The sequence below is a fragment of the Salminus brasiliensis genome, chromosome 6 (genome assembly GCF_030463535.1).
Source record: "Salminus brasiliensis chromosome 6, fSalBra1.hap2, whole genome shotgun sequence".
In the NCBI taxonomy this organism is placed as follows: domain Eukaryota; kingdom Metazoa; phylum Chordata; class Actinopteri; order Characiformes; family Bryconidae; genus Salminus; species Salminus brasiliensis.
Window position 1 is genome coordinate 32,316,854 of NC_132883.1, and position 117,371 is coordinate 32,434,224.

The 117,371-nt window shown below is 38.4% G+C and overlaps 3 protein-coding genes across 5 annotated transcripts; 1 reads left to right on the forward strand and 2 right to left on the reverse strand.

The window, feature by feature from the left end:
* The first annotated feature begins 31,979 nt into the window (after positions 1-31,979).
* Positions 31,980-65,813, forward strand: snrnp200 (small nuclear ribonucleoprotein 200 (U5)). Its single transcript, XM_072682043.1, has 45 exons — positions 31,980-32,303; positions 32,535-32,698; positions 32,775-32,946; positions 33,492-33,684; positions 34,637-34,692; positions 35,808-35,903; positions 36,543-36,695; positions 36,847-36,946; positions 37,589-37,725; positions 37,835-37,915; positions 39,077-39,250; positions 41,421-41,558; positions 41,645-41,800; positions 41,914-42,084; positions 42,182-42,375; positions 42,637-42,760; positions 42,857-43,006; positions 43,182-43,292; positions 43,396-43,527; positions 45,040-45,228; positions 45,820-46,017; positions 46,299-46,451; positions 47,621-47,701; positions 47,783-47,866; positions 49,058-49,164; positions 55,205-55,323; positions 55,481-55,635; positions 55,805-55,994; positions 56,099-56,272; positions 57,487-57,647; positions 58,681-58,908; positions 59,207-59,398; positions 60,001-60,179; positions 60,853-61,004; positions 61,120-61,228; positions 61,333-61,441; positions 61,525-61,714; positions 61,991-62,155; positions 62,884-63,005; positions 64,213-64,356; positions 64,432-64,608; positions 64,682-64,842; positions 65,164-65,245; positions 65,334-65,426; positions 65,643-65,813. The coding sequence occupies exons 1-45, from the start codon at positions 32,259-32,261 to the stop codon at positions 65,790-65,792; spliced, it is 6,411 nt and encodes a 2,136-aa protein (XP_072538144.1). The 5' UTR covers positions 31,980-32,258; the 3' UTR covers positions 65,793-65,813.
* Positions 65,814-71,540: 5,727 nt separating this feature from the next.
* Positions 71,541-75,851, reverse strand: ptgesl (prostaglandin E synthase 2-like). 2 transcript variants are annotated; one of them, XM_072682044.1, is made up of 7 exons: positions 75,547-75,851; positions 74,227-74,421; positions 74,078-74,133; positions 73,799-73,951; positions 73,492-73,692; positions 73,176-73,293; positions 71,541-72,506 (listed from the first exon to the last, which is right to left on the reverse strand). In XM_072682044.1, exons 1-7 carry the CDS (start codon positions 75,820-75,822, stop codon positions 72,375-72,377), a joined length of 1,131 nt encoding a protein of 376 aa, XP_072538145.1. In that variant the 5' UTR covers positions 75,823-75,851; the 3' UTR covers positions 71,541-72,374. The 2 variants fall into 2 exon arrangements, with proteins under 2 accessions (XP_072538145.1, XP_072538146.1); XM_072682045.1 differs by lacking the exon at positions 75,547-75,851 and adding an exon at positions 75,033-75,540.
* A 795-nt stretch (positions 75,852-76,646) lies between these two features.
* slc20a1a (solute carrier family 20 member 1a) lies at positions 76,647-85,192 on the reverse strand. 2 transcript variants are annotated; one of them, XM_072682046.1, is made up of 11 exons: positions 85,038-85,192; positions 84,008-84,668; positions 82,560-82,700; positions 82,328-82,413; positions 82,043-82,139; positions 81,160-81,279; positions 80,868-81,077; positions 79,562-80,039; positions 79,265-79,450; positions 78,854-78,938; positions 76,647-78,742 (listed from the first exon to the last, which is right to left on the reverse strand). In XM_072682046.1, the coding sequence occupies exons 2-11, from the start codon at positions 84,354-84,356 to the stop codon at positions 78,578-78,580; spliced, it is 1,917 nt and encodes a 638-aa protein (XP_072538147.1). In that variant the 5' UTR covers positions 84,357-84,668; positions 85,038-85,192; the 3' UTR covers positions 76,647-78,577. The 2 variants fall into 2 exon arrangements, with proteins under 2 accessions (XP_072538147.1, XP_072538148.1); XM_072682047.1 differs by lacking the exon at positions 82,560-82,700.
* Between the last annotated feature and the right edge of the window lie 32,179 nt (positions 85,193-117,371).

Consider the following 117,371-nt stretch of genomic DNA (forward strand, 5'->3'; position numbering starts at 1 on the left):
AAGATTACACTAGTGCACTATGTATTTGAATACTCATCTCAAGCAGTTGATGAGGAGACCATGCAGTGTGAAGAAACCATTTTGTTTTGTGTAATAGGCATTAAAAACAACATTTCCACTAATGCTTTAAGCAAAGTGCACTTTTGAGCTGAATTTCACTATAATACGCTATATGAGACAATTCTGCATGTCCTAAAACACGTTCAAAGTGCAGAAAACTCATTTCTACCAGAATGTTAGACTGAAAAAATGGAGAAATTCATTTGTAAAAGAACTTGGAGCTCTATGGTGCCTTTTAGATTCTTAACGCTGATGTGAGCGTTTCATTGTCCTTGACTTTTGCGCAAACGCCTTTTTAGAGCGTTAAAAGAACCAGGAATACAAATACATTTTAACATGGATAATCTATGAAATTTGGTCAGGTTTTGATTTTTCTATAGCATTAGTGCCTTTGTCTTGTTAAAAACATGGTTTAAAATAGGAAAAAAACACGTCTACACTTGGATATTCTTTTAAGATTACACTAGTGCACTATGTATTTGAATACTTATCTCAAGCAGTTGATGAGGAGACCATGCAGTGTGAAGAAACCATTTTGTTTTGTGTAATAGGCATTAAAAACAACATTTCCACTAATGCTTTAAGCAAAGTGCACTTTTGAGCTGAATTTCATTATAATACGCTATATGAGACAATTCTGCATGTCCTAAAACACGTTCAAAGTGCAGAAAACTCATTTCTACCAGAATGTTAGATTGGAAAAATGGAGAAATTCATTTTTAAAAGAACTTGGAGCTCGATGGTCCCTTTTAGCTTCTTTAAGGCTTATGTGAGCGTTTCATTGTCCTTGTCGTGTGCGGAAACGCCTTTTTAGAGCGTTAAAAGAACCAGGAATACAAATACATTTTAACATGGATAATCTATGAAATTTGGTCAGGTTTTGATTTTTCTATAGCATTAGTGCCATTGTCTTGTTGAAAACATGGTTTAAAATGGGAAAAGTCACGTCTACACTTGGATATTCTTTTAAGATTACACTAGTGCACTATGTATTTGAATACTCATCTCAAGCAGTTGATGAGGAGACCATGCAGTGTGAAGAAACCATTTTGTTTTGTGTAATAGGCATTAAAAACAACATTTCCACTAATGCTTTAAGCAAAGTGCACTTTTGAGCTGAATTTCATTATAATACGCTATATGAGACAATTCTGCATGTCCTAAAACACGTTCAAAGTGCAGAAAACTCATTTCTACCAGAATGTTAGACTGGAAAAATGGAGAAATTCATTTTTAAAAGAACTTGGAGCTCGATGGTCCCTTTTAGCTTCTTTAAGGCTTATGTGAGCGTTTCATTGTCCTTGTCGTGTGCGGAAACGCCTTTTTAGAGCGTTAAAAGAACCAGGAATACAAATACATTTTAACATGGATAATCTATGAAATTTGGTCAGGTTTTGATTTTTCTATAGCATTAGTGCCATTGTCTTGTTGAAAACATGATTTAAAATGGGAAAAGTCACGTCTACACTTGGATATTCTTTTAAGATTACACTAGTGCACTATGTATTTGAATACTCATCTCAAGCAGTTGATGAGGAGACCATGCAGTGTGAAGAAACCATTTTGTTTTGTGTAATAGGCATTAAAAAAACAACATTTCCACTAATGCTTTAAGCAAAGTGCACTTTTGAGCTGAATTTCACTATAATACGCTATATGAGACAATTCTGCATGTCCTAAAACACGTTCAAAGTGCAGAAAACTCATTTCTACCAGAATGTTAGACTGAAAAAATGGAGAAATTCATTTTTAAAAGAACTTGGAGCTCTATGGTGCCTTTTAGATTCTTAACGCTGATGTGAGCGTTTCATTGTCCTTGACTTTTGCGCAAACGCCTTTTTAGAGCGTTAAAAGAACCAGGAATACAAATACATTTTAACATGGATAATCTATGAAATTTCGTCAGGTTTTGATTTTTATATAGAATTAGTGCCGTTGTCTTGTTGAAAACATGGTTTAAAAGTGGAAAACTAACGTCTACACTTGGAAATTGTTTTAAGATTACAATACTGTGCACTATGCATTTGAATTCTCATCTCAAGCAGATAATGAAAAAACCATGCAGTGTGAAGAAACCGTTTTGTTTTGTGTAAGAGGCATAAAAACAACATTTCCACTAATGCTTTAAGCAAAGTGCACATTTGAGCTGAATTTCATTATAATACGCAATATGAGACCATTCTTCATGTCCTAAAACACGTTCAAAGTGTAGAAAACTCATTTCTACCAGAATGTTAGACTGGAAAAATGGAGAAATTCATTTGTAAAAGAACTTGGAGCTCGATGGTCTCTTTTAGCTTCTTTAAGGCTTAGTGAGCGTTTCATTGTCATTGTCGTGTGCGGAAACGTCTTTTTAGAGCGTTAAAAGAACCAGGAATAAAAATACATTTTAACATGGATAATCTATGAAATTTGGTCAGGTTTTGATTTTTATATAGCATTAGTGCCATTGTCTTGTTGAAAACATGATTTAAAATGGGAAAAGTCACGTCTACACTTGGATATTCTTTTAAGATTACACTAGTGCACTATGTATTTGAATACTCATCTCAAGCAGTTGATGAGGAGACCATGCAGTGTGATGAAACCATTTTGTTTTGTGTAAGAGGCATAAAAACAACATTTCCACTAATGCTTTAAGCAAAGTGCACTTTTGAGCTGAATTTCATTATAATACGCTATATGAGACAATTCTGCATGTCCTAAAACACGTTCAAAGTGCAGAAAACTCATTTCTACCAGAATGTTAGACTGGAAAAATGGAGAAATTCATTTTTAAAAGAACTTGGAGATCTATGGTGCCTTTTAGATTCTTAAGGCTAATGTGAGCGATTCATTGTCCTTGTCGTTTGCGCAAACGCCTTTTTAGAGCGTTAAAAGAACCAGGAATACAAATACATTTTAACATGGATAATCTATGAAATTTGGTCAGGTTTTGATTTTTATATAGAATTAGTGCCGTTGTCTTGTTCAAAACATGGTTTAAAAGTGGAAAACTAACGTCTACACTTGGAAATTGTTTTAAGATTACAATACTGTGCACTATGCATTTGAATTCTCATCTCAAGCAGATAATGAAAAAACCATGCAGTGTGAAGAAACCGTTTTGTTTTGTGTAAGAGGCATAAAAACAACATTTCCACTAATGCTTTAAGCAAAGTGCACATTTGAGCTGAATTTCATTATAATACGCAATATGAGACCATTCTTCATGTCCTAAAACACGTTCAAAGTGTAGAAAACTCATTTCTACCAGAATGTTAGACTGGAAAAATGGAGAAATTCATTTGTAAAAGAACTTGGAGCTCGATGGTCTCTTTTAGCTTCTTTAAGGCTTAGTGAGCGTTTCATTGTCATTGTCGTGTGCGGAAACGTCTTTTTAGAGCGTTAAAAGAACCAGGAATAAAAATACATTTTAACATGGATAATCTATGAAATTTGGTCAGGTTTTGATTTTTATATAGCATTAGTGCCGTTGTCTTGTTGAAAACATGGTTTAAAATGGGAAAAGTCACGTCTACACTTGGATATTGTTTTAAGATTACAATACTGCACTATGCATTTGAATACTCATCTCAAGCAGTTGATGAAAAAACCATGCAGTGTGATGAAACCATTTTGTTTTGTGTAAGAGGCATAAAAACAACATTTCCACTAATGCTTTAAGCAAAGTGCACTTTTGAGCTGAATTTCATTATAATACGCTATATGAGACAATTCTGCATGTCCTAAAACACGTTCAAAGTGCAGAAAACTCATTTCTACCAGAATGTTAGACTGGAAAAATGGAGAAATTCATTTTTAAAAGAACTTGGAGATCTATGGTGCCTTTTAGATTCTTAAGGCTAATGTGAGCGATTCATTGTCCTTGTCGTTTGCGCAAACGCCTTTATAGAGCGTTAAAAGAACCAGGAATACAAATACATTTTAACATGGATAATCTATGAAATTTGGTCAGGTTTTGATTTTTATATAGCATTAGTGCCGTTGTCTTGTTGAAAATATGGTTTAAAATGGGAAAAGTCACGTCTACACTTGGATATTGTTTTAAGATTACACTAGTGCACTATGCATTTGAATACTCATCTCAAGCAGTTTATGAGCAAACCATATGCAGTGTGAAGAAACCATTTTGTTTTGTGTAAGAGGCATAAAAACAACATTTCCACTAATGCTTTAAGCAAAGTGCACTATTGAGCAAAATTTCATTATAATACGCTATATGAGACAATTCTGCATGTCCTAAAACACGTTCAAAGTGCAGAAAACTCATTTCTACCAGAATGTTAGACTGACAAAATGGAGAAATTCATTTTTAAAAGAACTTGGAGCTCTATGGTGCCTTTTAGATTTTTAACGCTGATGTGAGCGTTTCATTGTCCTTGACTTTTGCGCAAACGCCTTTTTAGAGCGTTAAAAGAACCAGGAATACAAATACATTTTAACATGGATAATCTATGAAATTTCGTCAGGTTTTGATTTTTATATAGCATTAGTGCCGTTGTCTTGTTGAAAACATGGTTTAAAATGGGAAAAGTCACGTCTACACTTGGATATTGTTTTAAGATTACAATACTGCACTATGTATTTGAATACTCATCTCAAGCAGTTGATGAAGAAACCATGCAATGTGAAGAAACCATTTTGTTTTGTGTAAGAGGCATAAAAACAACATTTCCTCTAATGCTTTAAGCAAAGTGCACTTTTGAGCTGAATTTCATCATAATACGCTATGAGACCATTCTGCATGTCCTAAAACACGTTCAAAGTGCAGAAAACTCATTTCTACCATAATGTTAGACTGGAAAAATGGAGAAATTCATTTTTTAAAGAACTTGGAGCTCTATGGTGCCTTTTAGATTCTTAAGGCTGATGTGAGCGTTTCATTGTCCTTGTCGTGTGCGGAAACGCCTTTTTAGAGCGTTAAAAGAACCAGGAATACAAATACATTTTAACATGGATAATCTATGAAATTTGGTCAGGTTTTGATTTTTTTATAGCATTAGTGCCGTTGTCTTGTTGAAAACATGGTTTAAAATGGGAAAAGTCACGTCTACACTTGGATATTGTTTTAAGATTACAATACTGCACTATGCATTTAAATACTCATCTCAAGCAGTTGATGAAGAAACCATGCAGTGTGAAGAAACCATTTTGTTTTGTTTAAGAGGCATAAAAACAACATTTCCACTAATGCTTTAAGCAAAGTGCACTTTTGAGCTGAATTTCATTATAATACGCTTAATTTAATTCTGCATGTAATATAATTCTTCATGTCATAAAACACGTTCAAAGGGCAGAAAACTCATTTCGATCAGAAAGTTAAACTGGAAAAATGGAGAAAATTCATTTTTAAAGAACTTGGAGCTCGATTGTCCCTTTTAGATTCTTTAAGGCTTATGTGAGTGTTTCATTGTCCTTGTTGTGTGCGGAAACGCCTTTTTAGAGCGTTAAAAGAATCAGAAATACAAATACATTTTATCATGGATAATCTATGAAATTTGGTCAGGTTTTGATTTTTATATAGCATTAGTGCCGTTGTCTTGTTGAAAACATGGTTTAAAAGTGGAAAACTCACGTCTACACTTGGACATTGTTTTAAGATTACAATACTGCACTATGCATTTAAATACTCATCTCAAGCAGTTGATGAAGAAACCATGCAGTGTGAAGAAACCATTTTGTTTTGTGTAAGCGGCTTAAAAAACATTTTCACTAATGCTTTAAGCAAAGTGCACTTTTGAGCTGAATTTCATTATAATACACAATATGAGACCATTCTGCATGTCCTAAAACACGTTCAAAGTGCAGAAAACCCATTTCGAGCAGAATTTTAGACTGGAAAAATGGAGAAAATTCATTTTTAAAGAACTTGAAGCTCTTATGTGAGCGTTTTATTATACTTGTCGTGTGCGGAAACGCCTTTTTAGAGCATTAAAAGAAGCAGGAATACAAATACATTTTAACATGGATAATCTATGAAATTTGGTCAGGTTTTGATTTTTATATAGCATTAGTGCCGTTGTCTTGTTGAAAACATGGTTTAAAATGGGAAAAGTCACGTCTACACTTGGATATTGTTTTAAGATTACACTAGTGCACTATGTATTTGAATACTCATCTCAAGCAGTTGATGAAGAAACCATGCAGTGTGAAGAAACCATTTTGTTTTGTGTAAGAGGCATAAAAACAACATTTCCACTAATGCTTTAAGCAAAGTGCACTTTTGAGCTGAATTTCATTATAATACGCTATGAGACCATTCTGCATGTCCTAAAACACGTTCAAAGTGCAGAAAACTCATTTTGACCAGAATGTTAGACTGGAAAAATGGAGAAATTCATTTTTAAAAGAACTTGGAGCTCTATGGTGCCTTTTAGATTCTTAAGGCTGATGTGAGCGTTTCATTGTCCTTGTCGTGTGGGCAAATTCCTTTTTAGAGATTTAAAGGACCAGGAATACAAATACATTTTAACATGGATAATCTATGAAATTTGTTTAGGTTTTCATTTTTATATAGCATTAGTGCCGTTGCCTTGTTGAAAACATGGTTTAAAAGTGGAAAACTCACGTCTGCACTTGAATATTGTTTTAAGATTACTATACTGCACTATGCATTTAAATACTCTTGTCAAGCAGTGGATCCTAACTGCAGTGTGAAGAAATCAATGTTTTTGTGTAAGAGGCATAAACACAACATTTCCACTGATTCTTTAAGCAAAATGCACTTTTGAGCTGAATTTCATCATTTCATAATACGCTATGACGTAAAACACATTCAAAAGTGCAGAAAACTAATTACTACCAGAACGTGAGACTGGAAAAATGGAGAAAATTCATTTTTAACAGAACTTGGAGCTCTACTTGGAGCTCTATATACTGCACTATGCATTTAAATACTCATGTCAAGCAGTTGATCCTCACTGCAGTGTGAAGAAAAGCCTTTTTTGTGTTAGAAGCATCAAAAGAACATTTTCACTAATGCTTTAACTTATGTACACCTCTGATCTGACTTTCATTATAATACTCTATGAGACCTTTCTGCATGTCCTAAAACATGTTCTAAATGCAGAAAACAAAAGTTTCTAATGAAACTGTGAGACATGAGAAAAGGAGAAAAATCATTTCTATAACCTGGAGCTCTAAGGTGCCTCTTAGCATTTCATTGATTTTGTCGTGTGCGGAAACGCCCTTTTAAAGCATCAGAAGAACAAGGAAAAGTAATGTATTTGTTATACGCACAAACCACTAAGTGGTCATGTATTCATTGAAGACACGTTTTTAGTGCAGTTTTCTTCATACAGCAAGAAATATTCATGTTAACATTATATTATTGCAGTTGCCTTGTCGAAAACACGTATAAAATAGAAAAGTCACGTATGCGACTAGATATTGGTTTAAGATCATAGTAATGCACTATACGTTTAAATACTCAGGACAAGGAGCTGATTGTGACTGCAGTGTGAAAAAAAACATTTTTTGTGTAAGAAGCATCCAAAAAACATTGACAGTAATACCTTAATATACAGTACAGGCCAAAAGTTTGGACACACCTTCTCATTCAATGCGTTTTCTGTTCTACTATTTTAGATTCTCACTGAAGGCATCAAAACTATGAATGAACACATGTACTTAACAAAAAAAGGTGAAATAACTGAAAACATGTTTTATATTCAAGTGTCTTCAAAATAGCCACCCTTTGCTCTGATTACTGCTTTGCACACTCTTGGCATTCTCTCAATGAGCTTCAAGAGGTAGTCTCCTAAAAAGATTTTTCAGATGTGCCATATCAGGGTTAATTAGTGGAATTTCTTGCTTTATCAATGGGGTTGGGACCATCAGTTGTGTTGTGCAGAAGTCAGGTTACTACACAGCCGACAGCCCTATTGGACAACTGTTAAAATTCATATTATGGCAAGAACCAATCAGCTAACTAAAGAAAAACGAGTGGCCATCATTACTTTAAGAAATGAAGGTCAGTCAGTCCGGAAAATTGCAAAAACTTTAAATGTGTCCCCAAGTGGAGTCACAAAAACCATCAAGCGCTACAGCGAAACTGGCACACACGAGGACCAACCCAGGAAAGGAAGACCAAGAGTCATCTCTGCTTCTCAGGACAAGTTTATCCGAGTCACCAGCCTCAGAAATCGCAAGTTAACAGCAGCTCAGATCACAAACCAGTTGAATGCCACACAGAGTTCTAGCAGCAGACCCATCTCTAGAACAACTCTTAAGAGGAGACTGCGCAAATCAGGCCTTCATGGTCAAATAGCTGATAGGAAACCACTGCTAAGGAGAGGCAACAAGCAAAAGAGATTTGTTTGGGCCAAAAAACACAAGGAATGGACATTAGACCAGTGGAAATCTGTGCTTTGGTCTGATGAGTCCAAATTTGAGATCTTTGGTTCCAATCGCCGTGTCTTTGTGAGATGCAGAAAAGGTGAACAGATGGATTCCACATGCCTGGTTCCCACTGTGAAGCATGGAGGAGGAGCTGTGATGGTGTTGGGGTGTATTGCTGGTGACACTGTTGGGGATTTATTCAAAATTGAAGGCACACTGAACCAGCATGGCTACCACAGCATCCTACAGCAACATGCCATCCCATCTGGTTTGCGTTTAGTTGGACCATCATTTATTTTTTAACAGGACAATGACCCCAAACACACCTCCAGGCTGTGTAAGGACTTTTTGACCAAGAAGGAGAGTGATGGAGTGCTGTGGCAGATGACTTCACAGTCACCGGACCTGAACCCAGTCAAGATGGTTTGGGGTGAGCTGGACCGCAGAGTGAAGGCAAAGGGGCCAACAAGTGCTAAACACCTCTGGGAACTCCTTCAAGACTGTTGGAAAACCATCTCAGGTGACTACCTCTTGAAATTCATTGAGAGAATGCCAAGAGTGTGCAAAGCAGTAATCAAAAGGTGGCTATTTTGAAGAAACCATAATATAAAACATGTTTTCAGTTATTTCACCTTTTTTTGTTAAGTACATCACTCCACATATGTTCATTTATAGTTTTGATGCCTTCAGTGAGAATCTACAATGTAAATAGTCATGAAAATACAGAAAACGCATTGAATGAAAAGGTGTGTCCAAACTTTTGGCCTGTACTGTATGTACTTATTTGATTTACTAATATGCAATATGAAAACCCTTTCTTCCTCCGAAAAATGTTTTAAATTGAGTAAACTCATTTCTAGCAGAAATTATGGCTCTTTGGTGGCAACCTGCTCCACAAATTTGATGTGAGCGTTACAATACAAGATTACAATACTGCACTGTGCATTTAAATACTAATGTCCAGTGCTTGATTCTCACTGCAGTTTACAGAAACAACTTTTGTTTAAGAAGCATTAAAACAACATTTCCACTAATGCTAATGACTAATGACTTTCATTAAAAATACCATATGAGAGCATTCTCAATGTTCAAAACACGTTCTAAATGCTGAAAACTAATTTCTACCAGCAAATGAGAAAATGGAGAAATGAAGAAAACTTAGTAGAACTTGAGGCTCTACGGTTCCATTTAGCTTCTTAAGGCTGATTTGAGCGTTTCCTGGACATTGCTGTGTGCGGAATCTGCATTTGACAGTGTCAGGCGCACTAGGAAAAAATATATTTGCTATATGAAAAAACGAACCAAATAGACCAGATTTTCAATGAAAACACATTTTTATTGCGGTTTTCTCAATACTAAATTTTATTATTCTGTTATTGTAGTAGCCTTATTGAAAAATAGAAACGTCACACCTCTGACTGGATATTGTTTTAATATTTTAATATTACAGTAATGCCCTTTGTACTGATGACAAAAAAGCTGATTGTAATTGCAATGTGAAGAAATAAAGTTTTTGGGCAGAAAGCATCCAAACAACATGGACACCAATACCTTAATATATGTACACATTTGATATAGTGTAATGTAATATGAAAGCACTATCTTCCTTCAAAAAAACATTTGAGTAAAAAATTTAGTAAATGCATTTCTTACAGAAATTGAGGCTCTTTTGTGGAAACTTGCTTCACAAATCTTCTTTAAGCATGTCATAGATTTTCCCTGTGTGCGAAAACACCATTTGACAGCGTCATAAGAACCAGGAAAGGAAATCCATTGTCATACGGATAATCTGAACCATAATATGACATTAGAACATTCCTCTCGCTGAAAACATGTTTTAAAATGAGAAAACTCATTTCTGCGTGTAATTGAGGTGTAATCATCAAACTTCTACCGTATTCACCATAACTGTGAAATTAACGATTTGTTTAACTTGTAATGTGCTGAAACGAATTTTCACATTGTCAGGAGCAGAAATACATTTTAATAATAAATACTTAAGCAGTTGATCCTCACTGCAGTGTGAAGAAACACATTTCCACTAATGTTTTAACAAATGAACACTTTTGAACTGACTTTCATTTTAATATGATATGAGACCACTCTTGATGTTCCAAAAACATTTTAAATGCAGAAAACTCATTTCTACCACCAATTGAGACTAGCCTAATTAAACAAATTTTAATGCTGAATTTAAGCGTTTTTGTTGACTTTGCCGTAAGCGGACACTCCATTTCATAGTGTCAGAAGTCCCAGGACAAAAATCCATTCATGTGAACAAATCTACTTGGTCAGGTTTTCATTTACATATAACATTAGTGCAGTTGTCCTCTTGAAAACATTTTTAATACTGTAGGTCACTTTCAGTTTAATATTATATTAGTGCAATTTCCTGTGTTGAAAACATATTTTAAAAGTGGAAAACACATCTACAACTGGATATTATGATACAGCACTTTGCATTTAAGTACTCTTGTAAACTCTCTGTCTCTCTACACAGAAAGATAAACAGAATTGTAGATAGCTATACATACTGACAAATAGACAGAGAGTTGTAGAGAAATAGAATGTCAGGTAGCCTGAGAGTTAGATATGATACATATATTTTGTGAGGGTACAGAAAGAGAGAAAATGTGACAGACACAGAGATGTAGAGGAATGGAATGACACAGAGAATGGTCGAGCACCACATTGCAATAGATCAACAAACAGAGATGCTTACTAAGAATTGTGAGTGGATATACAGCTATCTAAAAATTTGTTTTCTCCATCCATCTATCTATCCTGCTACACATCTGTCTGTCTCTCTGACTATAGATCTCGCAACACTCTGACTGCTTGTCTGTTTTTCTATCCATCTCTCTTTTTCTGTCTCACTATCTTTGTCTGTATGTTTATGTATCCCTCCACAACTCTCTGTCTGTCTGACTGTACAACTTTCTTTCTTCCTGACTATCTCTGTCTTTCTCCCTGTTAATCTATCTATTTCTATATAGCTCTCTGTCTGCCTGTCTGTTGAGTCTACCTCTCTATCTAACTTTTTATCTATCTTTCTCTCTACAAGTCTCTGTCTGTCTGTCTGTTTGTCTACTCATCCCCAACTGTCTATCTGTCTGTCTCTCTATTTAATAACCCATCCTTTTACAACCCTCTGTTCTACGTTTTTCTCTCCACAACTCTCTTCCTGTCTGTCTCTCTCTTTATCTAACAAGCTACAAAAGTTTGTCTATCCATATATAATTTCCTTCACAACTTTGTTAACAGTCTGTCTAACTGACAATAAATCTCAATCTGTCTCTCTGTCAATCCATCTTATCCAACTATCTCTCTTTATCCCTCCACAACTGTCTGTCTTTCTCTCTATCTATTACTCTCAAAATCTATTTATGTGTCTATTTATCCCTCCACAATTTCTGTCTTTCTGTCTGTCTATCCCTTCACAACTGTGAACAGGCGTTTATCACTGTACAAAAGTTGATCATTTGCTCAGCATTAATATGCATATAGCACTAATGATATGTTAAAACCTCAGTTACTCATTACTGGAATGTAAAACATGAATTACTTCCAGAAATGAGTTTTCCAAATTTAAAATGTTGCTTGAATAAGAGCACTGCACTAAAATCATACTATAATGAAAGCTTGTCAAAACGTATTAGGGCAGTGTCCTTGTTTACAAAATCCAATTTGTAAATCTTTTGATTTGTAAATTCTGCATAGAACAAAAAGGGAAAAAAGGTATTCAACGCTGCCTCTATGCAGAATCGCCTTTTCATTGCCACAAGAGCTCAGATGATTGCATACATGTGGTTGAACTATACTTTAAATATGATAAGTAGAAAACTTATTTTCGAGAGTGGGAAAGGATGCAGTTTAATGCTCCAGACAAAGAGTTTGCTCCTCTTTGTCCTGTGCACAAAATAATTTTTATTGTGACAAGAAACTGGATTCATGATTTTAAGACTTCTGCTTTGTCCCTTAACTTCTGAATGATCTTTTAATTGCTTTACTAAGTATTTTTGTTTAGTTTTTAATTAGTCTCCAGAGACATCAAAGATCAACATTTGAGCAAAGGGTGAAGACACGCTGTTCTTCAGATTTGGTAGTGGATTCAAAGTGGCTTGCATGGGTACTGAGTCTCAGTAGGTGTAATGAAGTTTGTAGGTGCACTAAAAGGTTGAAATATAAGGGACACTAAGCTTCTGTAGAGCCCATGGTTTATTTGCTCTGAAAGCCTATATCATATCTTGGGTATAGGCTTATTTGCAAACAAAGTGCTAAGCATTGTCACCAGTATCTCAAGACCATTGTAATAAGACTTGAGCTGGGCCATTGGTCTGGTCTAGGCTTGTTGTTACTAGTATGCATCCTCTTTTATCTCAAGATTGTAAAACTGGGACCTTGGTCTAGGAAAAGAATATGGTTTAGTCCACTCTGTACTACTGTACACTATTGAACCAGCAAAGCCGACTTACCTACTTGATTTGTTAAGTAACAGCAATATGAGAGAAATGATTAATTATAACATCAGTGCAGTTTTTAGTGTTCTGTTTTTAAGCTTGCCGGGGGCGATCACTGTCCATTTGCCAATGGCAACAAAATAAACTCAATTTTTATAAATTGATTCAACTCAAGATCATGTTCACCTAACTCAAAACAGTTGAATAATATATGGAATATATCCAGTGTTATGTACAACAGATGTTATTTATTTGGGTAAAAATAACTTTTGGGATTACAGTAGACTTGTGATCATGTCCATGTCCATACAGCGTGTGTGTGTGTCTGTATGCGTGTGTTCCTGCTCATTCCTGAGCATGTGTGTATGAATTTGTGTGCATAAATATGATTGTGCTTCCATGCATGTGTCAGAGGTCAACATGGTGTGGTTGACCACCTTGACCTTAGTGTGTGTGCATGTGTGTGTACACTCTTAAATGTAGACTTTTAAATTGAATGACTTTGAATGGCAACCATCTTATGTATAAGATGTGTTTGTGGGAGTGTGCATCCTTTTTTTCAGATCACTTGTACCTTGTATGTGTATTCTGTTCTTGTATGTGCATGTGCATGTGTTTGTGAGTTTTCCTAAGCAGGGGATTTGGCTGCAGAAATGTTGGAGGATGGATTATGTAGCATACTTTGCTGGGACAGTTAGCACTGCTGATATTCACTGTATAAATGAATACTTAATTCTTCTTATAATCTTCTGGAGCAGTAGTCGCAGTGATGGATTTACACCAAACTTTTACTCATTTGGTGTTTTAAATTGTGAACAGCGCCCCCCAGTGGTCAAAACCTTTCGTGCTTCTATTGGTAGTAGAGCGCTTGAGTAGTAAAGAGATTTGCCATGTTTTAAATGACATCAGACCTAGCCACCTAGCAATGCAGTTCTACCAAACTTTGACAACTGTCTACGAACACACTAGGGTACATGCTTGTAAAGTGTTGGAGGAGTTGGTCAAAGCCCATAGTTAGAGCTGTATATGCATACATGGGGTTCCATTCATACCACATTTGTTTATGTGGGGTGAAAATTCAGAGAGTAGTTCCAGCTCAAAATTAGCATATTATGCTAATTAAGTGGGCGGAGCTATATGATTAATGAGGGGGTTTTACAGCTAGTTAACACCAAGTGTGAAACACAGGTGAAAATATAGCAATATAGGAATACAGGAAATTTATTGAAAGAAAAATAAAAAAAATTAAAAAGTAATGAAAGACAAATCACTTCTGAGTTCCTCATAAGCAGGGTTAAAAAGAGAATAAACAGAATGAATAATAGGAGTAAGGGAGTAATAACAGAGTAAGGGAGAGCAACGCAAAATAACATCCTAAACTTTGGGGGCCTAATTAACTCTACTAGCATGTATTCAGTGTGGTCATGGGCATTTCACAGAGCACTGCTTTGGTCAATTTGTCTTTTTTATTGTTTGTTTCTTTTAACCATACTGAACAATTATGGATGATACAGAACATGGAAAGACAAATCAATCCTCAATTATTTACATAGATGCTGTGTTACTGCTGAGGTAAAGGCAGTGCCTTTGTCACCAATTATACATTTAGGAATGCCATATACAATCTACACTACCATTTTAGCATTTTCATACATGCGTGGGAAGGATCAAAAATTTTGAAAATTGATCCACCATTATGAGGAGCCTTGTGCTTGCATGTGTGAAATTAATTTGTAACTTTTGGAACAGCGCATCTGGTGGCGGTAATGCGTCATGCTTAGCCTTTTTCTTGGATGTTGATTGTTGCATATAAGGCATGCATCTAATACAGTTTTCTTGTTTTCACCACAATACAAAAGCATTAGTTGATGTTATCAATCACCCCCTTTTTTCTAACATAAGACACACCATGTAAATGATGCACAAGAACCCACAGACATGACTTTGGCAGGACAATACCACCTTTAGGACATGTGATAACTCCATGAGACCAAGGAGAACATTCATGAGCCACCCAATATGACAAGTCAGAGTCAGTACATTTGAAGGATGTAACATCTATGGCAAAAAGGTCACCCCAAAATGCGTAACAAGGGTTCAGACAGGAAATGGAACAGGGAAATGGGCAGGACATTGAACCCGGGGCCAGACAAGAGATGAAACAGGAGACGGGTCAGAAAGTGGAACATGAGATTGGTGGAGAGACAGACTGGACACATGACTGGACTAGAGGCTCATAAGGAGGCTGAAATGGGGACTGGACAAGAGGCTAGACAGAAGACTGTACACACGACATTGGAAAGAAACGGACAATGGACAGGAGACTGGAATGGAAATGGGGGCTGGACAGGAGGAACAGGAATAAAGACAGTAACAGGGACAGAAACAAACACTGTGATGGGTACAGGGACTGAAACAAAACAAGAAAGCGTCGGCACAGATTCAGGGGCAGATGGGACCGCCGGCACACAGTCAGGGGTGGACAGCCTGGTAGACAGCACTGGTGCAGGCACGGACGGCCTGGGAGCCGGCACTAGAGCCGGAGCGGCGGGTGCCGCTGGCACTGGAGCAGAAGACTTGGGAGTCACAGGCACAGGAGCAGACAACTTTTGAGCCACAGGCACTGGAGCAGACGACTTGGGAGTTTCATAAACTAGTAGTACTGTAATGCACTTTTGTCAGGTTGTTCCAGCAGGGACCTCAATAAACTTCAGCTGGTTCAAAATGCTGCAGTCAGGGTCCTTACTAAAACTAGAAAATTTGACCATATCAGTCCAGTTCTATCAACACTTCATTGGCTCCCAGTTAAATTCCGTATTGAACACAAAATTCTTCTATTAACATATAAAGCCCTACATGGCCTTGCTCCTGAGTACCTGCGGGATCTTATTACACACTACGAACCATCAAGACTACTTAGATCTCAGGGTGCTGGCTTCTTACTCGTTCCCAAAATTCAAAAAACCTCAGCAGGGGGAAGAGCCTTTTCTTATAAAGACCCCCAACTCTGTAATAACCTTCCAGATAATGTTCAGGACTCAGACACAGTCTCAATCTTTAAATCTAAGCTGAAAACTCATCTGTTTAGTTTAGCTTTTGGAAAATTAATGTTTCCCCTTAGATAAAGGTTGCAGGTCTAGGGGTTCACGGACACAGGGAACTGAAGCACACTGAGATGCTGGAGCTGTCGTCTCGCTGCTTACATGCAATCACTCAGGTTTGTGGATGGTGGAGCAGATGGACGCTAGCGTTTCAGAGTGCTCCCTTGTCTGTGTTACCTTCTGGCTCTCTCCTTTTAATTAGGCTGTTATAGTCAGACCTGCTGGAGTCATCCGAAACACTATGATACCTCTCAACATTCTCTGCTCTCCATAAAATCCTCCCAGAACTAACTCTCTCTTTTTACCTTCTCCGAGTAAATGGCCACCCAGCTCAACCTGCTGGAAGATTGCCCGCTGATGTCCCCTCTACCTGCGTCAGACCAGCTGCCACCTACCAGTCCGACCATCAGACCCCCCACCCACCACCACCCTTACCAGACCAGCGGCACACCCTCCTACCACTGCTACATGTTTAATGACCATGTTAAAACCTAAATGGACTCGAAACTATCTGCCACTACTAATATCACCATTATTAACTATCTGTTAACTATCTGTAATTTTTATCAATAATGTTTAAATAGCTCTGCCAGAGGAGGATGGGTCCCCGTGTGAGTCTTGGTTTCTCCCAAGGTTTCTTCCTCCAGCTCTGAGGGAGTTTTTCCTTGCCACTGTCACCGTTGGCTTGCTCACTTGGGGTCTTTGATCCTACATGTCTTACGTCACTTCTTTTTTTGTCTCTGTCTCTTACTAATTACTAATTATGTAAAGCTGCTTTGTGATGACAACAGTTGTAAAAAGCGTTATACAAATAAATTTGACTTGACTTGACTTGACTTATAGGCACCCATGGTGCTCTCCAGAGCTTCAATACCTCCTTCTATATGTGGTAGATCTTCTTTATAGAGATAAAGAATGTTCGAATGTTCTATTTGTGAAAATGTAAGCCACCAATAACAGCCCATCACCCATACAATTTATTTTTGTTTCTAATTAATCTTGGACAAGAACACATACACATCTGATGCAGGTTTCTAGTCCCTAGAAAAAAACTGGAATTACTCTGGCCCAAGATGATTTTATACTTTATATTATACTTTATACTTTATAATTTAATGAAAACACAACATGACACACTGTGCACACAAGACAATAAATATGAAACCAATCTAGTAGGATTTGTTTGTAGGATTTTGAAATGGTATTCTTCGTGGGCCAGAACAAATACATATCCTTAGTAAAGTGCTGGTCTTCTACAATAAGAAAAACTCATTGAACAAATTGAACAAAGCATCTAATACTAGGGATTTTTAAAATATGGGTCACAGGCCCAAATAAGGACTTCTGCCTTGTTTCGTTCATGTGTTTGGTTCATCATATCGATTCATGTTCATATGTGTTCATGAGTTACACCTGGGATTGGGGGGTATTTAAGAAGCCTCGACACCGCCATTCGGTGCCAAGAATTGTATCGTTTGGGACCAGCCTCATGTGGCTTTCAGGTTTAGCCCATGTTAGTTTGTCACGTTTGTCTTGTTTATTCATTATCCCTTGTTCTTGCTGCGTTCTTGTGTTTTCCCCTGTTTGTTTTAATAAATCTTGCATCGCACCGTCCCTGCGTGTGTTCACCTGTCATTGTCTAGCCTAGCCAGCATGACAGCAACAAACACTTCAGGACCTTCATCCAATGTCTTTACCATCACCGATTACTGTCCAGGAAGGGAGGTAAAATTGTTTTAGTTGTAAAATTGAGTGCATAAAGTAGTTTTTGCTCAAATTCTTTTTTCAATGTTTAAAGGTACAAGCCTGTCACTGTGACATACTACCTTTTAGTTGTACAAAACACATACCCTAATGACCGCCAGTTAGGCCAGCTTTTGTGCATTCAAGTAGGTTACTTATTGTATCTGCAACTTCACCTTTTAATCCTGAGGCCTTTAATAATACATCATCAATAAATTGGACTTTTAAAGCCTAATCCACATTAAAAACCAGTAATGTACTAACATCAAACATGAAATAATTGCTGCATGTCTTAAAATAAAATCCAAATACAATAAAACTAGATAATGCAATAATCTATATTATAGTAAAATGTTTTGAGAATCTTACATAGTGAGTGCTGCTGCTAACAGAATTACTACATTAAGTTCTAATATTAACACAACATTGAGAATATGTTGTTATTATTACGTATTTTCAATGAAAATAAACAAGCTTTGATAATTTTATTTATTGATTTTTAATTTGCTTAAAAGATTTCATCTTAATAATGTAATTATCAGTTGGTTTTGTATTTTTTTTTAAGTTTTAATGTAGTTAAATGTACTTTGTAAACATTATATATATTTTTAAACCTTTCATGTTAAGGACATTGTAGGGCTGTGTATTGACAAGAACCTGGTAATACAATATGCATGACAATACAGGGTTTATGATTCAGCATCTTGCAAGATGATATATTGCAATAGGAGAAAAAACACACCACCACATGAATATTACTGCTCTGTTTGCTTCTGAGTTGCCTCGAGGGTAAGGCGACTGATCCCTAAGCTCCTGTCCACGTCGTGTAAATTTAGTTGTGCCTGATGAGCGCGGTTTTCATTTGCTTTTTCATTTGTGTTTTCTAAGTCTAGTGCTGCTAAGCTTCCCCCCATCGCCCTCATGATTGTGCTATCGACCTGGTGGAGGGCACGGCTTTGGCTAAAGCTAGGGTTTACCCCCTTACTAGGGAAGAGAAACGGGCGATGGAGGAGTACATAAATGAGGCATTAGAACAAGGTTACATCACGCCGTGTGGCGTCAAGGTTCTTCTTTATCCAGAAGAAAGGGGGGGGGGGGGGGTTGAGGCCGTGTATTGACTACAGGGGGCTTAATGCCATAACCAAGCATTATCCATATCCCATGCCGTTGGTCCCGTCGGCCCTCGAACAACTATGGGGAGCCCGGGTCTTTAGTAAGCTAGATTTGCGTAGCGCTCATAACCTCATGCGTATTAGGGAGGGGGGCGAGTGGAAGACGGCATTTATGACCACCAGGGGGCATTATCAGTACCGTGTAATGCCGTACGGGTTAGCAAACACCCCCTCTGTCTTCCAGTCGTTCATCAATGACGTCCTGAAAGACTACCTCGGACGATTCGTGGTGGTCTTTCTGGACGACACATTGGTGTACTCTTCAGTAGTTTGGCAGCGCCCATCACATCTTTGCTCAAGGGAGCCCTGCGGCGCATCACATGGACGTCGGCCGCAGAGGACTCAGCCGTTCGTGGTGGAGGTGGATGCCTTAAATACTGGGGTGGGAGCAATTCTGTCTCAAAGACACGAGGGAAGCGACCGGCTGCTTCCAGTCGCTTTCTACTCCAAGAAGCTCACTGGAGCCGAGCGTAACTACGGGGTAGGGGAAAGGAAGCTCCTAGCTGTCAAGATGGCGCTATTCGAGTGGTGGCATTGGTTAGAGGGCACTGCCCACCCGTTTTTAGTCCTTACATCCTTACGGTTCATGAGTTTACTACTGCTCTGTTTGCTTCTGAGTCGCCTCAAGGGTAAGGTGACTGATCCCTAAGTTCCTGTCCATGTCATGTAAGTTTAGTTGCACCTGACGAGCGCGGTTTTCATTTGCTTTATTATTGGCACTGCCAGCGTTCTTAGTTCTAGCGTTATCTCCCTGTTTTGTTTTCCCTCTCATGCCTAGCTCTCTGTCTATCTACCAGCCTCAGGTGGTTTTCTTGTTTTTGCCCCGTTTGATTTATCACGTGTTTGTTTTTGGTTAACTGTTTAACCCTGTACTTTGCTGACGCTTCTGGTTTATGTTCATTCCCCATTGGTTTATTAAAGATCTTGCATTGCACCGTCCCTGCGAGTGTTCACCAGTCATTGTCAGACCTAGCCAGTCATGACAGTGTAATACACTTATCATAATGTGCTAGTGTTTCTCAGCTCCCAGTCCCAGGTTCACAAAGTACACAGTGAAACAAAACTGTCACACCCGCGCCGCCGCGCCCGCCCCAGGGGCGGTCTCGGGCCGCGGCTCACAGGCGATCAAGAACTCCCCCTTCAAAGTAATGTCATGTTTAGTTATGCTCTGGACTTTTATGTTGAAAAGGACTCTTGTGTCGACACCCATCGTCGCCATCTTGGTTTCTGGTTATGTTTGTCATGTGACTATTCTTTGTTTGGTTAATGTGTTACACCTGTGGGCTGGTGTGTTTAAGTAGGGTTAGTGCCAGCTGCCGGTTGCCGAGAATTACTCTCAGTGCAACCAATGCACTCAGGATACTCAGCTAACCTTGGGTACTCAGTGTTCACCGGTCTAGTCTGTGAGTCCGTCTGTATCTAGAGGACTCTTCTGGCCGTAGTTAGTTGAGCATAGCAAGCTAACTAGCTAGGCAGTATTATTCTCAGGGTCTGTTTGGGGGCTACTGCAGGTCTGCGGCGATCTCGCCAGGCTTCACAGTTTTAGCGTGCTCAGGTTCAGGAGCTCCGGTGGTGAGCAACTCGTACGCTCATTTTGGCAGGTAGCTTCCCCTCCGTCGGACCGGTTTGGTCGTCTAGGTTTGGCGGCTGACTCCCTACTCCCAAGAGTCGTGTAAGTTCAGCGCGCCTGACTAGCGCACCTCTTTTGTCTCCGTTGAGGGTTTTTCCCAGGCTCTGCCTGGTGGTTTATGTTTCCGTATAGCAGTTCAGGCTCAGCCCCGGCAGCTAGCACAGCCCTAGTGCCTCGCCAGCCCCAGGTGTGTTATTTTGTTTTGCCCCTCTTGGTTGTCACGGTTGTTGTTTCTGTTCCTCTTTGCCCCACGTAATTTTTGCTGCTTTTTCTGTTTGTTTTATGGTTTATTGTTGTCAATAAACTCCTCGCTTTGGTCCATCCCCTGCAAGTGTTCTCCCGTCATTGTCAGACCGAGTGGATCATGACAAAAACAACGGCCCTCCAGGTGCAACATAGACACAGTGCATACAGAACACAAGTGCAACACAATAAAAGTGCAGACAGACAACACAGTACAGACAGAGAATAAAAAATAAATAATTGGGGTAGTGTGCAAATTATGCAGTGTGCAATAAATATTGAGTTCAGTAAGGTAGTTATTTGTGCAAAATGCTTTGTGCAAAAATGCTTCCCATATTATCTGGGCTAAATGGTTGGAGAGAGAGAGAGAGAGTGTGTGTGTGTGTTTGTGTGCATGGAACCCATGACGGAGGGGAGAGAGACTCTGATGATCCTCTCAGCTGTCCTCACAATGCATTGGAGGGTCTTGCGGTCAGAGGCTGTGCAGGTCCCAAACCAGGCAGTGATGCAGCTGCTCAGTATGCTCGCTATGGTCCCTCTATAGAAGAGGGTGAGGATGGGTGGAGGGAGACAGGCCTTTCTCAGCTTCCGGAGGAAGTAGAGATGCTGCTGGGCTTTCTTGGCTGTAGAGCTGGTGTTCAGGGACCAGGTGAGGTTTTCCGCTAAGTGGACACCAAGGAACTTAACCATGCTCTTAACCATCTCCACAGAGGAGCCGTTGATGCTGAGCGGAGAGTGGTCGTGTCTTGTTTTCCTGAAGTCAACAACCATTTTCTTGGTCTTGTCTACATTCCAGTGAAGGTTGTTGACTGTACACCAGTCTGTCGGCTGCTGCACCTCCTCTCTGTATGCTGACTTGTCGCCTTTGCTGATGAGACCCAGCACAGTTGTATCGTCAGCGAATTTTATGATGCTGTTAGAACTGTGTTTCGCAACACAGTCATGAGTCAGCAGGGTGAACAGCAGAGGACTCAGTACACTGCCCTGGGGTGCCCCAGTGTTCATTGTGATGGTGCTGGAGATGCTGTCCCCGAACCGGACTAACTAGGGCCTCTCCGTCAGGAAGTCCAGGATCCAGTTGCAGGGGGGGGGGGGGTTGGGGGGGTTGAGGGGGTTGAGGCCCAGCAAGGTATAAAAGAGACTAGAGACTCATCAGAGTCTTCAGATGTGTATGTGTTCTTGTCCAAGATTAATTAGAAACAAAAAGAAGTTAAGCGATGGACCATCATATTTTTAAAAAATGTATATGAAAACAGTTTTAACTGTCCATGTCTTTATTTCATTTTCAGTATTAACTGAAGCTGTGTTTGTGCATTTGCACATCTATTTGGGTATAGTGCAAAACGACACTGGGCCATATCTGCTGCAGAGATCTGTACCAGTGATTGCAAAATTACCATAGATAGTTCTCCACTCCTCAGGAGTTTCGAGTCGCAAGTCAATACTTTGTATTGAGAATCCCCCAAAGGCAACGAGAACTTCCTGTACATTTTGCCTACTATCTGATTCACTGTTTGTAAAATTGTTTGATGCTGTTAAAAACGTTTTCTAAGATCATCAGTTGATGATCATTGGTTGCCCATGTACTGTTCCATTCAAAAGTTTACATATAGCCAAAAACAGCGTGAATGCCAGAATGTTTACTGCTCCACCCATATTATCAAGGATGCACCAGGACGTGATTTGTGTGGACTTGGCACAGCCAAATTTCCCAGAATGCATTACACTCTTTGAAGAGTTGAGGAATGCTAAACAGCTTAAGAAGACACCTCAGCAGTTTGTCTACTGAATAACAGGTCTCTAACAATGTGTGACAGATGGTTAGTACAAAGCATGTTTCTCCATACACTGTTTCAGGGTCTAAATGAGAAAGACATGACATGACATGACATAAAGCCCAAACTTACAGATCCGAATGTCAGATGACTTTATTCTAGATCAAATAACTAATCTGCAACAGAAATAGAAAGCAGAAAGACTACAGGGAAACAGAGACCAGTGACTGTTAGTTTAGCTCAGAAGGTGAACACTGACCAGATTAGTCAGACTAAACTAACTAAGGTTGATGGTGAATTACAAGCCAACCGCACTGATATTATGCAGCTGACTTGCTCAAGTGTCTGCAGAGTCTAGAGAAAGTGGTGACTTTAAACAGTAGTGAGATGCCTGCCCACAAACACACCCACAATCCTGTCCTAGATTCTAGCCACCAACGGCTGTCACAAAGGGAAGGTGTCATGTATGTATTGAACAAAGAAGAAAAAATAAACCTATGTGATGAGGCAAGGTAGCCCATCACCTGTATGAACAAGTATATATGAGGGAATATATGTTAAAGGTATTATTATTATAAATGGGTTGTATGTACTCACCTTTTAATCCTGCTACCATAAGTGTCGGGGAAGTAAAAGGGAGGCAAAGGGAGCCGGAGAACCTTATCCTTTTTGGCCAGATCCACCTTCAGGAAGGGATGGGACCCTGGGTCCTGAGAACCTTTAAGAAAGAAAATACATGTATTGAAATGAGTGATTAATTATCTGGAATTTGACAAACACCTACTAGCTATCTAGTGAGAGAGAGAGTGAGTACGTTTGGTGAGGAGGAAGAGCCTTGCGGCTATACCTAGTGTAAATACCTGTAAATAGTGTACAGCCTTTACCTTGTGTTTTCCTTTTGTTTGAATCAGTTTCAGTCTCCCGAGGAGGAGGCACCTTTGAAACTATTTTATATATTTTTAAGCTTGTTGAACCTTGAAAGAAATTGTGGCACAGCTCATTGGGCTGCTGCATAATCAGTGTGGTTAAAACGCATATGTTATTAGACAGGTGCGCTCAAGTCAGCATAGTTGGCAGAGAATGGCTAGAGAGGGAACTCTCTGGTGTTGAGATCCAACCCCTTGACAGTCTGCTTCATGATGACTCATTTCATATTGCAGCAGGTAATGGCACAGAAGTCCCATTTGACTAAGTGAAAGACATTGCTGGTTAGCAATTCAAGTGCCTTTGCTGTGTCAGCTGACAACTCAGATTTAATGCCATTAGGTGATTATTTAGGAAAAGACATCCAGACAGACTAAATCCATCAAAGTGAACTCCTCAGCGAAGAGATACATCTAAAAAAAGTGAGATGTTGTCATAAAGGAGGGACCATGCCATATGAACCAGCAATAGATAACCACTGTCCAGATAGTTTAGATGTACTTAGATAGCTATTGTGGATGTTCCTGCTAGTTCCACCAGCATGACATTTCTTTTCTCATAATTATACCCATATAATATATGTTCCAGCAGATGAGCGGTTCAGGTTCAGTGGGCATGTAAAATGGCAGTGGACCAAATATTCCACGACTTGATCTCTGACTGGGAAACTTGGGAAGATTGTAGTAGTTGGCTAAACTATATCATTATCGTGCTATGCCCCATCATGCACAGTGGAGAAGCTGGTGGAGAAGACAAACATTGTTGCAGATGCTTCAGGTATTAGATGAAGAGAAAGAAAGCAGAGTAGAAAAATTATCCACAGCTACAGTTGAAACCAGAACATGCCTTTTCAGCTTTACCTATGATTTCTTAAATAGGATTGAGATCAGGGCTTTGTGATTACCACTCCAAAACATGTGGCCTAAATTTGGTATTACCCGTTGGGATTAATTCAAATGTGCATTTCATACACTTTGGGTAGTCAAGGTGTAATGCATAAGTGAGTCCAAACAACATATTGAAATGTTTAAAAACAATGTTCCTCAATGATAGATTGTCACCTTCTATGATGCATAACATAATTAAAAGATCCAATTATAATTACAGTCACCTGTCCACATAACCTCTCTTTTCGTTCTTGCTCGTAACTCTATTAATTGTGGAATTATACACTGATTATACACTGATCTTTGATTGTTATTAGCATATGAAGATGATTTAAGGACACAAACTATTGATAGAATAGTGCAGATTAGCAGAAGGGTGCCTGATAGAATAGGCTAGACCTACTTTACCAAGCATAATGTTAGTAAACAAACAACAACAAAACAACCTTGTATGCACCTCTTATGCATTACTGCTTGAGGGAAAATAAAATAATGATAGACATTAGTATATATCCTGGTACACATTTTGCAGCTCATCAATGGTCAGTTTCAACCATTATTGGTTTGCTATTTTTGAATAGAGCATATCGATGAAAGAAAATCATGTATCTCCATTTACCTTTTGTGGTTTTGCACAATTGGAACAAAGCAGATTTTAACTGCACTGTTTAAATAGTTTAGAATAAACAAATTAATAGAAATGCTCCAAAAGAACTTTTTTACATTAGTTTTCAATCAAATATAAGACCTTTTTACTTTTACTTTCTTCTGTGGAGTTGTCATTTTGGAAATACATGTTTCTTTGGACATCAGCATTATGCATGTTGTGGTAAAAAACCTGACCACTGGTCAACAGTGAGAATGGTTGACAAATTGTACATGGAAGCCAATTGATTAGATTGTAATTATACACTTATAAAATGCATTTCTTAGGTACTGTGAGAACCTAATAATAGTACAGTAACTGTAAGCTATGTGTTCTGCTGATACATGTATAAAACTAGAAAATAATTATGCAAAAAAACAGAAAGAGAAAAAATAGAAAACAAATGATCTAAGTGCAAACAATATATACAAACTGTGGCTTGCTGTACAAACCTTGACAGAATCTGTTCAGTATCTGTCCACTCTTGATTCTAAAAACCTCAATGAGTAGCAGGTTGGTTTGATCAAGACCTCCATAAAAGCACTGCTTAAAAGGTAAAGGTAAAGGTGCACGTATTTGTCACTGTACAGTGTACACTGTACAGCGAAATGTGTCCTCCGCATTTAACTCATCTGTGGTAGTGAACACACACACACACACTAGTGCACTAGGGGCAGTAAGTACACACACCTAGAGCGGTGGGCAGCCAACTCCAGCGCCCGGGGAGCAGAGAGGGTAAAGGGCCTTGCTCAAGGGCCCAACAGTGGCAGCTTGCCAAGCCCGGGAATCAAACCCACAACCCTGTTATTGATAGCCCAGAATTCTAGTGAATTCCATGTAAACCTTATAGAGTGAAGAGGAAAAAACAGAAATGTGTCCAAAAGAAATCATTAATATTCAGTTATCATTTAGTTGTCAAAGCATACCTGATTTTCTAAGAAATGAGCAGGCCATTGTTCCACTAGTTGGCAAATTGCAGGTTTTTCCCCACCACCACCACCAAACGAAAAGATCCATGTTTTGCTTTACAGTCATCTCATTTGGAGTTTTTCAATTCATTTCTTTAACCAAAACAATGCGACCAGCTTTAGGGCTGGTTTGGTCATGACCTTCAGGGAAGTTTGGCAGGAAGTTAATCTCGCATGTTTTGCCGTTTTTATATTCTTTATTGGCGGTTTTCCATCAGGTAAATTAATTCCACCTTTTCCATCATTGAATGCAACATTATGGCTTCCCGATTTCCGGCATTTTGTTCTGTAGTTTCCCCATCTTAAATCCACTCTATTTTTTTAACCTCTCTCTGTGAGACATGGGTGCTTCTTTACAAGTGCAGCAGCAACCTCATCATATTCTGCATCATCTGGATATGCACTGAAAGTGTACATTCTTGCTGCTAGTCCCTCCAGGACTTCATGTTTGATCTCTTTAGTGACTTTTAAAAGAGTACCATCTTTGAGATGTGCCAAGTTTTCTTGTTGAAGCCTATATTCTACAGCAACACTGAAAAACAGGATGTCAACATTTTCTTACCATTGTCCAATTCTTTCAAGTATCTCAGTGTCAGCCTTGTTGGATGTATCACTCACTGAGTGCATCTACAGGTATCATCTGTAATGTAGATATAATTTTCAGTGTAGGTTTGTCAGGAAGTTCTGATATCTCAGTTAAGTTACATAAAGAATTGTTGAAATCTGGATCCTCATAGTGTACTGTGAAATAAAAACTGAATCCCAGAATTTCTTCAAGTCTTCATATTAAGTCTTCAACTAAAGCTGGTTTTGCTGGCAAAACAACTTTCCTTAGGTCAGTTTCTGATGACTCATGAGTCTTCCTTGTGTTCGTAGCCATCTATAAACAAAAACAGAAAAATAATAGTAAATTACACTTTCACCAAAAAAACACTTTGGGGTCACCATCAATTTTCCTTTTATTCTGTAAGCTGACAGGGGATAGACATAATTTAACTCTGATTTACGAATCCCAGACAGAGGTGGGAAACTATCGTGGCACAGTTCTTATGATCGGAATTTTTCACTGTACCATGCCGTCATTGATTTGCATACAAAAAGGATTTCTGTGTTGATGGCAACAACCTGTGTTACCTATTTGAATTCAGGTAGCCCTGAACATGAACCCCCAGAAAGAATCATACATATACTGTATTTAATTCCATTAATAAAGACAGAATTTGCAACAGGGACTGAAGATGTCTGTGGTGCTATTGCATTAAATGCGTTCTATATGCTCAGGGTATGAGACCAGTGCAGATCTAACCAATGAGTAAGTAGTAGTAGTAGTGTCCAATTTCCATGGGCATTACCACCAATTGTCCCTTTGCTAGAAAAGGCTTTTGCAATTTGCTGAGGTTGGTCAGTTTTGTCTGTGAACCAATATGCAAATGACTTTATTTCCTGGTTAAGTAAAGTGAAATACTTCTTGGCAATTAAATCTGAAATGCACAGACAAAGCTCTGTGGGAACAATTCCTTCCAAAATATCATGTAAGATGTCATGAGGGTAGCCAGTGAAACAGTGAAAATGTTCCAAAAGTTCTGTCAATGGGCATTCTCCTTTCACACCATAGTGCATACTTAAGGAAGGGTCTAGCTTCATGTCCTGTTTGTGATTTTCTGCAATGCAAGGTTCAAAGTCTCTGGTACTTACCTCTCTGTTTTGGGCTTCACTTCTTGTTGCCATACAGAACCTGCAGAATCTCTGTACTGTAAAGCTCTCTTGAAATTCTACAAGAGAGTGAGCTCCTGGGAAAAGTAAAAATCAGCTAAAACATACAAAACAGTGCCCCTAACACTTTTTCCCAAAGGCTCAATATATACACCATGTTGCTCTAATGAAAAGACCTTTGATAAGGGGTTGCAAACTTTTGCATAGCCATGTTCTTTCATGCTAAGTGTATTGCACAAGAGAGCGGGCTGGATTGTATGAAGTGTGGACCTGTACTTTGATGAAGGTTTGCACTGGGTGATGAAGCTTTGTACAATCACCCAGTACAATCACCCAGTACACTGCACACGTTTTCTTTTTCTTTGAAGTTCCTAGTGGGTTTGAAACGTCAAAATCAAAAACTTCAAAAAAAGGAAAACGTAATTTCCCTTGAAATTAGAATAAGATTGGTATTCATACTGCAAAGTAACTACCAAGGAAGAACTGCACCCTATCTGGAGTACCAAGAAGTACAAGATGTTCAGTGCTCAGAGACATGGTCAAGGTAAGGAAGGCTGAAATCAAACCACCACTGAACAAGACACATAACCTTTAGCGTCTAGACTGGTCCAGGAAATATCTGAAGATGGATTTTTCAAAGGTTTTATGGACTGATAAAATGAGAGTGAGCCCTAACCACCAGATGTACGGGCTTGTGTTTGGATCAGTAACGGGCACAGATCTCCACTTTGAGTCAGACGCTAGCAAGGTGGAGGTGGGTTACTGATATGGAAGAAGTCTGCATCTTTCAAAAAGACAATGATTTTTATGCAGGACAATGCTTCATTCCAAGTACACCTCTGCATGGCTAGCCAGTAAAGGCGTTAAAGATGAAAAACTTTCTCACCTGACCTTAACCCAATTGAGAACTTGTGGGCAATTCTTAGATGAGTGATTTACAGTGAAGGAAAAGAGTCATAAGTTGATCGTCAACAGATCAAGAAACTGACAGACTCTATGAATGGAAGGTTTATCACTGTTATTGAAAAGAAGGATGGCTATATCGGTCAATTATTTTTTAATATTTAATTTATATTTAATAAAATTAATATATATTTAATTTATATTTTTTATAAATTTACATATAATTTGTGTAATAATTAATAAAAAAAATAATAGTTGCCAAATAATTGTGCACATATAGATATTCTCCTAAGAAGGCACTTTTAATAACATTTTGGATTAACCGAGAGCACTGTATCTGGTGATTAATAAAAAATAATCCTCAAAAATAAGACTTGCCTAATAACTGTGCACACAGTGTATATCTAGGTGCAACAGCAGTTAAGATGGAATGGGTTGTCCTGTTTCTAACTTGCTAGATAGAATGCATTTTCTGCATGAGAAACATTTTGTTTGTCTTTAAAATTTGATTAAAATGACTGGACCAATGCACTTCTACGGCCAATGTTTAACACCCATGCTAAATGTACACACACTAGCTACAACGGTTTAGCTTACTTTTCATTGTTGTGAAACTCCAACTTGGCAGAGCGCCTAAACTTGGGAGTGAACGACGTATGAATCAGTTGAAATCTAACCGAGCTGGCTACAAACTTAACAGCAATAAAATAAATCTGGTTGAGAAATCGTAACTATTTCAGTTAAACCTCAGCAAAAGACACTGTAATTCAGCTCCTATGGCTAACGTTTCGAGTGCCGGCTAATTAGCGCTAGCTATCTGTTTTAACTGTATGTTAATACTAAGCCGGTCCGTTTTTAAATATGATATCAGAAAATAAAATACAACTTTAAATGGGAATATTTACTGAAAAGGTGAAAGTGAGGAGTACGGAAGTGAGGAAAATTCACATATCCATCTGCCAACACGTCTCCACAGCTCTAACATAAACAGCTAGCAAGGAATTGTGGAATTGTGACAGTCCTTAAGTCTAAACATTCGAAATAATATAAACAAGCAGAGGTTGGAGATAGAACCTTCCATGAATTATCATTACTTGTGTCTAAAGAAGACACCTGCTGTAGACCCGCTGTAAGGACTGTACTTACAAAGACACAAACATGCAATGTTAGGGATCAGCATCACCAGCATTTGTTATATTTTGGATGCTGTTGAGATGCACAACCAGCAATGGCATCCTGGGATGACCAGCCAAACCAGCAAAAACCTATACAGGTCTATGCTTTTGTTTCGCAGCAGAGTAAAATAAAAGTAAAATAGTGTTGGGCCACCCTTTGCAGCTTCAACTCTTCTGGGAAGGCTTTCCACAAGGTTTAGGAGTTTTAAGGGAATTTTTGACCATTCCTTCAGAAGCGCATTTGTGAGGTCAGACACAAACACAAATGTTGGATGAGAAGGCCTGGCTCGCAGCCTCCGCTCTAATTCATCCCAAAGGTGTTCTATCGGGTTGAGGCCAGTCAAGTTCTTCTACACCAAACTCGCACATCCATGTCTTTATGGACCTTGCTTTGTGCACTGGTGCGCAGTCATATTGGAACAAGAAGGGGCCATCCTCAAACTGTTTCCGCAAAGTTGAGAGCAGGAAATTGACCAAAATCTCTTGATATGCTGAAGCATTAATTTCCTTTCACTGGAACTAAAGGCCAGAACCCAACTTCTGACCCAATCCCCCTCCCCCAAACTTTACAAAATAAGTGTACTAAATGAATGGTACAGACAAGTACTATTCTCCTGACAACCGCCAAACCCAGACTTGTCCATTGGATTTCCAGACAGAGTTCTAGAGTCCAGTGGTGGCGTGCTTTACACCACTTATGTACCACCATTATCTCTGAATGTATTTTATACTTTACTTAATTTACATTATATACAAAATAATTTGTTTAATGGTTCTTAATGACAGTGGTGGGGCACCGGTAAGTCAAGGTTAAGATAGGGACTGCATCATTAATGTTGGAACAAAACGTTTTTTTTTTTCTAAGCAAATATTTGTGTTCATGTTCACATACATTTGTGTTCATGTTCTTTAGCTCCATTACAGACACAGTGTTTTCTGCTCTAGCACTGCTTTGGGTACAAGTGATGCAATTCTTGCCATCTGCCACTGGAGTGAAACCATATGCATGTCTTGTGTGCATAAAGTAGTAACATAAGTATTGGCGCAAACAGCCACAGAGTGCTGGCATGGAGCTGGGCCTAATCGGGTTTCTGACTTTTCTTGAAGTTGGCCCAAAGTTGGTTGGAGGAATAGGCCAAAATACCAGCTACAGTGTGTGCAAACCTTGTGAAGACTTACAGGAAACGTTTAACCTCTGTCATTGCCAACAAAGATTATGTTACAAAGTAAAACAAAGTTAAACTTTTGTTATTGACCAAATACTTATTTTCCACCATAATTTACAAATAAATTCTTAAATAAAATCCAAAAATCTCATTTTGTCACTCATAGTTGAAGTGTACCTATGATGAAAATTTCAGACCTCTCTCATCTTTCTAAGTAGGAGAACTTGCACAATCTACAGCTCGAAAAAAATCCTGCAGTACTTTATTCGCAAAATGCTGGCCTTCTGTCAGTTCCTCGCTTTAGAAGAATCAATGCTGGAGGAAGAGCTTTCTCTTATCAGGCTCCCCAACTCTTGAAGAAACTTCCTATTGGTGTTTGGGACTCAGACACACTTTCTCTCCCCTATATGCTGAGCTGGCCCCTGCTGTCTGCTTGCTGCTGATAGCTGCTGAAGTAATTTCATTGTTCTTACTATTCTCTATGATGAATATATCTATTACATTATGACTATATCAGCACACCTGAGCAGAAGAATCATAGTATGTGGTTAAGTTTCGCTGGTTTGCTGTTTGAGATGCTCAGCGTCGCAGCGTGAATATTTTGCAGGCCTGCTATCAGAGTTGCTCTGTGTACTGTACTACTAGTGTACTGTACTACTAAAAACAAAAACAGAACTATTAACATTTTACATATCAGTTTGGAACAGTAATATTTGTTGCATTCAGTTCTACCTTAAATGAAACAGCAGTTACACTCTGTCACCTGCACACACATTAAAATAACTGTTGCATCAGTTAACATTGAAAAAGAGGAACAAGATAACATCTCTTCAGAAAGAAAACTTTAAACCTGGTTAATAGTGGGGCACTGATTCATTCACATATTTCATGTAGCTACATAGAAACTCACTTTGATACTACATTGCTAGTAAAGGCTGAAAATATCATTTTCAGAAGAGTACATGTATGCGCCTTTGCCGAGATATCTCCAATCCACACGGGGGCGATAAATCGCCATAGAGCCGTCATTGCCTGGAAGCGGAAACCTTTGCATTAATCCGACGTCATTTCGCGAGCGTTGGGCATGCGTTGAGTACTTTGTGCATGTTTGAAACATATAGACGTTGCTTGCATACGCGCTCTAAATCAGTCGGTAATATAGTCCAATGTATTTGTGTAGAATCTTATTTTAGTATATTATTGTCTGGTTTTTATCTTACCTTGCGAACGGATCGTCCAGCAGGTCAGCTAGGCATACAACGCTAATTTTAAAGCAACGTAGCTAGCTATCTAAATGTTTTGAGAGTTATCCAGGTTTGATATTTTTGTTTGAATTCAATTGTTTGAGGATGGCGGATGTTACCGCTCGAAGCTTGCAGTATGAATATAAAGCGGTATGTATGATAACTGGATTCTTTTTCTCCACCAATTTTCTGTTAAAACCGATTTTAGAAGAGTAACGTAGGCTAGCGTTAATTAGGTTATCTAAATAAAGCTTATGCGTGCGCGCGTAAGTTCTATACAGTTTTGTGTGTGTATAGAAAGAATGTGAGGTAATATGTTAGCTATGTGTGTAATGGTGACGTTGGTTATAAATCGTTTTTTTTATTTTTTTTGTCGTCTAGAATTCAAACTTGGTTTTGCAAGCAGACCGCTCGCTCATTGATCGCACTCGACGAGATGAGCCTACAGGCGAGGTATTGTCTTTGGTTGGAAAACTGGATGGGACGAAAATGGGAGACAAGAGTCAAAGAACAAAGCCACAAATGTTGGAAGAAAGGAGGGCAAAGTATGTTTTGTAATTTTGCATTGCTGTATTTTTAGTTATTTTTGCTTTTTTAAAAATGTTTCTGTTTGTGATGTAGGAGAAGAAAGCGGGATGAAGACAGACATGATATTAACAAAATGAAAGGATTTACACTGTTGTCTGAAGGTATTGATGAGATGGTGGGTATTGTATACAAACCTAAAACCAAGGAGACCAGAGAAACGTATGAAATCCTCCTCAGCTTCATCCAGGCTGCTCTTGGGGACCAGGCAAGTTCAGTATATTTATTGTTAAGTTAAACGTAAGTGTTGCGAATGAAACTCCTTGTTTAAAGTCATTGATATGAAGTGACTGTAGCTCTGGGTTCTGGAGTTTACTCAAATTAAAATGGAATTATCTGACAGTTTAGGCTGTGCTTGTGTTGGACGGCCTATCCCTTCAGACATCAGTCAATAAAATAAATATTTTGATTTGAGTTATGAGTGACTCCTATTTACAATGCCTTTATGTGCACACAATTATCAACTTGCTTGCAGTATAATCCCCTAGTGATTGTCAGTTTTTTTTTTTTTTTCTTGCTTTCTTTGCTGGGCATTTTTAATCTGCATCACTCAATACTTTGAAGGCCATTAACTTTACAGATTAATTGTAAAGTGCTAATTGTATTAGGTCTAGGTTTTGAAGAATTGTTGCACCCTATGCCTCAAATTTATTGGTGAGAAAAGTAAAAATAAAATTGCACCTTACAGCCATTAATGCTTGTTTCTCTCCCTATGCCTCTCTCCCTCATTCTTTTTTGCAATTTCATCTTCAGCCAAGAGATATTCTGTGCGGTGCTGCAGATGAGGTGTTGGCTGTTCTTAAGAATGAGAAGATGAGGGATAAGGAACGGAGACGAGAAGTTGAGCAATTGCTTGGACCAACAGATGACACGCGCTACCATGTCTTGGTCAATTTGGGCAAGAAGATCACTGACTATGGGGGAGACAAAGAACTCCAAAATATGGGTAAAATTTTGAAAGTTGAAATGTTATGACAGTAAATTACTGACTTACTGTACTGACTCATAATGCCAGCACTATGACTGCTTGAGAAGAATACAGGAGTACTAAATAGGGGGTAACAGTTCCCAAATGCTTCAATGTGCTGGCGCTACGGTTTGGTGTAGGCAGGTATACAGGGAATATGCGGTAGCCTATGTGCAAAGATTGATGTAATGCAGAACTAAATTTTACAAGCATATAAATATCCAAAATCACCCTTGGTGTAAGCGGAGTAGTGTTAAGCCAGGTGAAAAATTATTTGCCTTTGTTGGTGTGATACTGAATACTGAAATTTCCATAGATTGGCTAGTAGGAGTGTTTCAGTTACATATTTAGCAGTTGCACACATTCTGCATACACTTCAGTTCATCAGTGCGCCTCAATGCACCATGCAGCATTTTGATGGCATGATATTAAGTTAAAGCCATATTGAAACCACTGAAAGCCACAGTAGATCACATGTGAGTTGGCGTGTACACAAAGGCAGCCAGTCTTTTGCTTACCAAAAGACTCAGGCCGGGTTTCCTTAGCTAACATCCTGATTCTGTACAGCTTGTATCTCTGAACTGAAACGGCCAGTTCACAGTGGATAAAATATGACGTGTAAATGGATCTGAATAAATATTTACAAAGTTTGTATTTAGTTTCACTAAACGCATTGTGGTATTTCATGTATAGTACTTTTTCCATCATCTCCAAGTGCGGAGGGTCAGATGGGTCTGTTGCATTTAAAAAATTTAAAACTAATCATACTAAGGCTAAGGTGCACAGATGTTAAAATGATCATGTGAGCAATTTATGCATATGTATTAAGGAAACCTACAATACTTTTAAAAGCAACTTCTAAATGTAAGCTTTCTTTTTGTTCATGACTGGCTGTCTAAAGAGCATTTTAATTTTTCTCTCCTCAACACAGATGAAAACATAGATGAAACCTATGGAGTAAATGTGCAGTTTGAGTCTGATGAGGAGGTATGTATGCGTGAATGTATAAGTTTAAAAAAAGAAAAAAGAGGAAACTATACAGGAGAAAAGGAAATGTTTCTTCCTTTAGGAAAGTAAAATATTGCTTTCACAGTTTGAGCATGGTGATCAGATTGTTCGGTAAAGCAGAGTGCATCTAGGCAAACATTGTTAACTTGGTTGTCCCTGTAAAGAAGTATTTCCAATAGAATAGAACTCGGATGAACTTGAACGTATTGGCACAATCCCTAATGCTGTGGGACAATCAAACAAAATGTTTGCCTAATTCCAAATAAACCCAATCGTTACCAATAGTTAACTAGCTTGATTAGGTTCTGTAGAGGTGAGTTGTCAATCAATGGCTCTAAAGCCTCGCATAATAATATATTACCAAGTCTGTCTGGAAAGGTTAATGGAGCCCTGACCTCCCTTTGATTGATCAACCAATCATGCTAATAGGCGATCTGCCCCAAAAACATTGGTTCATAGTCTGAACTGATAATCTTGGAATCTGTAATAGTTTAAAATGAGTCCAAGAGACATTCCTACAGTAGTGATATATAGGACATTTAAGTAGACACATGCAATGGCGATTTCCTCATCTCAAACAACTTGGAGAAAATATAGGCCGCTCTGTTTGAGGTACCCCAGCAGCTGTTCCCTTATAATGCGACCTCAATGAGCTGGAGCATTGTTGTCCATGAAGATGAAATTAGGCCTGTGTTGTTTACAGTGACTGGATTAATGATGTTTTTCATGTAGTAGGGGCTTGTCACTGTGTAGTGTGACAAAGTGTAGAGCAGTTCTTTATTAACTAGACACACCTGCCCACATAGTAACGCCACCACCAAAAGCTTGTCTGGTGACAACAGTGGCTGATGCATAGCGCTTTTCTTGATGTCTTCAACGTTGCTGTCGGCCACCGTTTCTGTGGATCAACTTCCATCAGTTAGCTGAGGCCCACTTGTCCCTCGTTCAGTGTAAATGCTCCCTGGCCCATGCCCTGTAAAAATATATATTTTAACCCCATTTTGCCACATCTGTAATAAGTGTTTTGAACCTGTATGTCAGCATGCTCTCCACTTTACATTGTTCTAACCAAAGTCTGAAAAATGTTTCCTTAGGAAGGTGATGAGGATCAGTATGGAGAAGTGCGGGAAGAAGGTTCTGATGACAGCGAGGGTGAGGAAGCAGATGTGGGATGCACACTGTCTGCTAATGTAAGTAATCAAGCCATACTTGATGAAATTAGGTTTTGCAGTCATGTAGAGGAATTGAAGATTATTGTTTCTGTTGCTGCTAAGCAGTCTTGGTATCAAGTCTGAAGAAAGAAAAAAACAAGCCAGTGACTAGTCAGTGTGATTGTTTTTTTGTTTTTTTTGTGTCTGTGGCAATCCCTCGGTATAGAGTATAGCTGTCACTTTGCCAAATGCAAAGTCCGTAAGACTACTTGGTCAATTCATGCTCATTGGTGGTGCTGTACCCCGACGTTTCTCTTGGTGAATTTTTGTTCCAGCATGCACGTTAGATGTTGACAGCTGGGATGAAAGCTGTGAAGAAAGTCAATGAAACTGTTAGCTGTTTTTCGCATTTGACTATGACTGTGCGTCTCCGTCACCTGGCAATTTAGTATTACGCTGTAAGGTTGTATAATATGTTTGTTTTGGTACTGGAGTTTATAAAAAAGGGTCATAAAAGTATATAGTGTGTCAAGATTTTTTATCGGATTATGATTTCATATTGCCCACCCATGCTTTAATTTTTTATTTTATTTTTTGCATCTCCAAAATTGTATATTGTGTATTTAACAAATGTATAGGCATAATTGTGTAATGATGCGTTTCATGTTTTCTCCTTAGTTGGGAAGTGCAGGAGATGTGATGACCACCAAAAAGAAAGACCTTCACCCTAGAGACATTGATGCTTTTTGGCTTCAGCGACAGCTTAGCCGTTTTTATGATGATGCTATTGTGTCTCAGAAGAAAGCTGATGAGGTTCTGGATATTCTTAAGGTGAAGAGTTTGTATTCACACTGTTCATGCTAATACCTTTTCTTCCAAAATTCTAATAGCCATGCTATTAAATGAGAAAGCAAGAAAATGTCAGACAAATTTGTAAATTTTGTGTGGATGGGTTGGCTGACTTGTCCTATCCTGTTTGCAGACTGCTGGTGATGACAGAGAATGTGAGAATCAGTTGGTACTTTTGCTGGGTTTCAATACCTTTGACTTCATCAAGGTCCTGCGCCAGCACAGGCGCATGAGTAAGTGCATCCATCCCCCCCCCCCCCCCACACACACACACACACACACACCCATCCTCCAAAGTATTGAACTATTGAATTTGTTATCTGGAATAATGGTGCTCTATCTCTAGCTGGAGTGATGATCATTCAACAGTCTGGCCTTAATAATGCTCTTGTCACTGAATGCTATTGTCATCGATGCTTCAAAATCTAGTAGAAAGCCTTCTTTACACAGTTGCAGCAGTTTCTACAAAACAAATGCAGAATACAAATCTTTAATACCCTTGAACTTGAGAAGCTGTGAATGAGCAGGTATCCCAATACTTTTGTCTATATAAATAGGTAAGTGTGCACATTTGTATGTAAAATGTGACATTGGTTTATGTAGAAGATATTAGGTTTATAAGAATAAATCAATCCAGTGGCTGCAGTGTATCGAGGAGTAGCTTTTAAGTGTAAACTTTGGCAGAGTGAACGCTGGTCTTACCAACTTCTGCTGGCATGGATCGGCCCTGTATCCCCTTCCAGGTGGTTGGAGGTTATGTAGCATGTGTTTGGGGTGGGAGGAGTCCCTAATGCTGTGCGTTCTGTGCGCACAGCGCTGGTGGTGAAAGTCTTGTGGTGTTTTGTGTTTACGTCATTGTCGTCTTCCCCCCCCAGTCTTGTTCTGCACCATGTTGGCCAGTGCACAGAGTGAAGCAGAAAAGGAGAGGATAATTGCCAAAATGGAAGCGGATCAGGACTTGTCCAAAGTTCTTTACCAGCTGCAGGAAACTGAAAAGGAAGACATTATTAGAGTAAGTACTTAATTATCTAAACTTCTTGGCCTTTCTATAAATGTTTATACACTACATCCAAATTGCGTTTTTTTTCTATAACTATAAGCTCTAAATATTTGTTTTATAGGAAGAGCGATCTCGCAGGGAAAGAGTAAGAAAATCTAGAGTAGACAACGATCTGGAGTCAATGGACATTGATCATGCAGAGGTATATGCCCCCCCCCCCCCCCCCCCCCCCCCACTGCAGACATGTAGGCATGACGATACAAATATTGTACCATGGGAATAGAATAAATGGGTAAATATGGGAAATAATGGGCATAAAATGGGAATATTCGAGGCTAAAGGTGAGAAACGTACATATAGCAAAGCTGCTCCTCAATCCCAGGCACATGGCACATTACACACTCAAGGGCTATTGGGACCACACCCCCCGCATGCACTGTTCATTCCCCCATCATTTTTATTGACTAACACCTTTGAATAATTTTAGCAACTGTTAAGTCAAGGTGTAATCTCGCATTTGCTTGCTATCTATATTTTTTGACAAGAATTACCAAGAATATCATTTAACATTCAGTCAAATCAAGTGTTTTTTTCCCCACACGCTAGTGGTGATGGTCAGGTATCTAGAAATCATCTGGACAATTTCTGTACATGGAATGAGCAGTGAATGCAGGGGTTGTGGTCTTAATAGCCCTTCGGAGTGTAATGTGCAATATGCCTGGGATTGAGGAGCTCTATATATATATATATATATATATATATATATATATATATATATATATATATATATATATATATATATATATATATATATATATATATATTTTTTTTTTTTTTTTCTCCTTACTACATGCAAGTTTCTCACCATTATCTTAAAATATTTTAATTTTATTCCCGTAAATTCCCAAAGTTTTGTAGCCCTAGCCTGGATGTCAAATTACAAAAGCCCTGCTGACTGTTGAACAAAAATATATATTGAAATGCAGATAACTAGCCTATTTTACAACACAGCTTGTTATTTAAAACGTTTACTAAAAATTAATGTTGCTCACAACTAGTTAGAGCTAATGGCTAAGCAAATGCTAAACAAAAAAAAACTGCAGTACTGGAAAAGAGGTTGGTAAAGGTTGTGTGCCGCTGGTCAGAGGTTCATAGTCATCATGGGGATTGCTGGGCTTTAAGTGATTTCTTTGGCTTGTCCTTGGAAAGGGGTGATGAGAGAATATGTACATCATATCTTTACCAACCCAAGAAGCACCAAGGCTGTGCAATAACAATACTTATATAGCCACCTAGCTAACATTTATCAATCTGACTGTTTATGAAGAGCAATTTAAGTAATCCTTAACACTACCTTCTGCAGTCAGTGGCAGCACGGCAGCTGCTAGATCTGGAGGATCTTGCTTTCACCCAAGGCAGTCATTTTATGGCCAACAAGCGCTGCCAGCTGCCTGATGGTTCCTTCCGTAAACAGAGAAAAGGCTATGAGGAGGTGCATGTACCTGCACTTAAACCCAAGCCCTTTGCTGAGGATGAGGTATGTGCTTTTCATTGTTCTCAACTTATTTACCTCTCTTAGACCTTTTATACTTCTATACTTAAGTATTTAATTGAATATTTATTTAACTCTATTTTATAACATGGCTATGGATGACAAAATTCAATTCAACAAAATATATATATATATATATATATAATGAGAGAATTTTGTTGTCCATAGCCATATATATATAAATTTAAATTACATACATTTTATATATTATTTAGGTTTTCTAGGTCACCAAAGCTTCATTGAGGGTAGCCACTTATACACCCTCTTTTAAATCTATGGTTTCATGTATCTGGATTGATGGTCATTCAGAAAACGGTTAATCAAGTTATTGCTGCTAAAGGTGGTTCTGCAAACTATTGGCTCCAACCACTGCTACCTGCCTTATGACCCTGTTAAAACCTAAATGGGCTCTATCTGCCACTACTATTACCACTATTAACCATCACTGCTATGACTGTTATGCTACCCAATGATTATTATATTATGATTAAGAATGTTCCATACCTGAGCAGTGCAATAGGCTTGATGGTTCGGTTTATCAGTAATTTGTAAATAGTTCTGATCAGAAGAGGATGGGTCCCCCTTGTGAGTCTTCTTCTTTCAGCTTCAGCAAAAGGTCCAATCAGCTCATATTTAATACCAGTATACCCTTCCACCTTGCTGCCAAAGTGGAGCCCTGTGCCTGTTACTGATCTAACCACAGGCCCATCCATCTGGTCCGTCAAGAGTCACTCATTTCATCAGTCCATAAAACCTTTGAAAAATCTGTCTTCAGATATTTCCTGGACCAGTCTAGACATGTCTTGTTCAGTGGTGGTTGGATTTCAGCCTTTCTTACTTTGGCCATGTCTCTGAGCACTAAACATCTTGTACTTCGTGGTCCTCCAGGTAGGTTGCAGTTCTGGAATATGACAGAACTGAAAGATAATTGGTTCCTGGTAAGAATCACGCTTGATTCTTCTCAAATCCTTGGCAGTTAGTTTGCGTGTTTTTTTGTTGTTTGATGGTTCTGCGATCACGCCCCAATATCTTAGCAATTTCAAGAGTGCTGCATCCCTCTGTGAGACACTTGATAAATTTTGACTCTTCTTTTGCCTAAAGAAAAATTGTGCACGTCTTGATATAGGGTGTTGACCATCTTTAGAGGGCATACTTTATATTTTATTACATTACTACTTCTAAATGCAGATATTGTTAAAGCATGTACCATCACCATGTGAAGATTTCGTCATCCTTGAAAATGCATGCAAGATGCAGAAACATCCTAATTGTTTCATCACTTTAGCTTTTTTTTTTTGCGTAGTTTAAATAAATGCTTTTCCTCGTTACCACTTCTTAATTGCTCCGTGAGGTCAGTGGTTTGATCAAATAACAGTTATATTTTGCTCACAGGGTGGAAAAAAATGGATTGACAAGCCCAATTTTATATTTGTCATTTAATACATGTTAGCTGAATCATCTGTCTGAAAATTGCAACTGTTAACCTGGAGAGAAGATCGTTACCATTAGCACTGTTAGCAGGGTAACAGTTTGCTTGTTGTTTTGACAACCTTGTGTCTGAGAGAAAAGTTATGCAATTTATACAATCTGCGTCTGTAAACAGACTCTGTGCAACAGCTTTATTACGTTGCCGAACTCGTGCTCCTTATCTAGATTACAATTTATGAGCAGGCAGCTTTCTCTCGTAGTGTTTACTAGTTTCATCTGTTTTTACTGTCCTGTGCATGTGCATAGACAGATAAAATGAGCAAAGCAGGCGGTATTCAGACATCACTATATCAAATGCTAATGATAGAAATACCCAAACGCAGACCAATCTCAAAAGGAAGGTAGCATTCTGAACAATTGGTACAGCATTGGCACCTCAATACTTCATAGCAGTGTGAAGTATTTTGGTCAACAGAGTAGATGGAGGGCCAACATGCTAACACTGAGCTGATAACTTAATTGCACTTGTTGTGTACTAGGGGTATTCATGGTCCAGGGGTCTACCACAGGTGTCCACATAGACTTTAACTGCTTTCCTCTGAATGCATTTAAGGTAGCTCACTGGCCAATACCTTTTTTTTTTTTTTTTTTTTTATGTTTACATTTCTTTGTTATAATGCTGTTGTTGCTTTGGTCTTTGGAGTTTCACAATTTTATTACTTTTCAGACTCTTGTGGCTGTTGAGAAGATTCCAAAGTATGCCCAGGCTGCCTTTGAAGGATTTAAAACCTTGAACCGCATCCAGAGCAAACTGTTTAAAACTACTATGGAGACAGATGGGAACTTGTTGGTTTGCGCTCCCACTGTAAGCGCACTAACAGAATAAATGTCTGACATATAGTATTTTGATTATGTATGTACTTAAAATGTCTAACTATATTATTGCTTTAGGGTGCTGGTAAAACCAATGTTGCCCTGATGGCTATGCTCAGAGAGATTGGCAAGCATATCAACATGGATGGCACCATCAATGTAGATGACTTCAAAATAATTTATATTGCTCCTATGCGTTCATTGGTACAGGAAATGGTGGGCAGTTTTGGAAAGGTAGGAACAAGTTTGGCTCTGGCAAATTTGGGTCTGGCACTTTTGATTCTTCTAATGTCCTTCTGATCCTTCTGATTTTTTAATTTTATTTATTTATTTATTTTTAAATAAAGCGTTTGGCCAGTTATGGCATCACAGTGTCTGAACTGACTGGTGATCACCAGCTCTGTAAAGAGGAGATCAACGCCACTCAAATCATTGTGTGCACACCAGAGAAATGGGATATCATCACCCGCAAGGGAGGGGAGCGCACATACACCCAGCTAGTGCGCCTTATTATTATTGTAAGTAGCCTGAGCTAAGCTGTGAGCAAAAGGATGTCAAGGGAAGACATGATAAATTTGTAACTCTATTTTTCACTTTGCTTTAATGTCTATTTAGGATGAGATTCACTTGCTGCATGATGACCGTGGACCGGTATTGGAATCTCTCATTGCTCGGACCATCCGAAATGTGGAGCTGACCCAGGAGGAGGTGCGCCTCATTGGTCTCAGTGCCACACTGCCAAACTATGATGATGTGGCCACATGCCTGCGTGTGGATCCTGCCAAGGGCCTATTCTACTTTGACAACAGGTGAGGTGTGTGTGTGTGTGTGTGTGTGTGTATATATATATATATATATATATATATATATATATATATATATATATATATATATATATATATAAAATTGTTTTTTTTTTTTATTTTTTTTTTTTTCTTCTTTTAAAATAAATTCTTAAATGAAACACATTTACCTAGGGAATAGTATCCTAAGTATGCCTTGGTGGATGATTAAGACACATTTAAGTTAAATAACCCCTACTGCTCACCGCTTTGAACCCTTGTATTCAGTTTCCGTCCTGTGCCACTGGAACAGACCTATGTAGGAATCACAGAAAAGAAGGCCATCAAGCGTTTTCAGATCATGAATGAAATTGTCTATGAGAAGATTATGGAGCATGCAGGAAAGAACCAGGTGAAATGAAAAAATTCTTGAACAGTGAAAATTCTCTAAAGGCTCTTTTAAACATGTCATTATCAAGCAGAAATAATTTATTTTCCTGACTCTTAGGTTTTGGTGTTTGTACACTCACGAAAGGAGACAGGAAAGACTGCAAGGGCCATCAGGGATATGTGTCTTGAGAAAGATACTCTAGGACTGTTTCTTCGTGAGGGCTCGGCTTCCACTGAGGTCCTGAGGACGGAGGCAGAGCAGTGCAAGGTCAGTGCAAGGTTGCATGACATGCTGGTCACCTTAGGTTCTGAGCAGCACCAGACTGCAAAATGCTCATGTGATGCCTTATTTACTAGGTAAATTAGGTTTGTTAGCTAATTAATTTTTGGTGTTTTATGCTATGAAAATTTGTACTTTTTCTGTTTTCTGATTAATTGTACAGAATCTGGAGCTAAAAGATCTTTTGCCATATGGTTTTGCCATCCACCATGCTGGCATGACCAGAGTAGACAGGACTCTGGTGGAGGATCTATTTGCTGATCGTCATATTCAGGTGTAGTAGTCTTAGAAAGTATTTACAAATACTTGTGCTGTGACCGTGCAATATGACATGATGGTTCATGTTAGAATGTTTGTGCGCACATTCATTGTTTCAGGTACTGGTATCTACTGCCACATTGGCCTGGGGAGTAAACCTGCCTGCCCACACAGTCATCATCAAAGGCACACAGGTGTACAGCCCAGAGAAAGGCAGGTGGACGGAGCTGGGAGCTTTGGACATTCTGCAGGTTAGATAGTGGGCTATTTGAGCTGTTTGAGGACAAATGCAGAAATGCTTTAAATGTTGTGAAGTTTTTACAGGTTCGTACCTTGGGCTAGTCCTAGGCTATTTAAGTTTGTACAACTGCAATACTATAACATTTTTGAAATAATGATGCCATGGACCAATCAGCTTTTAGCAGTTATGAACCTGTACAATGTGTGCCCTAGGGTAGGTGTAGATAATGTACAGTCAAATTAAAACATATCAGGACATGGGGAGCCAGATTTACAAAAGCTTTTTCTGAGGGGGGGGGACTTGTTTACCTTAAGATCCTGAAGTTCTCTACTAATATCTTGTTTTTTATTCTCAGATCTTCATAAAACACTTTTCTTATTTATCACATGCTGTTTTCACAGCTTATCAAGCAAGGCAGAATACAATTTTTTTCAGTTAAACATGTCGGAGCAAAGTGTAACATTGTTCTTTATCTTAAGTTAAAAGGTAGGAAATGTATGTTCTTTACAAAATTAAGCTAAGAGAAGAAAGCTTAAGAAACTAACAAGCACATTTATTTCACTTGTGGATCCAGACCCTGGTCCTTAACAGGTCTTCATCTGAGGTTATATTTATCTGATTTTAACACAACAGATTCCACCATGTCCACCACTAGACCAGAAAGTAAGAGCAATGTGGAAAAGCTAGGTACACCCTTACTGCTTTCATAAAAAATTTAGCAATTAAATAGCAGCCAGGTAGATCAGCCTCAAGGGTGACCAGCCCTATAAAAGCAGATGTTTTAGCAGTTTGCTGGTTTTTAGCATTCAGGTATGTAACAAAATACCAAGGTGGAATAACCTCAGTAATGATGTAATTGAACATAATGACAGTGAAGTTAGAAAGACAATTGCAAACCACAAGACTTCTGGAACAGCGTCCTTTGGACAGACAAGACCAAATTAAAAATATTTGGTTGCACTGCACACCTCCACATTTGGTAAAAATCTGACATCATATCAGCACAAATGTATGAGCCATGTATGTATGGACCTGGGCATTGAGTCGACCATAAACTCCTCTGTATTCCAAAGTGTTTGAGTTAGATGTGAGGCCATCTTTCCAACAGTCAAAGTTTATGCGGACTGTGCATAAACAAATGCCCACACATCAATGAACTAAAGCGACATTGTAAAGAAGAGTGAACGTTGAGACTGATGGTCATACAAATTTATTTATTTTTTTCCCAAATAAATAAATTCATGACTTCCCTTGGTTCTGTTAATAACGCGGTGTAATCTTTTGTGGTTTTAATCAAGGGTGTGTGTGTATATACCTAATTTAAAGACCTGCTAGGGACCAGAGGTGCATGTCCTGATGCATTAAAAATAGAATACCTGACTGTGTTGTACATGATTATTATTACATTGCATTGCAAGTTTGTGAACACATTTTTGTTCACTTGTTGTTTTGCAAGCACTGGTATTTCATTTGTTTTAGTACATGTCAAGTACATGATTTAGTGCTGTGATCTGCATTTTAGATGCTGGGACGCGCAGGCCGACCACAATATGATACAAAAGGAGAGGGCATTTTGATCACATCCCATGGAGAGCTGCAATATTACCTGTCTTTGCTCAACCAGCAGCTACCTATAGAAAGCCAGATGGTGGGAAAACTTCCTGACATGCTTAATGCTGAGATTGTGCTGGGTAATGTCCAGAATGTTAAGGTAAGTTCAAATAATTGAACTATTACAATGTCTTTCTTCCTTAGACAGTGTTTGACAGAATTTATTTAACGTTTTTGTTGACTTTATTGGCCACAACGCGTAAAGTGTCAACCTTCAGATTAGAATTTTATTTTTTCAACCTGAGATGTTTCATTTCATACTAAATATTTGTCAGGTTTAATCTGGTTTTGAGAAGACATTTAATTTCTGATGCAATATTTTGTTCAGTGACTGCTTTTATATTGAGTTCTTAGTTCTTATTTATGTTTAAGTAGACCAAACTTTGGGTCTATGATGCTGCCATTAAAGTTTGGATATGATGGTTTAATACTAAGTTATAAACATGATTATTGAGGAATTGTAGTCAAATTGATAGATGCACTATGCAATAAAGTTCTCACTGCAAGCAATCTGTCGTCTTTGTAAGGCTATTGGTGTTACTGGTCAATAGAGAAATTAAAGTAGAAGGTTAGAACAACCCACAGTGCAAGTTAACTTTAAATATAATGCTGTTTATGTATGTAAGGAAGGGGTGTGTCCATCCACTTTATCTACCAAGTCACTTTCACTCTTGTGGTCTTTCTGTCTCAGGATGCAGTGAACTGGATTGGATATACTTACCTGTATGTGCGGATGCTGCGGAACTCCACACTCTATGGGGTTTCCCATGATGAACGCAGCTCTGATCCTTTCCTGGAGCAGCGCAGGATGGACCTGGTACATACGGCTGCCACTGTGCTTGAGAAGAACAACTTGATCAAATATGACAAAAGGACTGGCACCTTTCAGGTGAACTGCCTAAAAAGCTACTAAAACACTTGAATTATATTATAGCCCAAATAATGTGGTGAAAATTTACAGTATTTGCTGTGTTGTACATACAGTAAACGTTTTAGCAAAGACATTACTCTCTAGAACAGTGTGTATATAACAAGCTAATAGCAAAACTGTGACGTTCCTAACCGTGAGTTCTAGAGTAATTAAGTTGACGGGAAATGAGTTCTTGTCTTTTTTCAACGTGAATTTGTTACAGGATTGTCTTTTTATTTATTTTTTTAACACTTCCGTAGGTGACCGACTTGGGACGCATTGCCAGTCACTTCTACATCACTCATGAGTCCATAATGACCTACAACCAACTACTAAAGCCTACGCTTAGTGAAATTGAGCTATTCAGGGTATTCTCCCTCTCCTCTGAGTTCAGGAACATCACAGTCAGAGAGGTATTGTTTATAACTGTTTTGTTCCTTTTAGTAAAGATGAACAAGGACCTAAATTAAGCTCTCGTCATAGCAGTAATTGATCTATTTTAAGCAAAATGCAATACTTCTCGGCCCTGCTCCAATCCTTATTTTACGTTTAGGCTTTAAAAATAGTCGTGTCATTTTTACAACTTTGGGCCTGTGCATTAGCAACTCATTGTCCTTAGTGCTTTCATTTTGTTTCTTTGAGTTAAAATGTAGGTGCATACTCCACAAAGCAGATCTATATTCAGACAATAAGAGCACAAGAACAAAAAACTGACTTCTTAATGGGTATTCTTTTTTAAACCCTTGTCTGTTCCACTAACCACTAAAATCTTGATGCAAGCCATTAAAACTGAAATGTTTGTTCACAGTGGGGTCTTATTCTAAATTGGTGTCAAACTATAACACTATTTAAAAAAAGTTATAAAGAGTTGTATGGTTACTGTTGCATGTTTATATTTAGTGAAAAGATAAACAAATTCACAATTCAATCATACGTGTTTATACCTCAGTCTTACCGCACTGCCCCACTTTTTTCCATCTTAAGGCATTGACAATTCTTACATGTACAATAGGCTTTTTTTTTAAGATTAAAGTAGCGTCAGTGAATGTTTAATGTCGGTTTATGAAATATTTATATATGTTTATAGGAATAAACAATATTGATGTCTAAATTGTACTGACACTCTGGTTTTTGAGTTATATTCCTTAAGCTCACTTTACAATGTCAAAATTCAAAATTTTTTATATAGTTATCTTATTGGTTAAAAATCCCAGTATGTCGTGACAAACACATTGTTTAAGACTTAATTAAGATGCACAAAATCCCTGAAGTGATTTGAGCTCTGAGGTGGTATTGTGCTTAATAGGCCCTTTACCTAACTGTCAATTGACATTGACAGTATAATAATCGACAAACTAATTGTAGCCATATTGTATATTAGTAACAGTGTTGTAAAGTGAAACATGTAGTTTACATGAGGGATCATTGCGACAATTTAATCCTCCCTTCCCCCTCTCAGAACCCGAAGTGCAGTTCTGTGTTGTAGATCTACTTAATTGTTTTACCAGTTCTGTTAAACAAGAGTTTAAATTGTTATCCATACTTTTTATATAGAATAAACCTCACTGTCATTTTTGGATAGGAGGAGAAACTGGAGCTTCAGAAGCTGCTGGAGAGAGTGCCCATTCCAGTGAAGGAAAGTATAGAGGAGCCCAGTGCTAAGGTAGGTCTACATGTTGAGAAAGCATCTGGAAATAACCTCTCTACACTGAGCTGACTAATGTACTGCTCTTCTGTCCCTTAGATAAATGTGCTGCTGCAGGCCTACATCTCCCAGCTCAAACTGGAAGGCTTTGCTCTAATGGCTGACATGGTCTATGTCACCCAGGCAAGTTTATTAACCCTTTATAGTCCCAATTTAGTGTTGTATCTCTGCTAAAGACAGATGACTTGATTAAGGTATTAGAAATCAAATTGTTTGCCACAACACATTAAAACTGGTGTAAAGATGAGTGGAAAAGCTCAGGTGTGTAGTCTATCGCAGTAGAAAAACACAATGTACTAAATATACAGAATATATGCCCAGTTACTTGCACTATATAAATAACCTTGTACATTTTGACCGTGCAATAATATTCATAAATGAACATGACTGTTTGCATGGAGGCATTGGTTAAGATATGAGTTACAAATGTTGCTTGAGCTGAGTGGGAGAAAGAGTTTAGTGGGTGTAGTGTGACTGAGCTGTTTTTTAGTAAGCAAAGTGCGGAGTGAATTTGGAGGTTAGCTAGCTGCTTAGTATTGCTTTGAGGCAAGGACTTTGCAGTTCTACTGAAAGGCCTTCTGAAAGTTCCCACTGGCCAATTGAAACTTGGTAAATTACCAAAACAGCCATAGCATGTATGTGAAAGATAGACTTGATAACGTCTCTTTATTGTAAATAACCATTTTAATAATGCTGCTAAAAAAGGCATGATCTTGCACACCTAGGTTAAGCAATGGAGGTGTTGATTCTAAATTTGTGTAATTAAATAACCTAATGCCTCATTAACCTCCCCTTAATGCATTTGTACATTAATCAGATTCTTAAAGCAGACAAAGATTGGATTTATTTATTATGTTTTGTATTCAACAAAGGTGGGTGATAAATAGAACATATGGCTTTTATGCCAAGTCTGAGAAAAGGGGGAAAGGAAAGTTCTTTACCGCCAGTTTTAGTCAACGAAACCAATTAACTTTTGCCTACTCACAGATAAAACTTGAGGGGAAGGCCATGAGGCATGCATTAATTGGTTTTCATGGTTACCATGTGGTCTCTGTAGTAACTAATTTAATATCGGGTAGCTTTTTTTTGTTAGATATAGCCATTACTTTGGGCTCAAGCTGGCGCAATGGGCTTAGAATATGTTGACAGAGTAGGTTCAAAATTTCACTTATCCAGACAGAGCCATTGCAATCTTTGTAAAATACAGTCCCCACAGCACACCTTGTGCACTGAACACTGCATTCACTCTACAAGGTAATGTAAGTTTCTCATGTAAAGTGTTTTTTAAAATATATAAATCTTGTTTGTGTTCAGAGTGCCGGACGACTGATGAGGGCCATTTTTGAGATTGTCCTTGGTCGAGGCTGGGCCCAGCTTACAGACAAAACAATGAACCTCTGCAAGATGATTGACAAAAGAATGTAAGTTGCCAAGAGTGTTTGTTTTAGTGGCTGCCATTTTTTTGTAAAACACCAATGCCTTTAAATGAACTAATACTGATTAGTGATGCACAAGTCATACATTTGTATGACTTATTTCAGTTTTCATTACATCCACTGTTTTTTAATAACAACCAACAAATATAAAAAAAAATGTGGTTAAGCTTGTTTAATCCTCACCCATTTTTGTTATGTGAACATGCAGAGCATGCTGATTAAGTAGTGAAAAGCATCTTGCTATGTTGGTCAAAGTGTAATAAAGATAATGAGAAATGCAGAAATCCTGCTCCAGTACAGAAGAGGAAAACTTATTCAGGAAAGTTACATTTCTACACTATAAGCACTTGTTTGAATATTGGCTGCCAAATCGATTTAATTTAATTTGCCGACCATACCACCAACTATGTGTGCAAATACATTATCATAACACTTTCTTTTCGTTATAGTTGCAAATGTGGTTTTTGTACAAAAGTATTTTGTAAGTATAAGTATTAAAGAAATCTCTTCTTGGTATTTCATATGTAGAATGCGAAATCTGCACGCATTTGTGTAATTACAAGGCTGCACAACGTACATGTTTCTTCTTGTTAGACTACCTAAGATTCTCCTATAGGCATTTTCTAAGGTGTGTGTGTAAACTCATATGGCAGAGCAGCGTTGTCTGTGGTCACAATTTGATGGTTCTACTTTTACATCGTAGCTTGAAATACGTTTCTCAATTACATTTAAGCGATCTCTCCTATTTGAATCAACTCCTGTGTGAAATACCACTTCATAATCATATGGAGGGAAAAATGCAATAATACAATTAAGAAATACGTAAATCAAACTAGTCCTTGTGCTTTTTGCCAGTTCTTCGTAAAAAGCAGATTAATGTATATGAATACACTTTAAATAAGTTGCAAAACCCTTATGATTGAACTAGTGATGGAAAGAATGCACAATGACTTTCATTTAAAGTTAACATTTTGGCCTGTAAAGACATAATTTTCAAGATACAAGGCTTTATTTGCCAGTCCATACAGTGGTTGGCTGATATTTCTTAACCATCGGAAACTGCTGAGATGAATTAAGGATTTCCGCAGCTCTGCCATTCCTTGTCACAAAAAGAAAATTACGCCACAAAAATCAGTGAACTGTGACCAGCACCAGTCATGTTTCAAATATGGTCAACACACAGAACATTACAGGCCTAGGCCTAAAACGGGCTGTATTACCACGTTTGCCATTTGAGTTTAATCTGGCATCCAGTCATGCTCTTGATCAGTATCTGTTTATAATTGGTATTGACTCCCCGCAAACATTGATTGATCTAGTTCGCAGTAATCTTTTTCCACATATGGAAATTCAGTACTTCTGGAACACAAAGTTCATGTTTAAAAGGAGGGTGGACCTGTTTGATTTTATTTATTTATTTTTAAAATCTCAGTCGCCCAGTAAGTATAATTAAAGTACCACAATGTTTTACAATACTGTCAATTCTTACAATATGGATTTTTAATTGATAGGTTATATGCAAATATGATTGCGGTTTTGTAGTTTGAACCCTGGTTGCTAGTGTTGTGCGCCATACAGATCACACTTATGATATGCATAAAATATGGAGTAAAAGAAAACACTTACTTTTTATGCAATGGTGTAATTCTTGTATCACTATAATACCAGATGGTATCACTGAATTGGTAAGCCATGTGATCTTATCACCAGGTTCTTGTCAATACACCACCCTACAAACCTGTTTTGTGTCTTGTAAACTCTTTCTTTATGCAAGTTCAGGATGTCTTTGTAGACTTTGACATCGATACGTTTACCTCCTTAAGTGTTCTTGACTTGGCTAGATGTTATAAAGGAGTTTTTCTTTACGGAGGGAAATTCTGATTCTAATTCATCTTATTTAAGTAGCTTCTGTGATCTTCCTGGTGTTGCTGAGCTCGCCAGTGTGTTCCTTCTTTTTAATTCAATTCATCCTTTATTTAAATTCTGTATACATTCAGGGTGACAAAGGTGCCTAGGTGATGTATAGATTGATTATGAACAAGAAATTAGTATATTTAATTATATATGTATATATAATATGTATAAAACAAAAGATGTTTAGGAGGAGTTTAAGCAAACCATATAGTAAAAAATGGCTGTCAAAGAGCAAAAACATAGGTAATACATAAATAAATGAGTGAAAACCTAAAACAAGAAACTAGTTAACCATTGACTAAAATAATAAAGAAAGATTAAAGAAAGCTAAATGAACTCTAACCACCTCCACTCAGCCTGCAACTGTTTAAAGAGTTTAAAACGATTGAGTTTTCTCAGCTTATAAGACTAGTTTATGATCGTAAAAGACAGATTGTAAGGCATTAAAATGGTACTGGTTCTGTTTTTAATTACACACACACACACATATATATATATATATATATATATATATATATATATATATATATATATATATATATATATATATACACACACACACACACACAGTCATGCCCGAAAGTATTCATACCCCTGGCAAAGTTTGACTTAAATTTACTTTTATTTAACCAGAAATTATATTTTTGCCTGGAAATGACACAGGCATCTCCCAGGAGATAACACGATGATGTACAAGAGGCATCATTGTGGGGAAAAAATATTTCTCAGCTTTTATACACATTTGAACAAAAAGTGGCATGTCCAAAATTATTCATACCCTTCTCAATAATTAATAAAAAAAGCCTTTATTGGCTATTACAGCAATCAAACGCTTCCTGTAATTGCTGACCAGCTTTTTGCATGTCTCCACTGGTATTTTTGCCCATTCGTCTTTAGTGATGAGCTCCAACTCTTTGAGGTTCGAGGGTCTCCTTGCCATCACCCTGATCTTTAGCTCCCTCCACAGATTCTCAATTGGATTCAAGTCAGGACTCTGGCTGGGCCACTGCAAAACATTAATGTTTTTGTCTGCTAACCATTTCTTTACCACTTTGGCTGTGTGTTTTGGGTCGTTGTCGTGCTGAAATGTCCACCGGTTCCCAAGGCCAAGTTTCTCTGCAGACTGCCTGATGTTGTTGTTGAGAATCTTGATGTATTGCTCTTTTTTCATGGTGCCATTTACTGCGATCAAGTTCCCTGGTCCATTGGCTGAAAAACACCCCCAAAACATTAGGTTCCCACCACCATGTTTGACAGTGGGGATGGTGTTCTTAGGGTTGAAGGCTTCTCCTTTTTTACGCCAAATGGTGCACACATCATTGTGGCCAAACAATTCAATTTTTGTTTCATCTGACCATAAGACAGAACACCAGAAGTCTTCTTCTTTGTCCAGATGAGCATTTGCAAAGGTCAAGCGGGCTTTTGTGTGCCTTTTCTGGAGAAGTGGTGTCCTCCTTGGCCTGCGTCCGTGGAACCCAGCAGTGTGCAGTGTCCGTTGAACTGTCTGCCTTGAGATGTCGCCACCAGCAGAGTCCAGATTCACCAGGATGGCCTTGGTGGTGATCCTTGGATTTTTCTTCACCTCTCTCACTATTCTCCTGGCCAGCACAGGTGTCACTTTTGGCTTCCGACCACATCTTCTGAGATTTTCCACAGTGCGGAACTTCTTGTATTTTTTAATAATACTTTGCACTGTAGCCACTGGAACTTGAAAACATTTTGATATGGCTTTATAGCCCTTTCCTGACTTGTGAGCGGCCACAATGCACAGCCGCAGGTCCTTAGTGAGCTCCTTTGTCTTAGCCATGACTGCCCACAAACCAACTGCAGAGAGCTGCTGTTTTTCTCCTGTTGAGTTGATTAAAACAGCTGTTCCCAATGAATCAGGGTAATTAGGATGCTTTAAAACAGCTTGGACTATTTGGAATGGTATAGAACTTTGGATTTTCCCATATACTGTGACAGTTTTCAAAGGGTATGAATAATTTTGGACATGCCACTTTTTGTTCAAATGTGTATAAAAGCTGAGAAATACTTTTTCCCACAATGATGCCTCTTGTACATCATCGTGTTATCTCCTGGGAGATGCCTGTGTCGTTTCAAGGCAAAAATATAACTTCTGGTTAAATAAAAGTAAATTTAAGTCAAACTTTGCCAGGGGTATGAATACTTTCGGGCATGACTGTATGTGTATATGTATGTATGTATGTGTGTGTATATATATATATATATATATATATATATATATATATATATATATATATATATATATATATATATATACACACACATATATACACATATATATGTGTATATATGTGTGTGTGTGTGTATATATATGTGTGTATATGTATGTGTATATATATATGTGTGTATATGTATGTGTATATATATATGTATGTATATATGTGTATATATATGTGTGTATATATGTGTATATATATATATATATATATATATATATATATATATATATATATATATATATACCACCGCACTTAAGTAGAGCAGTACAGTTTTGATTGCATATACATGTACCTGTGTCTATGTAAATGTGTCTGTTCAGAAGATAATTGTTGATCCAGTCTATAGCATTCTAGTAACTGTGCTATGTTTGAAAACTTTGTCTGATGGGACTGAATTTATATTGAGAAGTATGAGTTGATAATTTACTAAGGGTGCTAATATTTTGCAAGCAAGATAGTTGATATTGGGCTAACATTAGGATCTGTTGGATAAAATCAGATCTATTAAGATTGACTTGGTGGTGTCATGTTAATTTGGTCACGTTGGTTCTGTAACAAATTGATCTAAAAGATTACCCCACATTTCTTTACCATAACATTACTAACCCTAAACTCTAACTGGTGGAATTGATTTGTTTAGTAGGCAGATGATTGACTGCACTAAGTGTAACTGCGGGGTATACAGAAGATTTTACTTCATAGCTTTGTCCGACTGGCAGATCGACAGACATTCTCCTGCAGTCCTCTAATACGCAACCCTGACATTTTTGACAGGACTGATGTCAGTATTCTGGGCTAAAGGAAGGTAGAAGGCTAAAGAACATGTTTGGCTTTTGTTAAGCATAATGATGCATCAGAAACTGTTAGTATATATGTAACTCAAACGCACTGCACCAAAAACTGAATTAACTTAAGGCGGGATTTAAAGTGGTAATCAAATTTTTTTCATTTTTTATTTAGTTATTTATTTATTTTTTAACGAAGATTGCACTAGCTACAATTTATATTTCCCATCAGGTTACAAACTATAGCTTAGCTCTTTAATTCTTTACAGATTCAATTTCTTTTAGCAGGATGATTAGCTGCCTTGAAACTGCTTGATTTTAATAATAAAAAAGTTTTTAATGTAACAAGCCTGTTTTGAAAATGAATACAATTTTATTTTGTAATGTTTAGTAGAAGTGAAACATTTTGGTGATAGAAAAACTCAAGTACAGATATTTCAAAAGTACTTAAGGACCGTAACGAAGCACTTACTTGCCACCTCTGAAACTAGTTTCACCAAAGAAAGGCTTTTGTTAATATTGCCGCTTGTTCAGAAAGCTGTTACCACCCCAAGTAATTGTTTATGTACTTGCATGTGTATGCTTTTCATTAAATGTGTACCCATTGAACTTTTTAGGCCTGTTACCTTTATCAGTACATTTTAGACACTTGCATTTGAATGTCACTGTTGCGTTTAATGATTGGTTTCATAAGCTTAAACTGCTGTTTGGTTGGTGTGGTTGAACGCAGCAAAAAAAAAAAAGTGTGTGTGTGTGTGTGTGTGTGTATATATATATATATATATATATATATATATATATATATTTTTTTTTTTTTTTTTTTTTTTTTTTTTTTATGATCAGTAATGCAAAAGTATTTTACCATTAAAGGCATAACCTGTTATATTCTCTTCAAAGAATAAAGTTGTTTAACTTGTTTTTGGTCTAGGTTGTAATACACTAATAAAAAATTGCCTTATTTGGATTATTGTTCACATGCAAATCTATGCTTTATTATTTGCAGATACTGTTTGACTAGAAATTCTCACTTAACTTTTTTCCTGTTTGTTGCATATTGATCTGAACGGGTTTCTCTCCTAGGTGGCAGTCTATGTCTCCTCTGCGTCAGTTTCGCAAGCTTCCAGAAGAGGTTATCAAGAAGATTGAGAAGAAAAGCTTTCCCTTTGAGCGTCTTTATGATCTCAACCACAATGAGATTGGTTGGTGGTCACCTCCAGATTTATTGCAAAATTATTTAATTTAGGAGATAAATGTAATTGTCATTTGGGTCATTGATATTTCTCAGTGATTGGGCTTGATCTTTTAACCTTGCAACACTGATTAATTGCATTTAAAGTGAATTTTCTGTCCTTTCAGGTGAGCTAATCCGCATGCCAAAAATGGGGAAAACCATCCATAAGTATGTGCATCAATTTCCAAAACTGGACCTGGCAGTTCACCTTCAGCCAATCACCCGCTCCACCCTTAAGGTGGAACTTACCATTACACCAGACTTTCAGTGGGATGACAAGGTCAGTCTCCCAGCCAGACTTATGCTGTTTTATCAACATATTAATATTTAGAACTTAGAAGTTCATTTTGATAATGTTGCTTTTCCATGAAAAGCATAAGTGGTTTTCATTGCTAAATTAAGTTGTACGGATTAATGAAATTCCAAAACAAAGTGTGCTCTTGTCTCAGGTACATGGCTCATCTGAGGCATTTTGGATTTTGGTGGAGGATGTTGACAGTGAGGTGATCCTACACCATGAATACTTCCTGCTTAAGGCCAAGTATGCTCAGGATGAACATTTGGTCACCTTTTTTGTGCCTGTGTTTGAGCCGTTGCCTCCACAGTACTTCATCAGAGTGGTCTCAGACCGCTGGCTTTGTAAGTTACAAGAGCTTTTGATACTCTTGACATTTTATTGACTATTCATATTCTGTAGTGCGGTCATACAGTTTTTCTGCCTTGCTGTCTTTCTTTACCGGCAGCATGTGAAACACAGCTGCCGGTGTCATTCCGTCACCTCATCCTCCCAGAGAAATATCCTCCTCCTACTGAGCTGCTGGATCTGCAGCCTCTGCCTGTATCTGCCCTGAGAAATGCTGCCTTTGAGAGCCTTTATCAGAACAAGTTCCCCTTTTTCAACCCCATTCAGACGCAAGGTATCGCACACTCAAACACAATGATGACTTATTTTGCTGCAGATTTATGGTTGTGATATGACATTGACATATTCATCATGGACAAGAATGTCATGGCAATGTTTGGCTGTCAATGATTTATTTTGAATTGGATTGAATTTATTTTTCTTGAGGCAGAATGAGTGTGCAGCATAAATATTGGATGATAAAATGTGTAATTAACTTTAATTTTAAATCGGCACCAGATAAAAAAAATTATGTAAAGGGTAAAACATTCGTACTTGTGTACGTACCTTATATGAAGTTGCATATTGACCAGATGTCTGGCAGAGTTCACGTATTTTCTATAGGTTCTGAACTTTGGGGAGGCCGCAAACTAGTCAAAGGTGGAGGTTTGATTTTTCTTTTAGTCCATGACGATGTAAAACTTGCTTGTGTATATTGTGACACTAGTGTTCCAGCAGCTTCCAATTCATAACAAGTTTTATTTCTTTGGTGGGTGACGTTAGGAGGTTTAGCCTTTTTGCCACAGTCTAGAAGCAAACCTAAACTAACTTGCCTTTGCGTTAAATTTTTAAAACTTTACAAGCTATTGCAACCTTTATTGTCTGTTGAATTTGCGACTGTATTTAGCTGTTGAGGGCTTTAATGCCATGTTGCACACTTTGGAGCTCAGATGCAGCATCCTATTGTGAAACTATTTTATTGAAGCAGCGAACTCTGCAATGAGCCCCAAACTGACATTTTTGAGTCAGTGAAGGAAAAAGGTAGGATGGCTGTAACATCTGGTGCGTGTCCTTGTAACTGCTAGCTGCTGATCTGTGATGAAGGTTGTATGTATTATGTAGTTTATACAATAGATGGTATATTATAAATAGTCAACTTGGTGCTTTGTGTGTGTTGTCTTTGCCGGCTCTCTATTCTTGAGCTTCTAATGTGCGGCAGTCAGCGAGGGGTGCTCAAGGCACAATTGTGACGGTATAAAAGTTAATTAAATGCTGCAGCTGTAGGTGGAGGCCAGTAACGGAAAATACCATGTCTTGCAGTTTAATTAAAATTTCAATGTTGTAAGTTGTAATCAGTTTTGCAATTTTAGTTCGCACGAATCCATCAATTATTAAATCAGTATTTTAAGTTTAATGCAGATTTGCATTGTGTAAAATTAAATTATTTAAATGAGTGATTTTCTAAACATTTGCATGTTGTCTGTCCCTGATAAACTGCTGTCCTTTCAGTGTTCAATGCAGTGTACAACAGTGATGATAATGTATTTGTGGGAGCCCCCACTGGCAGTGGGAAGACCATCTGTGCAGAGTTTGCCATTCTGAGGATGCTACTACATAACACAGAGGGACGCTGTGTCTACATCACGCCTATGGAGGCTCTGGCTGAACAGGTCTGCTTATTGCCATTATGCTCCTATTCCTTCCAGTATGTTTGTATACATGTTAGTTTCAGATCAGTGCTTAACACAAAATTTAGTGTCATTCTGGACATAGTTTGAATTTTAATAACATACATTCACAATTCTGAGTGATTAAATTAAAATAAAATTAGATGATTTGCTGCATATCTTATAACTGAACAGCAAAATAAAACAACTTTTTCACTGTTTTGTAAAATAGAAATTAAATACTTATAGTAAGAATGAAGTTCACTCCACTAAATCCACTTACACTGGACTCCTATCATTTGAGGATGGGGAAACCATTTGCAAATGTGGGTGGAAAGTGGCAGCTAAAGGAGGGAAATACCTCAAACTTGTTTTCCCATCTACGAGAGCACCATTCTCCCTAACAGTGTGTGAAATTTCAACTATAAAACCAGTTTCCTCATGCTCAATCCATGTGGTAAGCACCAGCAAAAGTGCTGAGTCATCTGGACATAGGCGAGTTGATGATGAGAATCTTGTGTGCAAGGCCGGGGAGCGTGTGCGGTGCTGGATTCACGTGTCCGTGTTGAGGCCCTTTTACACCAGTTTGAATTTTTCCGGACACCGTGTGAAAGACTCCATCAGTTTACGTGTGTTTATTTGCATCCACTGGCACTTTTTGTCTCCCTCAACATTCACCGCTGACATGCCCTTGAGCAAGTTACCTAGGCCTTCCAGGAATTTAGAAGGTTTTTTGCAAGTAAAGACTACAGTTGACTATTTTTCTAAAACTCCCTTTTACTTCATACTCTTACTTTTGGACGTGCATTTTACTGCATACTCTTACTTTTGGACGTGCATTTGTTGACAAGCTGAAGGATAGAGGTATACCCCTAATTAAACCCCAGACACTGAGATTCACTAGGATGGGTTAAATATGAAGGTTTCATTTTACTTGTCTGTGTTGTGTTCAGTTTTACATTTTTTGTGCAGTGTAATGTCAGCAGAAATTTGATGATGCCTTTGACTGCTGGTGGTGTGTGTGTTTGGTAAATAGGTGTTTGTGGATTGGCACCAGAAGTTCCAGGATGCTCTGAATAAAAAAGTGGTCATTCTCACTGGGGAAACCAGCACTGACCTGAAGCTGTTGGGAAAAGGAGACATAATCATCAGCACCCCAGACAAGTGGGACATCCTGTCCCGTCGGTGGAAGCAGAGGAAAAATGTCCAAAATGTCAGCCTCTTTATTGTGGATGAGACTCATCTCATTGGAGGAGAAAATGGGGTAAGGACGTTGACCGTAGCAGGAAGTAGTATTTTGGTTTGGGGTGTGGGTGTGGCAGGGGGTGATCGGCCTCAAGGGGATTCTGTAAAGATTGCTAAAACCATGCAGCTCAATCAGTTTAGGTTTCTTGTAAATTTGCATAATGTGAAATCTACTTTCACTAAAGACATGGGTCTTTTGCTCAAAAAAAAAAAAAGCCTTGAAATATTAAAGGACCCTGAAAGTCAAGACTGTATTCTGGTCATACAGGGGTGCATCCCCAAACACAATTTCTTATCTGCCTTTCATGTCCTACTAGCCTGTGCTTGAAGTCATCTGCTCCAGAATGAGGTACATCTCCTCTCAGATCGAAAGGCCCATCCGCATTGTGGCACTCAGTTCCTCCCTGTCCAATGCTAAAGACGTTGCCCACTGGCTGGGTTGCAGCACCACAGCTACCTTCAACTTCCACCCGAATGTTCGGCCTGTTCCACTGGAGCTCCACATCCAGGTAAATTTACTTGGGCTTAGACTGGGGTAGGGGGATGCTTGATGTCATAAGCATACTTAATTCCAGGGGGTCCTAAGCTTCTCAGGATTTTTGCAGTTGACTGCTATTTTCCGTTCATAGCTAAACTGTATAGTACATGGATTTTAAATAGCACAGACCTAAGTCATTCCCTGTTAAAGAGGGAAATGCTGAAAACGGTTTAGATAAATATATTTCAGGAGTAAACTTTGCAGTCCTTTTTGGGGGACTTTTGGACATGCATTTGTTGACAAGCTGAATGATAGACATGAAAGAACCATTTTGAATCCCAGTATAATCATATTGCAAGATTTAATACATATCTGTGTGTACATATTATTTCTAAACACCCCACAACACACAATGAAAAACTAGTGAATGAGAAGGAGCTTTGATTTTGAAAAATGAATGCAATGTCCTGAGAAAATATGTATTATTTTTATTTATATATATATATATATATATATATATATATATATATATATATATATATATATATATATATATATATATATATATATATATATATATTCTTTTAGTCTACCCATTTCTTCTTTAAGTTGTGCTGTCTGCTCCTTTCTTAGGGTTTCAACGTGAGTCATACACAGACCCGTCTTTTGTCTATGGCTAAACCTGTGTATCACGCCATTATGAAGCACTCTCCGTCCAAACCAACGTTGGTGTTTGTGCCATCTCGACGTCAAACTCGCCTTACCGCCATTGACATCCTCACATTCTGTGCTGCTGATGTAGTGCCACAGAGGTAAAGTAAGCTAGCAAAGCTTGGTTCTTAATGTCTCCTAGTAAACACAAATTTGCAGGGCAATCTGGGATCCAAGCTATCTCTCACAAGTAAGACCAGCTTTGTATTCATGTAGCATCATGACCAATTTTCATTTTTGAACATTTCCATGCTGGTCAGATGACTACTTAAAGCCGCTTGGGTAGTAGTAGCCTTATTGTTTGAATGGTCATTTTGACTATTTTATTGATGTCTGCAAAAATTCACTTAAGTATGGGCAACAGTGTAGTACCAGTTATTGATCATGGTCATGCTCATGAGTGTTTTTGCCTAATATGCAAATTATGGGACAGGCAGAGCTTATATGCTTATGGCTCATTTTGTAGAGAAATGTAATCAAAGTCTACAGAATGTATGGTGCCGGAGATCTGAACCAAAGTTTTAAATGCTTCGCTATAGAACCATCAGACAGATCAAGCAGGGCTCATAGTATCGACAGAGTACAATTGGATTTAATACAAAATACGTCTAGCATGTTTACTTTTAATGTTTCCAAGCATGTAAAATCCTAACAATTTCTAATGACCTGAGATGGTTATATAGGCAATTCAGATAGTACAACCTAAAACATTTCTAATGGACAAACAGTACAGATGTCAACATCACACTAACTGTTTTTTGTTTTGCCCTGTAGATTCCTGCATTGCACTGAGAAGGACCTGGCCCCATTCTTGGAGAAGCTGTCTGATGCAACATTAAGGGAAACCCTGTCAAATGGTGTGGGCTATCTGCATGAAGGGCTCTCCTCCACGGAACGCAAGATTGTTGAGCAGCTCTTTAATTCTGGCAAGAATTTATAGTTTTACTTTAAATTCTTTAAGTCTATGAGCTCTAACTTTAAAAATATAGAATTATCAGAATTATCAGCTCGATAAACTGAAACTTTTTTTTTGTATTTAAGGTGCCATTCAGGTTGTAGTGGCATCCCGTTCCCTTTGCTGGGGAACTAACATCTCTGCCCACTTGGTGATTGTCATGGACACGCAGTATTACAATGGCAAAATTCATGCGTGCGTATTTCTGCATAAGATGTTAATCTTATAAGTAACTTTTTTAGTTTCAAAAACAGCCCAGTTTTTGATTGAGTAAATTGAAATATTTTCTCCTCTTTAAGTTATGTGGACTATCCAATCTATGACGTTCTCCAGATGGTGGGGAAAGCCAATCGTCCCCTACAGGATGACGAGGGGCGCTGCGTCATCATGTGTCAAGGATCCAAAAAGGTAAACTCAGTATTTTGTTAAGCTCTAAACCTTTATTCTAGTTCCCACAGAGTTCTTACATTTTTTTTGTTCCACTTTGATAGGACTTCTTTAAGAAATTTCTTTATGAGCCTCTACCAGTTGAATCCCACCTGGACCACTGTCTCCATGACCACTTTAATGCTGAGATTGTCACAAAGACGGTGGAGAACAAGCAGGATGCTGTGGACTATCTGACCTGGACATTCCTTTACCGCCGCATGACCCAGAACCCCAACTACTACAACCTGCAGGGTGAGACTGCATTGTACAATTAAGAATGAAGTTTAGTACAGACAGAATTGTATAGTCAAGCTATTATATATAGCTATATATATATTGTTCTTGGCATGTTTTTGTATTGTGTATTTGTATTTTGTATCCATGTAAACCTTTAAGAATTAGACATTTTATGATTCCTTCATTTTTACAGTCTCAAAAGTAATTGAATTGTAGAGGTGAGGGTGTACAAATATTACAAATGTTAGTCCAAATACTTATAGACCTGACTGTATGCCACTTCTATGGCAGGCATGTCTCACCGGCACCTGTCGGACCACTTGTCGGAACTGGTGGAAAACACACTGCAGGATCTGGAGCAGTCAAAGTGCATCAGTGTAGAGGACGAGATGGATGTAGCTCCTCTCAACCTGGGCATGATTGCAGCGTACTACTACATCAACTATACCACTATTGGTAGGAGATCAACCAATCTAATGCATGGCTGTTGATGTTTGAAAAATGTTTTGGGCAGCCCTTCTCTACTTTTAATTTGCACCCATTGCTGACACATGCAAATGCACACAGCCTGTCTAGTCCCTGTAGAGAAATATTGCCAGTAGAATAGACAAAGTAGTGAATGAGGTGGAGTGATTATCCTACAAGCTGACCTCATTAATGCTCTTTGCGTGGAATGCAATCAAATTTACAGCAGTATGCTGAAATCTAGTAGAAAAGTAGAGGGTTATTTCAACAAAACAATTTCATACTCTTGATTTCAGAAGAAACAATAAATGAGCTGGTGTCCCAATGCTTTTGTCTGTGGTGTACAGTCTCACCAGCCTGCCCAACAGCTCTCCTTTGTAATGTTTTAAAGTGGGTAAACTGTAAGCTTCAGGGTTAAGTAACACTTATGTTTTTCATGGACGTTCCACTTGTCAAATATGATTTTGTAAAGTGGATTTGTAAAGCAAATGTTTAATATTTAATATCATTTAGCAAGATCTCATGTTTGTTCTGAGTAGTCTCTTTCAGATTTGTGTGCGAGTAAGATGTAAATTTAAAAAAAAAAATGTAAATTAAGTTTTAATTGACTGATATGCAGTCCATAGGAGTTTCCCGCTGGCTAAGTGATGCGTGTCTACAATTGTTTGTAATTTATTCATATGATGAAGATTAAAAATTTCCCCCCCTCCCCCCCCCAGAGTTGTTCAGCATGTCTCTGAATGCCAAGACCAAGATCCGTGGCCTGATTGAGATTATTTCCAATGCAGCAGAGTATAAGAACATTCCCATCAGACATCATGAAGATACCTTGCTCCGGCAGGTCAGTTACATGGTTTAACGACTCATTACTATGAGCTTTTCTTACATTTGTTTTATTACACTACATTACATGCAGTTATCACATTATAAGTTCCTCATGTAATTTTCATAATTTTTACACACAAATGTAGTAACACATTACATTGTGCTGCTTATTGCATTATAAATTGAGTTACAGTAAAATAGAATAATCTGGAATGTACAATGTAAAAATAACTGACTGTTTAGTCCATTTAAATAAGTGGTATATGTAAAAAGGCTTAATGACATGGCAAACAATAGGCTTGGATCAATTCTTTTAGTAACCAGAATGTATACTATAAATGTCTGAGTGTCTGTTTTCACTTTTCTTGTATTTCTAAATTTGTTTCTCTAAGCTATCAGATGGACAGAACCTCTTAGGCCGTGTGTGCTAATATACATTTCATGCCCAAAATATTGGCATCCTTGCATTTTTAATCGCTATCTGAATGAAATGGGACAATATTGTGGGTGACAGACTAAAGGTTGCTGGAACCATAATCTTTGTGGGATAAACTCCTGTAGACAGATGAAACCAAATTGCAGCCTTTAGTAAAGCACATAATTATACCAGTTACAGCCTTCAAACAATCCATCATGTTTGACCACATAAACCCTGTTTTTTAAACGGTCGACATCACACACTGATTTTACTGAGCGTTCTAATAGAAAATATTAGTCTGTCAGTTTACCATATGACTCAAACTTAGTCAAAGCGAGTACCAAACACTGCATGCTTGTCCTACATGATGTTCCAATCTGGGATAGATGTGTTCTGGGAGTCCACAAACATTGGCATACATACAGGCATGTGCATTTTCTACCATGTCCAAATGTTCATCTGGCATAATGGTGCTTCATCCAATAATTCTGGGAGTTGAGGGTGATCGTCAAACATCCTGGCCTCACCCACTGAATGCAAAAAAATCCTCCAAAATCTGGTATAAACCCTTCCTTGGACCGTTATTCCAACGAAAGCAGGACAAACAGCACAATGTAATGCCTTACTACATTTTGTTAAACATTTATTTATTTATTTATATATATATATATATATATATACACTTAGCAGTTAATTGCTTTAATTGCACATTACATGTTATGTGCAGTTATTACTTTGAGTTGCTACACTCACATTTATGTATTTAAGATCAGTCTTTGATGAACATGTTGATTCTGTTTTGTAGCTGGCCCAGAAAGTGCCACACAAGCTGAATAGCCCGAGGTTTAATGACCCCCATGTGAAGACCAACCTGCTATTGCAAGCCCATTTGTCCCGTATGCAGCTGAGTGCTGAGCTTCAGTCTGACGCTGAAGAAATTCTCAGCAAGGTGAGCAAAACCACTTTTTAAATTTATTTATTTTGTGCAGTATGGGGTTCTATAATGTGGCCTTTGTCGTTTCAGGCTGTGCGTCTCATTCAAGCATGTGTGGATGTGCTTTCCAGTAATGGCTGGCTGAGTCCTGCTCTGGCTGCTATGGAACTGGCTCAGATGGTGACCCAGGCCATGTGGTCTAAAGACTCGTATCTCAAACAGCTACCGCACTTTACCTCAGAGCACATCAAGCGCTGCACTGAGAAGGTGAGAAAAAGCGGTGTGTTTTGGGGTTCTAAAGCTTGCAGATTTGCTAATATATTTGCTTTTTTGTGTGTAGGGTGTGGAGAGTATTTTTGACATTATGGAAATGGAGGATGAGGACCGCACTACTCTTCTACAGCTGTCGGATGTACAGATGGCTGATGTGGCACGTTTTTGTAACCGCTACCCTAATATTGAGCTGTCCTATGAAGTTGCTGACAAAGATGACATCAAGAGGTAAGGATCAGTCACATGCACATCCAATCACAATTCCATTAAATATTCTATGCTATCTCCATTTTAGTGTCTCTGTGAAATATGCTTGTTTGTAGAATGCTTCATGAAAAATTACCATGTTTTTTACACTTACTGTAAAGGTGACTATTTGTCCATCTGTGCAGTTTATTTTCCTTCTCCTTTTTTGCCAGTTGATAGTTGTTTAGACATTCTCTGCAACATTCTTGTTGTTAGTCCACTTATAGTTTACTTTTCTAGAAAAAAAAAACAAGAAACAACATTTTTTCACATAACAGCTAATAGTTGATGTGGTGTTTGCAGTGGCAGTCCAGTTCTGGTACAGGTGCAGTTAGAGCGAGAGGAAGAGGTTACAGGACCAGTCATTGCTCCACTCTTTCCGCAGGTCAGTTGGGGAGGGACAAAATAAATAAATGTATGTTTACAATGTTTTTCTATCCGCAATCATTTTAATGTTTTTGGATTGTCTGTAGAAACGTGAAGAGGGCTGGTGGGTTGTAATCGGAGACCCCAAATCTAACAGTCTCATATCCATTAAGAGGTTGACCCTGCAGCAAAAAGCGAAGGTTAGTTCACACTTTCTCGCTGGTACCTCACCTTGCGGTACTCTTGCGGTACTCTTGCGGTACTCTTTCTAAATATTTGTTGTAGTTCTTGGAAAATAGTTTATTTTACAAAAGAAAAATGTCTTGGGCATGCTCTTGTTCTCCTTTACTGTTAAGTCAATCTCTGAATCTCTGTCCACAATGATGTATTGTTGGAATTTCATTTGTCTTGTGTAGGTGAAACTGGACTTTGTGGCCCCTGTTATTGGAGTCCATAACTATACACTGTATTTTATGAGTGATGCTTACATGGGCTGTGACCAAGAATACAAGTTCAGTGTGGATGTCAAGGAGGCTGACAGTGATGGGGACAGTGACTCTGACTGATCTTGTCTTATGGTGATTGGGGGGGGAGGGGAGGGGGGGGGGATAAGTCTGGAACTGTGGTGAGACCTGCTTCTGCATATTGAATGTTACCATTGTATGTTTTTTTTTTTTTTTTTTTTTTAACAATTTTGTAAGTCCTGAATTGCTTGGTTATAATCAACCTTGAGAAATTGTGTAAATAACATACAAGTTGTTTTGCTTTTCCTTTGCATTGGTAGCCTTGGTTGGTGTATGTTTGTTCCTTTATGTATGATTACTTTTTTGCCTTTCCTGCAACAGGGAGGCAAATCAGGGTGTTGGCTCTTCACTAGAGCTGTGCTGTTTTCACCACCCTGTTGAGTGTGGATGTAAAAAGAAAATATAAATAAACACAAATCTCAAGGCTTTGTGAAGTTCTCTTTATTTATGCTCTATGAAAATTGAGTGCTGGTTTGGTGTCTGAAAATACTGATACTGAAATATGATGTTCTCAGACAAAGTACACTGCTTCTACTTTAAGATGTCTATTTTTAAGATCCCAGATGCTATAAACTTTGCTAGAAAGAATTTGGGACAAGAAAAATGGGGACTTTGCAAGAGAGGCTTTGCGTAGACAGCAAGTAAAGCCACTAGCTTGACTGAAAGATTATCTTCAGTGAGAGAGAAAAGGGGGTGATGTAGCTGGGGATACATGTTCTACTATAGTGACTAGCCTGTAATAAGTAAAAGTAACCAAAAATAGTACAGCATGTTTTATGTCTTAAAGCAGTACAATGTTTAATATGTTTTAAGCGAAATGTTAACTTTACTTGTTTTGTGTATCCAAAATCTACCCTTGTTCTTCAGATAAGGGAGATGTGGCTGTCCATAGGGGTTTAGATATATTTTAATTGTGTGGCATGTGGGGTGGAGGAGTAGAGATGTGGACCGAATGTCAATGTAAATTTCATTGTTTTTCATAAGGGAATATAGCTGTAAAATATAGAAAAGGCACATTTTTGGTATAAATAAATGCTGTAAAAGGTCAGTGTCCAATGTTAAATTTGAAGAATCCTGCTTTATAACAATTGTCCTAAGGGGTTCAAGTGTCACTTTAGCAGTAAGTGTAAAAACGCTGATAAAAGTAGTTAATTTTTTTTTATCTGTGCACAATTAGAATATTAAACTTTTCAACATGTTAATTGTAAATTACAAGTACTAGACATTATGAAACTTGATATCAGAACTATCCTACCAAAATACTTATTGTACCTGAACAGTAACTTGCCATTTTAAACAGTTTCATTTATGGTAAATTAAAGATCTGTGTCATCATAGAAATTACGTTTAACCAGAAACGGTAGCTTTTAGTCGGCATTTGATCAAACCTTATAGTGAAATATACATACTTTAGTTAAGACTAGAAACATTTTACTTTAGTCTCAAACCCACCATCTATTTTAAACATGATACTTGCACACACCCAGTAAAGGATCCATTGATCCAAGGATACATTGTAATATCATAGCTACATACCAAGTGATGTTAGGAAGCTGCAAAAAGTTTTAGAACTTCCAAACTCTGAAATGTGTGTTAACTACACATTGCACTACAACCCTACCAAAAATTCCCCTCAGTTGTAGACAGTTGTTTGTTGCGCTTACTTTGCCATCAACATTTCATATAAAACTCAGAATACATGTGTAGGTTCAGTGGTGAGTTTGGAAAGTAAATAAAATGCCTATATTTGAGTTGTTGATGGACACTGTACAGAACGGAGTCTGTGACTTTCTCTACAATAACTTTATATCAAACCACTCAAAATGACTTTGCATCCCTACCATAATTTAGTGCAAATGTTTTAGTGGAATTCCTTTCTCATGTTGATGGTGTTAGTTAGCTCTTGATATAAATCTAAGGCACTACATGTGATCCCCTGATTAAAAAAAAAAACTTTATGGCCAGCTCAAGCTGGTTAGCCAACATAACTTTTGACCAAATAGCAATTGGTGGTTTAGCTGATCTACAAGCATGATCAACCTGACCTAGCTAAACAACCAGTATGACCAAGCATGTCCAAAATCAAATGCAACATTACCAGCATAGGGTATGTTTTTTGTCTGGATGACCGCCTTTTCAACCATCCTGACCATCAAAGACCAGCTTAGACCACCTAAAACCAGCTACCAGCAAAAGCTGGTTTTGAGCTGGATCAAGCTCAGTATGTTAATAATAACAACCTTGTACTACCGCCTAACTAAACCAGGGGTGGGATATTTCGTTAGGCTAAAAGCATCATATCAGAGAATTCTCCCAGGAAAAGTATAGGAAAGATATTTGGATTGCATTAATGACTATTTCAGGGTCATTATAAGGTACTGACTGGTTTGTCCGAAAACCTGTTTCACTTTTCCAATGATGTCATACAGAGTTTTATGGGTGACTGCCATTGTAGCAGTATTAATGGTTTAAAATATCTGAAAAAAACCTTTCTGTCTACTTTCCTTGATTTGTACTCTGCAGCTAATGGTCTCACTAAATACTTTTGTAGAGCTGGTTAGCAGGTGGATCTATGTGACTACCAGATAAAACATAAATAAACAGAAGGTGAATAGCTCATTAAACCTTCCTTTTCTACCTTTTTTATTTTCACTTCAGATGTCTCCAGTGCAACTTAAACTTCATTGAATGTATTTGGCTATTTTACATTTCAAACCAACTTCTGTAGGGTTCTCTCAATTTTTTCTCTTTCCTTTTGTTGTTGTGCTATATACACTGCTCATAAAAATAAAGGGAACATTTAAACAACACAATGTAACTCCAAGTCAATCATGCAGCAACACTGGAAGCAACACTGATTGTGAATCATTTTCACCTGCTGTTGTGCGAATGGAACAGACAACAGATAGAAATAAGAGGCAATTAGCAAGACAACCACAATAGAGAAGTTGTTCTGCAGGTGGTGACCATAGACCATTTCGCTGTTCTTGTCCTTTTTGGCATCACTTTTGCATTGTGTCAGTGCTCTCACCCAAAGAGGTAGCATGAGGCAGTGTCTACAACCCACAGACATTGCTCAGGTAATGCAGCTCATCCAGGATGGCACATCAATGTGTGTAAATAACCTTCCATATAATGTTCAGGACCCAGTCAGTGTGAAAACCTAGGCTAAAACTGGCTCTGCTACCCTCTGGCTTTCTCCCTTTAATTAGGTTTTAGTTAGACCTGCCTGAGTTGTCAGCCACACTCCGATGCTGCCCAACATTCTCTGCTCTCCAGAAATACACTGCTCAAAAAAATAAAGGGAACACTCAAATAACACATCCTAGATCTGAATGAATTAAATATTCTCATTGAATACTTTGTTTAGTACGAAGTTAAATGTGCTGACATCAAAATCACACAAAAATCATCAATGTAAATCAAATTTATTAACGAATAGAGGCCTAGATTTGGAGTCACACACAATTAAAGTGGAAAAACACACTACAGGCTAATCCAACTTTGATGTAATGTCCTTAAAACGAGTCAAAATGAGGCTCAGTATTGTGTGGCCTCCATGTGCCTACAACGCCTGGGCATGCTCCTGATGAGGTGGCGGATGGTCTCCTGAGGGATCTCCTCCCAGACCTGGACAAAAGCATCCGCCAACTCCTGGACAGTCTGTGGTGCAACGTGGCGTTGGTGGATGGAGCGAGACATGATGCCCCAGATGTGCTCATTTGGATTCAGGTCTGGGAATGGGCAGGCCAGTCCATAGCTTCAATGCCTTCATCTTTTAGAAACTGCTGACACACTCCAGCCACGAGGTTTAGCATTGTCCTGCATTAGGAGGAACCCAGAGCCAACTGCACCAGCATATGGTCTCACAAGGGGTCTGAGGATCTCATCTCGGTACCTAATGGCAGTCAGGCTAATTGTGGCGAGCACATGGAGGGCTGTGCGGCCCTCCAAAGAAATGCCACCCCACACCATTGCTGACCCACTGCCAAAACGGTCATGCTAAAGGACGTTGCAGGCAGCACATCGCTCTCCACGGCATCTCCAGACTCTGTCACGTCTGTCACATGTGCTCAGAGTGAACCTGCTTTCATCTGTGAAGACCACAGGGCGGCAGTGGCGAATTTGCCAATCCTGATGTTCTCTGACAAATGCCAAGCGTCCTGCACGGTGTTGGGCTGTGAGCACAACCCCCATCTGTGGATGTCGGGCCCTCATACCATCCTCATGGAGTCGGTTTCTAACCGTGCAGACACATGCACATTTGTGAACTGTTGGAGGTAATTTTGCAGGGCTCTGGCAGTGCTCTTCCTGTTCCTCGTTGCACAAAGGCGGAGGTAGCGGTCCTGCTGCTGGGTTGTTGCCCTCCTACGGCCTCCACCGGCCTCCACCATGTCTTCTGGTATACTGGCCTGTCTCCCGGTAGCGCCTCCAGTCTCCGCAAAACATCAGCCAGAAAGCATAGGTACTGAGAAGTGGTCTGTGGTCCCCACCTGCAGAACCACTCATTTATTGAGTGTGTCTTGCTAATTGCCAATAATTTCCACCTGTTGTCTATTCCATTTGCACAACAGCATGTGAAATTTATTGTCAATCAGTGTTGCTTCCTAAGTGGACAGTTTGATTTCACAGAAGTTTGATTTACTTGGAGTTATATTGTGTTGTTTAAGTGTTAAGTGTTCCCTACATTTCCCTATTTTTTTGAGCAGTGTATATCCACTCCCGACCTGTTAGAAGACTGCTGGGGTCCCCTTCATCTGCTCACCATCCTGTATGTATGTTAAAATTTACATGGACTATCGGCCATTATTATTAACACCACCATTAATTATAATTACTCTCATTACTCTTAACTCTTAAGTTGCACACCTGAGCAGTAGATGGGCCCCCCTTGTGAGCCTTGGTTCCTCCTAAGGTTTCTTCCCCTAGCTCTGAAGGAGTATTTCCCTGCCACTGTCGTCTTTGACTTGCTCACTGGGAGTCTAAGATTTTCTTGTCTTTTCATGCAATTTACTGATTACCGATTCTGTAAAGCTGCTTTGTGACAACACCAGTTGTAAAAAGTGCACTACAAATAAATTTTATTTGATTTGCTAGAGTAGCTACATTTACAGCATTTAGCAGATACTCTTCTCCAGAGTTATTCACTTAGAATAACCAAAGTTAATGTGGATAGGGAGGAATTTAAGATCATTTTAATCTATTACATTGGCAGAAATGAGTGCTGTGAATAAGATGTGAATATAATGTTTCCTCTGCATTATGTCTAAAACTGCTGTTCTTATAATTAACTTATATTAACATGTATTAATATTTCATTTGTGTTTTTATTTTACTGTCAGCTGACATCCTCTGTTAAGCCTATGTGAACAATTCATTGATTCAACAGCAATTCGGTAGCGCTATGTAAGTGAAGGGAAAACGGACGGCATAGAATCGCCAAAGGCATTTCAACAAAGGGAAGTTTAGGACCAAAATATATGCAATTTTTTTTTTTTTAATAATTGAGTCATTTACTGGCAAGAGCACCCTGAGCAGCTGCATCACAACGTCTGTGAACACAAGACACTGTATTGGCTAGTACCCATTGCTCCCAGCTCATTAGACTTCCACATGCTCAGACTAACCCCTCTCCCCTGCACTTTCAGTGAAAACGTTGGCCATTAAATAGTGTGTTTCTTTAAATGAAGGCTGTATTTTTTTCACCAACTCTGGTTATACAGCCAAGTTAGATATTTGGACAGTGACAGTGTTTGCCATTGCAAAAGTACAGCGCAATCAATTAAGCAATCAATGTGAGTAAAGAGCCTTTATTATAAACAAATAAAACAGAAAGCTTATCTATATGCTATAAAAAGGTTAACTATTGATCATGTATATACAATTTACCCTGTTATGGCAAACTAAATTAAGACCTTAGGGGCCCAAACTGCACTAAAATTAATTGTATTAATTACTTTATGAAGTATTACTGTAGAAATAAACTGCTATTAATATAATGTTATGTTGAGCTTAAACAGTTTTGAAGACATTTGTGCTGTAAATACTGAAATCTGAAAACAGAGACAATATACTGAAGTGTCCGTGTGTGTGCGCGCGTGCATGTGCTGGTTACTGTTTGGCTCGCAGTGTGAAAAGTGATCTTGGTACTGAGGGGGGAAAAAAAAAAAAAAAAAAAAAAAAAAAGCATGCATGTAATGGTACAAAAACTATATACAGTAAGTTTGATTATATGTGCATACATTTTACTCAACATAACTCAGTAGGTTCCATACTGATCATGAAATAACTGAAGTTATTATAGTATTAAAAAGACTTGCTAATGAACGCATGTGCAAGGTTTTATTCCATCATTTAAGCTAGATAACACTAAATACTTTACACTGAAAGTTGCAACTATTATTTTTTGTATTTGTCCACAATACACGCGATTCATCAAATGATCCTCTCTCTTCCAGTCATTACAACATCAAGACAGTAGGTGGCGATGTGTTATATATATATATATATATAAAATAAAAAGCTCAAAACTGCTCAATTCAGAACACTGCACATTAAATTGTAATGCACATCAGACACTATTAACGTCTTTGACACAGAACGATTTCAGAAAGAACTGAATCTTTACTCAGCAGGGCTACAATTATGAAGTAAAGTCTTCTCCATACGTCCATACCAGTGCTTAACTTTGGTGTTCTCCATCATGTCGTTGAAAGCCTGAAGGCCTTCCATAACCCTAAGAACACCAAACACTGCCTGTACAGAAGAACATAACACACTTTAGTTAATGAACTTTAGAACAGCTTTACCTTAATCTTAGATGATATACATTTATATACATATGATATACATATACATCTGCATTTTACCATTACTCATCTTATAATAAGAAGGAAATAACAGATAAAACCTCAACATAGGACTGAATACATTTTTCAAACGTAAATAATTGGTTGCAACGTTCAGGCACCATTTTAAATTACAAATCCAAACATTTGTTTTAAAACATAGATGGGGATAAAATACAAGTATACAGGTGTATATATGAATGTGTAGATCATATGTCAGGAGATAAAATAAAAAAAATAAAAAATTATCCTAGATCAAGGTCATGGGTCTTACATTCAAAATTGGCTGGTTAGTAAATATTCAGCAATGTAATTTCTGAAAAGCTGAAACATGTGGAAGAAAAATCAACTGGGTATTAGCTTATTATGCCACAAAGGCCACATATCTTGGCAGTTTATAACAGACAATTCTGTTACTTCAAATAAGAAAATGTGTTTAGTTTATGAATTTACATAAAATGTTCTTACTTGCATTAGACAGAATTGCCTGAATGTTTTATTGATAATGGAAATAAGGTTAACAAAACTATTTTTGTTGAATTCATTGTTAAATAATTTCTTATGAGCTCAATCATACCAGATCTGCAAGGTTAGGACTCTCTCCTCCCATGAATTTCTTCTTCTTCCCAACAGCTGCAACCCAATCATTGACAGCCTTGTAGAGGTCCTGTCTAACATCCTCCTGAAGGTTGTGTCTATATTAGGGAAGAAAGAAAAAAAACTTTTAAAAAGGCAATAATAAACAATAAGAGCTATAATACTTTACAGATGTAAAATAAATTCCATGCTGTTACAGTTTTATAGTATTTTATAATATTTTATTTTTAGGAATATAAAAACACCAAATTCATCAGCATACATCATAAGGTACTAGATTTAAAAGTTGCACTCACTTGTTTCTGAGCTTTTTTGAGATGATCCACATGGCAGCTGCCCCAACATACTTCGCAAAGAAACCCTCAAACCTGCCAAATTTTCCTTCATGGACTATGTAGTCAAATGAAGCCAGTGCCTCCCCCAGTGTGCGGTAGACATTAGGAGAAATAAGGTGCACAAGCCAATCATCTGCCCACTTACGCCATTTGATTTCCTCGCTGAAAGCCAATGTAGACAAGACAGCATTAAGAATACTGTACGCAAGACATCGTCATATAAAATAACCTACACTTCTTGCACCACTATCATCAATTACAGACTTACTTTCTGGAATCTTTTTCTGGATACAGTTGCTCACAGTGTGCATCATTTACCATCACCCAGTACTTGTTGCCAAACTCTGTGACATCTTTTCCACTCTCATTTTTTGCCTTTATTTCAGGATAACAGGCAAGAATCTGAGGAATAGTCATGTCCCTAGGAACATTGGGGGGGGGGGGGGGGGGGGTGTTAAAGGAGTACATTCACTTTGCATTCTGTGCATTCAATTTCATTTTGTTGCATACATATCATGCAATTGTCAATACTCCACAGCATACTCACTTGCTAATCAGGTATGTCATCAAAGCACTAATAATAACAGAGGAGTCATTAAGTTGCTGTCAAAAAGGGAACAAAAGACGTTTAAACCCATATGAGTTTTTTTTTGCTCGTTTGATTAATCACAAGCCAAACTATTATTGACTACTTACGACAGTTCCATTAACCATCAGGATGGGAACTTTTTTGTAAGCAGACCACTTGATTTCTTGTCGCATAACTGGATTAACTTCCACAATTTCATATGGGATGCGATGGTAGTCTAAGAACACTCTCACTTTACTGCAGAATGGGCAGGTCTTGTACTGGTACAACATCAGCTTAAAATCTGTTTCAAGACCTGGAGCCTACAGAAAAGGCACAGTTGTAATAGACACAAGAGAGTGAGTGATACATAATTGAGAACAGTGCCCCCCCCTTTTCTTTTTATCAATCATTCAACAGCTATTAAAATTATTACACAAAACTACCCACTATCATTTAGTAAATGTTGCTCCTATAAGTATTGTACATTTAGTAAAAGATGATCATATAACAGTTGTTTTAAGTAGGAGGCAGTTGATTAAACTCATTTTGGAGCCATATAAGGAACTGTTCAAATGCTATACATAAATCCACAAAAACTGTCAGTACAATTTAGCAGAAGTTAATAAACTCCATCTGAATATTGTAGTTTGCTGTGTAGGAAGTACGTAAATACGTGTTTTAATTAAATACATGTTTTTGTGCCATATATTCAAAAGCTTAATAAGCTGTTGTATCAGCAACTGTAAAATAAAACAGTTGCATTTTCCTGTTTTTCCAAACCATGCCATAACGATTGAAGGCCATGGCAATTACCGTAAACAGACATTTCTAAAACCTTTCCCTGCCAATCATTTGTTTCCAATCAGCTGCCAGCTAGCTATCTAGCTAGATACATACACTGCTCTTTAGGCGTAAATGTGGATTATAGTACTTGTATTCCAGTATAGTCCGTCGAGTTTGTAGACGGCCCCTTAGTTCTCGGCGAGGTCACGGGGATCCACAGAAATCAACGTATACTGTCTTTTTTAGAAACCACAAATTCCCGACGTCTTGGTTACCAATAACAAACATTTACTAATATTGCAACTTCTGCACAGACCGATGGAAGGTTACTTAAATAAATTCTAACATATGAATGAATACCTTTACGGCAACAGTAAAACACTGTTTATTTTTACTGTTTATATTAAGTGCTAGCGCCAGCCACGTTACAGATGAATTAAACAAACGTATAGCACTACGTTACCTATAATTCTCATCCTTAAATAAACTGACAAACAATCTGACAATCATTATTTGTATACTAGGCTACAGGATTTTAGATGAAAAGAAAGTGTTTTATGCCCATATATTCACTGAATTAAGACCAACATTATTTGCGCTCAGACAAAATGATAAATATTTTCGTAATATCAGAAACATAACACATTGCTAAAACACATCACCGTTGCTGCATCTGCCAGGTGCCACTTAATAGCGAAGTTCGATATCTGGTACAGACCGAATCCGCCGCCAAGTACGAATGCACAACCCAACCCTCTGCCGCCAAGCAAAAACGAAAGTCCCTCTCGGAAACCTTCACGACCTGTTCCATAGGTTCTTCCTGGGCGTCGCAAAGAGGCACTTATAGCAAATGCTGCCGCTTTATTTGTAATGCAACTTGGCTTTTCATGTACCAGTCTGCTGACCTTGCTAATCAGACGAACACATGCCGCGGCCATCTTAATTTAAACGCCTACGGCAAGCGAGAAGCATGTGAAGCGCCCTTACCACAATAACATGTGACTGCAGAGCAGCAATTTTAAGCTTGTGCATGCGCAGGGTAATCAATATTTCAGTCGTTTTAGGTGGGTTTACAATATATTTGTGATAAATGTGCATTTGGCTAACGTTATTTGTAAGCTTTAGATAAAACAAACTGTCGTTGGAATGCATCTAGACATTCTGCTGTACAAACTAGCTAGCTACGGATATTATATAAGGAGTAAACAGTGAAGCACGTTTTCTGGATAAGAGCGTCTGCTAAATGCCTTAAATGTAAATGTAATTCACATGATACATATTACACATACTTTAGATTATGTGGTCTGAGTAAGCTTATGGTTTATGTGGTATCGCTCAGTTACTATTGAATTTAACCTCAAAGTTGATAGCTGACTTTACTAATGCGTGTACACAAGTATACGCCTAAGAAGCTATTGCTGAATAAGTAACAAACATGCGAGGAGAACAAAACAATCAACTTCTCAGACGAAATACATACATACATGCATACATACATATATGCAGTTAAATGAAGAAACACATGCCGACTGCATGGCGCTCTGGTTTCGGTTTGGACAAAGCTTATCAACACTTAATTAACTGAATCAAGCAATGGTGCAGTATTTTTTATTTGCACAACACTGGCGTAGTAAAAGCGTAAAGCGACCCATTAAAGCATTTTGGTTTCAAATGTGTTACTGCCTTAAAAGCCTCGTTCCGCCCATGAGTAACAGAAGCAATAAACACACGGCAAAACCATACAGTAAACACATGAAAAAAGTGAAATTCAATACTTTTTTAATATAACAAATTGACATGGTCACACAAAGTTCTAAAGTAGCCCAAACAATTCTCAGTCCACACGGCAGTGCACGTCACATAACGGAGTCTTTTTAACTATTAGCCACACCCCTCCTGCGGCAACGGCTCAGGGTTTTCGGAGTTTTGGCCTACGCTTACCAAGAAATTACCAAAAATTGTATTTTTGTCTTTATCACTTTTCTGGATGTTCACCCACAATTCAGAATAATCATAATGCCGCTTGAGATAAATAAATGTTTGCTTTATTAATTATTATATTATAAATATTATATTTATTTAGCCTTTTCAGTATTTGCAAGGATGACTTTGTCTTACATAGGCTTTGTGGGTTAAAGAAGGATGATTAATGTATCTTTAAGAACAGCTTTAATAGGAAATATTGTACATGTGGACAATACAATTAAAATATAGTAATGGCTAAAATATTGGCCTGTACATCATTCAAAAAGTCCAAAACCTTCCTCTGAATGTTTGCAATTAAAAATGCTTTGGTGTTCACATTTATTTATTTTGTTTGCAATGGAACAACACAAAAAAAGAATCTGATATCCACACAGAACTCCAGAACATAATTATTGGCACCCACAACTTAATATTTGGTCGCACACCCCCTGGAAACGATAACTGAAATCAATGAATTAAGTTCTTGAATCTGGAATTTTGGACCACTCTGTCACCCCTGCTTTTGTTTACCCTCATCATGTGCTCTGAAGCACATGGCTGTTTGTTTTTGTCATTCCTAGCCACCTGTGTCTATGTCCTAGCCACACCGCCTTGTTAGCTCCAGGTGTTCCTCATCTATCTGTTTATAAGTACCCCTAGCCATTTTTACTTGGCTGGTCTTGTATATGTTCATGTGCATGGCCTGCCTGTTTGTTTTATTTGTTAATTTTAGTGCTTTTTTTGTTTCTTTTGTTTGTCTCTATATTTGCTTTACCTGTTTGTTCCGTTTCTGTTTAGTGTGCTCTGTTTTTTCTTTTCTTTAATAAATCCCTGCATGTACTTCCGCCTCCACCTCCAAGCTTCACCACACTGTGACACACTCTTCTTTTGCCACTAGTCTCTCAGATTTAAAAGGTGCTTTATCCCCAATGCTGTTTTGAGATCTCCCCACAGGTGTTATATATTATTCAGGTCTGTCTACTTCAGAATTTTCCATTTAGCATGCTAGGGGTCACTGTCCTACTGGAAGACCCATAAGCTCTGACGGAGACCCAGCGTTCTGACACTTGGCCCAACACTGCACGCCAAAGTTGTTTGAAAGTCTTCGGTTTTTATAATTCCATGCCCACATTAAAGGCACCCAGCAACAAGACCTCTACTGTTTGGCCGTAGGGACAATGTACTTCTTGCCGAGACTGTTCTTGGATAGCCTTATTTTATTTTCTGTTAATGGTACAATGATGTGCTTTAACAAAAAATGTTTTTGTAACAATTTTGGTTCTCTCTTTCTTCTCTCCATGCTCAGTGGAATATAGAAACTTTATATAGTCAACTTTTCTCCGTTTAAAATATAGAAATTCTATACATGATTGAAATCAATTAAATACAATTTTTCATTGTCACAATGCAAACAAAAGAAATGTACATGTGAAGCAATTGTAAGTGCAACAAATTTCTGGAAGAAGTGGTGCAGAAGTGAAACATTGTTTCTGCTAGTTTGCTAGTTAAACTGTTTGTTACCACACTGCATTTTCTATTTGGCTTTCTCTTTTTACAGGGCAGGATGTGCTACAAAAACAAAGAACACATAAAGTACAGGAGTCATAGGCCAAGCATGTTAATCTGAGCATACTTTGCACAATAAGGAATCTGAATACAAATAGAAATGGAAATCTTCTTTTAAAAGACACACACAAACAGTAAATGAGTATACTTGTAGTTAGGCTTTTAACTTACAGGCAAAATAGCAAAGTAGAACAATGCCATAATGGCAGCACTTAAAAGACCAGATATAGGCACAGTCACAAACCAGGCAATAAAAATATTTCGAAAAAGCAGCCAGTCAACAGCTTTCCTGGAGCGAAGCCACCCTACAGCCACAACAGATCCAACCTGTTAATTCAAAAGCATGCAAAATCAGAAGCAAGTGCTAGTGATGTATATTTTATAGCAACAAAGGTACAGCCTTTAAAAAAAAAAAAAAATTTCTTGAGACATGGTCACCTTGCAATGAGTGGTACTGACTGGGAGTCCAATGTTCGAAGCAACAACCACAGTTATAGCAGAGGCCAGTTCAATGCTGAATCCACTACGAGGAAATAAATAAAAATGTAGTTGAAAAACAAGTGCACAAGTTTACTTGTTTAAACCTAATGAATAATGCTTAAATGATTAACAAAAAAGAAATGTGCTTTATACCATATAAATTAATGTAATTTATTGGTTGTACTTTGCAAACAGACAAAATGCAGTTAAGTTACAAGTTAACTATACAATCCAATTCTTCTTATGTCGGATGTTGACTGATTTCAGGTCAGACCAACATAAGAAAATAATAACCCTTATGAGTAACTGTCATAAAATAAGAAACGCAACAAATATATTTTAAAAAGCTTTTAATTAGGTCATATGTACCTGGACGGTGTAATGGGGGTCAAATCTTTGCCCATAGTTTGTATAACCCTTCGGCCCCAAACCCACAGCCCAATGCATATTCCTAGTCCCCCATAGATAAGTAACCAAATAGGTGTTGGGGCAGTAGTTGCTACAGAGGCACTTTCATACACAAGCCAGAGAGCTACCAAGGGACCAATTGCATTGCTGTAAAAGGAAATGGGAGACAGGACAGGGTAACATTATTTTTTCATTAGTTTTTGAACATAATCTCATGAATTTGTTGTTATTATAATCCAAGACATATCAAAACTGTACCTGACATCATTCCCTCCATGTGCAAAGGATCCAAAGCAGGCAGTAAGAATTTGCAGGAACTGGAAAAGCATGGATACCTCTGGCTTGTCAATCTCCAGTTCATCCACTTCCTCTTCCTGTAGGGGGTTCACTGCATTTTGTTCATTACCAAGATCTATAGGAATGTCACCAGCACCACCAGCATCTCCATCTGTCACAGATGTGCTGTAACTGATGTAACTGTCAATTCGTGAACGCTGTTTCTCACCATCTTCTCCAAATTGAACTCCCTCACTTTCTTTAAAGGATCCATGAATTCCATAGATGGCTAAAGTATATGAAGTATAGCTGTTGTTTCGACGAATGGGCTTGTCATCAGTCTCACCCATGCAGTCGCCCATTTTGGCTCGATGTAGCCTGTGCAACAAGTCCTTGTAGATGCCAGAGTCTTTGTTCAGTGAATGGTAGTGGGTCCTCTGCAGCTGTGAGACTGCCGTTCCTGTATTTTCATTTAGCAATACAACAGCCATATACGTTACATCATGTTTGAAGGTATCCAATATTGTCTATGCCTTTAATATACACATCTTTATGTATTATATGTCTGCCTGTCTTTAATGTTTTATTTGAAATAAATAAAAATGAACTAAAATTAATTGATTAAATGGGCTAATTGTAATGACATATTTCTATTAATATTTTACATTTCAGCTTTCCCCAGAATTACAGTTGCAAATGCAAGAGCTGGTTGCAGAAAATATCTACAGAACTAGAATTTTTGCTTGATGATTGTTGTGCATGTAAATGTAAAAAATGTAAGATTTTTAGAAGTTTATTTAACCAAGGGCATATACTTATAACCATTAAATTAATTTGTAAATGCTGTCTAAGTTAACAAAATGCTGACAATCCCAATTAGAAACAATAAGAAGAATAAGAATAGCACAAAAAAAGCTCCCAGATTTAGCAGTAAAAAAAATTAAGTGTAAGTGTACACTGTTCATGACCCAGGATGAGCACCATCATCATCTTATCAGCTTTGGGAGGATTCACTAAATGCTAAACCTTTACACACGTTACAATTTAACTAGGCTTAAGTTTTGTGATTGAGTTGACCCATCATTTAAATAATATAAATTTCAAACGGGCCAATTAGAATGGCAGAGGTGCTAACATGAAGCAGTGTTCACTATTTTTTATGAAAATAAAACATGATGATCAGGGATTTTCTGTGAAATGTGTTGGACCTATTTACTTTACCTTATTTTTTTAAGGCACTGTTTAGGTCAGAAAAAAAGTTGTCACTTATTTATTTGAAAAAACTGACCATTGCAATCCAGGTCTTTGTTTTCAAAATCTTTGTTGTCAAGGTCAGCGTCTTCAGAGTCACCAATGTCAAATGTCGCTTTTGTGCTGTCCACAGGCATCCGGAGACCAGGAGAATAGGACTGGGATGTCACAAGATGTTTAACTGATGTATTTGTGGAAATTGTCTTCGCAAGCAATGATGCCTGACAATGTTTAGGTGAAGGCAAACCTAAATGGAATGAATTTTAAAGTTTATTCCACAGGGCACATTGAGGTGAACCTTTTAAATAATTAGTGGTGTAGAAACATACCTTTGATCTTCTTTTTTAAGTGTGGACATACAACAAACCACACCACCACAGCAGCGAAGAAGGCACAACTCAGCGAGATAAGAAGTGTTCCCCACCATGGCACCTTGTTAAATCCAAGCACTGTTCAAAAACAAGAAAGGGACAGTTGAATTCTTGGGAAGGCCACAAATCGTAAACAATATTGCGGATAGGCACAAAACAAAACATCTGGAACACAGCTTTAACCTGAGTTAAACCAAAGCATACATCAAAAGTAACATGGGCAGAAAAAACTCACAGAACTTAAGAACTCTGAAAAAGCATGAAATGAAACAACATGACAGAAAGAAACCAAGCGAACATCAAAAAAGCAATAAACAATAATAACGCAATAAACATACAACACATACAAGCACAAAACACACAAAAACACACTCGAATACAATACACAGAACAGAATGAGACCTGACAGAGTATACAAGGGGTAGGGATGGAAAAGGTAACAAATGGGAACACTAAAGGGAAAGCTCAGATGAGGGAAGAAATAAAAACACAGATTCACATGAGAACAGATTGTGTGTGTGTGTGTGGGTGTGTGTGTGTGTGTGTTTGGATGCATGCGCATGAGACAGTGTCAATACACTGTAGTGAAAAAGTTTTGAGTGTGCCACCAATTCAACAGGATTACTCTTGATAGGTTCAGCCCACAAAGGGAGAAGGTGGACCTGATGTTTTAATATGTTTCCAATGGATATCAAGAAATAATTAATTAGAATATACAAACTGCCTTTCCCAGAGCCAAGAAAATAGAACATACCATTACTAAGACATATTAAATAAAAACATACATATCTATTAAGGAAGTGCGTGGGCTTATTAGTATGTAAGATTATTCTAAACTCACTTGGAGCTCCAGTGAACATAATGGAGAAAAGATTTATCCCCATAGTAACAGCATAGAATATTGGGAGGGCTCTTAAACCATTGGCCATTGGGTCATCCTAGAATACAAAAAAAATTTGGGCTAGTCAAGCTCAATCTGTCAAGTAATTTCAAACTGTATATCGCTCCATTCCAATACATGCAGATTTAATATGGACAGTAAAACAAACTTAGCTAATTGAAGCATGAAAAGAAACATGGACAGGTTATGTAAAACAGTTATTAAACAAGTTTAGTGTTTTTATACCTTATTTAGGATGAACTTGCGGACAGAGTAAAAGAGAACTGCGGACATGATGCCTGACAGCAGAGGGGAGAGGAACCAAGAAGCAACTGTGGCAAACATAAATAAAATAAATGCACACACATAAGCTATTTAAAACAACTTGCAAAAAGGACAAACATGATTTCTTAAGATTATGTGACTAGAAGACTTTAAAACTAGTTTAGCAAAAGGACACTGTAGCTGTAGGGCATACCAATACGAAGCAGTTCCAGCCATTTGACACCTTGGTAACCCCTAGCAACCATAGAAAAGCCAATAGTGGCTCCAACAATGCAGTGTGTTCCAGAAATCGGGAGCTTAAGAAAAGAAGCCACCAGCTGCCAAACGGCAGACCCTACAACACACACATACACATACCTGTGATATGATATGAATATTTTCAAATCAGTTAGACAAAGATCTATCCTGTTGATAGCTAAAGTACAGTAATTAAATTGTTTTTCTGTACATAAAAGATAAGTAATACACAAGTGTGAACTTCAGTACTAAATGAGATTGTCAATGTTTGATTTAACAACATTTTTGTTACTAGCCATGTGATTCTTGCCGTATTGTATTACAATTTTTAATTTGATATCTTTTATAAAAACACCAAAATAAAAATAACACTGTCCACAACTGTAATTATCATCCATTAGGAATGAGGAATAAAGGAAACAATAGTGTAACAAGGTTGCTGCAGGATGAGGACTGGACTGAGCACTAAATAATTCTATGCAATATGATTGTTGAAACAATATCTGTACTTGAATTTTCTGTGCACTGCTGCACACAATAGTGGAGATGAAGAAAGAGTACAGTAAATTTGAATCCTTTATTTTTTACTTAATACTACACCAAAGCGCATTTCAGATCATTTTATATGTTTAGATATTTTAGATAAATGTCAATATCTTTGCTTTTAGAAACGCTTGAAGAATTCTGAGGATGGGTATTAGTCATCCACACAAGCCAGGCTGTACATTAACATGGCTTGTAGTCCTCAAGCTCCAATTTAAAATTTGCTATTCCACTTTAAGAGCATTAAAACTACAATTGCAATTTATTATAGAACGTCTGACTTTCCTATATAAAATTCAATCATTTATATTATTAAAACTACCATGGATTCAGACAAGAGAAGACAGATGTTGATGCCATTCTGGGTTATGGAAATACCTGGGCGAAAATCAAGTATCTACATTTAAACATACTTAAGTGCATCAGAGTAAAATGTGAGGTTATATGGGTCGTATATTGACAAATATATGTTATGGATGCAGCCTGTTAGAGCTGTAGTTCATCCAGGTTAGTAGGTATTGTGCAATAGGGAAGAACTAACTAACCTAGTTAACTTAGAGCTGGAAAACTAGATAGATAGATAGATAGATAGATAGATAGATAGATAACTTCAGGAAAGTCAGGTATCACAGCAGTACAGAAGTACAGTGAAAGCAAACAAGGGCAAAGCAAAGAACAAAGTAGCCTCCTTTACATGTACAAATATATAAACAGAAGAAGATATCATGATAATATAACAAGCAGTGAAAGTGTAAAGTGTAATAAGGCACATAAATATTATGTAGATGACAGTGCAGTGCATCTTGTCATACCAATATCAATATAATGCAGTATAAAGTAAAAAAAAAAAAAAATTCTCACCAAACATGGCACTGATGGAGCCTGCCATCAGTATAGGCTCAGAGCCATTGTACATGTTAATGTCAATGATTCCCGACCGAATTGTCTCACTGACTTTGGCCCCCAGAAGAATCGCACCTATTGTCTCGAAGATGGTAGCAAGAATGCAAGCCTGACGCAGTGTCACCACTCCAGAACCCACTGCTGTGCCAAATGAGTTAGCCACATCATTGGCTCCCACAGAAAAAGCCAAGATAAAAGCAATTATAAAGCCTAAAACTAGCAGCCACAAATAGTGAGATATGTTGGCCTCCATGTTTAAGGCTGATGTGGTCACAGTCACTAAGGATACGAGTGTAGTGGATTCCATTGCTGCTACTTATGTGAAACTACTTATGTAAATCAAATTGTTAGGATCAATTATTGAGCTGTCAAAACAATAATTACAAATTTAGGCACTATCTGAACAAAATTATGTATTTTTGTCATTAACAAATACAGTGCAGATTTATAGATTAGAGACTAAATATACAAGGATGGCCATAAAGAAAAATAGCTACAATGGCATTTTCCTATCATCTACAGTGGAAGTGAAACGGATGCAATTGATAGCTACACATTTTTTAGCTGTTGAAGGCTACACATGGAAAGACAGCAGTTGCAGTGCGGTGGATAGCACATTCTGGAAAAAAAAATATCAATCAATACATTTTGCATACTAAAAACAGCAAAGCACAATAATTATATAATAATTATTAAGAATTAGACATATGTAATAACAAAATGTCCACAACTGATTGATGATTTTAAGCTCGATGTTTTTTGTTTAAGGGCTTAGGAGGCCGTTATGTAACTCTGAAACCATGAGAGGACCATGGAAGCGCACTAGTGAAAAGATTTTTAACGCGATGTCAAGTATTAAAAATAATATAGATCATTTACTAACAAACGTACTACTAAATAGTAAATTGTTACAATGAGATAGGCTAACTATCTATATCGGAAGAAGTAATTAGCAAAACACTATAATATTCGATTATCAGCTACTCACCAAATAAATAATAAAAAGTCCTTCTTCAACAAACAGTCGACGATATGATAGTTGTTTTTTATCGTTCCTATTTTAACAAAAGCTTCCTATTCCATGGTTCAGTAAGCCACAGCTCTTTCTCTCCCTCTCTCGAAAAGTAACTGAAGCTGATTATATCTATTTCTCCAGAAGAGGAGGGCAAACGGTTCTTACGACAGACCTACTGAGCAAATTGACCTACGTCAGCGTCACAGACTTTTAATATTTAGCCAAACATAGCAGGTAAGCTATTTGCTACATGTACTTTTTGTTATATGTCATATTTGTATTTCACGTGTTACATGTTGCTTATTTAAGAAAAAAGTGGTTTGGTCGACTGTGTAAAATACACAATTACGTAACCATAATTATTTTGTATAGCCAGTTTACTTAATTATATACATACAGTTTTATGGGTCCCTTGGCCAAAAGAGACACTGACATTTTTTTAAAATAACAAGTAGTAAAGACAGCCTTTGTAGTTAATTATACATAAACAGTATTTTAAGCAATAACTAAATCACAGTTACTCATAACATAAAAAACTTCTAAATTAATCTATCAAAAATCACTTTGGCCTGTGCAAAAGTTTGGGCATCCTAAGCTTGGCATATCTGATATCATTCAGGAATGGACTGGAGAAAATCCCTCAACGTAACATTAGGTAGCAGACTCTTTGAAAACAATAACTAAAATCAATTGTTTTCTGTAACCATGAGTTACCTGTAACCATAGGTCTCTTACAAATCAAATCAAATCATATTTATTGTCACATCACATTAACACATGCATGAGGGTGAGTGAAAACTGTGCATAGTCCCCTCATGGTAGTAAAAACACAAATATAGAATGTTGTTTAGGTGGTGGAGTTCTTAATAATCCTCCTCAACTTCCTCAGACAGCGGCTGGTGTATACATTCAGAAGGTTTGAAAGCTGAACCCTATTGATGTGATGGGTTGTGTGCACCACTCTGAAGCAGTGCATTTCTCGTACCAGGTGGTGACACAGCCCGTCAGAATACTTTCCACAGAGCTGGTATAGAATGTCCTGAGGATGCAGGAATTCATACCTCCGCAGCCGTCTGAGTTAGAAAAGGCACTATTGTGCCTTCTTTGCCACCCAGGTAGTGTGTTCTGTCCTACACGTTCCTCTGTGATGTGAACATCAAGATCCTGACCCTCTCCACAGTGGTCTCACTGATAGAGATTCATATTGCTCCTTGGTCTTGCTGACATTCAGAGAGAGGTTATTTTCCTGCTACCAGTGTGTCAGGAAGCTAACCTCCTCTCTGTAGGCTGCCTTGTTGTGGTTGGAGATCAGGCCAATTTGACATGTCATCAGTGTAAAATTTAATGATGACATCAAAGCTGTGTCTGGCTGTGCAGTCGTAGGTTTACAGGATGTACAGGATTGACCCTAAGAACTGTGTTCTTTTCTTTGAAGGCCCTATTTATTTATTTTTTGTAAATGGTACAATTATGTGCTTCATTAAGCTCTACTTTGGTCTCATTTGTCCACAGGTAGTTCTTCTAGAAGAATTGTGACTTCCTAAGGTATATTCATTACATTTCATTCAGATGGCTATGGATAGTTTAAGTTAGCGCTGCTTTTGGCAAGGTAGATTGAAGTTCAAAATTGAACATAATTTGTGTCTGTTCACATTGAGAGAGTCATTTACGGAGTGTAAATGTCTTAATGACATTGTGCACAGTGGACACAGCAACATCAGGATCTCTGGCGATAGACCTGAAAGCCCTGCTAATAATGTCTGACAACAGCAGCAAAGTTGGTGCAAACTTGCCAAATGCCTCACAATTAGCAAATTGAAAAGATACCAAATGCTGTACAATGGACAAATATGATGTCTTAATTATAAAAAAAACATATATAACATATAGATACACATACATATATGTGTATCTTTATTAAACAAAAAATCATTTTGTAAAACACTTTGAGTAGGCCAGCTGAAAATAAAAACATCACCAGCAAAACCAGCATGTTTTGGATGCTACTATGTTGGACAATCAGCACTGGATTTGACCCACACCAGACCAACACTACACTAGACAAAACCAACATAGACTGGCATAAAAGGCATGTTGGTCTATGCTTTGCAGCAATGTATGGAAATGTAATTACAGTGCTTAACTTCTTTTTATTTGTAAAGATAAACAATAATAATAGTAATAGATATTCATTCAACACAGTCCTGCTCATGTCCTTCTTCAGTTAGGAGTAGGGCTATGACATGAGGATGGGGTTGCTTAGCATGAAGCTGATTCTGGGATAAGTCAATTTGTATGAATAGCTGCTAAACACTTTGCCTGCATTGATTCAATACTGGCATTGTATTCAAAAAAGGCTAATGTTAGGTATTTAATATATTCACTAAAAAGTGAGTGTTTACATGTCCCTCCTCCTTTAGGAGGAGGGACATGTAAACACTCACTTTTTAGTGAATATATTAAATACCTAACATTAGCCTTTTTCACAGTGGACTAAGCTATCAGGTTAATTTCCACCACTGACAGACTACACCCATCTTTCTTTGTGAAAATTGGGTGACAAATGTCCCTTTCTCTCTCCTGTGCTTGTTTTGTTTCTTTGCATTTCTGGTAACAATATTTCTTTTTTATGTGCTCCTGTTACTTGACACACATACAAATAAAAAAAATCTAATGATTAAAATCATCAAATATTTCTTAATTTTTAATAAGGTGCCAATAATTTTGTTCAGTTCATTTCTGGAGTTCTGAGTGGTAAAATCTGACTCTCAGCTTTTTTGTGTTGTTACTATGCAAATATAAGAAACAAACATGCATATAGCAAAGCATTTGTAATTGCTAGCAATATCTGGGAGAAGGGTTGCATGTTCACAGCACAGAGCTGTAAAAAAGGATAATACTGTTAAAAATACAATTAATTTAAAGCCAGAACTAATTTTACAATAGAAACGTCTTTAACAATAACAGGATAATACTGTTTAAAATTGACATTATTTTACAGCATTTTTAAGAGTAGGGCTTGATCTATTACACTTTTGTGATAGTTGTTGCCAGTGGCATTAAAAATACTGCACAAGAAAAGGGGTGGCTACAGTGCCATGCACTATAAACGTCTTATTGACAGTTACAATAAGTTACAATAATTCTGTTTAAAAACTGTAAAAACTTTGACAATGCATGGTACATCACCAGGAGTTGCGCAGTTAGTTATTATTTTAAAAACATCAATTACAATGGAACAACTCTTAGGAATAAACCTCATAATCATTAACATATTTTGTATAGAATTAAGAGCCAATTCTCGGGTCATTAACTTTACTCACAAAGATGCACACAAAAATGCTGACATCCTGATTTCCCTTTGTGTAATTATTACTACTCAGTTACCTTGTGTAAAGGATGGAAAGCTTGCTCAGCTTAAATCTAACTTAAGCTAAATTTAGAAGGACTTTAGAACATGAAGAGAAAACACAAGTGAGAGACTCAAATGACACAAATGAGTCCCTTAAAAATCAGAACGCCATGATCAATAATATTTCCTTTGTTTTGTCTTTTTATGGCAGCCTTTTTATTGTGTTTGTTCTGCTAACTGAATAAATTAAGAGCTTATATTTAATTATTCAAAGCTTTAATATTTAATGCTTCATTTTGAAGTGCTCATGGTACACCTTGTCATTTGACATTTAAGCGGTGCTACTTTGTCTAAGGCAGGTCGAAAAATATTTTCTAGACTGTTAGTCAATCTATCTAGATCCGTTTGGTTCGATGTAGAGAAGACTAATGTCGATAGGTTTGGAAGGCTTTCAATTGTGTTAAGGCGGTCATTTGAGTTATTGAACGCTTTAGACAATGGCTGGGGGTGGGGAGTGGACAAATGAATATTTTGCCTAAGATGTAGCTCATAGGAGATTAGGTAATGACATTTTGCGATGCCTATCAACATTTATGATACAATATATTTTTATTTCCGAGGGCTCTCCATTTTGAGGATCCTCTGACTATTAGGGACTTTGACCCCTGGGCCTCTTGGGGGCCCTAGCCATGCTTTTGGGGCACCTAGCCATGCTTTTGGGGGCCCTAGCCATGCTTTTGGGCCCCTTATGAAAATGGATGAGGCGTTGTGGCACTGCTCTGACTTCGACTTCTGACTATTAGGGGTCCTAGGAAAAAGGGGGGCATATTTTTAAAGGGCCCTGGTTATGAGAGCCCCTACCTGGGGGCCCTAGAGAAGAGCAGGGCATACCATTGGAGGGCCCTTGATCACGAGGGCCCCTGCTATGGGGCCCTTGACTTCCATAGAAGTCGTTTACCATGGTTCCTTGACTTTCTAGTGACCTACAAATTGCCAGGCAAGCTACCATATTTCATAACAGACGTTTTGTTGCAAATATGCGATTCTTACTTAATGTTTCTGAATTTGTATAGTTTCAAAATTATTATGTTCAATTTCTCTTAAGCGCAGAGACACAAATTCAGCAATTTTGTAATTATTTAAATTTAAGACAAGCAATTTGTCTGATGAATGCTATCTTTCACACCGATTAAATTGAGTGAATTTGGCCAAGGGTGTGATTTCACTTATGTGAAAACAACAAGCCATTTGACTATTAGACTAGTGGTTGGTGTGGTGCAACAGATAACACCTCTACCTGCCAGTGAGCTACCACGTTGGAGACTGGGGTTTGATTCCCAGTCTGGGTGACTATGCTGCACTACACCAATAAGAGTCCCTGGGCAAGACTCCTAACACTACATTGGCCCTCCTCTGTAATACAAGTAACCTTGTAAGTCGCTCTGGATAAGAGCGTCAGCTAAATGCCATAAATGTCAGCTAAATGCCATAAATGTAGTTTCATGATTCCCCTTTAATAAACAACAGTAAAGAGACCAGTGGTCACTCTAGCTCTGAAGGAATGCATGAAAGGAAAAGTGCCTTTTTATACAACAGAACTGCAAGCTAATTTTCCTGAGTGGCACAATTTTAGTTTGGTGACAGATGATGAAACAGCAAGTGGTTTTGTTGTAGTAGCTGTGGCTGCGTATGCGAGGTAACCCTGATATTTTGTTTGAGGACTATTTATTGAAAAACATATTTTATTCAGCTTGTTATTCATTTAATGACAGTTTGACATGACTTGACTTTACATTCAAGGCAGTGTGAAGGGGTCTCGACATTGATTTAATATCATGAACATAGCATTTTTAATATGCTCAAAACCTTCCCCCTGTCTCCCTTTCCATGCCTCTCTCTCTCTCTCTCTCTCTCTCTCACACACACACACACACACACACACACACACAAAACAGCATTTTTTGTAGTAGATAGTGGCTGCCCCCTAACGTAGAAACAACATAGTAAGTATTGGATAGGAATAGGAATTTGCAAGACAGGCTTCTATATTTGCATCTAAAGAAACACTTCCCATTAATCAGGCAGATTTCCTGAAAAGCGTTCCTTTGATCTCAAACTTCTTTGAGAATCGTCTGGACATGAGTGAGACAAAAATTGCTAATGTTAGCAGTGATCAGAGTTCTAGCAATGAAGATGTGATCACCACTGGCTTAGTGTCACCTGTCAGTGACCATGTACAGTGGGAAAAAAAAAGTATAGTCAGTCACTAATTGTGCAAGTTCTCCCACTTAAAAAGATGAGGCCTGTAATTGAAATCATAGGTAGACCTCAAAAAAATTCAGAAAATCACATTGTCTGATTTTTAAAGAATTTATTTGCAAATAATGGTGGAAAATAAGTATTTGGTCAATAACAAAAGTTCATCTCAATACTTGTTATATATACTTTGTTGGCATTGACAGAGGTCAAACCTTTTCTGTAAGTCTTCACAAGGTTGGCACACACCATTGCTGATGTGTTGGCCCATTCCTCCATGCAGATCTCCTCTAGAGCAGTGATGTTTTGGGGCTGTCGACGGGCAACACAGACTTTCAACTCCCTCCAAAGGTTTTCTATGGGGTTGAGATCTGGAGACTGGCTAGGCCACTCCAGGACCTTGAAATGCTACTTACGAAGCCACTCCTTTGTTGCCCTGGCAGTGTGCTTGGGATCACTGTCATGCTGAAAGACCCAGCGACGTTTCATCTTCAATGCCCTTGCTGATGGAAGGAGGTTTGCACTCAAAATCTCACAATACATGGCCCCATTCATTCTTTCATGTACACGGACCAGTCGTCCTAGTCCCTTTGCAGAGAAACAGCCCCAAAGCATGATGTTGCCACCCCCATGCTTTACAGTTGGTATGGTGTTCTTTGGATACAACTCAGCATTCACTCTCCTCCAAACACAACGAGTTGTGTTTGTACCAAACAGTTCTACTTTGGTTTCATCTGACCATAAGACATTCTCCCAATACTCTTCCGGAACATCCAAATGCTCTCTAGCAAACTTCAGAGGTGCCCGGAAATATACTGGCTTAAGCAGGGGAACACGTCTGGCACGGCAAGATCTGAGTTACTGAAGGTAGTCTTTGTAACGTTGGTCCCAGCTTTCTGCAGGTCATTCACTAGGTCCCCCCGTGTGGTTCTGGGATATTTGCTCACCATTCTTGTGATCATTTTGACCCCACGGGCTGAGATCTTGCGTGGAGCCCCTGATTGAGGGAGATTAGCAGTGGTCTTGTAGGTCTCCCATTTTCTGATTATTGCTCCCACAGTAGATTTCTTCACACCAAGCTGCTTGCCTATTGCAGATTCAGTCTTTCCAGCCTGGTGCAGGTCTACAATTTTGTTTCTGGTGTCCTTCGACAGCTCTTTGGTCTTCACCTTAGTGGAGTTTGGAGTATGACTGTTTGAGGTTGTGGGCAGGTGTCTGTTATACTGTTAACGAGTTCAAACAGGTGCCATTAATACAGGTAATGAGTGGAGGACAGAGAAACCTCTTAAAGCAGAAGTTACAGGTCTGTGACAGCCAGAAATCGTGCTTGTTTGTAGGTGACCAAATACTTATTTTCCACCATTATTTGCAAATAAATTCTTTAAAAATCAGATTTTCAGATTTTTTTTTCTCATTTTGTCTCTCATAGTTGAGGTCTACCTATGATGTCAATAACAGGCCTCTCTCATTTTTTTAAGTGGGAGAACTTGCACAATTGGTGACTGACTAAATACTTTTTTCCCCACTGTACCTTTGCAGACCCAGTCAGGTGCAGAGCAGGAATGCCAGCCCTGCCAGGCTACCACAGACCAGCAGCAGAAAGACCATGAAAGGAAAGTTGCAGGTGTGTCAGACCCACAATCAGACCAGCCAGCTGCATCGTGTGAGTGTCGTTTTTCAAATGAGCAAAGTCAATTCTTGTTAGTAGAGGAGAAGCTGCATTAAAAAAAAGAAACATTCAGAGCGGATTGGTGAGCATGAGTGGAGTGTGGAGAATAGGGCTTGCATGCTAGCATTATATAATCGTTCCAGAGGCATAGCAACAATTGATTCTGATATTGTCAAATAAATTGATGCAGAAAGACAATACTGGCGTATTTGTTAATTTGTTAATTGTTAATGAGATCAAATAATCAAAATACTTCTCTGTTATAGTTGACTCCACTCCAGACCTTGCTCATGTGGACCAACCTACTTTTAATTTCAGGTTTGTTAATAATGACGGACATGTAGTTGTGCGTTTTCTAGCTTTTGAGCCTATTGAAAACCATAGTGGGGACAGTTTGGCAGAGTGTGTCGTTGCTATGGTGGAGAATCTGGGCCTAGACTTATCCAACTGTAGGGGCCAGTCATATGATAATGCAAGTAACATGTTTGGAAAGTACAATGGAGTCTAAGCTCATCTTAAACAAAGAAACCCTTTGATTTATGTCCCCTGTGCAGCACATTCACTGAATTTAGTTGGTGTCAATGCTGTTGACAGCCCAGAAGCTGGATGTTTTTTTGACTTTGTACAGGCAATGTATGACATTTTGTGTATCATCTACACACAGGTGGGGAAAGGTTTTCAGTGATACTGATATCAAACTCACACTGAAATCATCATATGTACAGCTACACAACTTCTCTTGTCTTTACGAGACTTTGTGGCAGCACAGAGAGATAACTTTGAGGTGTTTGAAGGGGCAGCTTTAAGTGCCACTGCTATCTCCCAAGAGTACAGGCATGACCTCCAGCATACAAAAAAGCGCAAAATTATGTCTGATGATAGTCTTTGCCCAGGGGCCCAGACTATCCTTAATCCATCCTTGCCTTTAGGTTTATTACATGAGACCTCTTTAAAGGAGATTCATTAGCTAACGTGTACACCCGAGGGAAGACTAACACTGCCTACTCTGGATCACGGCTCAATGCCGTGTCAGTTTGGTGTCAAGGAGAAAGAAGTTTGAAAATCTTTTCAGACGGCACATCTCTGCCCTAGTGAAAAAAGTGTGCTTAATTGTATTCAAAACATACTGAGATTTGCCTGAGTACTTAGTACAATGTTGCAAATACATCAATATTATGCTTTCATCAAATGCTTACAAGTAAACTTTGATCACGCTTATAATATCATATAATATATAACTTAGTAGATCACACTCTAATATAGTAATATACTATAATATAGCATACTTTTATAAATACATTAATTTTTTGGGGTAATTGAATATACTTCTTAAATACTTGTTTTTAAATAGACGTTTGTACATTTTTGCAAAGTGTATTAAAAACAGCTACTACTGTAATTTACTGTAAGCAGACTTGAAATGTCACATACTGTCAGGTCCGCGAGCCGCGGTCCACAGGCTTCAAGGTCAAGGACTCTTATGTTCATGTTCATGTCACGGACTTTTAGTTCTGGATTCACTTTCACGTCACTCACTGGACTTTTATGTTGACAACTCTCCATGTATTTTGTTCGCCATGTTTATTCACGTGTGTTTCATTTACGTTCATTGCATGTTTTGATTTTGGTCACCTGAGAGCTGGTGTATATAGTGAGCAAACGCGATCCCCTCTTCGAGAATTAAGCTTTCCAAGCCGACCGGGAGTGTCGGCGTCTTGGTACACTTGCTATGCCGACCTGGAGGGTTGGCTTCATGTTCAGGAGATTTGTGGTCGTCAGTGGTGTTTCTCAAGAGGACGTCTATGAGAGTCAGTTCACGGCTAGGAGTATATCGCTTCTTTGTTATCTGTTTGGTCGCCTTGAGGATTCGGCGGCCAATCCCTTAGTTCCAAGTCAAGTCAAGTAAGTTTAGTTGCGCCTGACGAGCGCGGTATTACGTTGGTTATTTTTTACTGGCCCTGCCAGTATTTTTATTTTTTATTTTTTGGTTCTAGCATTATCTCCCTGTTTAGCTTCCCTGTCTCGCCTGGCTCCCTGGCTACCAACCAGCCTCAGGTGGCCTTCATGTTTTGCCCATGTTAGTTTATCACTTTTGTATTTGTGTTATTGCTGCATTCTTGTGTTTCCCCCAGTTTGTTTTATTAAAATCTTGCATCGCCCCGTCCCTGCGAGTGTTCACTTGTCATTGTCCTAGCCAGTCATGACACATACAATTATGTATTGACACTATAATCTCAAAAGTTTCTCCCCAAATAAAATTACTCTGTTGTACATACAACTGGATATTGTCCACATATTACTAAATTGATCACATCAATATGCACTAAAGCAGGATTATGCCATCAGTATTCATGAAAATATTAATTGTTAATGTCATATCACTTCCAGTGAGAAAATCCAGGACTAGACACTGGATTGAGTACCTCAATGTAATACACATATTAAATGTGTATTTTAGTACATTTCCAATGCACTCTGTGTATAATAGTACTGCAGTTGTATTGCATATTAAATTTGCAACACATTGTTATAGTTCTATATATATGCACTTATGTTTTCCCTCCTATTTCTGTAATTCTGCAAATTCTGAACAGAGTGAGGTTAATCGTTAATGAGGTTAATCGTGATCGCTTCTCACTGGCCCTCTCAGACGTAGTATTCTTTCTGTTAGTTACAGACCTTCTGTAACAAACAGCAGGAGAGATTTTTCTCCCTGCTCCTCTGAAATGGAAACTGGTAGCTTGGCTCCAGCTTGGGGGTCCCTTTAACAGTAATGCAAAAGTAGTGCTATGTTGTTAAAATGAAGATTTCCCCACTTTTTATATAACAAAATGAATGCAAAACACAGAATCTGTGAGCAATTCCTCAATAAATTAGGGTAAGTACAGCTAAAAGGTTAAAATAGTGTGTGACCTCTTGTCAGGGATGTTCCTTTAATTTTGGAAAGTAGAATGATGTGGAAATGCATCTGCATAGTTCCATTTTTCTATAGCAAACGTCAGATGTGGGGATTTAAGTCACATAAATTTAGACTTGCTTATCTAACACTGATAAAAGAGTCGACTTGACTTTGACTTAGTATTTATGACTTGAGACTTGACTTTGACTAGAGACAGATGACTTGAAAAAGATCTATCTTAGAAAATACTTTTTTAGATATTAAGGGATTTGTTTTTTTTGTTGAAACATGTGGCAACCCAAAACAGCAGAGCAAAATGTACAAGAACGCTTAATATTGTCTTTTCTGGAAATAATAAAGTTTGGAATCAAGGATTCATGTTGTCAATGGCAGTAAGAGAAACCATGATATGCAAGGTCTGCAGACACATAAATGTAATACGACCACTTTACATATCTAGCTACAAATCTAGAATAAATTAAAACATTTTATGAAATCACAGAAAGAGTACTTTAAATCAGTGTTATTACTTTTATTTATGGAGTGTTTAACAGACTAGAACCTATTAATTAACTTAATCATTTTCACTGTTAATAAGCTGTTTGAAATTTCGAACTTCGATATTGCTAAAAGAATTTAATTAATAACCCTAAAATGTCCATTATTCTTAATAACTGTTTAAATATGTTTGGACATGTGTAAAGAGAAACTGATCCAAAAAGGGGACACATCACGTAACGTCTAGTGTCAATGCTTCTTACAGTGCAGAAATGAGGGGCACTGCAGTTCAGTGTCTACACCTCTTACAAGAGGGGCACTGCAGGCCAGTGTCCACACCTCTCACAGTGTAGACAAGAGTCTCCAATAGAAGTTGGATGTCTTACTGAACAAATATGCTGACTCGAAGATCTTTTTATTACACTATGATTTAAGAAGAGCCACATGTCCTCCCTTAGTTCAAAAATGAAAAGGAATGGTTCCTTAACCACTTGCTCACCTTCCTACAGATTGTCTGGCAATGTTTGTGTGGACTGCACAAGAAATTGCACAAAATGATGTACCCTGTAATAGACAACAAGAAAAGTAAGATGAAATTGTAACATAATTAACAGAAGTGTTCTTAATAATACATAATAATACATAATAATAACAATACAGCAGATATATAATATTAAAAGCTGTGAAAAATGAAAAGACTAAAATGCTCAACCTGTTTCATGTACTGTGATGTTATTCTGCAGTTTGTTCTCTACTGTGTACATGTAATGCCCTCTCTAGAGTTCTAATTTTTGCCCTAGCAGCACACTCACACCTGATGCAGTATTCTCATTAGTTCCTCTAATTATACTACGTCTCGACTCCGTCTAGTCTTGCTAAGCATTGCCAGTTCACACTGCAATCATGTGTGTATTATACAGCCTTGCTGGTTTTGTCTACTTGGTTTTTGCTGCTTCCCCTGTGTCTTTGGGGTATGGCTGAATTCTTGGCATCTGACCCTTTTTTGCAAATCAGTTCTACAGCTTCTTATGAACTCCATCTTTCTTAGCTAACTAATGTAATTTTTAGTTCGAAGCTGCTTCTGCCCAGCCACAGGCTCTGCTGTGTATCTGCAGCTTGACCAGCTCTTCAACTTAGTGGCTAGTTGAACATTAGCAAGAAAGCTAATGTTAAGTTTAATGATGTTAGATTAAATTTTTTTAATTGATTGTGTATTTATTGAAAAGATAAACTGCACAGGATCTTTGGCCTCTGACATATTAATATTTTTTAGTTATAATGAATCTTAGTTATACTTGTCTGCAGTTCCAGGGTTAATATTATTTGAATTTGATTCACACTGGTTTAAACTATAGCTTTGACCAACAGATCCCTAATCCCTCATTATCAATGTAATATATATGGATGAACAATTTTGTTTACTAAATCACATTAAAAACTAATGAATCAACAAATAAATATGGACACGTTTTCATAATCTGTGTTTCTATGAGTTTCGATCCATTTGACTATCATTATGATATCTCATAAATGAATCATTCAAATGTCTGTAGAGCTGTACCTGCTCAGTAGGAGCGCTTTCAAATGTCCATTTTGAATGAAGTAAACGGCAGGTTTGGGGTGCATGACTACACACCGCTACAGCACCAGGGGCTACTTTATCAGATAGTGGACCAACTGATTTGTAATTGTTCTGAGATCTTTTTAAATCCCTCTAGGACTCTCATGCATCTACAACTTTTTTAATGGCATCAGAGAGCTCTTCATGACCACTGTCATTCAACTTATTAAACCAGCATCCCCCAAAGCAGTCTAAATGCATCTAATTCTACCTGTGCCTTATATACAGTTCTTATTTTTTCATTAGGATACTGCAGCCCCTACGCATATTTTGTTTTCTTAATTGTTGTTGGTTTGGTCCCGCTTATACCCAGGGTAAAGGGTACTTTCCTTGCTCCTGCCAGAAAGATGAGTGCTTTCCAGCTCCCCTTTTAAAATAATTTTTAAAAGGAAGCTCTACAAACATCAGTTATAGATAGTGGTTCAGCTTGCGCCAGACGTCTGTGCTCCTTTAGATGTTATAACAAAATAAATGTAGCGCTAAAACTAAGAAACATAGCATTTCACAGATGTAAAGTTAATTACAATAGTTTGAATGTATTGAATATAAAATTTGCTGTATGTTAAAGCAAGAAATGTTACTGTGCTGATACTTCTAGGTTAAGAAAAGATTTAATTAACATTATTAAATGTTAATATTAAAATTGCAACTCAACCACTGTCAACCTCCTGCAGTGTATGGCATGCAGAATATAAAAAACCCTTAGTCAATGCCAAATCATCATATATTGCATCACTAATAGACAATAACAAAAACAAGCCCAGTTTCATTTGTATTACTGTGACCAGCTCACCAGCAGTCACCAGCATGATTTCATGACATTTTTCAACAATAGATTTAACCAAAAAATTTCATAGCCAGTCCCTAACCACTGCAGTTACTGTTGATGAATGGTGCACCAGCTTTAATGTACACTTGGTTAGCATTATTAGCTCATTAAAGTCATCCTCGTGTGTACTAGATCCTGTTCCAACACAGTTGTTTAAACAGATTCTAGTATACACAAGGATGACTTTAATGAGCTAATAATGCTAACCAAGTCATCATTGTGTGTACTAGATCCTGTTCCAACACAGTTGTTTAAACAGGTATTGCCTGTTTATTATAGTTATAGAACCAGTACTGGCCATAGTTAACTCTTCCCTCAGCATTGGTTACATACCTAAATTTCCTAAATTAGCAATTATCATGCGCCATTCTGAAAAAAACGAATTATAGGTTTTTATAGCCCAATATCAGATCTCCCCTCCCCTTCATGGCCAAGGTCATAGAAAAAAAGCTGTTTCAGCAACTGTGCACCTACCTCCAAAACACTAACACTGACAAGGTCTTTCAGTCTGGATTTAGACCCAACCACAGCACTAAAACAGCTCTACTAAGAGTCACTAATGACATACTTGTTTCATTTGATAGAGGCTGCACCACTATTCTTGTGCTGCTTGATCTTAGTGCTGCCTTTGACACCATACATCATGTAATCCTGCTTGACAGGCTTGAAAATACTGTAGGAATCAGCCCTCTGACAGATTGCCACCAATGTGTTTACTTACTACTCAAAAGTAAGCTATATACTAGAGAGAGATATAGGAGGCACTTTTCATCAAACTAGTTTTGACAGGTCGTCTCGACCAATCAGATCGTACCATGTCATCAGGCCACGCCCCCTGCACGTCCCTCCCTCGACCAATCAAAGGCGTGCATATTCACCGGAAGTACCGCCTTCTGGATATCCCTCCTTCCGGAAGTCCCGCCTATTGTGTTGCCGTCCAATTGGATAGCTGGGCACTTTTCATCAAACTTATTTGACAAGTCTGTTATCCATTCTCACATACCAATGCTGTTCCTATCCTAGTCCCCAGACCTTCAGTCAGACCCTGATTCATCAAACTTATCTGACAGGTCCCTTTCAACATCTGTTACCCCCCCCCACACACACACACACACAACACCCCACCCCACCCCACCCCTGTGCCCATGTGTATGTGTGTGTGTGTGTGTGTTTGTAAACAAGGGAAGCCTAGCCGGGGTCAAAAGGTCCGAACGAACCTAGACCCTGATTCAGCAAAATATAGATATCCCTTCGGACATCTGTTACCCATTGCCACACCCATCTTCTGCCACGTGAGATAGAGAGACGGAGAGAGAGTTGATCAGAGATCTATAGACTTTTATTTATGAGTCAATCACGTATTACACGCAATGATTCGGTAACATCATTTAAAAAAGGCGCCCAATCAGGTGACCGAGATACATACGATCGAGCATATCAGAGTATGCAACGTCATAAGTCTCCACCCATTCATTCAACAGGCCCTGTAGGCCGAAGGATTTAAAGGGTCAGTGTTTGTGCGGCGGTTAGGGTTAGAAGATAGCCATAATAATCATGGCTTCTGTCACAGATGCACCCAAAAAAAAATTGCCGATCTTAGCAAGAACAAAAATGCGCTTGAAAGACACAGACACGATTTATGCGTGGCGTTTGTCTAACGGCTATTATTTTGGGTTCTATTTTGATCAAGAAAATGACAGAGTTGTGTTGTACAGTGGGCAGACATCAAGTTTCGCGGATGCCTCTGAACTTTTTTCCTTGCAACGCGATGAATGGCATACTTTCAAAAGACATTTTGGTTGTATGTATACTTATATTACATTTAGATATTCGGATTGCAAAGTGATATTGTGGATCCTTTTTGTCACAGGTCATCAATAGCATTTTGTCATCATTATGACCTGCTACATCTTGTTGCCTGTGGATATTGTACATTCATTATTCAAATATTGCACAGGGCTTACCTGGAGTGGAGTCCCTCTTTTCCAGAGAAGTAACACATAACAGCACTTCCAGCTATAATCAGAGATGACCCTCCCCAGCCTATGAACACTGCTGCACCTATTTCAAATCTGAAGAATGAACAAAATCTTCAGCCCTCACCACTCCATGTGCAGTGCTTTTAAGAACGGAGAGGAGATGAGGTAATGATGTTAAGCAAAAATGTCATGATACAAAACCAAAATGTTGAGAGAGAAACGTGTAGAAAGGAAAGGAGATTTGGGCAAATTCTCTCTCTCCCAAACCTTGAATAATTTTGACTAATTTTGTCAATGAGGAAATTTGTTGGTATGTTAGAAAAAATATTGTTGTAATTGGTATATTATACAGGTCCTTATTTGATCTGATTGTGAACAAGATAAAAATTAAATGTCTTGTCAAACTTGCTAAAACACTTTACTGCAAGGGGTTGAATAATTTTAAACACAACTGTATATATGGCATTTCCAGTACATATATTTCTCTAATAGAAATAGATGACACACTATTTCACTGATGACATGCAAAAGTCCAGTAATGCACACACATCTGATCACAATCTGATAACCAATTTCACAGTTAGAGTAAACACTGTCAAGCTGACACATTGTAGAAAAATATCTAACAACCAAAGATTACAGCATGTTTGTCATTTCTATAGTTCTAAAATAGTTCTAATAGTATGTTTAACTAAATTTTACACCAACCCCCAGACACACATGCAAGATCAGGAGTACACACACAGGCAGAGTAGGTGATCTTACAATAGGATGCATACTCACCATATACTTACTAAAAGAATATCAACATGTTTGCCATTCAAAGTCATCAAATTAGTTTCTATTTAAGAGTGTACACATACAAAGAAACACACAAAGGCCCAGGTGCTTAAACTCACCATGTTGGCATCTAATATACACATGCATGCAAGGACATAATCATATTGATTGTTGCAGGAATGTACACTACAATGTAATGTAATGTACATGGGCATGGAGTGGGGTGTTGTGTGTGTGTGTGTGTGTGTGTGTGTGTGGGGGGGGGGGGGGGGGGGGTTGAGTAACTGAAGTCTGACTGGAGGTCTGGGGATTAGGATAGGAACAGCATTGGTATGTGAGAATGGATAACAGACCTGTCAAATAAGTTTGATGAAAAGTGCCCAGCTATCCGATTGGACGGCAACACAATAGGCAGGACTTCCGGAAGGCGGGATATCCAGAAGGCGGGACTTTCGGTGGAAATGCACGCTTTTGATTGGTCGAGGGAGGGACATGCAGGGGGCGTGGCTTGATCTGATTGGTCGAGACGACCTGTCAAAACTAGTTTGATGAAAAGTGCCTCCTATATCTCTCTCTTATACTCTTTATAATCTGTAAATAATCTGTAAACATGGCATTCATTTTTAATTGCTATGCAGATGACACCCAGCTTCACTTATTTGCCAAACCAAATGAGGACATTTGTCTTAATAAAATAAAGACAAAAAGAACTGGATGACTCACAACTTTCTTTTGCTAAATAAAAAAAAACAAGTCTTACTTATTCATCCAAATATGGATAAATCGAAAAAAACCCAGCACCAATGTAAAAAACCTAGAAGTTGTTTTTGACTCTGTCCTCTCCTTTGATGCACACATCTGTTACATAGTTAAAATGGCCTTCCTTCCTTCTTCCAGTTCCTTACTTTAGGGGAATCAGCGCTGGAGGAGAAGCTTTCTCTTATAAAGCTCCCCAACTCTGGAACAAACTTTCTATTGGTGTTCGGGACACTCTCGCACACTCTGTGTTTAAATCTAGATTAAAAACTTACCTTTTTGCTCACGCTTTCTGATAATCCATTAATGCACTGTACTGTTATCCTTGCTGATGGAGCTTGTATGAATACCCCACAATAACATTTTCCTGTGCCCCTCCTAACCAATTGAGATGCCTGTTTCCAACTGTTCCATCCTGGTTCCACCTGACTTTGCACTCCACTACACTGCTGTCTACTGTCCTGCTCTGGGGCCTCGCATTGATTCATCTTCACCTTACTTCATGACTATGCTTCTGACTGTTTATCTGCATGGAATTTATCATCTCACTCACTTTTTTGTTGTGTGTAGCTTGATGCCACATTTACCTTTTTTCTTATTTCACTTTTATTTGTTGTTTTATTCCTGTTTTGCTTTTTATTGTTATGATGTCGACCAGAGGAGGTTGCCCTTTTGAGTCTTGGTTCCTCTCAAGGTTTCTTTCTCTCGAAAAAAGGGACTTTTTTTCCTTGCCACTGTTGCCACTAGCTTGCTAGAGGCTTGGCCCTGGATCTCTGTGAAACTGCTTTGTGACAACATGTGTTGTAAAAAGCACTATACAAATAATGTTTTTAAATCTTTTTTTATTTTTAATTTTTTTATTTTATTTTATAACACTTGCTTTTTTGTGAATAACGTCTGCAGGCTAGAAATTTTAATCACTTGGAACACTGCCACAGGTTGTTGGAAGAACACAGTCAGATACAATAAAAGGTATATAAAGATATAAAGGATTGGGGACAACTTGACTTACTTTACTGCGTAACATGGCAATATTCAATTGTTTAAGATGCTTGTCTAAATGACCATCTAAAACAAATAAATAGTGGTCTAAGCTATTCAGTATATCTGAAGCTTACGCTTAATGTGCTTTCTGGGACTGTGATGACTGTGATGTGTGGTAAACATGGTAAACACCTGTGTCTTCTAGTCAATGCCATATCTCTATGTTTCATGTACATTAGGTATAAGGTCTGGCTCAATCACCATTCCAAAGTTCCACAAGGCCATTGGACTCCTGGTATTCCTAATACTTACAAGAAACACATAATATAGGGCCCACAAATCTTATTATCTGAGTGTAGGAAATCAGTTCATAGACTTCAGTTCAGCATTCAACACTATCATCCCACAGAACCTCACCAGGAAGTTAAGCCTGCTGGGCCTCAACACCCCCCTCTGCAACTGGATCCTGGACTTCCTGACAGGGAGGCCCCAGTTAGTCCGGTTCGGGGACAGCAGCAGCTCCAGCACCATCACAATGAACACTGGGGGCACCCCAGGGCAGTGTACTGTTGTACTCTGCTGTTCACCCTGCTGACTCATGACTGTGTTGCGAAACACAGTTCCAACAGCATCATAAAGTTCGCCGATGATACAACTGTGCTGGGTCTCATCAGCAAAGGCGACGAGTCAGCATACAGAGAGGAGGTGCAGCAGCTGACAGACTGGTGTACAGTCAACAACCTTTACTGGAATGTAGAGAAGACCAAGGAAATGGTTGTTGACTTCAGGAAAACAAGACAAGACCACTCTCCGCTCAACATCAACTGCTCCTCTGTGGAGATTGTTAAGAGCACCAAGTTCCTTGGTGTCCACCTAGCGGAGAACCTCACCTGGTCCCTGAACACCAGCTCTACAGCCAAGAAAGCCCAGCAGCGTCTCTACTTCCTCCGGAAGCTGAGAAAGGCCCGTCTCCCTCCACCCATCCTCACCCTCTTCTATAGGGGGACCATAGAGAACATCCTAAGCAGCTGCATCACTGTCTGGTTTGGGACCTGCACAGCCTCTGACCGCAAGACCCTTCAACACATTGTGAGGACAGCTGAGAGGATCATCGGAGTCTCTCTCCCCTCCGTTATGGACATTTACACTGCCCGCTGCATCCGCAAAGCAACCAGCATTGTGGATGACTCCACCCACCCTTCACACAGACTGTTCTCCCTCCTGCCATCAGGAAGAAGGTACCGCAGCATCCGGTCCAACACGACCAGACTCTGCAATAGCTTCTTCCCCCAAGCCATCAGACTTCTCAACTCAACTCAACTTCTGACCTGATGTCTTTTCTGCCACACCCACACCCACACACACACACACACACACACACACACACACACACACTCACTCTCTCTCTCCAACCATTTACCCCAGATAAAATGGGAAGCATTTTTTGCACAAAGCATTTGCACTAATAACTTTACTACCTCACTGGACTCAATATTTATTACACACTGCAGAATTTGCACACTACCGCCAATTATTTATTATTCTCTGTCTGTACTGTGACTGTGTTGTGTTGTCTGTCCGCACTTGTTTGTGTTGCACTTGTGTTTTGTATGCACTGTCTATGTTGCACCATGGTCCTGGAGGAACGTTGTTTCGTTTCACTGTGTACTCTGTATGTAGTTGAAATGACAATAAAACCCACTTGACTTAATTTGACTTGACAATGCACAATAGTGTCCCTATGCTAGCTACATATATCCCCATCCTCAATAAATCCAGCTAACCTACTATCATCTAGCTACTTAACACAGTAGATAAAAGCCTTGTTTACAATTCAATAGTTCAACAACATAAATTGTAGAAGCTTTGTTAAATTGAATGTCCTTCATAAAGTAAAACTTATGCTTGAACTTATACAGACTAGTCATAATGAAACATTCACTAGTGCTAGCTATTTAGCTTTTTTGTTGCAGTCCTGCTCAAAATGTTAGCCCTAGCTAGAGCTTGGTAATTAACATAAGCATAATTAGCCAGGTAAACCAGTAACTAAAATTTCATCAGCTCATTAATGCGTAGTATTTTATAAACTGACAAAATAATTGTAATGATGTATATGTTTATCCTTTCTGATTTAATAGAAGGGGTGGCTAGCAAATTAAATAAGAATGTTTGATGACTGAATGTAGGCTATGCATATTTTTTATATATAAATAAGAGGTGAGATAACATAACATAATTCTTGGAGTAGATGTATAGAAGATATTTTTTAGAGTAAATAAATATATTAAGACCTCTAAGGGAAAGGATTCACTTAAGGAAAAGGTTCTTTACCACTTAAAAGGTTCTTCTCAGAACCATACACCCAACCAAAGAACCTTTTAGGAACCTTTTTTGAGGGTGCAGTTGGGACTAAGCACCTCAGTTTGTCTTGGTCTTTGCAAAGTCTGTGTTCTTTTAAGTGTTATTAGCGTTTTAGCATGCAGTGCCAGGTCCCTATTCCAATTTATATTTTGCCTTATAACTTCTACAATTTTTTGACACAATTCTTCCTGATTATTTAGCTCAGGACAAACTAATTTGCTATTTGGACCATTAAACTCTGCCTACTTAAACTGTTTGCTTATTTGCATAATATGCAACACCTACTTTAGCAAACTAGTCATAATTGTTAAAACATTCACATGACCTGAAACCTCAATGATTATGAATAATGTTGATACATTTATGCAATATGAACACTATATGCAAATTAACCTCTCTGACAAATCCATAGTTATTATAACATATATCCAAAAGCAATTTGTAGTGAAGCCTCAAAGTCAGACTATTTCTAGTCTAAATCAAGAGAAATGTTACATTTTTGAATGAAATCAGGGCACAGAGTTTACTACTCAAGATGGCATCTCCTTTAGGACCATAAATTCCTCCATGGGCTCACTGACCGGTACTGTAGACAAGGTTGGGGCTGGTAGCACCTCTGGACCTATAAGCGTCTCTCCACACTGAACGGTCGAACCGGTCTGCCTTCTAGGCCCGGCTGCTAAACCCCCAGCTCCCTGGGACCTGACGGGGGTAGGGCGACCTGAGAGCTGGTCGAGCCTAATGGCGAGCGCTATGAGCTCATCCAGCTCAAGCAATTCACCTCGGCACGCCAACTCCTGCTGCAAACGGGGGGGCCAGCCCGTTGCGGAACTGGGCGACCAGCACGGCGCGACTCCAGCCACAGCAACAGGTCGCCCGGCGTGAGCCCCTCTCGAGGACGCTGAAACACCACCTTGAAGTGCTTCAGGTAGCCCGAGAAGGGCTCCACGCTAAGCTTCTCCCAGGTGGCAATGGCCCAATCCAGAGCTTCTCCAGCGAGACGGGATACGAGAAAAGCCTGGTCAGTGCTGGTTCCTTGGCTACTTAAATAAACCGAGCACTGAAACACAAACCCCTTGCAAAGCTCCGGATCGCCAGAATACGTATCCGGAATGTCCATCGGGTTGGGCGACTCGCTGCCGTTGGTCCGCCCGTTGCTGCATCAGGCTACCAACGGTCTCAGAAACACTCTGCAGAGCGTGGTGCTGCTGCCCCAAGGGCGCGAGCAGCCAGATTTATGGCATCCATCCCCGCTGTTCGGGGGTATTCGGCCGAGAATTCTGTCAGGAGTGTCTAGGTCAGACAGAGAGGGTGAACACTCGCAGGGGATGGACCAAAGCGAGAACGTCCATTTAACACAATAAACGGGGTAAACACAAGAAACGGCAGCAAACGTTACAAGGGGAAAAGGGTCAACCGAAATCAAACAGTGACAACCGAATGTGGGCAAAACAAAGGAGCACACCTGAGGCTGGTGAGAAACAAGGGCTAGGCTAGCTCGCCGGGGCTGAATTTACCAAAACCTACAGGCAGTGCCTGGGAAAACTATGGAAAAAACAAAGGACTGCGCTCGTCAGGCGCTCTTCAACTTGAACGTGACTAGAGTGCGTGAGGGATCAGCTGCCGAACCCAAAAGACCGAACCGATCCGGTGGCAGGGCTCGCTACCTTGAGTACCGTACGTACGTTTAGTTTGCTACCTGAGCTCTCAACCATGAATACGCTCCGTGAGTGAAGCTCCGTGAGATAAGCTCACTACCTTGAATTAGCCCCAAAGGTTCCTAAGGTTCAATCAGTACCAAAGGTTCGGCGAGTCAGCCAAGTTCGCTACTGCAAGAAGAGTCCACTAGATACAGCAGGCTCAACAAGTTCGACAGGTAGAATACTGAGTCCAATTCTATTCTGTTGAGTCCGACAGAACCTCTTCTATCAACTGCGTCCATCGATTAGTCCGACAGAGTCCATGAGTCCAACAGAACTACTTCTATCAACTGAGTCCGTCGATTAGTCCGACAGATTCAAAGAGTCCAAACGGTAAATTCTCGGCAACCGGCAGCTAGCGCTAGCCCTCCTTAAATATGCCAGCCACAGGTGGCACATATTAACTGAACAATAAACGGACACATGACACTAACGCAAACGTGAAACAGGATGCGAACAATGAAAGTATATAAACATAAAAGTCCTGAAACATGACATGACTGTGAACTTGAAAATCCTCATGAACGCCTGCTGGCCGCGGCACGAGACCGGGCGTGATAATAGACTACACGTGAAGCCACTATTATGTATAAAAACATAGACAACAACATTGGCATTTTACCTTTAATGCTTGTGATCTATCTGTCAGCAAACTGAACATCCAGTGATGCAGGGATACATGAAGTCAAGGATCTTCCAACTTGATGGTGAGTTTGGAGGGAATAACGCTGGATTTGCAATTTTAAACACTGACCTGTGGTCAACCAGCATATATAAGCCGTTTTTGTTTTCTGTTACTCAGAATTAAGGAGTCATGTGTTTAACCAGGCCATCGAGCAACCACGCTGAGAAGGTAGCAACCACATAAAGTAATGGTTGCATCACAAATAACTTGCACGTTTACAGAATGAAACTTTTTTCGGTTGATGAAAGCAGCTTCATTTTGGCTCGGTGCTCTTATAGCAACATAAGTGCAGTCAATTGCTCCGATTACATTTGGGAAACCGGCTACTGCTGCAAGTTACGCTTTGGCGTAAGCCTGTTCATTCGCCGTGTAAATAAATCTGATGTACCGACCGGAGATGTATAATAACGAAGGAGAACTGCTTAACGACTGTGCATAAGAACTAAAACTGTACTCTACAGGAGTATTATTTTTTTCTCCTACTTCCATTTTTACTTCACTACATATTTTGGATGAGTTTAATACTTTTACTCCGTTACGTTTATCTGCATCGTTACTCGAAAATGGTACGAATCACTTCAAACCCACATAATCACCGCCAGAGCGGTAGATGGTACTGTCACCGGGTTTGATGATGTCGCCCCAACATTGAGCAGAACAAGCGATCAAGCTGGGAGCGCGCATGCTGCGCTGCTCTTCCTTTCACTCCGCTGCTGCAGTGAGAACACGCTAGAGATGTGTTAGTTTATTTCGAAATGGAAGAACCACCAGAAGAAACACCATTTTCACCACCTTCAAATATTTGTATGTGGCCTAATGGCCTAAGATCTTTTAGTTGTGTTTTTGGTTACACAGAGTTAAGCTCAGTGTTTTAAGGTACTCTACTCACTTACGAACATAAGTGAGTAGACTCTACATACGAAACACTTGTATGTGGCATGTTGCTATGAATTTTGTTTAGCCTTTCTTTTGGGCAAATTTTAGATTTAATGAATCCATGTATATGTACTCTGTCTTGTACATTCCTGTCCTTGTACTGCAGCCAAAGGAATTGTGACAGTCCGTAAGTCTAAGCATTTGAAATAATATAAACAATGATATTCTAATGTTGAATACTTTAGTACTTTCACTTAAGTATGGTGTTTAAAGAACACTACTACTTCTACTCAAGTCACTTTTTTGATAGAGCACTTGTACTTTTACTTAAGTTTGGGTCTCTTGGGTTATTTCCTTTTTTCTGTTATTTTACTAATTACTGATTGTGTAAAACTGCTTATTGACAACAACAGTTGTAAAAAGCACTATACAAATAAATTTGACTTGACCTTATACATGTCCGGTACCAACTTGTCAATCTGATTGTGCTATCTTATACAGCTGGCATTATGGAGTTTAAGGATGGTTAAGATATTCCTGACCTGTATTCTAATTCTCTTTGAAAGCTTCCAGTCGCCAAGTACCCAAGGGTTGTTAATACAAGTTGACAGGTACTGCCCGATTCCGAAACGTTGGTCTTTCAGTTCCATAAGGATATATCTTGAAGCCTACTGTGCGATAGTCACTGAGGCAAGCTGGTTGGTGTTTTTTTGGAACAGGGATGGGGACAGACTGTTTACAACATGGTGTCACTGCGCCCAGCATTAGGGAGGTATTAAAGATGTAATCCGAATAAGTTTAAAGAACAGGCTTTGATGATGCGTCTGGTAATACTGCCTGGTCTCGCTGCCTTCCTTGTATTGACACCCTTGAATGCTTTCAACACGAGCGTTGCGGATGGTTTTACTGCCCGATTCCGAAACGTTGGTCTTTCTAAACCTGTGCCGAACTCAGCATAGTTTCTTGAGGATAGATCTTGGAAACATATATCGGTTCATTAACCAGTCATCATCATGCACAAAATAGTCTTCATGATCTCTGAAAACACGTCGCCATATTTGTTGGTTGGCTAAGTCAACTTTGAGTAATACCATAAAATGCCATTATGACAGACAGTCACTGCATCACTCTTTTCTGCCATATATATAGAACTGATTTTCTGCAATTGGTGACAGCTGTTCCGTACGTAATTATCTTCAACTATTACCAGCCCATAACATTTCATCCTCTTTGTTATAGAGTTTAATTTGATGAAATAATAATAATAATAATAATAATAATAATAATAACAATAATAATAATAGCCCATCCATCATAATAATAATAATAATAATAATAAGCTGTATATATAGCACCTTTAGATTTTAAATTGTGAGAAAAAACAAAACAGATAATGCACAGAAAAGTGTAAAAATAATACTTTTGTACATATAAGGTAGAATACGATACGGCAAGCATACAACTAAAACGGCAGACAAAAAATTATGTTGTATAACTGATATCGGCGAGGACGGTTTGCGCATTTACTTGCTTTTCTATATTTTACCACAGGATGTCACTAATTCCCGCTCTCTCCGCAATCTTGAATGACTATGAATGCCTCAAACCTTGTTTAAATGTACGCTTTCACGGCAAGCATTTATATATAAATCATGGTTTCTGCGGGAGAAATTGCATATGCCTATTTATGGCCAGTTTTTGAGCGTACGCACCCTTTTATAAATAAGGCCCCAGGTGTTAAGTGTTGTGTGGAGCAGATGTGTGATGGCATCATCTGTAGAGCAGTTATGGCGGTATGTCAAACTGTAGTGGGTCCATGAATTTGACAGTGAAGAAGTGATGGAGTGAATGAAGTCAAGAACAGCTTTTTAAAGCACTTCTTAACAACTGATGTGAAGGCTACTGTGCGATAGTCATTGAGGCAACTGGTTGATGTTTTGTGGAACAGGGATGTTGATGGACTGTTTGAAACACAACGTCACTGCGCCCAGCATTAGGGAGGTATTAAAGATGTTTGCTAATACCTGAATAAGTTAAAAAGCACAGGCTTTGAGGATGCGTCTGGTAATACTGCCTGGTCTCGCTTCCTTCCTTGTATTGACACCCTTGAATGCTTTCCAGACGTCTCTTCGTGATGATGAACGGGCTGTCCTCTTACGAGCTCTACGCATGCGCCACCAGCCACACCATTATAATTGCTATCCCTGTAGGTGTCCTCAGTGCTGCTGGCTGGAGCCTCGAAGCGTGCATAGCCATTGTTCAGCTCATACGTCTGCACTAACTTGTTTGAAGGATGAGCATTTGTAGGCTGTTATTGCCCTAGCCCCTGCCATAGGGTTCTAAAGCCACTCAGCTGTAACTGTGACTTCAGTTTCCTTCTGTTGCATTGTTTTGCCTCTTTTACCACCCTTTTTACCCTGTAACACACAGCATGTACTAGGCCATGTCACTGCTGATTAGGCACGCGCTGAAGGCAGCAGTGCAATTGTTCAGAGTGTTGCGGATGGTTTTATCCACCCACAGCTTCTAGTTGGAAATGTCCTGACGGTGGATTTTGGGGCCATAATCACATAATACATCACTTACACATAATATACACCAGTTTCCAGACGAAACCCACAATTGCTTTTGTAAACAAGCTGGTGTCTTCAAAACTGCATTGGTGATTGGTCACTGATTGGTCCAATCAACGTGTGATCTCCCTCTGTATCGGAACTTCTTGGTTCAGCCCTGATTATATTTAAGTATAAGAAAGATGGTGGCATGTTCCGATTTGCCAAACGATGCAAGAGATTGAGCCTTGTAGCTGTCCTTGAATGGATTCTAGCAGTTGCCCAGTGTCCTGTTGCTTCTAGTGGGGCATGTGATGTGCTGGTAAAAGTTTGGTACTGCATGTTAAAATTTGCACTGTTGAAGCCCATAATATCAGTGGAACTCTCAAGGAAGGTAGGAAAGATGAAACTTGAGGGCAAGCAGTTCCAGGCTGGGTACATAGGTACGTGCAAGAGTAACAGTGCCAACATGATTGCACCAGTTGTTCACCACTACCTCTTTTCCTTCTTTGCCCGTCCATGCGGTAAACCGCGAAGAACTTGCCAGATGCATGATCCGGTACTGTTGGGATAAGCCAGTTGCAGTCTCATATGTCCCTCTGGAACTTGATGCTAGTCCAGAGATCGTCAAGCTTGCTATCTAGAGACTGGACATTGGCTAACAGGATGGTAGGCAGGGGTGCTTGGTGTGATCAGGCCCTCAGTCTGTTTCTGATGCTGGCTCGCTTTCTTCGGGGCTACTGCTTTGCGTGTTGTCCTTTGTTCTTCCTCAGGATCTAACTCAGACAGCTTGAATGGTGAGTGATACAAGAGTATTTCTGTTGTAACTAATGCAAGCCATAGTGAAGCTACACTGTGTGCAGAATTATCAGGCAAATGAGTATTTTGATCACATCATCCTTTTTATACATGTTGTCCTACTCCAAGCTCTATAGGCTTGAAAGCCAACTACCAATCAAGTAAATTAGGTGATGTGCACCTCTGTAATGAGAAGAGGTGTGGTCTAATGACATCAACACCCTATATAAGGTGTGCTTAATTATTAGGCAACTTCCTTTCCTTTGGCAAAATGGGTCAGAAGAGAGATTTGACGGACTCTGAAAAGTAAAAAATTGTGAGATGTCTTGCAGAGGGATGCAGCAATCTTGAAATTGCCAAACTTTTGAAGCGTGATCATGAACAATCAAGCGTTTCATGGCAAATAGCCAACAGGGTCGCAAGAAACGTGTTGGGAAAAAAAGGCGCAAAATAACTGCCCATGAATTGAGGAAAATCAAGCATGAAGCTGCCAAGATGCCATTTGCCACCAGTTTTGCCATATTTCAGAGCTGCAACGTTACTGGAGTATCAAAAAGCACAAGGTGTGCGATACTCAGGGACATGGCCAAGGTAAGGAAGGCTGAAAAACAACCACCTTTGAACAAGAAACATAAGATAAAACGTCAAGACTGGGCCAGGAAATATCTTAAGACTGATTTCATGGACTGATGAAATGCGAGTGACTCTTGATGGGCCAGATGGATGGGCCCGAGGCTGGATCAGTAAAGGGCAGAGAGCTCCACTCCGACTCAGACGCCAGCAAGGTGGAGGTGGTATACTGGTATGGGCTGGTATCATCAAAGATGAACTTGTGGGACCTTTTCGGGTTTAGGATGGAGTGAAGCTCAACTCCCAGACCTACTTCTAGCTGCCAGTTTCTGGAAGACACCTTCTTCAAGCAGTGGTACAAAAAGAAGTCGGTATCATTCAAGAAAAACATGATTTTCATGCAGGACAATGCTCCATCACATGCATCCAAATACTCCACAGCGTGGCTGGCCAGTAAGGGTCTAAAAGAAGGAAAAAATGATGACATGGCCCCCTTGTTCACCTGATCTGAACCCCACAGAGAACCTGTGGTCCCTCATAAAATGTGAGATCTACAGGGAGGGAAAACAGTACACCTCTCTGAACAGTGTCTGGGAGGCTGTGGTGTCTGCTGCACACAATGTTGATTGTAAACAGATCAAGCAACTGACAGAATCTATGGATGGAAGGCTTTTGAGTGTCATCATAAAGAAAGGTGGCTATATTGGTCACTGATTTGTTTTTGGTTTTGTTTTTGAATGTCAGAAATGTTTATTTCTAAATTTTGTTATATTGGTTTACCTGGTGAAAATAAACAAGTCAGATGGGTATATATTTGTTTTTTATTAAGTTGCCTAATAATTCTGCACAGTAATCGTTACCTGCACAAACAGATATCCTCCTAAGATAGACAAATCTAAAAAAAAAAAACACTCTTCCAAAAATATTAAGCTTTGATATTTATGAGTCTTTTGGGTTGATTGAGAACATAGTTGTTGTTCAATAATAAAAAGAATCCTCTCAAATACAACTTGCCTAATAATTCTGCACACACTGTAAATATAGGGTATAAAGTAAGTGTAATCGGAGCAGTTGTGATGGTTGCCTACTTTGCCAGTGCCATCTTTGCGCAGAACTCGTGTTTGAAGTGTACATACCCACCTGCCTGTTTGTTTGTTTGTTTGTTTTTGTTTATTTATATATATATTTTTAATCTCTGCCTGCCTTTGCCATGAGTATTTAGATAGTCCAAATACATCTGGAATACACACACTTTGAACATCATTACAGATGTTTGCAATAATGTATGTGCAATGTATGTAGGCAGTTTGTAAAAAGTAAAATGTAGTGAACTGTGTACAGAAATGTATTACACTGACAAAATAAAAGTAAAATACACCACTTTTCATATTTTTATGTAACAATAACACTGTGCAAGTCTCTTAGGAAACAATGCCTCATAGCATTTTGAGACACTATTACAACATGTTTAAAGAGAGACTGTAAAATAACATTTAAAACGGCATCATTAACTGTTTACTAAAAGCCTATGCTTCCTTTTGTGTCGGGGTGCAGATGTAGACAAAAGCTGTGTCATTGTTTCAATATCTTATTTTCAAGATATACTGTACACTCTACCAAACAACAAATCTGGAAGCATTAAGGCTTCTGTGCTGTTGGACATGATACAACATGCAAATGAAGCCCTGAAAAATGATCGCTTCATGGGAACTTGCTCTTAAGCTCCCCCTCACTTATCCACCCTTTTTATCCATCTGTTCTCTTGCCAAACAGGATCTGTGGGCTCTTTTGAAAACATCTTCTCAGGAGAGAGGAATGTGTGTGTGTGTCAGAGGGGGTTTGGCTTGTTGCTGAAATCTGATATTTCCTTTTTTACACTCTAGTAGTATTAGGCTGTGGTCCCTATACAGTTCCAATGTAAACCTCCCTGGAAACAGAATGTGTGCTGGGAACTGTTTACACAGTCTCAGATCCTTAGTACCCTACTATGTAATCTCCGTAAACAATGTACCAAACAGTGTAATGATTTCTGTGCCAGTGACCTCTGTAAATGTGAATTAACCACACGTAAAACGTAAAAGCAGTGCATCAACACATTACTCTGTGTTTACAAGCTCTGACTATGTCTATAATGACTTGTTATATATATGACATCTGTGAGTGACAGCTCACACCTGAAACAAGGTTCTCTTCCCTTTAAGAAGTTAATTGCAAGCACCTGTAATTACTGTAAAGCCTATAGGATCAGTCTTAATAGAATCAGTGGTGGGCTTGAATTACAATATTAGACTAATTATTATCTTAAAGTACTATTCTCATTCGTGTCAGTTAGTTCTGAGTCAACACAATATCTGACAATGGGGTAAATCAGTCCTCATACACCATGCTTAGAATGTTATTTGTAAATGTTGGTTTTTAATATAATCATACTACAGGTATAATTAGGTGTAGATATTTCTGCAAATAGAAGTTTATACCATGTATCATCACCAAGTACTGAAGATGACAATGAAATGTCTGAAATAATTCTTTATATCGATGCACTTTGAAATTTCTAAAAAAGGTGGAATAAGACTCTGCAAATGTTATCTTAATTAATGCACAACTTTCAGTATCCAACATTACACATGACATATCAATATGCATATGCCATTGGAATGCATGGAGGCCTTACTTGGTTCAAAAGTAACACTTACAGTAATTACAAACAAAAATAAATTAGTTAAATAATATAATAAACATTAACAAATGCAGGTTTGCACTAATAAGAGTTCTGGACTGGACATCATTCTTAATCTGCTTTTTCATGTTCCTTACAATTGCCCAGGAGTATTCACATTTCAGATGGACACCAAGTTACAACACAACCTCAAGTGTTGGAAGGTCCAGAAAGGCATCATGGAATCATGTCAGAAGGCATGATGTTTTCTCCTAGGATTTCCTGCTACTTGATTGAATCTATCTTGCCCTGCACACGCTGCAGGTTTTCAGTGCCAAAAGAAGCAAAATAGCCTCAGAGCATCACCAAGCAACCACCGTGCTGCACTGTATGTAGGCAGGCTGTTGTTTCAGCATATTGTTTAATCTTCCTCCTTTAGATAGCATTCATATGGTTTTAAGCACACCTTTTTTTATTTATTAATTAATTCCATTTTTGTGGTGTTTTTGGGTCAGTAGAGGTGCATGGGCATGGAGACCTTCAGTGTTTAGCATTTGCCTTACTGTGCAAATCTCAATTCCACCAAATCTTTATTCAGGTATTTCATATGCTTTACCTCAAGCACACCTGATTCAACTAATGAAGCCATTGATTTGCCACCTGATTTGTGAATGTGTGCTCCAAGGGATTCTGTTTAGAAGTTCTAAACAGAACTTAAATGCCAAAACTTTATGAAATCTCTGACTCCTGAAACTTGTCCTAACTATAGGATCTTCTAAGCAGCTGCCTTGCACTCTGACGATTGTAATTATTAATGACCACATAGCAGGGGAAGGCTATAATAAGACAATGCCATGACATAACACTGTCTGTAAAAAAAAAAAAAAGCTGAAGATTAAAAAGGAGGTGGCTTTTACAGCAGGACAGTGATCATGAGCCACAATCACTTGCTTTGGGCTCCTTTCCTTTTTTATTTTGAAGCTGTAAAATAAATGTTTAATCTTTAACCTGCCTTTAAATATCTTTTGGAAAGGTCATATTTTACTCTCACATCTATTTACAGTAAAAGGCACACATTCGTGTTACCCAGAGATCATTCCTGTTACTGATTCTTTTTTTTTTTCTTGGTCCATAATGTATAGGAACTACACTCTAATTTATCTAATTATTTAATTAATTTCATGACAGAACACTTTATTAACTTGGTTTGGGTATCCTTTAAAAAGAACAAATTGGTTTTTAATTTTTAATTGATTTAATAATTAATTTATTATTTAGAAAAATACAACTTTTGTGCATCTATAATAATGTTTAGTCACAAATATCAATTAATTAAATTCTAACAAATATTTATTTAAAATAAAGGCAGAAACAAAGGATTTAGTGGGCATGTTTTTAAACATGCATTTTAAATGATACATGAGTTTTGGTAACAGGACTGAGAAAAATGCAACCCTCAATCACATTACAACATTTACAAATCAAACAAGAGCTGAGAACACAACAGCACAAAGGGAAAATGCCCATACATTACCAGAAATTGAAAACCAAGTACATTACAAAAATGCTGCATTAACTGAAACCAAATTTCTAAAATTGCGGTTGAAAACACAACAAAAACACACAAGTTGAGACAATATGAGGGATCAAAATATCAGGGATCTAATTTGAGACAAAGGTACTGTTTGCACACACCAAAGATTTCTGGTGTGTGCTCCCGTATAGCCGAACATCCTTAACAGCCTACACCAGAAAACTTGCCTTTGTCTCAACTTAGAATCTCAAAAAACTTTTTGGAGCACCTTACGCGCAACCAATTTGTTTGTTTGCAAAATGTTCAGCAAGGGTTCAGTACCTAACCAGCATCTGACAGCAGAACGTCGCCACTCCGCAAACTTAATTGTAGTAATCACTTAATGAGAGTAAATGTTATTATGCATATTCATCATCAAAGGCAGACTTGTGTCCTTGTTCTCATTCATTTATTATTATTGTTGTTAAAACATCTTTTTGAACGTGAGTAAATATTTAATGACTGATGTGCAGGATTCATTATATAAGAATACTGCAAACTCTGCATGTGCAAACCAGTCATCTGCACCTCCCTGGCGTGGAGCTAACAATTCACTTAAATTCCAAGGACCTAATGAAACAAAGGTAAGCTTTCTGTTGTAGGCTGTTGAGGACAATTTGGCTGCTTCTTCCGGTAGCAAGGCAGCTATAAGCCAAACAGTCTACACCAGAAAGCCTGGCTACCTTTGTCTTGAATTTCCCCTAAAAATTAAACGTTAGAGCACCATCAAATTGTCTCCACCGCATCTTGCTTCCTGCTAATGCTTTAGGTGCAATGTCAACAGCTAAAACTATACAGTGCCCCTAGTGTTTGGGAGCATTTTCGGGGTGGGCGACCTTCAAATTCAGCGTTTTTGAAATTTTATGGCAGCATTTGATTGCAACATTTTTAAATGCAGTCAATGCAGTGT

What these genes read in the sequence shown, in the direction of transcription:
- ptgesl (XM_072682044.1), bottom strand. Translation starts at nt 75,822, where the DNA reads ATGGCCGCGGCATGTGTTCGTCTGATTAGCAAGGTCAGCAGACTGGTA. An exon ending in TGATGGTTAATGGAACTGTC is followed by an intron (nt 74,134 to 74,226) that starts GTAAGTAGTCAA and finishes CCTTTTTGACAG; the next exon opens with CAACTTAATGACTCCTCTGT. An exon ending in TCAAAAAAGCTCAGAAACAA is followed by an intron (nt 73,294 to 73,491) that starts GTGAGTGCAACT and finishes TCCCTAATATAG; the next exon opens with ACACAACCTTCAGGAGGATG.
- snrnp200 (XM_072682043.1), top strand. Translation starts at nt 32,259, where the DNA reads ATGGCGGATGTTACCGCTCGAAGCTTGCAGTATGAATATAAAGCG. An exon ending in GGAACATCACAGTCAGAGAG is followed by an intron (nt 46,452 to 47,620) that starts GTATTGTTTATA and finishes ATTTTTGGATAG; the next exon opens with GAGGAGAAACTGGAGCTTCA. An exon ending in TTGCTCCACTCTTTCCGCAG is followed by an intron (nt 65,246 to 65,333) that starts GTCAGTTGGGGA and finishes GATTGTCTGTAG; the next exon opens with AAACGTGAAGAGGGCTGGTG.
- slc20a1a (XM_072682046.1), bottom strand. Translation starts at nt 84,356, where the DNA reads ATGGAATCCACTACACTCGTATCCTTAGTGACTGTGACCACATCAGCC. An exon ending in TATGTTCACTGGAGCTCCAA is followed by an intron (nt 81,280 to 82,042) that starts GTGAGTTTAGAA and finishes GTTTTTGAACAG; the next exon opens with TGCTTGGATTTAACAAGGTG. An exon ending in CTTAAAAAAGAAGATCAAAG is followed by an intron (nt 81,078 to 81,159) that starts GTATGTTTCTAC and finishes CATTCCATTTAG; the next exon opens with GTTTGCCTTCACCTAAACAT.